Source organism: Cyanistes caeruleus, chromosome 1 (assembly GCF_971803275.1).
Source record: "Cyanistes caeruleus chromosome 1, bCyaCae1.hap1.1, whole genome shotgun sequence".
Taxonomy (NCBI): Eukaryota; Metazoa; Chordata; class Aves; order Passeriformes; family Paridae; genus Cyanistes; species Cyanistes caeruleus.
This window is the reverse complement of record NC_141701.1, coordinates 59847054-59968949: the sequence shown is the minus strand read 5'-3', so window position 1 is coordinate 59968949 and position 121896 is coordinate 59847054. Positions and strand designations below refer to the sequence as shown.

The window sequence follows — 121896 nt, the reverse complement described above, 5'->3', positions numbered from 1 at the left end:
TGCCAAGTTTATTGGCAACAAAATCCAAATGCTTTCCAATCTTTGAAATTGTTTCTAAAAATATTTAGTATATATGTGATCATCCAGTTGAGATTTCTGGAATGATTAATCCAATTAATTTTAGAAGAAATTGCCTTCAGGCCAGCAAATAAAATGCAAGAAAGCATTAATTAAGATCACATACTGAACTTTAAATAATTAGAAGAAAACACTGTGTTGCCAAATACAAAATATATCCATGATCTCTTTGTTATCCCCTTTAAAGATTATATGAAATCTATGAATGAAAAAAACATTAAAAAATCATGCTTTTATAATAGGGTGAATAAGCTTGCCATATCTTCCCATTTAATAAAGAGTTGCAAAAGCAGCCGATTTAGTAGCAAAGAAAACTGAAAGCTTATTTTCCACATATTTTTTTAAATACACATTGAGGTCATGGCCCCACTGAAATGTGCAGCTGGAGGAGAGCACAAGGGGGAGGAAAAAACTGCAGCTGGAAGCAATTTTTCCATCATCACGCCTTGGCCTAGTCAAGGCTGTTTTGCATCCAGAGCAAAGTGGTCATTTAAAATCATATGTAGAAAAAAGTGTCATTCTGACCACACTTTTCATTGTGAAAAGCTCTAGAACAACAACCACCTGCTCTGACAGGGCAAATACTAAAGTCCTCTGATGTACTGTTGTGGAGAAATTACTTATTGATGCCACAGTCACACAAAATTCCCAGTCCCAACCTTGTCCTACCAATGTTGCTACTCCTTACAGGTTTCAGTCAGCTCTTGATGAGGGCTGGAATCTCTTTTTAACCTGAAGCCTTCAGAAGGTTAGCTGCCACAGACAGGGCGAGGAAGACAGTGGTTATCACAAACATTTGCAGAGCAATACCAATCCTGAGCCTACTACAATTGTTTAAGCCCCCTCTGGCAGAGCAACTCACAGTCTTAGGCCAACACCATCTACCCAAGATAAATGCAAACAGGCAGCTTTACAGCTAAACCTACACAGGAACAGAGTATATGTTTTCTGCTTTTAAGCATTTCAGAAATGTTCAGGGGGGGTGAACACACACATCCATTTAGCCATTGCCTTGACTTTTAATAAAAAAGAAAAAATTGAAAGAATTATCTTAATTCTATAGGGTAGTTCCAAATTTCAGATGGTTGGAGAGCCGAAAGAAAAGTGCTTCTCTAGTAACACAGAACATGGATGAGGACCTGAAGGCTGAATTACAAGACCACTCCCTGATACGGGATTGAGAGGTCAAGCCCTTGCCATAGCTTAGCCATGTCCCAGAAAGCACCTATGGACTGAGGGCAAACTCTCCAGGTAGCTTCTGATTTTGAACATCTGGGAAATTGTAATGATTTCAGCGGTGCATTACATATTTCAAAAGAGAAAACACTGTTGGACCTGATGTGCTGGATAACACAGACTATCCCATCCCATCCCATCCCATCCCATCCCATCCCATCCCATCCCATCCCATCCCATCCCATCCCATCCCATCCCATCCCATCCCATCCCATCCCATCCCATCCTCCTTGTACTGGGCCAGCTAGTGCAGGACAGGGTGGTTCAGCTCTGAGCTAGAGCATGTTGTCAAGGCACGAAGACTGACTATTCACCAGGTATTAATTGTTTGGGCAAAACCCAACATCAAATACTGGCATTTAAAAATAAACTGGAAAACGTTCCGTTTCCGAATTGAAAGCCAGGAGGAGCCGGTCAGTAGGTGGCACAAGAAGAGCACAGCACTACACTGCAGTACGGGATCTGAGCAGCCAGGGCTGTATCCCGAGCCAGCAATCCGGCCTTTCCCCCCGCCGCCTTGCAGTATTTATAAACCCTGTTAGCCAGTGATTTAACTGAATCATTGCACTGAAGCACGCGGAGTGAGGGGCTTAAGTGGAAGCTTTCTCTGAAATGCTCCTTATTCGATCCCACAGTGCACTGTGTACTCTGGACATCTCACATCACTACATCAATTGCTTTCAAGTATTAAACAAGGTTGAATACCAGGGCACAACAAAATAGAAATTTGACATGCCAAAGTATAGTGCTCCGACATTTAGCAGGGTTGTGGTTTTCTGTCTTGAAATATCTTGCTTATATTGCAGTAAGAACACCTCAAAGCCTTTTAGAGTGTTGGGGGAAATATAGCCCCACAACAGTCCCTTCTGCTGAGGGAAAGATTTCATGAACCGTGCTTGTTTACCAGCAGCATGTTGAAGAAGAAAATAGTAGAGCCACATGTCAGGGCTTGAAGCAGCAGTTTGTGGTCGTCACGATCTGCAGGAGGTCTCTGTCTTTCCAGAGGAATAGCAGCAGCTGCTAGACAACCACATTGCACTAGGAGGTCAATGGATTGAGCAGTTATATTTAACCTTAGGAACTTTGTGATGACTAAAAGATGTTGCCTTTGTTGGCTGATGCCTTCATTAGCTGTTGCCAAGGTTTTTCTTGTAGGTTGGAGTTCCAGGAGCACCATGACTGGGTGAGAACCAGCTTAACACTTCCTGTTTCTTCTGTGCAACTGCATGTCTCTTCTTCCCCACCAAGGTTTTAAAGGAAAATGCAGAAAGACACATGTGCTGAGTGTCCTGCCTTGTGACTCTGACATGTCATCATTCATTTACAGGAGGAAAATTGAAAGGGTGGTGGTATCAAAAACGATGTGCATAATTAAGCTTTTCTGAATCTCTCCTTTGCACTCTGGTGCCAGAGGACTGCACGCAAATCACACAGAATGTTATGAAAAAATAATACTGAATTGGAACCAACCAAGTGTAAAAATTATGACTTCTGCCTACTCTAAGATAAAAATACATCTACAAATACCTAGTTCTAAGCTTAGGTGTGTTTGTGTTTAAAAAAGAAAAAAAAGGAAAGGGAGGAGGACAAACATCAAATACTGAAGAAAACAAGCCATCATCAGCACAAATATACTCATCATTGTAATGTATTTTCCTTAAACAAGCAAAATTGAATCCTACTTAGCCCATCTCTTACATTATTCTATTTGTCTGCACGGTTCTAAAAGGACAATTATAAGCACTGTTAAAGCATAAAATACACCAAAGCTGTCATACCTTTCTCATTTCAGGTCTAATTTCTATTTCCAGCCCACACATACCTGCTGTTTTATCTCATTTATTCCTGTAAATTATGTGCATCAGCATAAGTAACTGATGACACTGAGATCACAGCTGTGCTGAATTCTAATAAAGAAGTGAATTTTCACCACCTAAAGTCCCCTGCACTCCTATTTCCTTCTTCCTCAAGTAAAAGAGGACAGAAAGCCTAATTCTGAGATATAATTTATTAAAGACCTGGAAATATGCTGGGATTGTCAAAGCAGCTGAAGCTGGGCATGGTGACCCAGGAATCCCTTTCACTCTGGTACAGCCATGGTTTCAGCACACCCAAGAACCACAGGATGAGTCTTTCTTGATGGAAATAGGTGATGGTGCCCACTGAAATACTGGAAGCAAGACAGTGGGGAACATATCCTGGGTCAGCTGCTCCCTGTTACGCCAGCAGTGTTGCCCACCACAGTATGTGACCAATTCAGTCTGACCAGTCTCCAAATGCACAGTGACAAAGACTCAGCGTGGATTCTTCATATTTTTCAAAGTGTTTCTGCACCATCCATAGCTTTAATTTCTGATCAGCTCCAAATGAATAATCTGACATGACTGTTGCTTGGCAAAATGTAATGAGTGTATGTGGAATTTCATATCTTGATTTGACAGTGATTTGTGGGTTTGGTTTTAGCTCTCTAGGCTGCTTGGGGCTCTCATGCAGACTCTGGTGTGAAATCCCAGTGTGGATGAGCTATTCCTGGGCTTTAATGCAATCTTCAGGGGCAAATAACACCGAGTTTTTCATATTCCAATAGAGATTCAAAATGCTACATTTAGTCCAGATCAGGATTAATCAAAAGAGCTTTAAAATGAAGCTCAAATGCATCTGCTGGGTTTTACCTATCATTACAATGACAGCACAAGATTTACCTGCCCATGTCAAGAGCAAAAAAATCAACGATGGCCCTTTGGATGACCCTACTGTGAGATTCAAATGGCAAGGAAACCTGACACCTGGCCATCCACCACTCTCCAGTTACACTGGCACATGTGGCAGGGCTTGCTGTCCTCCAGTCAAGCCTTGAGTGGTCTCAGCTGCATGTGGAAAGGGAAAAGCTTCAGGAATCCTTCTGGGTAGGATACAGCCTATACATTTGCAACACAGCCTATGTACACCAGACCCACATCTTAGATTTGCTCTTGCCTGGTAAAGGGTGTGCAGTGCATGTGTGGTAACCTCTTTCTTGTAATATAGGAGACGTTTAAAGTAAACCCTACAAATTTACTTGTTGAGGTAAAGCTTAAAGGTATGAGAGCAGGGCCTAAATTGCTAAATGTATGTACAGACTGGGAAATGAGATGCTGAAAAGCAGTGGTGTGGAAAGGGACCTGGGGCTTCTGGTCAGTGGCAAGTTGACTATGAGTCAGCAGTGCCCTGGCAGCCAGGAGGGCCAGCCCTGTCCTGGGGCACATCAGGCACAGCATGGCCAGCTGGGCAAGGGGGAGGATTGTCCTGCTCTGCTCTGAGCTGGGGCAGCCTCACCTCCAGTGCTGGGGGCAGTTCGGGGTGCCATAAGATAAAAAAAATATTAAACTATTAGGGAGTGTTCAAAGGAGGGAAATTAAGATGGTGAAAGGCCTCAAGGGGAAGCTGTATGAGGAGCAGCTGAGGTCACTTGGTCTGTTCAGCCTAAAGAGGGCATTGAGGACAGACCTCATTGCAGTCAAAACTTCCTCGTGACGGGAAGAGGAGGGGCAGGCACTGATCTCTTTGTGACAAGACCAGTGACAGAATGCGGGAGAATGGCCTGAAGTTGTGTCATGGTAGGTTTAGGCAGGATATTCAGAAAAGATTTTTCACCCTGATGGTGCTTGGACATCTGGAACAGGCTCCCCAGGGAAGTGGTAACAGCATGAAGCCTGACAGAGTTCAGGAAATGCTTAGGCACATTGTGTTCCCCTTGGCGATGGTCCTGTGCAAGGCCAGGAGTTGGACTCAGTGGTCCTCGTGGATCCCTTCTGACTCGGATTATTCTGTGAAATTCTGTGGTTGTGAACTCATCGGAGAAGCAGCTTTTTAGTTATGTTACAAAGTGCCTCAGGCAGCAGTGACAGTGTTGTAAGGGTCACTCTGGGCATTACTGTATATAGCAAAAGTGAAATGAGAATGCGAGAATGCTCACCACCCCTACCAGTGCAGCACCGACGTGGACTTGCTAAAGCTGTGTTGCCCTCACATGCTCCTGTTTCCTCACGAGGCAGTAGCGGGGCCGAGGTTTCAAACCCGGGCCATGATTTTGTGACGAGAGCGCACATGGGTTTCTGCGGGGTTCCCTAGTACCTTCGGACCTCTCCAGGGTTCCCGCAGCGCAGCACCTGCAGGCTTACACGTGGAAACTTCAGCCCACCCCGCAGAGGCCGGGAAAGGCCGCGTTCCTGCCGTGGGCACCTTCCCCCGTCCCCGGAGGGATGCTGGCTCCTTGCCTCCCCCTGAGCTCGCTCTCTCCGGGGACCCATGCCGTGCCTCCTCCACGTCGCAGGAGCTCACGTAGACACCAGGCGCGGAGAATCGGGATGAAATTACCTTCATGCATAAAACATGGCATGGCGACAAAGGGACGGCAGGGCCTCGGTGGCCGCCCGCCGCATCCTGCCGGCGGCCCGGAGGCTGGCCGGGGGCTGCCGCAGGTTCGCCCGGCGGGGAGCGGCCCGTGCCCGGTGGCCCCGGGGACGAGCCATGGACCTGTCGCCGTGCCTGCACTGGGTGCGGACGCGGCTCTGGCGCTGCAGGGTCAGGCGGAGACAGTTCTGCAGTAAGTGTCGCGTCCCAGCTCCCCGCGCACCCCTTGCCACCCGCTTTGCCCTCAGTGCCTGGCATCCATCGCAGCTCCATGCGAGAGCCCGCGGCGGGGCTGAGCCCGGCCGCCCCGGCCAGGCCCAAAGCCAGGGCCCGGCTGCTGAGGGCACGGCCGAGGCTCTGTGCCCCAGGGCCCGGCTGCTGAGGGCACGGCCGAGGCTCTGTGCCCCAGGGCCCGGCTGCTGAGGGCACGGCCGAGGCTCTGTGCCCCAGGGCCCGGCTGAGCGGAGCCCTGCGGCTGGGGCATCGACTTGGAGACTGGGTGCTTTGAAAGGGCCCCCGCCTAGCACGGCTGAGCACTTCGCACTTTTCTAAGAGAGTTTTAAGACGGGATGGTTTGTGCGGTGAAAGGGGAATAAGGAAAAATGCACAATAATACCCGCTCCTTTTTTTTGGCCAGCTGAAGGAATCAAAAAAGTTTGATTGACGGGAATATAACCAGAACAGTGGTTTGTAAAGTCACGGTGCAGACAACACTCTGAAACTGCCCACTCCTTTGTCTGGCTAGAAACCATGTACATCACTGATGTATATATGTGTGTGTATGCATATATATACACACATACACATTCATGTATATAAATGTATATATAGTCGTACTGCAAGTTGCTGGGGTATGTTATTCACCATTTCGCCGTGGTTTTACTGGAGGTAGTTTGCTTGCCTTCCCTGACAGACCGTATACATGGAGATCCAGCCAATTCTAGCTGATTTATTCAGGCTTCCTTTCAGCTGGCACCTTGGAAAGAAATGCTGCCAGCAGTTCTTCAGAGACACACAAAGGGTAATGTATCTGTGACAACTGAGGAAACAGAGGGGATTTCTTTGGTTCAGTCAACTATAGTGTCTAATCACTCCTGAGGAGATGCTATGCAGTGGCTTGGGAGGATGGGCTGGGTTGGCCGGCCAAATGAAGCATCCTCTATTCCCATCAAGGTGATATATTGTTAAAGGGATCTTGGAATGGGAATGCCATTAGGAATACACTGCAGAAGCACTAATGTGATGAAATGAGCATGCTGTCTGTCAACTCTGCATCAAGCTCTTGTCATTTCAGTACCCTGGTTTAGCCATGAAGATTACAAAGTCTGAATTTTTCTAACTCATATCATTGCAGTATAGACACAAAGCTCTCACTGCTACCTTCTTAAATATTGTTTTGCCATGAATTCAACTCCGGTGTGCCCTTCAGATGCAAAATATTACAGATGTCAGAGAGACTGATTTTCTGAGTTGTCAGTTGACTGTAGGCTGTGTTCACTGGTTTTCAATGCTTGGACCTTTGTGAGTATTTTGGTCAATTTTCTGGCTGTTAATGAAGTAGAAAAATAGAAATAGTTTTGTTTCCTGTCTACGTAGGGTTATATTCACCTTTTCCATATGAGGTTCCCTACTCTTCAAAAATTTGTTTTTGGCAGGTAGTTTGCAAATGTGTATGAAAACTTCTTACCACAATACTCACTTTGAGCATTAATTATCTTGTGAATATATATATCCCTTACTTGTGCTGTCTTGTGAGTTAATAAGAACTACTGCCAAATGCACTACTTAGCTGGAGCTCTAAGAATGAGAAAACTGAGAACAGCAGATGCTCTGAATAATTGAAGGAGGTTTCTTTGGTTGACAATGGTACTATCTTTGCACATCTCTCAGAGCCCCTCTTTTTAGCTGGCCTCTGCCTTAGGGAAACTGCAGCACCAAACAAAAAATAAAGATTTTTTTATTTTATTTCTTAATGAGTCTGAAAAATGCTAATCACTCAGAAGAGTGTTTGTTGGCTTTGTTACTAGAAATAACTTCTGGCATCTTTAATTAGGTTGCTTTAGCCTGGATCAGTGAAGAAGCACAGCTTTCTGTGATCTGTGCTGAGGCCAGTCCGGAATAAGGACTGCTCCTTGCAAATTCTTTGTGTCCGGATTCAGTTTGGCCTCTTTAGCTGCCTTCTGCTGAGGCACTGCAGCAAAACTGCTGCAATTACAGGAGACATGCTAATCTTCTGTTTAAAAATGTGCAGTTGAGAATTAAAAAAAAAATTAAAAATCTAGTGAGGAAGCTACTGCTGGCTGTTTTTCGAAGTCTCTATGAGCACAAGCTGTCATTGTACCTCCTGGTTAAGGCAGCCATTCAGAGAAACAGCCGGGCGACTTTGCAGTCCTTCTGTGCCTGCCCTTGTGGCCTCATTTCACGGCCGAGTCCCTGAAGGAAGCTCCCTGCAGGCACGTGTGCTCATGGCAAAAACACTGCTTTGAACAAAGGCACGTTTTCAAATGGAAGAGCAATAGTTTCCTCATTTTTCTGACTGCCTGGCTGGATGTGGCTGTCCCTTCGACCAAGGGGAAGCAACTGCAGCTGGCACCAGAGAAACCCTCTGAGAGGCTTCTGACATTCACAAAATTAATCCTCTGTTTTCACCTCGCAGCAAGGGCTGGTTCCAACAGAGAGATATTGGACAGAGAGTGTAAGTTCATGATACTGCTGTAAAAAAAATTACACTGGAAATACTGAAATCTGCTTTTCTTCTGGACACTCCTGTGTCCATGCAGATGGAAAAACATGGTGAAGCTTTCCTGGAGTGGGTCATGCACAGCATCTCAGTCTCACTGGGCTCTCTGAGGTCTCATACAGGTTGGCCTGCTTTTCCTTTCATTTCCACTGTCCCAGCCATACATATGGTTCATGAACCTTGTAGGAACTTGGGGTCTCCAAGACTGCTGCCTGGCTGCTAGGTTTGATTGAAATTGACCAGGGGGTTAAAAAATATTAATGATCATAGTGCATAATGTTTCCTCAGGAAAACAGGCTAATAAGTCCTGCTCATGCCAAGGTTGGAAGCTGAGCTTGGATCATGCTAGTAATAACTGCATGAAGCAAGTCTGAAAGCTGTGTTGTGAAGAGTCTGAAAAGCAGCTGTTTGTTGCTAGTCCCCAAAATGTACTTGGCTTCTGGCCACCAGTGCATGTTAAAGCCTTGGGGATCTGTGGGAAGGAGGTTTCTCTGGGTTTGCCTGAACCTTAACAGATGGGGATTGCACAGAAAATATTAAGAGTTTACACCAAGCAAAAGGATTTTATGTCCCTGATGCAGGTCAGCAAATAGGGAAATTCTGCTGGCTGTGTGGCCGAGGGCTCTTTTGAATGTCTTGCCCTACCAGCCCAATACTCAAGGCCATGAGTGGTCTCAGAAATTCTGCAGGTTGGGCCTATCTGTACCTCTTCACTGAAAGCATTTGGTAAAAAGGCAAGAGCTGGGGAAGCCTCTGAAGAAATATTTAGTGATTTGTTTAGAGCCATAACCCCAGGTGGGGCTGTGGGGCAAGACACAGGGTGTCTATCCACATGCTCACCCCATGAGTACTGGCCACCCATGGTGCTGCTGTGGGTCTGGTTCTGGTTCTGGTTCTGGTTCTGGGTCCAGGTCCAGGTCCGTGTCTGGATCCAGCCATTGCCAGTGCTGATTGTCATCAGCACAAACTCATTCTGGAGTGCTGCCAGCTATCTGGGACCCAGCCAGAGTGTTTATTGTGCAAGGGTGGGCCTTAGAAGCTGTATCCTCTGGTGCTAATGTACTTTCACAACCTGTAACATTTAGGGCAAGGAATTGATGGCAAGCTTTAATCAAATCTCATTAAGTATTCATGGTTAGGCACATTTTCTCCTCACCAGCAAGGCCCACTGAAGTAATGTTATGAAGAGTCCTTTATTATTTCTGATCCAAACTGGCTGTGTAATTTAGAAAGAAAAAGGTCTGCTTTGTATTTCAATTTGTTTCCAGATGAAAAAAACACAATTGCCATGAAAAATCTAAGAAAAGAAAGAAACCAAGAGCAAAAATGTCATGTTTAAAAGAAAAATGGCAAAAGCATAATTTGTACATGAACTGCCTCACAATATGAAAATTTACCTTATTTTGTGATATGTGAAATTGGTTTATAGAAAAGAACCCCAACATATGAGTCACTGGTGTTAGGGAAAGAAGGCAAGAATATTGTTTATATTCATAAATGGGAATGATCTATAAGCTAATAGACGAGTCTGGATTTAAACTGCACTTAAATGGCAATAAAAAAAAAGCGTGCTGTTTATCCTACTCATTCTTGGTAATAATGTAATAATTTTAAATTATGCTTTTGTTTTGGAAAGAGAGAAGGAGATTGTTCTCCTGCAAAGGAGTAGATTTCATGCAATATGGGATAGCTGTACTTTTCTTCTTACCTCAGGGAAATGTTCTTTGGAAACACAATGTTATGTACCTGAAGGTATGGGCCCATTGAAGTGCTGTGATTCTTGAGTGGGCAAGAAATGTTTCCTCAGAGGGGTCCTTTCAGGACCAGTGGAGATTGATGGATTTCAAAACCATCCAAGGCACAGCTCTTTGTCTCCTCAGACCTTTGACGTCTGGAAGGAAGAATATGCAAGTATGACTAATATTCACCCATGGCTGTGAAAAAGCTCTTCCCACAGAGCTTTTGTTAATGCTGTATCCATGCGATGCTTAGACTCCATCCTTCTGTGACTGGAAAATCATAATGGGATTCAAGGTAAATTTTGAATAATGATTAAAGTACTGAGAATTTCAGATTAATTAATCTTTCAAAACAACCTCAAAAAACCATTTGCATGGTTTGTTTTGTTTTTCTTAGTGTTGCCCCTCGACCATTCATTTTTTGCTGCATTTCAGAAAAGGTGGAACCTTTTTGTCATTATTCATTACAGCTGGGGAACCTGAGAGCTTAGTGGTGAGTCTGCAGCAGACCCCTGGCAGGGTAGGTGATGAAAATGTAGCTGATAATTTCATATAACATGCAATAATTCACAGTACCAATATTAAGATTTCCAAGGAAATAGGTGATGACTGCAATTACCTGCTTTCACACTACCATGCTTCAGCGAAACTAGGCCCTTTCATTTAGTATAAAATGTGAGACAGAATTTGAACTCTTATATTAAAATATCATCTGTTGCATTCACCAAATCTCAACAGAGTAGTAGATAGACCCACAGCTGGGGAGGAGAGCTCTGCATTGCAGAAATGTCTCCTTTTCCCACTCCTGATCATCCCAGAGTGCAAGAAGATTGGCCTCTCCCAGCAGCAGAAGACACAGACAGGGACCTCAGAGTCTGGCCAGGTCAGAGGAACCATCTTATGGAAAATATGGAAGATAAAGTAACTCCCACAACCAGCTTTACCCTACTTACCCTTTCTATTTAAAACCTGTACTGAAGGGAGTTCAGTATCTGAGAGGGTTTCGTTTTGGGGAAGGGACGGGCTGATGCATAATTGAATCATTTCTGATTTGGAGCGGCAGTACAAAGCCAGGCTTTCGCACCAAGTCCCTAAAATCTAACCCAAAAATGTCAAATCACCTTGAAGCAGAAAAAAATAAACTTCTAAGAAGAATGTAGAACAGAGAAATTCAGTTTGCTTATAATTGCTTACGTTTCCTTTGCTTTTCTAGTGCAAGAGTGCTGGATAAATCTAGTGTAATTTAAAACTTAACTAATTAATATTTTACCTACACATGCACATGGGGACGTTTTAATATACTCAGATGCTCTTTAGAAATATTGAAGCATTGCATCAAATTTTTCATCTGGAATTGAGAAACTACCACATTTTATTATAGAATCATAGAATATCCTTATTTGGAAAGGACCCATAAGGATAATTGAGTCCAGCTCCTGACAGGACAGCGCCAAGGGTCACACTATGTTCCTGAGAGCATTGTTTAAATCCTTCTGTAACTCTGTCAGGCTGGGGCTGTGACCACTTCCCTGAGGAGCCTGTTCCATTGCCTGATGGAATGTGGTTCAATCACAGAATGGTTTGGGTTGGAAGGGACCTAGTTTCAACCCCTCTGCTGTCTTCTTGATGCTGAGTGTTAGCTGATGATATCTCTGTAATGAAAACTGTCCTGAGGTAAGCCTACAGCTCTTGAGTGAACTATTTATTGCTCATTAACACTGTGCTTGTGGTAGTAAGCTTGATTAAGCCATTTCCAATTGCCCTTTGTATAATCTCATGAACCAGCTTGACTGCTAACAGGGACTGACTTGGGAGCTTGACTGAGACACATACTTTCATGGTGCTTCCTGTGCACATGTACTGGGGAAAAAAAGTTAAATTATTGCAGCCCCAGGAAGATGGTTATCTGCTGAATATTGAGAAGTGTAGTGCCATAGCCCTCAACAGCAAGGACCTAAAGAAGGATCACAGAAAAATCCCATTTCTGTGCAATATGCAGGTGGGATGCAGAGCTCTCTGAGATGCAGCTGGAAAGCTGTAAATTGTCAGGGGATAAAGAATAAGGAGAAAAGCATCACAGCATTTTTCCAGCTAGTGGATCCCCCCTGCACAGTGACCGACAGCCACAGAGAAAGGCAGCAAATGCGCAGGGAGGAATTTCCACAGGGGATACTTGGCTGGCAGTCCAGGGCAATCCTGTGAGCCAGCCATGCTGTACTTCCCTCCTAGCTGATGGGCCAGTCAGTAGAAGAGAAGGATGGACTTCTCTAGAAAGTGCCACTCCTCATTCCGAACTGAAATGCTTTCTGCTTAGGTCATTTTGCTTGGAAATGTCTTTAGGTGCACATGAGGTAATACTCCCCCTTTCTTCCCCATGCCATTCTGTGAGACAGGGAACATCAGTACTGACACTTCCTCAAGCAGCTCATAGCTTGGGCAGATGTTGCTTGGTTACACTCTGAATAATTTTCACAGTTTGCATTACAGTCACAAGGGCAAGAGATTTTGAATACATATATCAATCAGAGCTGAGATTGCAGGAAACAAGTTAGTAGATTTTGAAAGAAACACATGCACATAAAACTGAATCCCTGCCAGCCATGGCATCTGAAAACACAATTGTAACTTGTTTAGTGAAATTTTCCACAGTTGCAGGTCCTGATGGCACAGGTTGAGTCTGACAATACAGCTGAGTTGGTCAAAGCCAGCCACTACCATTGGAAGCTGTGAAGAGAAATCACATTAGCAGGTTTAGACCCTCAAGAGATACAAAAAAAAAAAAAAAAATCCCTTTGCAAATATCTGTGGAAGGTACTACATACCTTTGATGAGCATGAGTTTGCATGCTTTCTCTTGCTAATTTTGTCAGGTCCTACCAAGCATATGATGTGTATTTAACATCAGATTTGGTTGTCAGCAAGGACAAAGGTTGCTTTCTCTTTCAATTGGGGGACTGGGAAGTGTCCTGCTTGCCCTGCTGAGCCTTCAACTGCTCAGCTGTCTGTGCAGACATCCGTATGGGCAATCCATGTTACCCCCACAGCCCGGGCTGAGGACAGGGGTGCATGGAAGCTAAGGAGCTTCCAAAAAGACATGAGTTCATCAAGAAGAGGTTTACTTCAGGGTAGGAGACAGCAGTGATCCTTCTCCCATGGAGAAGGGTCTCCTTCACAGCCACTGCCTGCCTTCTCTGTCATCAGCACATCAGTATTTCACATGAGTACTCTGGAAGCACAGTGAAATGGTTATTTCTAAAAACCATGGTTATTTCTAAACCCACAAACTACATTCAAACATTATCCAGACAAAGGAAGGGCAGGAAAAACACTTCCCTTTGCAGCAGGTCTGCATGGTTTCTAAAGGTCAGCTGGAGCTGGAGTGGGAGTTTGTCTGACTCAGTCTGAAGGCTCAAACACTTAGAAGTAGTCCCTCTCATTTTGGTATTTCATAACTGTATGTCTTTAGTGCAGCTATCACCTGTCCCCAAATTCCAGATGCGTGGCACAAATATCAGCCCACCTTATTTACATTTTTTACATTGATTGGCAAAATAAGGGCAGCTTTGGTTTAAGTAAGTGTTGGTAAGGCAACACTTACTTAACTTGTTGGTTACCTGCCCTTGGTTTGGTTTGCAAACCCTGCAATAAATCACGATTATACAGGAAACTAACCTGATGACCTTAATTTTTTTTATGACCTCATAGAAATGTACCACAGTGTTTTTTTCTACCCTTTCTAATAGCCATGATCACCAGGTTTGTTACACCTCATCATTAGCTAAGAAGAACACAGTCACATATTATTTGTGAGTCAGATCAGTCATTTGAGATCAGTCATTACTACTGACAGTGAAGTTCTCACTATTTTAAAGATACATTTGAAAAAAAAGCTTTGGTCCTTGTAGCATCTTAAACCTGTTGCAGTCAATTTGATATATTAAAATTATGGGAATTTGGGTGCTACTGTTATACTGCCATTTGTATTTAAATTTTTTCCATTCAAGTACCCATCAACAGAGGCTCTAAAAAGGCCAGAGGGAGGTCTGGTAGACTAAAATCAATCATTTCCATGGTGCTACCCTGCTGAATGAATCAATTAGAAGCGTTTTCAAGGATCTTTTGTGCTACTTCCAATGCTTGTGTATTGCTAGACTATATATTCAAAGAGTCATGCTGCATGAATTAGCTTTTGTGGAGGATATGCCTTTCTTTATTTCTTAAAAAGACTATTTAGTTGGTTGCAGGAAATAAGTCTTGTTCAATGAGTGCTTCCCTGGGTAAATGGTCAAAGATGTGTCTGTGTGAAGGCACTAGGCGAAGAAAATTCCTACCAACAGAATTACAGATTATACTTTATATGTAATACATATAAATACAAGATAGTGTATATATTTTAACATGCAAAGAAGATTCTAAAACCTATAGAAAGTGAGGAATGTGACATCACTTGAAGATGTTTATTTGGCTAATTGTGTTTCAAGTCTATGACAAGGGACTGTTGTGATCTCTCCCTCCATCTTTATATGACATGGTGGCCTTCACCATATATCAAAAGCTACGTAATTCTTCTCTCTCATACATACATTAAATTAAGCCCTGCAAAAAGTATGAGTAGAGTATTATCTGTTCTGGAACTATGGCAGAAGGTCATAATCTTGTTTATCTGGCACAGAGAAACGTGGGCATTACCTTTGTACTATGACACGATTATTTTGGTATTGCCTTAATTAGCAACCATAATTGCTAATTAAGATGAAAACAAAGTATTTTGCGTCCCAGGTATTTTCATTAAACATAATTTACTTTAGAAAAAATGAACAGTGGCAAAACCAGGTTTCAAGGCTCTTGTAAGCCTAAGTTTTTTCCAGCATGGGCTTGGTGGGTGCATGTGACAGTAACATAAGCAAAGTGCACGTGCTCTTTGTGCACTGAATGCTGGCAGGGTGCTCTGGTGGGCACATCCATGGGAGTGGGGGGATCTGGGGGTGCTGTACCGCCCCCTGGAGAGGAATGGGGGAGCTGCCCTTCCACATAGCCCTGGAGAATCCCCCTCCTGGAATTGCTCTCTACTCTGATTTGTCATTTATTTTGCAGGTTTTGCTCTTGCTGTTGCTGAAAAGCAGAAGCGTAAAACCCTCTTGCTGTGGTGGCAGATGGGATTTGGGGGGCATTTATTCCTTCAGGGCAAAAATATGTGTCAAATTTATAATTTCATTTGTGTGGAAACATTACAGTGTTTTTGGGGCAGAGATGCCGAGTTGTTTATGCTAGACCACTCTAATCAAGCTCTCCATATAAAGTGCCAAAAACAAGGCCATTTTTTTAGTTACTTCATGAGAATTATTCAGTCATATAGAAACAGTATGTCTGAAGAGAAATATGCAGGTTGGTATTGCAAGTATCCAGTTGGAAGCAAGATAAGGCTCAATAAATGCAAATTGATAAACCTGTATGTGCTGCTAAATCCACTTGAATTACTTACACAGTATAGAGTCTGATGGTCACAGCTCTTTGGTGACACATTTTTGCTACAGCAAACAATCTGAGGATTGAGTAGTCCATGATCCCTGACTTGTGAGATAAACCTGCCACCTTTTCCTTCCAGTCCCTGAGAGTCCCTCCATAGGCCATGACTGCTTATTTTCCCCACTGGTGGACTTGCAATTGGTTCATCAAAAATGAGACACAAAATCCTAAAGTCTCCTAAAGAAATGTTTCCCCCTTTGAGGGGAAGAAGAGAAGAAGGCACTCTAGGGGCTGGAACTTCCGGTGTGATATATTTGATGCTCAGTTACTCCCAGATTATGTAGAATTAGGTACAATTTCTCTGGAATTTATGTCCTTGAATGTGGAGGAACCCAAAACTAACAAACCACCCTGTGAAGCTGAGGGAGAGTGGTGTAATTCTCCCATCCTTGGGTTTAGATGAGGCTATAAAGGGACAAAGGACTAAAACATCCCACTCTATCTGCCAAAGGTTAAACTTGCTGTGACCTCCTTAGTAACAATCCCAGTTGACCCCTTTGCAGGAGCCTGTGTTTCAAGCCTGCTGAACAGGGGATCCAGATCTCTCGGATGAAGCCAAACCCTGCTAGTTCTGTCTGCAGTCATTGCAGTTATTGCCAAGGTTTGTGCACTCTGTTGGGTGTATCTCCTGTGCAGCTGCATGAAACAAGAAATTGAAAGGTATCTATCCTTCTCAAAATGTACACAGACTCTTCTTTCAGCTGTAGGTCTTGAGGGGGGAATCACCAAAGATGACCAAAGTCTCCTACAGAGACCACTTTCATTGCAGGCTCACGCCCTATTGGGCTCAAATCTCATGCCTACCTCTTCACAGATGATGTGACCTCCTGCCCACTAATTCAGAGGGACAAGTTTGTCTCTTCGAGACTCTTTCCAAGCCATTACATAGGGTCTAGAGAAACATTTTGGGGAAGACAAGAGGATGAGCCATCAGCAGCCTTGCAAAAATGAGCCTCCAAGCTGCTGTGCTTGGGTGGACCAATCCCAGCTCCCTTTCCTGATTCTGCAGAGAAAAAATTCCTGCCATGTTTCTAATGCCTTCCTATTTGCTTGCTAAGAAAGGCTGCTGAAGATCATCACAATGGGATTTGCTCATAGTGTTTGTACAGCATGACTCTAATACACATTATAATGTGACTGTTTTTGTCCCTAAGCATTACATAGCTTAATTTAGATGGAAAAATTAGCACAATTATCAACTGAAGCCAAAAAAGCCATGCTGGGATGTTGCAGTACATCAAATTAAAGTGCAAGATAGGCTAAATAAATATATTTTTGTTCGGATAATGTGTCAGCCTATAAACAAGACATTTGTCATCTTGTGTGATGTTTTCCTGAGAGCTGTGATTTTTATAAGAGCAAAGCTCCCCAACAGAGCAGAAGCATGATTACTGCTGGTAGCTGCAGTGTGGATGCTCTGTGCTGGCCCTGTGCAGGCAGCCAGGCAGCTACCCACTGCCCAGGGACTACTCATGTCCTAGAAATACCCATTTTCAGAAAGCAGAAAAGAATGAAAATCATGAGGGAAGAAAACCAAGCAGTAAACAGCACTGGGTACCAGGAAAGGGTCACTGATTTTCTGTTAGCACTGGCCTGATCCTTCACAGGGAAGAGCTTTACGAACAAGTGGAAAATAAATGCACTGGGATATGCAGCTGGAGTTATTCACACTAGTGCTCCTCCACTTTTTTTGCAATTTGTACCTCCTTATTACTGTGGTCAAGGGTTGGCACGATCTGGAGGAAGCTGTCTTTGATCTCATTACTTCAGTTCCTGATTTCATGCTCATTAGCCACAATAGTTTAATTCAAGTCCTGTATTTTTCTGTCATCATTTTAACAGCGATGTTCCTTTGTTAAATACACAGAGAAGCTATAAATGGAGATGCCAATAGAAATGAATTTGTTAGATTGTTTGAGTGAGCTTAATTCCCCGTGACACTCATTAACACCCAGCTACATTTCCTTTTACAGAACAAGGCTTCTGGCACCATGCAGCATTGTCTGTAAGCACCTGTAGCTATCCTCCAGAAGCACTCAAAGTATTTTGGACATGTTACTAATTAAAGCCCAGAGCTGTAAGAGGATTTAGGTGGGACCAACATTCCTGACAATTGTAAATGTTGAATAACAAAGTAGCACAGCTGCTTTGTGCATGTGCAATATGCATATGCTGGTGTGTTTTAAGTCCAACAACCCACCCAGAAGACCCAGCTGCTCAGGGAGATTTTTCTGTAGCTTATGTTTTCCTGATTGAGCTCCATCAATGGGCTTTTTGCAAGAGTAGATGAGTGCTGGTGTCAACAGCAGAGTGGACAGGACCACCATAAGGCCCACATAAATGGCTTTATCCTGTGAGGGAGCCTCCTCCTACTGCCTGGGGACACCAGGCTGTTGCACTGAAAATGGTCTCATGTCTGAGAGGCAGTGAGATATTTGGAAGCCTCTCTGAAAGTCAGTATGAAACTTTGTGGGGCTGTTCTTACTGGTGAAAGTATTGGTGCCTATAACCTTTGAACAGCTTGGGCTAATCTGAGTTTCAGTGCTGCCCAGGGACTGAGGAGGGCAGGTTACACCGGAGTTGCACTGCAAGTCAAACAGCCTTTGTTCTTTTTTGTTTGGGCTTAGTCTTTGGGGTTTTTTTAACCTTGCCATTATGCACAAGCACAGAGGACAGCACAAGAAAGCAGGTGAAATTCTGATTTCACAACACTCTTTGAGATCTTTGCAATAGGTTTCCACTTCATTCACAATTCCTTTCGATGTGCCTAAATTTACTTTTTGTAACAACTCCTGCGATTCTGAAAATATTCCTTCTCCTTTGTTCCCTCTGCCACTTCATCAGCATTGCAGCAATAATCATTAGGGATTCAGGACTGATAAAATTAACTTTGGAGCCTCTTTTACTTTGGAGGATGATATAAAGATAGTGTAATTGCTAACTTGTGCATTATCTAGTGACCTACTACAAGTAGATTAGTTATAGCTACAAGTATTGAGGTGTTGAAAATAAGACCAAATGTTTGGTTTGGATTGGAAGGCTTCCTGCTGGATATCTGTGAGTGGTTTTACTTGCTAACTTCTGATGTTCAGTATTTAGCAATAGGAATACTTAGAGAGGAGAACCTGGAAAAGCCACAAATCCACAGTGTTGCTGAAATCTGTGGGAGGACTGGATGCTAGATACCAAGTACTAACTTTGTCATTATGTCTAATTATACAAACTCTATAATGGAGGGGTCATGACTATAACCCAGCTCTACGTAATTTCAGCAACTTCCAAGTATTTTCTCTCACTGTGAGAGAGTTGCTCCATCTGAAATAAGATTCCTCACAGGAGAGAAGGACATATTCTCACTCCCACATTAAAACTCCTCAGAGCTAACAATGATGCCAGTTAATAAGTTTGAAGCATCAGATTAGTAGTTGCAGTGAGACTTGACTGAAGGGGACCTTCTCTTTTCAGCCTACAGATATAACTGAAAATGCAAAACACATGCTTTTGGGTGCTGAAGCTCTTCTTCGGGTGGGAAGCAGCAGACTAAAACCTAGTCATGAGTACTGGGAGTTGAGTAATACTGCAGAGTTTATCCTAACAATACTAATCCTTTAGATATATCAAGATAAGAGCATGCCTTGTAACCATGGTGTAATGGGGAATGCTAGACAGAAAAAGGGTGATTTAATCATTAGCCCCCATCATACAGACAAGAAATAGATAACTATCATATTAAGGAATTAACTGGGAAATGTCATGGAAGAATTATTGCTTGCTATGAAATCAGTGTCTCAACTGCATTTATTATTTTTAATAATAATAGAACTATGACTTCTATTTCCCAATCTAGTATTTGGAAATATTTTCTGGACCTGCATTAGGGGTGTTTAAGGTATGTCATGACATGCATCAAGAAAGGCTCTGCAAGATGAAAACAAATTCCAGATGCAAAGAGTGCTGATATTTCAGTGCTGGAAAGAATAGCATGCCAACTTCCTGCTGTGCCCTAGGCAGACACATGACCCTTGGGACATTTTTCTATTTTAGATGATGTGGTGGGCTCTCATGAGAGAGGAACTGATAGTGCTATTTTAACACCCCAGTTTCAAGAAAAAGTCAGCTCACAAAGCCAGAACAGTTCCTGCTACAGCTGCATCTTCAGCATCAGTCTCAAATGTCCTCAACCCCGAAACTATCACAAATGATCATTATAACTGAGTTCTCCTCTCTGCATATCACTGTGTTAGAGTCTGGAGCTAGTGAAAGGTATGTGCTGAATTAATGAGATTGACTAGAAATGAAGAACACTGAGAATTTCCATGAAAGGGGAGGAAAGCCTGTTAGACTAGTTAGACCCCAAGGAAATGGTCACTGGCTGCAGCAGACCTGAAATGAGTTTTTCTACTTGGTTGCAGCTGGATTTTTGTAAACATGGATTTCTGTTTGGTGGGTTCAAAGAGAAAAATGGTGGTAAGGGAAGGAAAGCCTGCAAATGTCTTCTCCAAGCATTGACTTCTACCCCTATCTATCTTTAAGCAGTGGGATGATTTCCTTTTTCCCCACCTTTTTTTTCCTTTTTTTTTTTTTTCTCTTTAAAGAGGATGTTGCCAAGGGGTGTGCTATGACAGCAGCATTCTGCAGTATGTTATTTGCTTCCTTCCTAATCAAAATATTATGGAATTGTTATTGCATATCCTTGCTGTAATTTTGGAAATGTAATCCTGAGCGTTTGGGGGATCACACTCTTCCCTGCCATGTAAACTTCCTATGCGGATTCTCTGCCAAGTTTTCAAGTGCTCCAATTTCAAGTTATTTTGATCTTATCTCTTGTGTTTCCATAGTGCATTTATACCATTAAAGATTCTTTATCAGAGTCAGAAATTACATACAATTACACTCTGTGTAAAGGATCTGTGAACATGGGCTGTGCAGTCCAGAGCTCTCTTGTTTAATGAAGACTGAGCAAAAAGTTACCTGGGCTGCTCCAGAAATTCAGTTAGAGGAGAGGTACAGATTTTGTAGCTACAGTTTGAACTGCCCCTAACCTTAATATACCACATGTTACACATAAAGGTGACCCCTCTAACTTCATCTGGTTTGGAGTATAAATCTTAATAAACAATCCTCGAATTTTCTTGTCTAAAAGCTGCAAAGTTCTGCCTAGAGAGCCAAGCTGACACAGGTATAAAAGAGAAGGAGTTTGGACTAGTGTGCCTAAATGATGCAATAGCACAAATAGGTAGTAAATGTCCTCTCCTGATTTCTGAAAGCTCTCTGTAGAGCTGGGGTGTCCTGAGGGAGTTCCCCCAGCAGCTGCTTTTCACTGCTTGTTGAAATGCCTGCCGTGCATCGCAAGGGTGTCGATGGTTTGAGATCCCTTCACACAGACTTGCCTTCGGTCCTCAGCTGTGCTGCTAAAGATGACTCTGCTCGGTGCCTGCCAGCCACAGGGCTTGGAAACACCCGCAGCAGCTCCGGCACAGCTGTGCTGCCTTTGCTCCTGGCACACAGATTGATTCAAAGATGGAGAACATCATGTAACAGCTCAAATCTTTATGCTGATCCTGGGGCTCTTCTTCCTTAATGGGGAAGAACATCGTGTACTTTAGGAGGATTACGTATTTGATGATTTTTGGTTTTTAAACACCTTTTCTTAACTGCTTGCTGTTCTACCCTCTTTCTTGGACACCCAGGCTCTCACAGCAGAACACTACATAGCAATGGAAAACCATTTATCCTGGTGAGACTCAGGCACTGTAATCCATGGATTCATTTGCACTCAGAGACTTACTTTTGCATCCTGAGTTAAATTCAAGGACTTCTATCTTTGAACATCCATAGTATATCTTGGATCGGTGAAACACTTCACACACCAAAATAATGCATTATGCACAAAATGTACTTGTGTAGATATGTCCAGGGAAGATGGAGGCAGAGACTAACTGAGAAACAAATGGAAAACTGGCTTTAGGATAAGAGCTTTGGCAGCTCTGACCATCCTATGGAGCAGGCAGGAGTGTGAGGTGCTAAGGTCACTGACAAAAGCAGAGAGTAAACCCAGAATGCCTAATTTACCTACCTTGAGAGCAGCAATGGCTGCTTCTCCAGGGTGCTGATGACACTATCCCATAGCAAGGTGAGCACTGCATGATCCACCAGACACTGAATGAGAGGCTAAAGAAAATACTCAAACACAGACAACAATACCTCTGCATACATACCATGTGCTAGTGAGGAATAACCAATCCCATCTCCTACAGAAAGTGAGCTTCACACCTTTGTAAAGCAAGCCAGCAGCAGAGGGGTCCTAACAGTCATTTTGAATGCTACCTCTTATTGCCATGGCAAAATGGCTTTCAAAAAGCTTTAAGAAACATTTTACATCAGCCAAAATCTTGATAATGCACAGAAAAGCCCTGTGTCAAAAACTCTATGTGATACTAGTGAGACAAGTAAAACATTCATTTATGAGAGTTTTTCCACCCTGGGAACTGCTAGGGTTGCTGGAACATACTTTGCAATCTTGGATGAGCATTCCGTGGTTTATACCCTATGCTCCCTGGGATTTCAAATTGCCTGCAAACCAGTATTCTCCTGCTGGGACAGTCATGCAAATAAACAACTCACTGTTATTTTATGACTCCCCTTGAATTTCTCAGTGAGACATTTCTAAGCAGCAAATAGTGAAAGCAATACCACATAGCATCATCTCTCTGCACTTACTTGGAGAGCTCTAGCACTTGCATCTGGGCACTGCACATCCTAGAATGTGGGCTGGCTTACATATGAACCTCCCTGTCTTCTATTTTCTTTGTTACTAGTTTTAGTAAGCCTTTACTTACGTAAAGTATTTCCTTTTCTTATGAAAACTACCAGCAGCAGCTGATGTTTGTGATGTTATTCAGCTGAATTAACCAATTCATTCCCACCAAAAATAGCATGTGTTCTGCCCCTCTGTCATGTACAAATAGAGTTTTCCCACCAAGACCCACACAAAGCTGCTGCATCCGAACATGGTTGCTCTCTGCCATGCCCTGTACCTCCCAGCAGCTTGTGTGCTTGTTACAGCTCATGTACAGCATGATATCAGATGTTTACTATCATGAGTGGCCAGCTACAAGCAGGGCTGGACCAGTGCCAAGCACAGGGGCTGCAGCAACACTTAAGCATCCCAAACTTCCCCTTTTGGCAGCAACAAGTATCAGGTGTGGTTCCGTTTGGGTTTTGTTTTTTTTGTGCATACCCAGCTGGTGAGGTCAGAACAGGACAATGAGGGAGGAGCCCCTGGCAGGGCACAGAGGGGCATTGGGGACAGGGAGAAAGCTGCTTGTGGGGGTGGCAGGCAAGGGGCATTGGGGATAGGAGAAAGCTGCTTGTGGGGGTACCATGCAGCGCTGGGCTGGGGGACGGGGAGCAGCTGTGCCTTGATTTCATCAAGGGGGCTGCTCACACATGACAATCATCCTGCTGCCTACTTGGTCCCAGAGCCAGCCAGTCTGTAGTTAACCTGTCTGACCAACACTTTGCATCCACCCCTTGGCACAAACCCAGCAGTTTCTGCTCTGTAGTCCATTTCTGTTGTAAAGCTGAGGGTGTCATATGAAACCAGACATTCATTTAACTTCAGAAAGGGGATGTAATACCCAAAACCATAATTTTTTTGGACAAGTACACATTTTTGTTTCCTGAATGAATCTTTGCTCTTGTGTTGTCCCTTTGACGAGTGACTATCAAAAAAATTCAGGAGAACGGTTGACATTATTGCAAGTAAGGGCTTCCTAAATATCTTGCTCAAGAAAAATAAGGAAAAAAATCCCTAATCAATAGATTTCCTTTAAAATGTACATAGATTCAACATATTTGCTAAAAGTAAACATTGCATTGATGTTTAGTCTTCAACTGCAGCAGGACAGAGCTGGCTTAGATTTTAGGCAATATTTTTTTAAGGGTGGAGGCCATGGAGCACTGGGACAGGCTGCTGAGAAAGGTCAAGATCCCCATAACCCAAGGTGTTAGGGAACAATTTAGCAAACGTCTGTGCAGAGTGGTCTCACCTTGGAGCAGAAGAAGTAACTTCTGCAGGTCTGGAGTAGAATCTGTAGGCTGGAGAATTGGGTAGACAGAAATGTTCTAAGGAGGTTCAGCAAGAGAAAGTGCAGGGTCCTGTACCTGGTGAGGAACAACCCCCAAGTACCACCACAGGTTGGAGGCTGACCTACCAGCCGAAAAGGACTTGGGAGTCCTGGTAGGTGACAAGCTGTCTGGGAGTTGGCAATGTGTCCTTGTGGTCAGGAGAGACAGTGGTATCCTAGGATGCATAGGGACCAGTGTGGCCAGCAGGTCAAGAGAGGTGGTCATCCCTGTCTACTCAGCCCTGGTAAGGGCTGTGGCCAGTTCTGGGCTTCTCAGTACAAGAAAGACTAGGAGCTACTGGAGACAGTCCAGTGGAGGCCACAAAGGTAATTTGGGTGTGGAGCATCTCTCTTATAAGGAGGGACTGTGGGGACTGGGCCTGTTTAGTCTGGCAAAGGGAAGCCTGAAGAGGATCTCTCACTAATGCGTATAAGTATCTCCAAGGCGGGTACCAAGAGGATGGTGCCAGACTGTTTACAGTGGTGCCCAGTGACAGGACAGGAAGCAGTGGTCATAAACTAAAACACAAGAAGATTAACCTCAACGTGAGGAGGAACTTCTCTACATTGAGGGTGGCAGAGCACTGGAATAAGCAGCCCAGGGAGGCTGTGGAGTCTCCTTTGGAGACATTCCAAACCCACCTGGATGCATTCCTGTGTCACCTGCTCTAGGTGACCCTGCCTTGGCAGAGGGGTTGGAGTAGATGAACTCCAGAGGTACCTTCCAAACCTAACCATTGTGTGATTTTGTGATTATGTCTCTTCCAACCCCACTTTATTTTTCTAGGCTTTTAGGCTTTTCCTTTGTACCTCTGTCCCTAACAAAAGTCCCCATTCAGTGTAGGGTAGCAGCCAGGAACAGCTCCCAGTATGGTGCCAAGGTGGGAGATAGATGCCATGTGGGATACAGGAGGAGCCAGGAGGGGAGTGTCTCCTCCCTGAGCCAAAGGAATGGGGATGAGTCAGAAACACAATCTCCTGCTGAGGAGATGTGGCTGCTTCACACCACACATCACAGGTCAGGACTCCATCCCAAAATGATGTTTTCACCACCTGGCTGTGCATCTCCTACAATCAGGCTTTTGTGCTTAAAGAAAAATTAACAAAAATACCAAAGTGTTCTTCTCCTAAGTTACTCTGTGAATGAGATTCTCAGCTTTTAGTGCACTTCCTGAATTGCCAGAATTCTGCTGATGAGGAAAATTGCTGAGGGTTTATTCTGTAACAAGAGGGCATGCAATGTAGAACACACCCTGGGATTTGCATAAGGCGACTGAGCACAAACTGGAGTAATTTGTATTTATTTTATTGTGTCATCTTAAAACATTTTTCCTGCACTTTAAAGACTGACTTACTGTCAGGACAAGTAAAGGGTTTTACATGTGGCAAAGAACTTGTCAAGCAGTGACCTCCTGGCAATTGCACCACCATGCTCGGCTTCTGCCCTGAGAGGACATTGTGCCAAGTAGCTTCAGCAAGAAATCACTCTCTTCCATTCAGTGCCATGGATTTGTCTGATGACAAACCTTTATGGGTAAACCTGTTACTTATCTGTGCCTGAGTTTTCTCAACTCTCAAATATTCACAAAAGAGTTATGTAGCTTCTTTTGCTGGTGAGATGGTCCCTACCAGTTCCACACATGACTCAGGTTTTCAGACTAAGAGGAAATTATGACTGATGGTGATTTCTGATTCTACTGATAAATTGCTTAGCTTTGCTGAGATGGTATAAAATGTCTTGTCAGAAAGTTATTTGGGATCTTTTCTGAGAAAGAGATTTTCACTTTCTGGTAAGCTACAACTTTCATTAAGGATTTCACCATCTCTTTCTGTCAGGAGGTGTCTCTCTCAGGCCTCCTACATATCTGGTGAGGCTTTCCTGGCCAGGGGCGTAATTTAGCTGGTTCTACACAACCAGCTCTTCAAACTCCTTCCTTCTTTGTCCCTTTTCTCTTCAAGAGAAAAATCTCACAGACATGTATCCAGTTTTAGCTGAGGTACCTGTTGGTCTTTCTCACTCTGCTTCTGCAGTTCTATAATCCCATGATTTTTCTACAAATTATAAATTATCTTCCTGAAAACCATGTTTTTAGACCATAACCAGATTAAGAGATTGCATAGCCAGTAGGAGCTGGTGTTTGGCCAACAGTGATTTCATTTAATTTGCATTTGCTCTCCAGCATAGTATATTTGTGTTAGTTAAACTTGACCTTTTTAAAAGAAAAAATATGTCTACAATTCTTAGATAAGCTTATTAACTGTATACCAAAATGTTTTATTCCCACCATGGATGTTTTGGGGGGTTCTTTTGTTGGCTTTTTTTTGTTGAATTTTCTTCTGTTTGCATCCTTTCAAAATGTCGCAATTGAAAATTTGTCTTCAGAGTTCAATTCCTGACACCAAAGTAAAAAAGCCTCCCACTATCTGTTAGCAGGAGAGCACAACTTCCACTGTTGAAGTTGTGCTCAGAAAGCTATACCAATTTACTTTTATTTCTCATACAGTTTGAAATTTTGCTCCTTTTAATAGGGCTGATTCCCAGGCATCAATTCCCAGTTACTCTGTGGTGATAAAAGAGACATATATCCCAACTCCTTCTGCTGTCCTCCTTCCCTCCCCACCATATTGAAAGCCATAAAAAGGGGGAAAAGTTGTTTCTCCACCCACCTTCAGTCTGCTGGCAACCATGAGGCTGCTTTGTACCCAGTGGTTGTGGATGCTGCAGTCAAGGGTGTGATGCTGTAGCTTTCCACAAGCTACTCTGGAAGCAGCTGAGATGGATGGAACCACCATCCTTCCGTGACCCTTGGCAGCCTCGCCTGCTTCTCCCTGCTGTAAGTTGTGAAGCTTCACACGATAGCTGTCTCAGCTGTCACCACTGCTGGACTGCCCTGAGGAATGTCACTGGCACCTTGTTGAAAGCCTCTAGCTGATGGATTTGTTTGCTGTCTGTGGTCTGCACAGTGTCCACAAGTGCCAGCATGGGCTTGGGGCAAAAGCTGAGTGTGGGAGACCAGGACTTCTTCCTCACCCTCAGGAAAAGCCAAGAGGCTAGCCCAAAATCAAACTGCTGATAAATGTGTGAAAGGTGCATTACTCTTACTGGGACTAGTGTTTGCTGTTTTGATCTGCAGTGCTTTGTGTCTGATGGTTCCTTGGCCTGTCCATGGCTTGGTAGCAGAAGAGACACCTTAACTCCAGCAGCCTACATCAGGATTTTTGGTGCATCAGGCCATTAAAAGCAGGTATTTCTGTGCAGCTTGGGATGTGAAGCTTGCAGGCTTCCTAGCCTCCAGGGACAGCTGAATAAAGGATGTTATACTCTCGGATCTTCCTGTACCAGTTCTTTCCTCAGCACTAAGATATTCAGCAGAATAGCTATGCAAGTAATACTTTGAGAAACAAAGTGCCACAATGCATTAAAGAGAACATTGTGAACATAATCAGAAGTGAAGCCATGCAAGCAAAGCAGAGGAAAGCTCTAGGCAAAAACAACTACCACTGAGTCCTTGGCCCTGGGAGTGTGTTTCTGCCCAGGGCAGGTAACAGCAGGGCTGTGGGGCACAATTCAGGCAGAATTGTGAGGAGCAGAGGGGGAGCCCAGGGCTGAGCACAGAAGGGCTGAGCAAACAGCGAAGGCATGCAGGGCCCTCACTAGCTGTGCTCCCTGCAGCACATTGACAGTCTGTCCCCTGGGACACTGGTGCACAATACCTCCAGTGCCTCCCAGGGCCACTGTGACTGACTATTGAATGAATGCATCGGCCATCTGGAAAAGAACTGCCTTCTGCCTAAGAGCATTGCTATTTGGGTCAGGCCCATCTGATTGTTCCTCCCATCTCCATGGTTCTGAGATACTGTGCAGGTCCTGCAGTGCTCCAAGCAGCACCTTCTTTTTTTTGTTCTCTATTCCATGGCCAGGCAAAAGTCTTGGTGCTGCCTGCAGACACTGATATCCTCCTTGACAAAGAACACCAGTCCTGTTATTACATGTCTGTCACCCTGCAGTTCCTGAATGCCAGACACATGCTCACCTTCAGAAAGGGCAGGCTGTTTAATCAAGTGGGCTGGGGTTTGTGGGTTTTTGGTTTGGGGTCTTTTGTTGGAAGGGTAGGGTGAAGCTGTAGGACTACAAAGAAACCAGTAAGATGTGTCTCTTCATTTATCCCCTTTCAAACCTGCATGAAGCTTCTGACCATCTCACATATGGTTGTTAAGGCCTGTACTTCTGTCACAGACAGAAACAAAACCCTGAGTGACAACAATCCTGAACCAGGAAATTTTGAACTCTCTATTGCCTGTACCCAAATGTAATATCTTCTAACATTTCATTTGAATTTGAGCAGCAGATAGTAGACAGGGAAAAAAATCCAGCTCTTTAAGGTAAGACTCAGATTAAATCTTTCATTTTACACTCTGTGCAGATTTTATCTCCTAAATATTTGATGTTATCCTTTAAATGCTTACTTCCTGGCTCTTCGTTTTGCAAGTGATGAGAACATATCTAGTCTAGCAACTCTGTATCTTCTGAAGAGATCACACTGTATGTGCTTGTGCTGGCAGTCATTGCTTCCTTGATGGAGGAAATGAAAGGAATCAAGTTTTTCACCATCTTGGTGATAAGAGAAATTCAATACCTTCATTGCTTACGCAAGCAGAGAGTCTCTTTTTAATCATATACTTCTAAAAGCAAATGAGTTTACCTCCAGATCTCCTACCATGGATTCATAACGCATCCCACATTCATCACATAGAATAATGAATAAATAATGTAGGAAAAATGCTTCTAGCTATGAGTGGCATCCTTATTACAGGAACACATAGCATTTCAGATTTGAGAAATCTGAGGAAACTCACTGAAATGAGTTCTAAAATAGCTGCCATGGAAATTTGCAGAAGGCTGGGATGAAATAGAGGTGGCTTCTTCCTACCAGAAGCATCAGCAGGCTAAGACAAACTGGAAAAAAGCTAACTGAAACACAGAAACAATGGGAGTGGAATCCAGCCGGTACTGCAGGAGCATCTCTCACCCTGTGCTGCTGCTGGATTTTCTAGGCAAAGGGAGCAAGCTCACTTCAGTCCTTGCTGTGAGGCATTAGCCCAGCTGCTGGCCCACAGTCACACCATAGTTAGCTTTTATTACTGAATTTTAATTACAGCATGCTCAGAAAAAGATAACTTCTCCACCCCTCATTTCCACACCTGCTGGATAAATCACTGAGGGAATGCCAACCTCACATGAAAACTCCCTGGCTTCAGCCTTAACAGTGGCACCAGGAGCGTATGCAGCTGGCTTTTATTGGTATTTTTAGGTTGTGATCTGGGGGCTACATAGCTGTTTCAGCTTTCTTGGGCCTCTCTCAGCCCCTAGGTGACAAGTGGGTCTGTCTGTGGCACATACAGCTGGCAGCTGGTCTGGTGGGGCAGAGCCGAGGAAGGAGGGGTGCAAGGAGGCGCTGCCTGAGCAGGGAAGAGTTGCTGTGTGCATTGCTCCATCACCCTGATGCTGAGCTATACTGCTGTGGCAGGACTTGCCAGGGATGACAGACAAACTAACAGAGAGGAAGCACTAAAAAACCCAGTCACAAAATTAGTGCATTGTGTAGAGGTAGTCATTTATCTGATGTTGGGTTTTGAGCAGTGAAACAAATAAAGACAATAAATGAGGAGTGAAATTTAGTATATGTAGTTTGTAAGTTATTCAGTGAAAATCCCATTATCTTTGCACACAGAAAAGTTCTCATAGTAACCAGCTTTGTAACACTACCCTTGATCATGAAGGTTTTGTGTATTTTCAGCAAATCTCATATGTCTTTTGTTGGTTCATTTAAACTAACTGTGGCATATAGGCATCTTTCTGACACAAGCAGAGTTGCTTCACTGCTCTCTGCCCCACAGAGTGCTGGTGAAAAGAATTATTTGTCCCTAGCTAGAGTTATTTGAGTCAGTTGTGCCAAGACAGTGAATCCTTCATAAACTTCCATTTGTATTTGAGTAATTAATCAAAGGAATTATTTATCTGTTCCCAACACTTGCAAAGTAGCAGTAATATCATAAATCAACCATTCCTGCCTTAATACACTTTAAATACTCAATTTCCCAACTACTAGTCGACTATATATGAAAAGGGAGCAGCACTACATATGAGCAGAGCGCTCACTGTTGCTGGAAATGAGTGGTATTATCCACTGGGATGCTGCAGCTCTAGCTGAAAGGAGTGGAATGACCATTCCTAGTTGCAAAGTAAGAGGAAAGGACTGAAAAGGGTATTCTATACCCTTGCTGTATTCTATATTTTCTGCACATAAAATTTCATTTTTGCCAAATATAGTCAGGGTGTCAGCACATGGGGATTGGGTCATGTTGTCTGAGCCTCCTGCACAACAGTCTTTGGACTGAATCACCTCAGCTTTTTACTTACAGACTGTGAGAATCCAAAAGACTTTTTATGTCATTCCAGTTGAAATAAAACCCTCTCCTTGCTGAAAATTAATTATTGAGTGTTCTGCTGCTTTATAATATATTTATGTGCTCTTGGGAACCTCTTTCTGTTAAAGCAAAGAAAGCAACATCTTAAACACAGCTCAGGCAAGAGAAGTGCCCACCTCTGCTTTGTGATGCCTTTCCTGCTCTCAGATTGGGAGGTGATGCTATCCACAGGCAGTGGGCAGTGCCCACAGTGGGTGTGCCTGCAGCTCCTGAGCACTGGCTATGAAATGGAAGATAAAGAGAACCCTGATGTTCAGGACTCCTATGCCAAGTGCTTTGCTCAATGGGCTCCCCTCAAATTCAGGTTCAATGAGAACTCTGCAAGCCTGCAAGGAACTGTATTCTATATTGTGGTGAGGTTTCCATCTGGGCTAATGCCCATGGCAAGTGCACCTTCCAGAGGCACGGCAAGCACTGTGGCTGGCAGCTGTCGTAGCCCCCTTATGCTTGCTTCCCATCCCCAAAGGGACAAATGTGTGCAGTGAAGTGTTTTGGTGACCTTTTTGCTTCTAGCTTGTGCAAGTTTTTTTTAATTAATGTAATTTCACTGTCATGTATATATTAGGAAAGGACAGCTAACAAAGAGCAGTCTGGGCTGGGGACTGGATCACAGAAGCTCACCAGCTCTTGTAGCAGTCCTCTCCACCAGCACAAGCCAGCCACTGAGGACCACCGTGTCCCTGTCTCATGGGGCTTTGCTCATGGGGCTGTGGAGCAAACAACTGAGGGGTGAGAGCTCACCCACAGTCAGGTCTGACAGATGGAGGCTATCCTGTGCAGCACAGCCTTGCTCTCCCTTCCCTGTTTCCAGAAAAGAGGGCTTGAGCAAGCAAGGATTCCTCACCCCCACTTGGTGGAACTCACTAGAGCCAGGCAGAGTCACTTGACTGTGACTGAAGGTGAGAGACAAAGGAACAGGAGAGCATGAGCTGAAAGCTCAGTGTATTGGTGCTCTTGTAGCTTGCTCTCACTCTCAAAAAGCAATTAAAAAAGTAAAATCCACAAACGCATAGGGCTGGGTCAGTCCTTCTGTTGCTGTTATGCTGTTAACATATTCTGTGATCCTCCTACGCTGAGTTTCTTTCTTCTTATGCTTAACCTTGACCACTAAGGAAAAGAATCATCTAGCAACTTCAAATTCAGTGATTCATTCCACAAGTTACTGCATTTTCTAAACCACATCTACTCTGAAGTCCTAATTGCAGGCTTATCGCCTGCCTCAAAAGTTTGCTTTTGGCCTAGAAAATGGAAACAGCCACATTCAGGCACAATTAGAGGTCTGGGCCTGCAAACACAGCAATGCTGAATGCTGAAGCAACTGGGGACCAGAGGGGATTTCATTAAAACCTTCAAGAGAAGGCCTTTTGCTTTGCTTTAATCAGTCACAAATCCCCAGGTGTGGCACAAGAACAAGTGGGCGCTCTGGGAAGAGGTGTTTGGGTGAGTTGGCATTAGGCAGTGTCCCAGCCTTCTGGTACAAGGAGAGTCAGAATTAGGCTATCACTCTAACAAAGGCACTCAGAGGGCAAATCTCAATAAACATGATGAAACAGAGATTAAAACTCTATGGAGGTTTCATGTTTGAGAAGGCTCGTACATTTATGAGAAGTTTCCAGCCCACCTCCAGTTCCCTACTGCCCCCAGCAAACATGCCTGCTCCATTCATCACCTGCAGGCTGGAACAGCATACTTTTTGGGTGTAAATGACATTGCTCAGATGGTAAGAGGAAAAAACCATCATTATTTTCTTTTAGGAAGGAAAACACAGCAAAATCAATGGGCTTGGGTTCACTCAACTCTTTATTCAAAGTGCAAGCCCTGAATATCAGCTCGTGAAAGTAACCAGATTTGGTTCATGGCCAGCTGCATAGGCCTGACTGTATTTCAGCCAGGGGGCTTTGCCAGCTCCCCCTGCACAGAGGAGGTGTGTGGCTCTGGAGGAGATCCCCCCCATGTTTCCCATGGCAGCCTCTGTTTTCACAAACGACTTCCCAGACAATGCTGGTCACACCTGGAAACCCTAACATAAATTTGTCTGCCTAGCATCTTTCTTTAGTCTCTCCTAAGTCTTAAATTTACCAGAAAACTTGCCAGCAAGATTCAGAGACCAGATTGAGATTAATTTAAAATCTGGCTGACAAAAGAAGGCTCAGACGGAGCCAACACTGCACTGAATATGTCACCAGCTGCCTTTCTTCTCTGCTGTGCTCCAAAAGACAGCCTATCTACTTCAAACAGGCAGCTTTCCTTTTCCACCTTTCTCAGATGTTTTTAAGCAACCTAGTTTCACTGGAGTCCATGGGGGCTGGGATTTCTTACTTTGAAAATGTGAGACCTTCTGGGCATCAGCTAGCAAGAGAGTGCCAGTCACCAAAAGCAGGCTGTTTTGGAGGGTTACCAAAACTGCTGCAGAGGCAATTCTCCACGGGGAGGAGAAGGGTTCAGACATTGTTCTCAGCCAGTTTGGTCCACACTGTGAAACCCTTTCGAAAAGGAAATGGTCTTCCTACATGTCAGTTTTGACATTGCCATCCTGTTTCTTTCTGCATTTCAGCATGCTAATTGCTTGGAAAGGTGGGGGGTAAAAGATCTTATACTTAGATCTTTGTGTAGGTGCTGTTGCTAAGATGCATGATGGAAAAAAATTTCCTTTTTTTCTTTTGATTTTATTCCCATCCTGGCCATACTCTGCAGAGGAGCAGGGAGGAGGGGTACCATTCGCTTGCACACCAGCCCAGGGTCTGGCAGGAGGGAAGACATCCTGTGAGAGGTGGGAAGAAGCTTCCTGGAGCTCTTCCTCACACCACAGTGATGGCAAAGCTGAGATGCTGTGTCCTGGGCAAGGCCCACGGCTGCTCACCAAGCCAGTCCTCACTCGGCTGCTCCATCCTCACCATCCGCCCTGAGCAGTATCATCTCTCTGCCTGTCTCTAGGACTGTGAAGTTAAATTGAGATAAAATATACTTCCCCCCCTCTCCCCCAGGTTTTTTCACAGTTTTTTTTCAGCACTCTGTGCAGAGAGCATGAAGTAGGGCATGCCAGTGTATCTTCTACAGTAGCTGCTTTGTCACTCAGTGAGATCACTACTTCATTATCACCAATTTGCTGTCCTGCAGTTTCAAAACCTGTGTCGAGGCTATTAGATCACACTGCCCTGTCCTAGGAGAAAGACCCTCCCCATAGGGATATGCTGTTTGTTTCTGGTTTTCCTTCTTTTTGGCCAGCTTGTTATTTTCTATCAGCCATGAATATTATTTCTCAATTGCCTGTTGTATAAAATACTAGAACTCATTAACATCAGACTGAGACATTTTTTGTTTACTGTGAGAAACTAACTCCATGGTATGCTGCTGTTTAGAAGAACCTCATGCTAACTTCAATATGTATGTGTGTGGTCTCTAAACAAGGGTTAAACTTGCCAGAAAAAGGAAATTCAGGAGATGCAAACAGGAAGAAAAGTAATTGCATGAAGTGCCACATTTTGCAGAAACTCTTGTCGCTATTTTTACTTTTCTGTGTTGTACCGCTCTCTCTGAAGTTGCTCTCTCAGCAAACAAGGCCAGGATGAAAGACAGGCTGATTAGCAAAATCAAGGCTGCTGAAGAACCACTGATGCAGTGGGGGGTGATCTTTCCCTGAGCCAGCTAAGCATTAGTGCAGCAATGCAGCAGGAGGGACCCAAAATCCTGGCCATGGACAGACAATGGAAGGTTTTAGGCACCTTCTGTGAGTGAATTCTTCACTCACAGAAGTGGACACTCATGTTTGGGATACCATGGCCAGCAGCTGCCATTATTTTAAGGTGGAAAATCTGCTCTTTGATTCCTGTCTATAACTACTTTATATTTTCGGGGCAGAGAACTGCAGATGCATGCAAATGTTTCCAGAGATTTGCTCATTTTAAGATACTCTGCAAATGCTAACATTGTTTGTCCTCTCAGCTGCCAGAATTTCTTCCTGAAAAATGTGGATGTGGCTCTTTCACTGCTTTCTCTTTAAGGACCTCAAGTCCACATTCCTTCAATTGACTCCACTGTGCTTTGCAGGGAAGGGAGAACTATTACTCTTCAGTTAAAAGCAACCAAACCCAAAAATGCCAAATAAGTCTGCTCTGGCCATTACACTGTTTCTGAGCTGTTAATCACTTCAACAAGTTGCAAAAAGGGAGACACTGTGCTAAAAATATTTTTTTTTCAAAAAAGTCCTCTTTTCTGCCCTACTTTGTAGGAGTAAAAATGAAGCAATCCCTCCAGGAGAGCTATTACCAGCCCCTGCAGATGCCCTGCACCACTTGCTCAAGGAGGAAGGCAAACAGGGCGGGGATGCCTTGCAGTGCGATTTCCTTTACCACAGGTTCCGTTCTCAGCTATGCTTTTTTCCTAGGGCTTCAGATAAAGGAGAAGTAAATCCTGCTGTTGCAATTATTCGGAGAACTCAATCCCAGAGTGTTACCCATGTACCAGGAGGCTGCAAACACAAAACAGGGACATTTTTCAGTACAATTTCTCAAAAAGCTACCTGAAATACAGAACAGAATAAGCCCATCTCAATTTAACCATTTTTATCCCTAGCAAAAGTGTTCTCTTCTGATGACACATGCACAGTAGGCAATATGAAGGCTTATCCATCCTTTGGAAACAACTCTGTTTTTCTAAAGCCAAGGTGCTCCAGTTTTAATACAACCCCACTGCTGACTGTGCCATGGCCACATGCACTGTATAGGTTGGAACTGGGGAAGGATCAAAAGCTTGAATGCTCAGATTAGCACAATTTAGGATTAAATGCTCAGATTCCCTGGGACCTTGGCACCAGGTGTCAGGGACACATGGCCTGGGAGGTAGCACCTAAATCAGGGCCAGTATCAGCAAAAGTTTCACAGAAAATGAACTGGGCTTGAAACCAGATGACCCCACTGATGAAACTAATGTTATACAATCTTTGTTATTCCCTGTGAGCTACAATGAAGTGATGCCTTCCTACAAAACAGAGGAAGTGCAATCTTTAGGGCTGTTTCAGCTCTTGGAGATACAGCATCTGTTTTAATGAAACTTTCCCACCTGACCATTCAGATGCCACTCTGACAGTCACACTCCCACCGCCCGAGATTTTAACTGCTGAGACTGAAGCCACTTCGCAGGGGGAAGTTCCACTGAACCAATGGGTCCCCCCTTTGACTCCATCCACACACCATGCTCACAGAGACAAGTTTCCCTTATCCCTTCAATCCTAAATATCCCATAGCAAAGTCCCAGACATTTGGCTTCTTCAAGTAATTTAATTGTGGTGCTATGGCATAATAATCCAATAGCTCAAACTGGGGGTGCAGGGGGATCCCTTGGCTTTGATACCCTTAAAGTCTGAGCACTCACTCTTCACACTGCCTGAATTCCATATTCCTGTGTGCAGCTTTATTTGCAGCAGCAATTCCTTATGTCCACTAGTCCCTGCTAAGTGCTCTGCAAGAGAGATGTTAAACAGTAATTTATAGCATTCTAGGGATTGATGAGAAGAATGCATTGTAGGCAAGGGGCAGATGCTGAGACTTGGCAGTGTCCTGGAGATGGAAGCAGCTAAGTCAGACTGCCTGAGAGAAATGAATGCTTGCTCCTTTGGGACCAGCCCCAGGCAGGGTCTCTGAGCCATTTCACAATAAGCTGCCCATCTCAACCACAGTTTGCCAGAATATCGGAGAATGTATTTAAAAAAAATCCTTTGGCAAAGGAAAAAAACCGCACACTGTCTTGCAAAATACCCAAGATCAGTTCTGTCAAGAACCATCTCCCAGCAGCAGAAAAAACACTGCTGGCTGGAGCTGGAAGAAGCAAAAACTAGGGGAGAAGGCCAGCTCCTGAACTCCTTCCAGCAGCTGGAGAAACACAATGTACACAAAAAAGTAAAGGCCCCCAAACTGAATAGTCCACAGGCAGAATTATTAATGTGAAGGAAAGGCATTCATCCACAGACATCATTTGTTTGACAGTGTGACCTGGGAGTTTAAAATAAATGAGCTAGGGCTTTCACTCAATTTCCAATAGTCTGCCTAAAGGGAAAGAAGGGAAAGAAGGAAGAACTCTTATATTTTTTTGAAATTTTACTAAAATAATGTTGTGAATCACTTTACAATATCCTTTGCCTGGGATGGAAGGCATACAGCTGAACAATGGGATGACTTTCTTTTCTGTATTTCCTCCAACACCTGAGGTAGTTAGTATTGGAGAAAAAAAGCATTATTAACAAGAATTATGGTGGAGAAAATTGGGATGGTCTTGTGCATAGGCATTAGAATATTGTCTGGAACTCTTGGGTCAATTTTAAAATTGGTTCACATTGATAAAAGTATTATGTAGTTGGTATCTGACTCTTAGTAAGACATAATGCTTTGATGCTTAGCAGGATTGAGCATAGTTGTTGGTTATACTGGGGACAGCAAGCTCTCGTATTATTATGGTATGCAGATTGCTTCTCTTTAACAATTCATAGAAACAATCTGAGGCACTTCTAAGAGAAACCCATGGGATTCAGTCATCAAAGGATGAAAAATCCATCCTCTGTTCTTTGCTGATGACAATGACCTCACTGGATTACAGAGGAATAGGTGACAAAAGAACTAGGAGGAAAGAATGAAGGTGAAAACAACCATGAAGATTTCTCACAGGAGAAAGATAGTAGGGATACTTAAATTGCTTGAGATAGCAAAAATATTCCCATCCCAGTCAAGATCCACTGGAATGTGCTGGACCCCTCAAGCAGTGGGAAGATTTAGCGCTTGGCTAAGTGTCACTGAGAAATAAATTTAACAAGTAGAAATCCAGTATTACTCAATAGCTTCTCTAGTCTCACTGAGTCTAACCTCAAGAGATCCCCTATTCCCATTGCCCTCCCCTAAGACAGAATCAACCATTCTTATATTGCTCCCAAAGGCTCTTTTCTGCTGTGTTCTTCAAAAGCCTTGCACATGCTTTGTAGGTTAAAGCAGCACTTTGATTCACTCAGCACTGACTCACCCAAGCACTGCCTTCTGCTGCTTCACTGTCTTGGCTGTTGGAAAGTGGTTTCTCCGAACTTCTTCCTATTTTCTGCCTGTTTTCTAATCTGCCTCCTCATTTGCTTCCTCCATTCTGCAGTCTCACTTCATGACACTTTGTTCACAACAAAGGTGAAGAAGAGGGCTTGAGTACTGCTCTTATTTCCTTTATTTGTTCTCTCTCCCTGAAATGAAGTAGCTACAGTTTCTCCAATCTTTTCCTTAATCACCCATTTCCTAGCCCTCAGAACAGTCTGGTTGTTCTACTCAGGAACATCATCCAACAGTATCTATCTTAATCGAACTGAGATGACCGAAAGCAGTGTCCTGCCTTGGCAGAGGTGTTATTAACCTCAAACACTGCCTGAACTACTTTGTGTCTCTGCCTTCAATCACACCTAATGGCAAGCTGTCTTCTGGTTTTGGGTGCTGTTGCTGAATCCCATTTTGCTGCCTCCTGCCTTCTTTCTGAAAACCTGCTATTAAAGTAGCCATCCCTCAGCCTGCATTTATAAGGATTATTTCTGCTGGAGAATAGTACTTCACAGATCATTCTCTTGCATTTAATTGTTTCCAGGCTGCTTCTCCAGTTTGTCACTATAAGCTTGAATTTCGATTCTCCAGTGTACGTATGCTGGGAAGCCTGGCATCTGCAATTGTAATGAGTGGGATCATATCTATTCTGGATATTAAATATCATCTAGGATATTAAAGTATATATTGAATAATACCAGATCCAAGGCTGAGCCCCGCAAAATCATGCTTGACCATTTTCTTATCTTTTGATAATGAGCCACTTGGGAACTACTTAACTGAGTACAATTTTCAAGATTATACTCATTCTGTAAGGGTTTCATCCAGCATGGTTTGCTTCCTCCCTTTGAACTGAAATAATATTTTGCTGTGAGAAGATAATAGGCCAAGTGATTCTGGAATGAAAAAGTGCTGTCTTGGAAGAAGCCAAAGTCACCTTTGATGTGCTGGTGGGATGTGCTAGGTGTTGTAGTTTGCAGTGTCATGCCAGAGTGCACACAAATGCCACTCACCCCTGGGGCATGTGATGGGTTCTCTGCTCACAGCGAGGTGGGGAACATGAATGGACACCAGCAGGGCACCAACAACACGTGTGCCATGGTTCCTGCTCACTGCACTATGTGTCTGCTGGGGAATGGGGCAAAAAGCTAATGTACTACAGGGGTCCTAAGGAACTACTGTCCTGTCTGCTGTGGGAATGGTTCCTGGAGCCAGCCCTTTTTTCAGCCCTCTGAAATGCATGGTGGATATTTCACAGCTTTGTGAATATTTGTGCACAGGGCTCTTAATGTCTGTGAAGTTGTGTGCAGTGAGTCATGTCTTCTACTGGCCTGGCTTGCTGACGCTCCTTCTGGACAGTAAAAGGGAGAAATTCTCCCAGGTTTTCTCTGGAATAGAATATCCCTACTTAAAAATCTAAGAAGAAAAAAAAAAGTGCTTAGATTTTTGGCAAAAAAAGTGCAAAAAGTTTCAAGAGTTGGAAAGAAAAAATTGTACTAAACTCACTCAGACACTGACACAGACTAAACATAATCTAAGTCCCTGGAGTCCCTGTAACTTGCAAATGAGGTAACAACTAGACAAGTTATTGTAACTATTTATCAGGTTTCTGAGGAGCATGTTTTGCTGGAGGACTGACACTGCAGCAATATCCAGAGTGAAACTTAACAAGTACGCCAAATGCATGTGAACACTCACTTTTCCAAACTGACCGGTGTCAGCCACCTTGTTCTACATTCTCTTTCATACTGTCTTCACCTCAGAGTCATTTGCCCTTTGTTTATCATTTTTCCCTCCCTCCTTGTTTTCCATGTAGATTATCCCACCAAATGTAATTTTCACTCCAAATCAGAACAAACCAGGGCACTAACTACCCCTGTGACCTGCAACTTTCTGTGTCCTGAGAATCCTTCTAGTGCTGGAACAGGAGAGATATGAATAGGGCAGAGTTGTTTCAACCACAGAAAATGGCCAACTCATCTCTCCTGCTGCTTGTGGCAGTATTGGTAATTTAAGGTAGAGTTGAATTAAAACAACCCCAAAACTTCTAAATGGCACAAATTTTTATACTTCTTTTTTCATTAGGAATGGCTTTTAGTCCTGTATCTGAAGATAGAACATCTGAACACCTGACTTTCTCCTGGATCAAAAATTCTAAAGGGGAGAAGAGTAAGGTTGGAGTAATGTAAAGAAGCTGCTGTAGAAATGTCTCCTTTTGCTTGTTCCACCCTTGTTTTTGACATTTCCCCAGGCTCCCCTGCTTTTTGTTGACAGGTTCTTAGAAAATGGGTGGTGGCTTTTTCTGAGTGCAGCATCAGATGTGGTTACATGAGAAATATACACGTGAGAGTTTTGCAGTGGATGCAAAATTGATTGGAGGGCTTTTATTTTTGATGTGGAGTGGGTAAAGCCAACAGGTGAAAAGAACATACTGTGTTTCAAAACAACTCAACAAAAATGATAAAAAAATATTTCTTGTGGGTACAGAGGGGAAAATCCCCAGATGTGCTACAAAACAAAGCTTTGTTCAGCTGATGGTTGAAATCAGTAAGCAGCAAAGACAAACTGCCAGGGCAAAATCCTGCTGCTCCAAAGGCAAAGATGGAGCAGGGAGAAGGGGAACCTGGGCATCCATGTGATGTGGACTGTTTTTGTCTGTGTTAATTTATCCTGTCTCCAGGGAAAGAGCACCGTGCTTCCCTGGGAGACAGGTCTCTGGAGGAACATCACATGCTGCGTGCAATGTAGGTGAGGCTGCTGCCAAGGGACGATGTGGCAAACGGGAACGAATCAAAGCAACTCTTCTTTGTGCATCTGCAATGGAGGCTGAGTCATTACCATTCATCACTAGCCCGACTGGTGTGTTAATTCTGGTGACAGTTGTTTTCGTGAGAGAGGACAGCTTTTGATGCCTTTTAATTCCTGAAAATAAAAGAAAAAAGGGCTGTCAAGGTAACAGGCATCCGGAGAGGCTGACTGAAAACAGTGGGTAAGGAAATAGCTTTAAGTCCCAGGGAAATGCAGCATAAAAGGGAGCTGCCACAATAACCAGGACAGTGTGGCTTGCTCCTTCACGTTTCTGAAGGAAGCAGTAAATGGCTAAAACTTCCCATGCCCAAGTTACAAATGAGCTCCAATTGCAGGACAATGCAGGAAAGTTAGCACTGCTGTATTTTCTCTGATTCTTCCTGCTGGGCTGTCTGTCTGGTTTGAGTATTCACATCTGTATTTGTAGCATCACTCATCTTGAAACTTATTCTAATCAAGCCCAAAAACCTGCCTGAACAGAGCAGAAGCCTCTTCTAGCCCACCCCGGTCCTCAGACACCGACAGGCTCCACAGCACCTGGGGCAGTTTAGCCATTGCCTTTACAAGGGCTCAAGATTTCTGACAAAACACTTCCTGCTGTTTCAAGGAAACCATGGGCACTGGCTGTCCATTGTCAGGGGTAGGTCTTGCTGGGAAGCTTTAAGACAAGATACACCCTGTGGCTGTCCTTCCTTCAGCACTTCTCCTTTCCCCCAGCCCCAGAAATCATTTCTCATGCTGGCTCCACCAGCCTCTGCAAGCACAGGGGTTCCCAGCCCTGACCGTGGGAGGCAGGGCCTGGAGAGGTCCCAGCCTCCTGTACCAGCATTCCTTCCCTCCAGACTGATGCTTTTCCTCTGCAGCTTTCATTTCTCTTACTATTCCTCTTTTCATACCTCTCTCTCTTGCTGATGCCCTCCTCTTCTCTGCTTCTCCTCATCACCCAATGATGGTGTTTCTCTCTTCTTATGACTTTCTCTGTCTACTCAGCACCATGGCAGGAGGACCATACTGAGGCAGAGGGGTGCTTTCGTTAAGTACCATCTAATCAGAGATCGTCCTTGCCTGAAAAAATATCTTTAAATAAGCAGAGCAAGAAAAAGGATGAGGGAGGATGTCTAAAAAAGGAGTGACTTCCCCTAGGCTGTCCAGCGGTGCCACAAGCAAGTCCTCTTCTCTTTCCTGTTGGACCAAGCTGTCATGTCCATGGGGATTTGAGCAAGTGTAGTTTTAAAGCAAAGCCTAGTATGAGTAGGGCCTGTTTGGAACAGAGTTCCTTAAGGAATCTCGCTGCCATGGCAGAGGAACAACCCAGCAGGCAAACCACAATACCCCACTAAAAAGCAAACCTGGGATGCTCTTGGTTTCAACCACATCCACCCAGGAAAACACAGCTTCCCTGTGTCCCACAGACAACCTGGCAAGGCAGCAACTCACAGGTTGTGCAGCCAAGAACACCTGATGTGACAGTGAGGGGGAGGCATGAGCAGGTGGGAGCAGCACCACTTTCCAGGGACCCTGCACCCAAAGGAACACTGTGCCTGAGCTGGGAAGGGCTTTTTCACCTTCCTATGATGAGCAAAGTGCTGCCATAGAATTTGCTAATGAACATGGCCTGGGTTGGGGTGAGATCAGGTGCTTCAAATGGACTTGTCCCATCTTTAGTTCAAGTTGTGCAGTGCCTTGCAGACACCCACTGGGAGAGCTTTAAAAAATCCCAACCTAATAACTAGAGAAGAGCTCATTATGTCTGTGACTCATCTGCCGGAAGCTGCAGAGAACACGGCTGCTGTGCTGGGAGTCTCGCTTCCAAGGGTGTGGTGACACATGCAATTACCAGACTGAGTAATCACTGCTTAGTTCAGGTTAACAACATTACATTCTAACTTCTGATAGCAGAGCTGTGGGGAGCTACCTGTGCTAGGCCCCACAGTGGACAGACAGATATATGAAATATCCCTGAGCGGACCGAGGAAGACAGGAGGGCTGTGCAAGGGTCAGACCTAATGGCCAAACATATTTTTGTACAAGTTTAGAGTTAGTTTGTAGGTAAGGTCCTCTCATAAACTGAGGGACCTGACACAACAGAGTCAACTTGCTTTACAAAGTTCAAGAAACATAGTGACAGGACAGACCAGAGTGATGCCGAATTAGTAGTGACAGAGATAAATAATTCACCTATTGTTGGCAGACAGCAAGTTTTACTTTGGTGCTGTTCTGTTGTACACCTGATCAGGAAGGTCCTTAGGCTTGGTAGTGCACCACAGACTGTGACTCAGATGAGTGTAACTGTGAGAATGATGGCAAGGCATCTGCCCATGGGACAACTGCCGTCACCTACGGTTTTCCAGCTTGTCCACATGTCCATTCTATGGGCGACCCCAGTGTGGGTGAGAAAGTGATGTCACTGCCACCATGCTAAAAGAAAAATTAGTTCCATGAACACATGACGGTGAGAGAGCCTGGGGGTTTCCTCATGTCACGCTGTCCCTGGGGTGAAAGGGAGGAGTTGCTGTGCAGTCCGAGCAGGGTGAGTTATTCCCCAGCTCTACCTCTGCCACCAGAAAACATTCCCATTCATATGCAAAACTTTTAACACCCCGGGCTGAAAGGGCTGCCGCTGCGCAGTTATGGCACTCAGCAACAGGGCAGGATGCATTTCGAGCCTGTCCTGCCTCCTCTGCTCTCAGAATCAACTTCTCTGTCAGCAGTAAGGACACCTCACCTCAAAGCTCATCTCAAAGACTGACTGTAAAAACAAGAGGCATCATTTCTGTGAATGAGATTGTTTTCGTAAGTGCAGATGCGGAAGCTGTTACCACCAAAATATTAAGGAAACTGGTGAAAGGAAACAGTCGAGCTGTAGCGTAGGAACAAGTTCAAGCACTCGGCTCTGGCTGCACCCTGAGCTGTGTACTTGCCACGATGCAGCACTCCCAAGAAGATTTGACTGCACCCGGAGAGGAAGATGGCTCCTTTGGGGGAGGTAAAAATCTTTTATTAAACTAATCCTTCTCCTACTCAGACTAGAGACCGGTTACTAGCCTGGGTGGTATTTCTTGTGTAAATCTGAAGTTGTCTGTGGGCTTCAAGGTCATAGGGTGACCAGACTCTTTTTCTCCTTAGAGAATGGAGAACAAAGGGACCACAGATATAATAAAAATACTTTCACAATCGTTCAGCAGCTTCAAGGAAGTTACTGCAGAAGAAAGCTGGGGGGACACCCAGTGTATTTTCTACAGTGGCTGCACTGTGCAAAGTAGCACATTGAACATTCAACACCACAGGTGCAGCTGTTGTTAAAGTAGTAGGGGCTCTTTACAGGGGCTAAATGTGACTTGCTATTTAAATTATCTGAGCAGAATTAGTGTCCTCCTCTCCAACTGCCACAACCTGGGATACAAAGTGTCCCGGCGTCATAATTTCTTATCCCTAAAGCTGCTTCTGCTGGTGCTTCATTTCTCGTTGCTTGCATCCTCTACCATCATTCACATGTGTACTGAGTGCTATCAAGTCAAAATAGCAGAAATGCAGATAAGAGGGCCCAGAGGAGGAGGAAGAACCTGGCCCATGGAGTTCAATTTCTGCTGCTGCTCACTGCTCTCCTTTGCACTCGAGCCAGGGGGAAAACTTGCTCATGCAAATCTCCCGGCCCCAAGCCTTCCACAGTTTCTAAGGGAGTTGAAGGCACAAAGAGCTGCCTGGATCCACTCCAAAGACTGTGAACCTTTAAACTCACTTTCAGCACAGCTTCAGCAAGCCTCATTTAAACAAAGCTCAGCTGCGGTTGGTATGGAAAACTTAGCAGTGAATAGTGCCAAATCAAGTTATCTGAGCCCCAGTGAAAGGCATCAGCTCAGAAAAGAAAGCAGTCTCAATGATGTTCTCTCTGTATTCAAATATATTTCTCACGTCTCTATGCCCCCACTTCTCACCCTGTATCTCAGTCTGGGCTTAGAAGGGCAATGCATTTGCAGAAAGGAGAGGTCAGTGCATTTGCATTATGGAAGGACTCTGGATAGTCCAGGAAACACCTCATGCCAGTGGGCAAATCAACTGGCATTGAAAGTACCCCATTGCATTTGCTACATCCTGCATTCAGCACAGGTGGATGCTGCTTCCCAGGATAATCATCGTGCTCTGACTTGATACAGACATTTGCAAGTGCTCTGAAGAGTCAATGGATTTTTAAGCTTTGCTGTTTCTGGAACCTTTAGCCCATGTTCTTAGTCAGAAATGTAGAAGGGAAGGAGAGAAATGTGGGCAGGTTAGTTGATACATATATTGCGTTATCTGAAGGGAATGATACACCACTTCAAAAATCTGTTCCAGCCTCTCAGCTAAGTTGTTTCTGGCAGGGCTGATGCAGAAACAGCTAGAGGAGGCTCTGCTTTTCAAAGGCAGGAACATTTTAAAAACCTCTCCATGACCCTTCTTGGAGCAGGAGGTTGGAATAGATGATCTTCTGAGGTCCCACCCCACCTGAGGTATCCTACGAGTCTATGTGTTAGTGACATTCTCTTCAACTCACCTACATGTAACTGGGAACACTTCTGTCCCAGCTGCTCTCTCAGACAGAGGAATTGTTGGCTCCCAAACCTACCAGCTGGAAAGCCCAAACAACACAGGCACAGTGCTAGACTTCCCCTTCAGCCCCCTCTCCTCTCTCTTGAACGGGTTAGCAAGGAAACATTAACTTTATGGCTGCTATTTCTGGAGCGCTGTTGACCCTGGACAGCCCAGCACACTCCCTGGGGCTGGGTGGGATCTGAGCAGGGAGGAGCAGGGCCCGTTTCGGTCACAGGGCAGCCCCCGCCCCGCTCATGCTGCAGCCTTAGGAGCCAGCCAAAATTTAGTTGCAGCCAAAGCTTAGTTGCTGATTTCCAGGCCAGATGGAGGCATTTGTCAGGCACTGAACTCCCAGCTCTGTGCAGACCTCAGCTCTTAGGGCATGGGCTATTTTTTATTATTTTCCACATCCACCTTTACTTGAAAAGTGATGATGGCAAATCTCTGTCTACCTTTTTAACTCATCCCAAGGCTTAACTACCATCACCAGTAAAGACAGCTATGTTTTATTTCTTCTACCACTGATCTATCCACTTTTTTTGGAGATAATTTCCCTTCTGTCCAAGAGAGCTAAGGTCTCACTATTGTTTGTGCATACAAAAATCTCATATAACTATCTACAGGCCCTCTTATCCTTTGCCAAGCAGACAACAGTCACAAATGACTGTTTCCTTATAAAGTTTTAATCTGTTAAGCATTTTCATGGTTCTTGAGAGCAGTCCCTTGGAGAGATGTGGACACCAGCATAGAGCCCAGCGCTCCAAAACTGTTAGACCAGGGACAAATCCGAAAGTTACATGATATGTTTACTCATACTTTTTAATTAATGTATTATATATATATCAGGATCAGTTCAAGAATCTGCTGAAATCCTTTCAGGTTGCAGCATCACAAGAGGGTCTGCTTTTCTCAGATTTTTCTCTTTAATCATCAAGTCTTTCAGAGTCAAATTTCTCAAGACAAAGTCAATGCTATCCTGTCAGGATGGCTTATCTCCATTGCTCCCAGCTATGCCCATACTAAAGCCAGATGAATAGTGTCACTTCCTCAAGTAGCCTGTTTCCCACTTCTCCAGACATGGTGCCACCTGCATACTTAATCACTGTTTAAAGTTCAGGTCACTGACATAAAAATTCAGTCCCATGGGACAAAGAACCAATCTTTGTAGGTACTCTCTAGAAACTGGCATCCTTGATGATTTCTCAGCTGGGTTATGCATGTAAAGATCTCATGCAAAGTTTTATTTCTTACCAAAGTCCGAGTACGCTATCAATACAATTATTTTCCCTAAAATCCTAATGATTGACACTGATTGAACTCCATCTCCTTAAATTTTGCTTAAATATGGCTTCTACATCAGCTATTCCTTGACGAGGCCAAGACCACTGACAGGCTATCGCATCATTAGTGACACAACATTAACTTACAGCTCACTGGAGTTCCTCTGGTGTTTCAAGTTTTGTGAAATATCAACAAGGATTTCCTAGGATAACTCTTCTCAGAATTACAGTTTTAAATTCTCTTCTGGGAAAGATCAAGGGGGAAATATTTTCCCATTGATACAGACTGTCAGATGGCACTGATATTTTTCCATATTCCCAAACCAAAACATTTGTTGGAAACTTGTGTTTTCTTCACCATAATTAATAATTCCACAATTTTCTTTTACTAATGCTTCAATAGGCATTGCTTTTCCTTATTATACATTAAAATCACAAGTCAAAGAGCTGGGTGTGACAAAATAGGCTAGAACTATCTTCACAAAAATGCAATAGGTATTCAAAGCTTCAAAATGTTCATCCTCAAAGAAACTTTGTTAGCTCTTTCCCTTGTTTTGTAATAACAGTGCCTGGCACTGACATGGTGCTCTCTCCTTTAGAGGCTTTGCAGAGATTTTGCAAGTGACTGTGCTTAGGTTCAGTGAAGCACAACTCCCTCTCCTTTGCAACATGGCCAGTGTTGGAGAGAGCAGAGCTCTGTTGAGCAGAGCAGAGCACAGCTGTAGTGTCCAAAAGTTTCAGGAAGAAATTCTTTTAGCCTTTTGAAAGCACAGGGAGTGATAGGTTTAATTTCTTTTCATCCCTAGTCACTATGTTAACTCAAAGCAAGTGTCTTCAGTTACTCTTGCAATTTTGTTAGGTCAAAACACCTACTTTGGGGAAAATGCTATTTAATTTTTTAGTGACTCTAAGTGCCTGAGATTCTGAAGTTATATTTCATTGAAAAGAAATCCCTTCCACTAGCACTAGGCTTCCCTTTATCACTGCAGCCTGCGGTGATGGTGTGGATTTTCCCTGACTGTCCAAGATGAGCCAAGGCCAGAGAGTGAGGGGGATTTGAGCACAAGTCAGCTCTCTGGGCAGACCCTGGTTTCCCTGGGAGGTTTACACGGAGGTGTGATGCCACCACACCAGCACAGCCTCTGACTGTTGACCACAGGCTCAGCACAGCAGGAGCTCCTAGATCAAGCAGACACATCCATGAGCAGAATTTGCAATCAGTCAGAAAACATGGCCAGCATATCACATAGGATATGCTGAGTTGGAGGGGATCCATCAGGATCATCAAGTTCAACTCCTGGCCCTGTACAGGATTATCAAGAGTCATACCTTGTGCCCAAGGGTATTGTTCAAATGCTTCTTGAACTTTGACAGGCTAGTGCTGCGACCACTTCCCTGGGGAGCCTGTCCCAGTGCCCAACCACCCTCTGAGTGAAGAACCTTTTCCTAATATCCAGCCTAAACCTCCCTTGACACAACTTCATGGGGTTTCCTTGGGTCCTGTCCCTGGTCACCAGAGAGAAGAGATCAGTGCCTGCGCCTCCTCTTCCCCTCACAAGGAAGTTGTGACTGCCGTGAGATCTCCTCTGAGTCTCCTCCAGGCTGAACACACCAAGTGAAAACTGCTCCTCACATGGCTTCCCCTCAAGGCCCTTTGTCATCTCCATTGCCCTCCTTTGGACACTCTCTAATGGCTTAATGTTTTTTTTGTCTTGTTGCACCTCGAACTGCCCCCAGCACTCAAGGTGAGGCTGCCCCAGTTCAGAGCAGAGCAGGACAATCCTCTCCCTTATCCGGCCGGCCATGCTGTGCCTGATGTCCCCCAGGACAGGGCTGGTCCTCCTGGCTGCCAGGGCACTGCTGACTCAGAGTCACCTTGCCATTGACCAGGTCTCTTTCACAGCGCTGCTTTTCAGCCTCGTGTTCTCTAGTTTATATACACAGCCAGGGCTGCCCCATCCAAGGTCCAGAATCCAGCATTTGCCCTGTTGAACTTCTTACAGCTGGTGACTGTCCAGTCCTCTGATGTATCAGGGTCTCTCTGCAGGCTCTCTCTGCCCTTGAGGGAGTCAACAGCTCTTACCAATTTAGTGTTGTTGGCAAACTTGCTTGGTATTCACTCGAGAATTTAGGTCCGAATATTTTGTTAGCCCTGACCACCCTATCCAAATTGAGAATGCACAGGAAAAGTAGAAATTAAGCTGTGATTTATTGCAGATCTTTTCATGTAACTGCTCTACACTGACCTCTCCTCACACCTTCAGTTCCCACTTCCTGTATATGTCCTCGTGTTGTACATAGGGTAACCAGAACCTCCCTCCCAGGCCAAATCTAACATGAAATCCCATCAGTGTTTCCAAAGAATGGGGGGGGGGGGGGGGGGGGGGGAGCCAATGCTTTATTTTTCATTATGTTTATTAGGTGTGTTCTCCAGTTTAGTAGACCAGAGCCACATTTTAGATGCTGCACTTCACAGAGTCCCAGGGCCCTTTCCATGCCCAGGACTGACATGCTGCTTATGGCATACAGATAGATTCCAACACTGCTGCCCATCAAGGCTCCTAGGAGAACAGTAACTGCATCAAATGTTTAAGATGTGCTTCAAAATGCACCGGATGCCTTTACATCCTTGTAAAGCCTGCCTGTCTTTTATAAGAGAGAAGAGAGCTTTAGTTCTGGGGTTTGGGACCAGCTCTGAGGCTTAGCTGAAACGAAAGGTAGCTGCTGTACATGGTTATGTGCACTGCCTGCACATAATGAGGTTAGAGATGTTAGCGAAGACTGAGGATAAAGCCTTGGATGTTAACTTACAGTTGAGACTCTTTATTCAGCAACAATTCAGGTTAAGCAACTTTTCTCCTTCCCTAAAGCAATACTAGACACTGTGCTTCTCTCGGACGTACAATGCAGTGGCTTGTCGAAACGTCACATGGGGACATCCGTGTCGCAGCTTGTCTGTGACCCATAGGCCCAGGTTTCTTTTCTTGCTGTATCTGGCTCTGCTATGGTGAGACCCCTCAGGTATGATCCCTCCCCACAGAGTACATCAAAGTGGTGTAACTTTAAGAGAATGATGTCTTCTAAGGATACTCATGTGTTCATATCAGTCCGGTGTTCCAGCATGATGCTATGTCAGAGATCTACAGATACTGTTTTTCCTATGTTTCCACCTCAAAGAGTTTGACCAGGCTACTTTTTATCCAGCATATGAGTTCCCAATATTTCAGGACGCTGTTGTAAGGATGAGCAGCCCTGCAGTGTATCAAACATGGGAGCTTCTCCTTCCTGACTGCTGGGAGACTGTGGATCAGTGTCCTGAAAATGCTTACAGGTCCCACCAGCCCTACTTGTCCTTTTGGCTATCTCACATTCCTGGAGAAAGTGTGTGCCTACTTCCTGCAGGCCAGAGGATGAGAAGTCCCATCACCAAGGCAACAGTGTCTGCTTCATCCAGATAGATGGACTGTAGTGAGATGTTTAGCCTATAAACAGAGATTGAAGCACCTTTCTGCAAGAGCATGATCAGACCTATTTAACTTGCAGGACAAGGATGGCAAGGAAAAAAGGGTGCTGTCTTATGGAGCATTTTTGTTATTCCTGTTTACACTAAATGCTCCACTCACCTGCTTCTGGCAGCTGCTTCATTTTGGTTTTGGCCCATGGGTGGACACAGAGTTATGCAGACTGGGGAGAGAGCTTTTTGTGGTCAGCGGACTCAGTGTGAGACACCCATCCCCACCCCAGGCGCCCCCACACTGACCCACCCGGGGTGCTCTGGCACTTCCAGCTGTCATGGGCAGCTGGAGGGTTATTTTTAACAGGGCATCACACTCCATATATGAAGCAGAAAAGTACAAGCCCATGAGGCCCAAATGAAAAAAGAAAATAAAAAAGATTGAAATGAGAGACACTTTCTGCTTTTTTCTCTCCCTATTTTTTAATTAAAGACCTTTTTGGTGTTTTTTTCTCCATTTCTGGAAGGCGGCTTTTTTAGTTCATATCAGTTGATGATATTTCTAGATCACTAATAATAACAACAGTGAGGGCAAAATCTAGGTCAAATAAACAAGTGGCATTTAACCAGCCCTCAGAGGAAAGAGGAAGGTATGTAAAAGCCAGAGACAAACCACTGATCAGGTGTGCTTGGGGCACCTTCTAAGCTTGCAAAACAAGTGTCACACCAAAGGCTGAAGCAAAATCGCCTTTCTTTTCCCACATTTTTCCTCTCCTGTTCTTACATAGCATTTTTACAAATGTTTTACAAAAGTTCCAAGAAATACAAGTTTTTTGCCGCTCAGTCCCGTCATTAAATTCACAGAATGAATGTATCTTGGCTAACGTGAGTGGGTGGCGTAAACAACTTCACCCCTTTAATAATTCGAGGCACAGCTCAAGCTGCCTGTGAAATGAGCTTCCGCCTGCCTGGATGCTGAACCAGAGCCTTGTGGTTGGTGTACCATGGGTGTGACAGGCACAAAACAACCGGGTCAGGAAGTACAGAGTTAAAAGGCGAGGAGCAAAAACAGTCTGTGTGTATGGATGAGAGGGGGAGAGAGAGGGAGAGAATAGTCAAACACTTGACAGTGTCACAGAGACACTAAAAAGTTGAAGGTGGGAAGATTTCCCAATAGTAGGATTTCTCCTATATCTCTGCATTGCTTGTGGGGGAGAGGGAGTTGTCAAGCCACACAGAATTTTAAGCAGTGTGTTGTTGATCTGGCATCCAGGAGCAGGGAAATGGTTTGAAGCAAGGGTTTATGCTGTGAAAGAGTCCCTGATATTCCTGTGTCTTTGGCAATTGGAAAACAAGTGAAGCAAAACTGCCATGGAAATCCTGAGCATAAAAGGCTTCAATCTGCATAACTTATGTGGGCTGGCATTGGCTTACTCTGGTTTAATTTCAGGTAGTCTGGGAATTAGAAAGTTCAGAGATGCAGAGCTTGGAAATGATACCTGGAGTTCTAATAGTTGATAAAACTTCACTTCACTTCACTTCACTTGGAAGAAGTGAAGTAGAAAGACAGGAAGCCACAGAGAGTGAGAAAATAAACTGGTATTTTGAGGAGAAGCCCACTGTGACCAGCCCTTGCCTGAACAGATAGCAGTGGATAAAGACATCTGGTTGCACCCAAATGGATGACCTCCATTCCAGTCTTCTCTGAGATATAGTGTTCTAGCTTCTCAAACTGGGTACCTTATATTCCTCTTCATCTATAGTGAGTGTGTGTGAGAAGGAGCAAGGGAAACAAGCAGTCCTCCAGGTGTCAGTTCAGGGCATGGAAACAGGAATCCAGGAATTCTTCACTGCTGAAGACCTGGGCTCTTTTGCTGACCATGGCATTGCCCTGGTGCCAGCCTGGCAGCAGTGGCAACAAATGTGGCTGGTGCCTGTCGGGGTCCACAGCCCAGCATTCCCACCTGCAGGGCAACAGGAGGCAGATCCACTGCAGGAGTCCGGAAGACTCATCTCTGTGATAGCAGGTTCATCGAGGAAGCCCTTCAGCAGCCACTTACCATTAAAGTGGTATTTACTTGGGCTTTGCCTCTAACCCTGGTTAAGGTAATATAGCTAAGGTAATGCCCACATGGGCCCAGGTTAGGTTCCCTCAGTGCACAGTGATGCTTTTAGTTATGCTCCACTGGGAAAACTGCCTGCACTTGGTGCTGCTCTGTTGCATCATAGCACCCGGGCTGCTCCTGTAGCATCACTAACCAGAGCCCTGCCATGGATTTACTGCCCATGTTGTGGCATTGCATGAACCTGCCTACAATTAATCACAACCCATTCCACAGAGAAGAAAAGACACTCAAAATAGTCCAGTGAAATAAATGCTCAAGCCCAAAACCCTGGGTGAAATGACCACCCTGGGAAGCAAACCGCAAAACTACCCCAAAAACTCCAAGAGAGCTGAGGTGCCTTACAGCAGTGCACACAAGGGCTTGCAAAAGCTCCCCTTTCATCACACGAGTCTGCTCCCCAGGCCAGCTCTGTCTTCCTGCCCTCCCTGTGCCCAGCCCTAGGGGAAGTGACTTGCAATGATGAGCTTTTGTGCAAGTGATCCTCTCTTCATGCTGTGTAACACCAGAGTGAAAAGCCCCCAGCCCTCCTCACTCCCTGAGGAGCGCACCTATGGTTCAGGTATGGCAGCTGTGGAGCGCTATCCAGGAGGTTCCCTGGAGGGGTGTCACAGCCACCTGTGGCAGAAGAGAGAGGGGCAGCCTCTCTGAGGGGCTTGGCAGGACAGCTAAAAGCTCTGTGAATATACTCAGTATATGTCATCAACATAGTTATTAAATTTTCAAGGACTCCTGCAGGACCTCAGGGAGATGAGCTTATAAAATCTCACAGATGAGCCCCATGGCTTTCTCTAATTTGTAATTAATATTCCAGTGGCTAACAAGACTGGCCAGCATTCAGGCTCCATGGTATAACTGGAGCTTTTTTCATGTCCTTCTCACTTCATGGTAGCTCAAAGCAGTGGAAGATCTCTGTTGTGAACATGGATATTGTCTACAAGGCACCATGCTCTTTTTAGCTGTTGGTTGTGACTGTGCAGAAGTGCAGTTTGCCAACTGAGAGCTCCTGTAAGTTTTAGAGTCCTGCTCAGTGCCTTCACACTGAAATAACAGATTTCCTTTACTTGAGGGTCTTGGAGAAGAGAGATGCTTTATAGATGTAGATAGATTTGAAACCAGATAGCATCTCTGAGATCCTCCTACAAACACATGCAAGGAGTGCCGCACTAGCAATCCCAGCACACACTTAACAAGGGAGGCTCATTGTTTTTATTGAGAGGGGTGGGAATGTTGGAAAGAATCCATACAAAAATATTCTCAAAGAAAAAGCCGCAGGAGGAGTAGAGCACTCCAGCACTGCTGAGCTCAGCTCTAGAGTTGGATGTTGGTAGTTTTTTTTTAATAATTTCCCCATCGAAACGCAGGCAGCTCAGGAGGTCCTGATGTGCTCTGCCTCTTCTGTCACTCTGGGGAGCTTCCTGCCCACTCTATTCCTGATGCCTGTTGTGAGCCAAGGAAGAGTTAGCTTAATCAGCAACACCAGCCTCTGAGTAGTGCCAAGTTGTTGTCATTAATCACTTCAAAAATCACTGCACTGAAAATAGTACACAGGGTCAGATGTTCAAAAACTGGCATGGTTTCACTGGTGTCATTTAACCTCAGCCACAAAGCCAGAACACACCCCTAAAGAAACACTTATTTGTTTTATGTATTACTTGTAAATTTTAAATACACTCACACAAAGCTGCTCTTCACCTGTCCTAGAGGAAATATGCTATGAGTGGTCAATCACCTCCAGGTGAAGGCAGGCTGGACCAACAAGGAACCCCCAATTGTGTCCCCCCAAGAGATGCCTTGGGGTACTGGTTTAAGGGTTTGGTCTGAGCTTCTCTGTGCTTCAGACCACCCCCTCTCCCTTGGAATCTCAGTCCAAATATTTGGCAGATGCACTTGGGGCTCATTACGTTACAGAGGCAGCATGTTCATTGCGCTCCCCCGAATGGCATTTTGTGTGTGCTGCACTTGTTTTGTATTTGCTATATTTAAGCCACAGAAATATGCACTGGTGAGGAAAAGAGGGAAGTGGTGGTATCTTGGAGGCAGGGAGGGAATGAAAATCATTTCTCAAAGCTGCAGTCCTCTGTGCAAAATTTTGGTTCACAAGAAGGAAAGAGGAGCACAGTCTCTGCACCAAGGACCTCGATGGGTCACCCATACTGCATTTTATCTGGGAATGGTTACAAGGAAACTGGTGTTACACTAAGGTAACTAAGGATGGAAATTGCTTGGGGCCTTTGCACCTGAGGACTCCTGGATTTCTATTATGAAACTACCCTGTTAGGGACATGCATGAAGACAGGTGTGCAGCACTGAAGGATTCATACATGGAATCAGATTTCCAAACATGTCTGGCATTATTTGCTCCTTCTCTTCTGCTTCCACCCCAGCCTTTGCAGCCTTCTTCTACGTGACCATCATTTTCCTCAGACCATGCTCATCACCCCTGCAGCTCCTCCCCTTCTTGCCATGACCTGTGGGGCTCACAGAGCAGCAGGAAAGCAGGGCCTGCCTCTACGCTGCTGCTGGGGGTCACAGGCCAAAGCAAGGCAGGCCAAAGTCATACTTTGGTCAGGGTGCTCCTGACTCGCTCTTTCAGTCAGCAACTTAGGATGTTTGCTAACATGTCCTATAGTGTCTTGCCCCATATAATACAATCTTTCATGATCCTTGGTCCTTCCAGGCCAGTTGTCTGCTTCATGGAGGAGAACCAGAGTGTGCTTGGGCATGTATAAAAAAAGGTTTTATCCTCTTCTGAGCTTTAGAGCTTCCCTAAAATTTGCCTCTCAAGTGCAGATGAGGGTGCAAGGGGAATATGGAGCTGGACATGAGCTGGGACCACATTTTAACTGCAGTCCTCATGTCAGCAGCAAGTTTCAGCAACAGGCATTACTGCATGATAACATGGAAAGAGATGGGCTCAGTTCCTAAGAGAACCCCAAACAGACTCAGAATCTCAGACTGCTGTCATGACGGATGGTGAAGGTTGTGGCAGGGAGACAGGTCTGGGCATTTGAAAGCCAAGAAAAAAATAAGAGGCAAGAGATTACCTAACGATTCAAGAGGATCCCAGTGAGTAAGCTAGGAACATATTGACTTTCTGTCTATGAAGCTGAATCCATTCCTGGAAATGGTCTAATGGGGCCTTCTTGATCTTAAGCATCTTGGTTGTCCTGAGACAGGGAGCCGTGAGCAGGAATCTCACATGCTGCAGACCCATGGAAAGCAATGTGTTCACTCACTGCACTCCTCTGGCCAAGTTGGTTTCATGGCTGTCCAGCAGCAGGACTTCAAGCCAGCCCATTACCAGCAGCATGAATGACATCGTCCTGCAGTCATGCTCCCAAAAAGCAGGCTGGTAGTGCCATACCTGTCTTTCCAAGTCTCCCATCCTCTTATTGTAGCTTTGATCATCTCATAGTGTAACTGACTTCCAGCTGTCCAGGAAAGCAAAAATTGGTTTCCAGCAGTTTTTCAGATGCTTTAAATAGAAAACAAGGAGTGATTTTCAAAACCAAGAGATGGGGAAAAAAATAAGGCTAGAGCCACAGTACTAGACACGCCATCCACACACTTGGTGTGCACTTCAGAGCAGCTCAGCCAGCCCTGGTTGCTAAGCAGTCTGAGAAACTGGAATGTGCTGCTCCCTCCAACCCTGCATGAGCATTGCCACGTAAAACCTGCCCATGAGAGGCATCAGTGCTGATTTTGAAACAGGTTCTGGGGAAAAAAAATGCAATTGGTGGCTCCTTCGTCCTGCTCCCCCAAGTTATATATGTGAGGATAGGTAGGGTGTATGCTTGTGCATACACCTCCTGAACATCAAATGCTGCCAGAGGCACAGGCCATTGTGGGAAGTGTTCTTGATCTCAAGGCAGCTATCTCAGACCACCACAAATGCAGCCAGGTGGGACAAAGAAAAGATAAAAGAAGGATTACCAAGGGAAAGTGTTATGTCTGTGGTACATCAAAAGCTAAAGATGACTCCCCTTTGTGTCCCTGGCCCTCTCCCTCATAGCTCTTCCTTGGCATACCAAGTGTGTCCTGACCACCATGCCACAGGACACAATCACTGCATTATGCTTCAGTAGTTCCCAAAGATCCAGCTGTGCTGAGCATCTGGCCAGAAGTCACAAATGGAATTTGTTCCTGAATCACTGCAGAAGATCAGCACTAGTAACTTTTCCCCACAAAGTGCCCCAGAGCAGCAAGTGGAAAGACTTGCAAAAGCACCATCATGAGAAATGAGGAACTTGAGGGTGGAGCAGCAACACAGTGATGGGAAGTTAAAGGGGGGAAATGATTGCACAGTGGTTAGAGGAGAGAAAAACAAGTGGGTATCAAACTCTTCTAAAGGGAGAGCAAGAAGTGCTACAGGATGACAATGGATGTCCAACAAACTGGACAGAAGGTATAAGGAATGGAGTCAATCCAAAAAGCAGCATGGGCAGGGTGCAGTAGGAGAATTGTGGCAATACTTTAATATGTATAGTTGGAAAGAGTAATGGCAAACTTGCATATGGTCAGAATGTTAAAGCTCATGTCTTGCCAGATTGCTCATGGCAGGGGTCAGGGTCTTGTCTTTTACCTCTCCTCTAAAAGCTTTCCCAAGTGATGGTTCCAGCACCTGCCATGTTCCCCACTCTCAAATATGATCATCCACCTATATTTTTGGACCAAGATCCCCAGGTAAGAGCAGTCAGGTTTGTACCCTGTGTTCGCACAGATGACTTCCCTAGGTGTGAAACCTGTTGGAGATGTCCTGTGGGATGTCCATCAGCAGTATAAAGATGCCTTGTGCATCCCTTCTAAGCATGGAAGTTACACAGGAACACAGCAAAAACACGTTTCATCAGGAAAAAAACAGGTATAAATTATCTTCCTTAAAGGCTAGGGCAGGCCTGATCTACCTCAGATACCCAAAGCTCAAAGCTGTGGCCTGCCCAACCATCTCCCTACCTCCTTTGGCCTCTTGCTGCTCTGAACAAGCTAACAGGAGACCTCCATGCAAATTGCTATCTGCATGGTCTGCTGAGCATTGCCACCCACCACTAGTCCTTGCTTTCAGGTGAATGAAGTCACTGAGGCCTGAGCTGAGTCTTTGTATCTGCATAACAGACACACATCCCCACAGCAAGCAGGGAAATTTCAACAGTATCTCAGGGGGGTCCACACAGAGCCCTCCTGCACAGTATCTTAAGGGGGAAAGAGAGTTTCCCCTGGACCACTGTCCAGACTACTGGGTTGTGCTCCCCTTTTCCAGATTTGTCTAGGTCTGCAATTGACCTGAAAGCCTCCTGCTCTCTTGATTCTGGGGAATCAGTGGGCTGGAGTCTGTGTGGCAACTGGGAAAGTGAAGTACTTCTCAATATATCCCCACCCCCCCAGAGCAGTGTGTAACTGATGCATATCAGCCAGAAAATCCTGCTCAACCCTTTCAAGAAGCTTTCTGAGTACCTGGGAGGAGCAGAGCATTTAGGTATTCTCAGACTATAATCTCTTCTCTGGTAATCCTGATTTACTCTGGCCTGGAAGCAAAGGCTAATAGAAAGCAAAGTGCTTCGGCAAAGCTCAGCGTGTAATTCAGTATCTCTGGTTTAGTTGTCTCAAGTGTAATGTGGGGTTACCATTGCTGAAAATTAATGTTTGTGAAGGTGCAGTGGAGCTGTCACAGAGATAGAAGTACACCATAATTGTCAATTACTGCTTTGAAAAGGTCACTGCTTTCCAGAGACAAAGCTAAAATCAGCTGTTGTCACTTAGAAATTTCACTGGGGACACTCATGATGACCTATTTTTAACATAACAGAAGACTATGCTGCAAAACCGTGAATAATTTATAGGCAGAGTAGCATGATCACAGCCACAATACAATGGCAGCTTCAGTTCCTGCCTGATGATGGAGGGAGACAGAGCTCTCTGGCAATTTCCACTGAATTAGCAAAACAAGATACACGTGGAATGACTGTCCCGAGCCTTTCAAAAGCATGTGTGTCAGGATGAATACATGTCCAGAAGGACTAAGTGGGGCAAAGATTTTATCTAGAGCATCCATAAACCTACTCAGTCTCCCAGCTGTTTCAACAAGCACTGGGGGCAGGGAGGTGGGAGTGTATGTAGGGCTTGGCATGGTGGGGAGGAACAGAGTAGCTTTCCACATTTGCTATGCTAAAATATATTGAGAGATGAAGAGAAACAGCTCATACATCCCTATCATATGTATTTGCATAGGATAGAGGGTATTTCCTTGAAAGAGGAGACTGCAATATGAATGAGGTAATTTGCATCAGTAACCTTAAGTTCAAAAAAATCTTCTGCAAGATGAGATCAAAAGGCCAGAGGGAATTGGTAACAATTGACCAGAACTGTAGGGTGGTCCAAGTGGAAGTAAGATGTTGCAATTAATCTGTGGCACTGAAAACCTTTACCTAATTAACCAATCTTCCATAGTGAGAGCTGCCACCCCCTAAAAGGCTGAAATGAACTCAAACACATATTAAGTGTGCATGATGAGACATTTATAGCTTTCAGCGTTGCCACAAATATTTCCTCTCCTCTTTCCCTGGCATTCCATAGCCCAAAATGCACAGCTGCTTTTTCCAGAAAGCGACTCCTCCGCCTTTGCCTCAGAGTTCACATCCTATGTGACACACATTAAATGGGGAATACTTGATTCAGTCAGAGATGTAGAAAGGTCACCCTTAAAATTTTGCCTTGGAGCTACAGCAGTGACACTGTGTTGGCAGCAGCCCCTATACTTTTTCTAGTGGAGAAATGAGTGCCTCTGGAAATACCACAGCCATGATTGCTGTAGAGCCCCTCTGAAATCAAAAACCTTGGAAACAGCCTGTAGGCCCCCAAAGTCCACACACTAGTGTGAAGAGCATCCTTCTCTGCTTGTACTAAATCTGGAGTAATTTTATCTCATTTCTACTTTCTAAGGCTACAGGGTTTATTTTCAGCATACAGTATAAATAACTCATGTTCATTATTCCTGCTGAAAATTACTTAAGATGATAGGTCAACTGGAATTGGCAGCTTGGATTTTTAATTCAGGGACGGTTTTGGGGGTTGTTCTGCATGTACTGTAAAAACCTAGCTCTGTCTTTCTTGCCATTTCTTGACTTCTTCATACAGTATCATCCTCTGAGTGACAGGTCAGGGTACTCAGTGAAAAACATTTGCATCCAAAATGAGTCTACCTATCCTGACCCAAATGGGGAAAGATACAGGAATATGGGAAGGGTATCAGCATTGACTTCTCAAGCCTCCTTCCAAATTGTGTCTTTTTACCAACCCCATAGATCTGCCAGGGGTTCCCTCTGCCCCTCACTCCCCCTCCCCCAAAAAAGAAGCACTTGCAGCTGTTTAAGAGGCACAAGGGAGAGCTTGTTGAAGGACCCTACAACAGCTTTAAATGCTGGCAGAGGAACAGCAAATCGTATAGAAAATGCAACCTGTGTTTGGTACTTCTGTTGGCTGATGTAAAGTCCAGCATTAAAAATAGTCCCAGAAGAGAAATGAAGAAGTCCTAAGGATAGCAACAAATATATGCAGAATCCATATCTCTCTAGAGAGATATATTGATAGTAAACAGGACTATGCATTTTGGAAGGAAGACCAAATTTGAAGAAAATACCTCACACTCTCTGGGAAAATACGGTGTTCCTGCCTTTTTTTCTTGGGGTAACAGAAAAGATGCTTAAAGGAAGAAACGCAAGGTCCATTCATTGCAATGTTCTTTCATTTATATTCGCCTTTAACTGCTGTCTTCAGCCCGCCCAACATCCAAATTTAGAGCTTTCACGCACAGTGCTGAAGGCAGCGGAGGCTGCAGCGAGCGGTCCAGCGGCCACGGGGAAGGCAAGCGGCGGCAGCTTCTTCCCTGCCCCATTCCAGGCGAGAAGGGTCAGAGGGATTGTGCGGATGTTCCGTCTTTGGGACAAACGGCCTGAGGGGCCAGACGCACCGAAAGAAAGAACGGAAGAGCCGCACCACCGCCTCTCCCAAAAAGGTACGGAGGCACCGGCAGCGCCGGCTCCGCCGCACGCCCCGGGGCCGAGCCCGGGGGGCTCCGCAGCCCCGCGCTGCCCGCGGGTGGGGGCGGGCGGAGGCCGGGCAGCAGCACCGCCCCCGCCTCCGCCTCCGCCTCCCTCCCGCAGCCCCGCAAGGAAAAGCCGGCAGCGGCTTCGCTCGCTGCTAGAGCGGCGGTGCGCGGCGCCGGCAGAGGAGCTGCTCTCGCTTCTCCTCGTTTTTAGTTTTTGTGGTTTTTTAATTTCATTCTTAAACTTTAATTTTATTCTCTTTTAAAAATTGCGATTCGCTGTTTGTTAGTTTTGCAGCTGCGGGCGCTGCCGCCCGGGATGGGGCACCGCGGTGCCCGAGGAGCGCTGGGCGGCGGCGGGCGAGCGGCGTCCCGGAGCGGGCTGTGAGCCGCGGCAGCACCGCCGGCAGCAACAGGTACCCGGCCGGGCTCCCGGAGGGGTGCGGGGCCCGAGCCCGCGGGGGAAGGAAAGAAGGAAAGAAGGAAGGAAAGAAGGAAGGGGAGCTGCCGAGCGGGGACGTGGCCGAGCCCGGCTCCGGGGCTGCGGGGCTGGAGAGCCGCGCTCGCAGGAGCGGGTCCCGACCCCGCTCATCTGCCGGCGGCGGCAAGGCTTTGAGGAGGGCAGAGGTGCTCTTGTGGGCCATCCCGGGCATGGTGTTAGGCTGTGATTGCGAAGAAAATCTTGAACGCGGGTGTTCGCTGAGGGACGTGAAACTGGCTTAACATTTTCTCACGGAGCGTGGAAGTGCTTAGCCCTGTTCCATAAAAATGGTCTCGGCGTTTCCTTAGGTCTTGTCTATTTCCAGTGGGCTTTTACGGTATTACTGGCTAGAGGAGAGCTTAAACGCTCTTAAGTTCCCTTTCCAGTCCTCTGGCTCGTTCCCAAGGATTGATGCAAACACATTGCACACTGGCATTGCTCTTCAGTTTACCTTTGAATGCCCTGGTTACAAAAGGTCACCCTAATCCTGTGACTGGTCTTCCTATTGCTGTGTTAGCCGAGCATTTTGCTGTCTCTCATTCAAAGTTTCAAAAAGCTTTCTGGAAACTGTGTGCTTGTGGCCATGCTGCCTTTGCACCCTTTCATCCATCTTTCTGGGAAGAGCTGAGTGTATTCCCAGTGTAATTTCAGCATTCATTAATCTGGCCGTGCATTCAGCCACGCTCATTTTAATTACTGTGTTTGAGCTGCTGTCACGCAGCTGGAGCCCGGGGCAGGGAACACGCTCCCAAACAGAAACATCATCTTCTCCAGTGGTTAATTAGGTTTCACAAGTATTCCTCTCCTGCATAAACAAAATCAGGAGCATACCCAAACAGAGAGCTTAAGGAAGGAGACAGGAGGAAGGTGTATTTCCTGAGAGATTGCTGTGCTGGTTGCCCAGCTGTCTTGGAGATCTTCACACGCTGGGAAGAGACACGACATGATATGGTTTTTGTGGCCAGACTCAGAAAGGTATCCAAGGGATGTGTTTGGAGCCCTGCTTTATAACCATAATGGGCAAATATGACAGATTGTTCCACGTTTAAACGGGTGTGGGTGGGTATATATGTTGCACGGTGGGAGTCTAAGGGAAACAATGTTTATCTTTTTTTCCCATAAATCCAGCGTTTTCTAAGCTAGTAATTGAAGATTAGGACAGTCACTTAAAATGGTGTCTGTGCTGCTTGAAAGTACAGGTAAACCCTTGTGTGCAATGTGGACTTGTACAATCCCAGCATCCACAGCCTGATGCTGGTTTAACTTTTGGCATCCAAGCAGCATTTCCATGACAAAATGTGGGCTTTGGGGCTTTTCTTTCTTTTGTTTTGTTTTTAAGAAGCAACATGTTGACTTTCTTTCCAGGATCCTGCATAAGAAATAAGAGTGCTTAGCTTTGTCATGCTGCTACTCCTCTCTAGAATGACAGCACAGTTATACCTTAGAGGTTTTTCTGCAGCAGAATTAATATTTCTTAAATGCTTGCGAACTTGTAAGTGGAGAAGTGTGTGGTTTGTGAAGGAGCATCTGTAAGTGAAAAAGGTCTTTTCTTCCCTTGTGCTTTTAAGGCACATGACCATTTTATTCACCTGTATCACAGAACAAACACTTGGGTTAAGAGTGGTACAAAGCATGGCCTCAAAGCTCACCATGGCATGTTTACATGCCATGCAGGGTTACCATTTGCTCTTTGATATTTTTAAACCTGAGCAGGCAGAAAGGTAGCTTCCATACAAAGTGCACTGCTGGAAAAGGTCTGGGGAAGCCGCCTTCCTTTCCAGCTGGGAGAAGTGGGAGTGAAAACTAAAGGCAGCATCATCTTTTTCCAAAAAAGGGATGGCTGGTTTGACACTTTTTTTTTCTCCTGATGCTATACATGTGGCAGTGACAAGCTGCTCCCAGGCAGCCCACTTAACTGGGGTAGTTTTCATCAGGCAAGCTAGGCTGTGAGCAGCAGGGAGATAGACAGCTTGTGTCTGTGGCCGTTCAGCCTGCACAGAGCATCAGCTGCAAGCAGACTGGGAAGGAACTGAGGACAGCAATGCCTGAACACACTCTCCTGGCATGGGCTTGTTAGAGAAGGCTGGGATGTGAATTAGTATCAGATAGGGGCCTGTCACATCACTTTGAAGCTGTGTGGTTCCTGGATGACTCTATTAACAAAATGGGAGGGGAAAAAAATGATTATTTTCTCACTTAGCAGGAGCTTGGAGATCATTGTTTTGTTCACTCAGCTTACAGTGCCTGCTGATTTTCTGAAAGGGAGGTTGCTAAAGAAGTTTCTTAGTAAGAGATTTTCAAAATTAATCAGGAAGAACACATACTGATTTTTTTTTTCCCTCCAGTAGTTTTGCACAGATTGTTGCAATGACTCCAAGATGTGCTTGTCCTTTTAGGAGGCAGAGAGAAAGAACTAGGCCCACTTGGAATTTAAAGTCAAATGTGAAGTCTTTTGAGAGCAGAAGCAATTTTGCCCTGAGAGACTTTACAAACCATGGTGGCTGCACTTTAAACACATAATAGAGTCAATGAGAATTTAAATTGCCAACATCTTTGTTTCCTGTGCTGCCCTTCAGACAGTTCTGTTACACCAGAGCAAAGGCAGAAGGGCAGTCTGTGAGCAGGGGAGCCAGGTGGCTGGAGGAAGAATGGCAGGGTGCGCTTTGCCAGCGCCCCATGAGAGAGCTGGAAGGAGATTGGCAATGGAAGCCAGCCCTGGATGCAGTAAACTGGATCATATTCTATCTCTCTGCCTAATGTCAGGAATGGCTTAGCTAGGGCAGGGAGGTCAGTTCAGTTTGAGCTCCACAACTGTCCTTCCCTACATACCCCAAATCAAAGCAGAAACTGTTTTCTTGTCCACAGCTGTTCTGCAGCTTTATTTCTGCTCCTCAGTGCAAACACTGCTCATGCATTCACTTACCTGCACCCTCATGGGCTGTGTGTCTGGCCTGGGGCTGTCTTAATCCTGTCCTGTCCCTTCCCATAATGCTGGTACTCTGGCATCTGAAGTACCTCCAGGCAGGTATTTCAAGGGGAAGGGAGACATTGAGTACCAGGTAATCTTCTCTGGGAACTGGCATTCTCCCCATTTGGCAGCCTAGGAACAGGCAACCTTCAGCTCTTGTTTTACAGCAAGTGGGCACCAGTTTTATCTCAACCTTCCCAGAATCATAGAATGGCTTAGGTTGGAAGGGACCTTTAAAGGCCATCTAGTCCAAGGCCCCTGCAATGAGCAGAGACATCTTTGACTAGATCAGGTTCCTCAAAGACTTGCCTGACCTGAAGTGTTTCCAGATGGGGAATCTACCACCTCCCTGGGCAACCTGTGCCAATGTTTCACCATCCTCACTGTAAAAAATAAAATACTCTCCTGTCTAACTTAAGTCTTCCCTCATATTTTAAAACCATTACCCCTTCTTCTATCACTACAAGTCAGCATCCAGGGGATTTGGATTAAATCCCTTGAATTTTTGCTCTTCAGCTCTAGCTTTGAAGTATTTTTGCTGCTGGGTCTGGTGCCGTTTTGGAAGAAAGATTTCCCCTCCCCAGTCCCATCCAGATTAATTAGAGAGCTGCAGTGAGGCTCCAGGAACCTAGCCATGATCAAAAACGACAGTCCCAGTACATGCTGCACCACGGGATTTGGTAGGTGGAGAAGGACAGGTTCGTGGTGTACTTGAATTGATCTTTGGTAGCCACAAGTACAGACCTTGCCTTGTTCTTTGCATACAGGCTCTGCACCCAGTGGCCTCAAGAAGCGAGTCCTCGAAGCATGACACAAGAAATAACTGTCCTTTTTACCCTAAAGTTATCTTTTTCTTATGTCTTTTTATGTTCCAAGAGTATCCTATAATTTTTACTTCCCAACCAGCACAAAAGAAATGATGGATTGGCACAGAAGTATGCAAGCATCTTTCTTCTTTTCATTGGGAGGAACAAATTGAAGCTGACAGCTCCTTGGAACCAGCACAACACATGAAGTAGTCACAATAATACATTTTATCTTCCAGCCCTTTTAGAGCATCAGAAGCTCTCTGGTCTCTGATGCCTCCAGTAAGCTGACCTTGGCTGGCAGAGCCAACCACCTCATTACTGCTGTCCCACTGCTCACAGCCTGCCCTCTCTCCTGGACCTCAGACAGCCTGATTAGCTGCAGCAGCAGCTATTGCTTTCCAGGTTGTACAGCTTGCTGGTAACCCTACAGTAACAATAGAACTGTTCAAATAATCCCTTCTGAAATTAACTTTTTTTTTTTTTTTTTTTTTTTTTTTTTAATTCAAAAACCTCATCTAGCTGCAACACCCAGAGATTTGTCCTAGATGATTTTGTCCTGAAAAGCCTCATCAACAGGAAAATTTCTAGTTATCCATTAACTCCAAAATGCAGTTGCAGGAGAGAAAATCTGTCTGGTCATCAGTGAGGTTCTGTTTTCAGATTGTACTCTTACCTCTACAAAACACTGGTCTAGACCAACCCTATCTTTTACTATTTAGACATTTCTATTTGAGCTGATCAAAGGAAGGAACTCCTTTTCAGTGAAATCTGTAGGAGACAGGCAAATAAGCATCTGTAAATAGTGGCAGAAGGTTCATGTTTCAACAGACCATGCAAGGTGCAACACCAGAGCTTCCCTTCTCTTTCCCCAAATTAACATCTTGCTGTCTGAACAGCCAAAACTGCTTGATTTGTGCATCAATGCAGTGTCTTCATTGTCAGATTTGTCTTGCATCTGCTAGAAGACTGAATCTGAACAGGGGAAAAAATTTTTGCTCATAGCAAATGTACACCTTGAGGATGCCTTAGAAGCCTTGATGATCAGGGCTTGTGCTTGGGGTTGAGATGATCACATTGATCTGTGATACAGCTGCAGGCAGCATAAGTCTGTATTCAAAGTCTGATAGGCATTTTCTTGTATAACATGAAGGAAAATGCCTTTTCCATAATTAAGCAGCTTAACATCCTCTGTTAATTTTATTTTAATTATTAAGTTTTAATTTTAAATTGTTTGGTATTTTAATTTTAAAGTGTTTGGTATTAAAACTTTTTAACTGTGGTACAGAAGTAGTGGTGCATGTTACAGCTTTGTGCAAAAATATCTCTGCAAGTAGCCCTTGGCCAGTGAGTCTCCTTGGGTATGGGCACACCTTTTTCTCTGCAAGTGTTGCTGGATCATGGCAGCAGCAGCAGCTATCCCTGTGCACTTTCCCAGCTGTACAGGCATATCAGTGGGTGACGATGCTTGTTGCTAATGCTCAAGTGTATAATGTGTTGCCCTGCATGACTGACTGCCCTTTCCTTGTCTCATTCAGCACATCCACAAAATAGTGTTCTGTTAGTTCAAAGAAGCACTTGGGTTTTCACAAAGAGGTGCTGGTGGCATAGGAAGCAGTTGGCTGTGAGGCGCTCTTTGATCCATGAGGCTTTTTCTTGAATTCGGTGTGATACTTGCAAGCCACGTCTACTTAGATACACACAAAATCTTGTATATAAGAAGAGATGTTTGCTAAAATAAACAGAGAAGAATGCTTAGCTTATTAGATGTTCAGATTAATAAAGCCAGGAGGTGGAATTGCTCACTGCAGCAAGTCATCTGTGCTACATGAAAGCAAACCAAAGCTTTATTAAAAATGCTAAGACTCAGCCGAGGCCAGGAAATAATCAGCTTAAAATTCTGCCTGCATAAACTAAGGTTTTGCTTTCTTTGAAATTGGAGGGGGACATTGTCATCATCTCCCCAGATGACAGCTGGATTACAAAGCCTTGTTTCATCATGTAGGTGCTGGACTGCAAGTGCTTTTAATAAATTTGATTTCCATGCCCTGCGCTGAAAACAGAAGTTCTCTGAAGGTTAGACAGCTTTTCATATGCAGTTATCCAGCAAAAGGTTGCTTTTTTCCCATTGTCTTGACCTCTACCCTTAAAAAGAAAATAAACTTTCTTCCTAGTAGAGAAAGTGGCAGCAGTGGATCCAATGTAGTAACTTGTATCTTAAACTGTACCCTGTATGCAGGGTTCCTCCAGGCACTGTATTTCTTGTGAGCGTGTCATGATGCCACCAGCTGAGGAGGACAATTGCCTCCATTGGCAAAGGATAGTTTTCCAAACTCAAAAGGCAAAATAGTTTTCCATCCTCGTGAAAAGCCATGATATCCTCCTTTTTCTATATCCTTAATGAAGGCCTGTTAATATGACGTGAACTGGAAAATGCAGAAATCAACAGAGAAGGAAAGGAGAAAGGAAGGGCAGCAGAGGACAAGCTACAGGGTCATTCTTAAAAGCTTGTCATTAGCCTGCAATGGCCCCAGTAGGTCTTTCTTTTAAATGGCATGCTGTGTAATAGCAGTGATGTGCCAAGATGAGCTGCCTTAATCTGTGCAATGAAAAGTTACACAAGATAATTACCTTGTAGTTCAGTGACAAAAAGCACTGTCAGATCTTTTTGGTTCATGCTCAGTTTATCTGCAATGTCTCTGTCTAGAAAACTCAAATGGTAACTAATCCTATGGCATAGCTGGAGCATATGGCATTTTAAACTCATGTTTTGGGTTTTTAAAATGTCCACTACAAATTAAATTTACCAGTTAACCCGACTAGATCTACCTGCTGTAGATTTAAGGGTTTCATCTGGTTTGCATTTGCTTTGTCCGTGACAGTAAACTCCAGGCATTTGTGAATGTTTTTGGGCAGGAACAGCAAAAGGCACAGACTAGCCTGTACCTATTGCATTAAACTCCCCTGCCCTTCAAAGAAGAAAAGTACATCAAGACTGTTTTGGGAATGGTCTTTGGTCCATGCTTCCCAAAATATGCACAGTAGTTGTGTAAGAAAGCCCTATCTGGCCCAAACCAGAACTGTGCCAGTGACTGTTCAGCGTAACCTCCTTTGCCCCAAGGAGCAGAAAGCCATTGCAGAGCCAAGAGAGAACAGCTTTTCTGTACTGAGAAACTCAGAGTTGTGGAATGCTTTGTGTTGGAAGGGACCTTTAAGGGCCATTTAGTTCCAGTCCTGGCCCCATCATGGTCACCTTCTAGTAGACCAAGTTTGTTCAAAGTACAGTCCAAGTCAACCTCAAATGTTTCCAGGAATGGAGCATCAGCAGCCTCTCTGTTGTAGATGTTCCAATGTTGCAACACCCTCACTGTAAAAAATTTCTTCCTTAGAGCTAGTCTTAACCTACTCTATTTTAGTTACAAAAGATTGCCCCTTATCCTGTTACTACAGGGTCTGCTGGGAAGTTTGACCCCATCTTTCTTGCAAGCCCCCTTCAAATACTGAAAGGCTACAATCCAGTCTTCTGGAGCCTTCTCCTCTCCAGCTGAGCAACCCCGACTCTCTCAGCCTTTGTAGGAGAGGTGCTCCATTCCTCTGATCATCCCTGTGGCCCTCCTCAGGACTCACTCCAGCTTGTCTGAGTCTTTGCTGTGCTGAGAGCCCCAGACATGGATGCAGTACTTGATGTGGGGTCTCACCAGAGCAGAGGGGCAGCACCATGTCCCTCACCCTGCTGCCCACATTGCTTTTGATGCAGCTCAGAATACTGCTGGCTTTCTGGGCTCCAGTTGCACATTGTTGAGTCATCTTGGTAAGTGTTGAAATTAAGTGTGGTTTCAGAAAGTGGTGGCAAGGAGAGCAGGTCTCCCTAAAATTCTAGGTATTTTTTCAAGTGGTTCCTGTAAACACTTGTGTGTCTATAGATCTGCTCTTTTTGTGGATGCCTGGTATAACTCTGTGGGACAGGGTTGGTATAGCTGTGTCTTCTGGCAGTCTGCACGTAGCAATCACCTTTTTTATTTTGCTTGTTTGTCCCATTAGTCATCAATCCTCTTTTTTCCAGCACCAGTGTCACTAACACAAGCTTTTCCAAGAGGGACCCTAGCATAGACCCTTACCCCCTTATCCTCTTTCAGATGCTTGTTACAGATCCTTTAATGATCTTGTTCAAAGAAAATGGTGGTGTTTTGGGAGTTTAGGCTGTTTCATAGTATTAGATATGTGCTCTTGTATCCTGTGCCTTCAAAAGGTTTTTAAAACTTAAAATACTGTAGCCAAGAGAATAATAAACTCTGCCATAACTTCAAATAAAATTTCTAAAAGTCATATATGTAAGAAGACTGAAGTTTTGAATTTGAAAATGAACTGAAGCCAAGAGACAAGCGAGTTGCATCAGAGCAGACAGCCATTCTTGGTTTTGCATGGATAGTGTTCAACTACTTGATGAAGAGAGCTTCAGGCAGATGCTATAGCCAAATGTAAATGAAGTAACACAGGACTTTTATGGCAATGCTCTTTAAGTGGCCACACTTGTAAGGTGTCAGAAAGATTAAATAAATCCGTTTCTGCAATGCTCATGTCTGAGAGAAGAACATCCAGCTTTCAAGATCTTCATCCTAGGACATGTAACGGTGTATCTCCAACAGTATTTTAGTGAGCAGTGTGCCATTACAACACTCCTGGAAATAGAATGATCATATAAACATCCATGGAGTTTTAAATCACCCTAATCCCATGTATTTAGAGAGGAGCAGCAAAGCGTTTGTATCTCATTAGTGGCTGAAAGGATTTGACAACAGTGATGTTTTACTTTCCTTTCAGGGATGAAAAGCCTGTCTTACTTGTTTAATTTAGCTCACTCATGCTTATATTAGAGCGTACCTGGAGTGGATACTGAGAACAGCTAGTTTGTCTGTCTTGGCTGAGGCAAAACAAGTAGTCTCTAGAGCAGCCCACTGGTTACCCAAACCATCCTGCTTGTGTTTACTTGATGCATTTACTTTCCTGCAGATGCAAAGAAATGGTACCCTCAGCTTGCTGTCCTTGTCCATGCTGCTACCATCTTCATTAAATGAGGGTTGTAAGCAGCAAAAATACTGGTGCCAAGTAATTAAAGAAATCAGCGTTCTCAAGGACAACTTTGCTAGCCATTGCTTTTTTCTCCTGTCACAGAGAAGATTTTTATGTTCATTCCTTGCACAGTCTGAGAAAGTGAAGCCACTCTGTGCTGCTTACACTTGACATGCAAATATAGGTCACTGCTCAGATTCTTTGTGGATTTTGCTAAAGGACTCTCACTGGAGCTGCATCTATTGACATCAGGGCTGTCTTACCCTGCTTGTGCTCAAGATGTTACTCCTGGGCTTGCCCAGATGTTACTGTTGGTCAGTAAGGGACAAGGGAGACCACCCACAGCACTCATGGGTTCCTGGGCCTCCCCTAATGCTAATGCTTGCCAAAATGGGCAGTAAGTTGGTCACTTTTTGTGGTCTGAGCTAAGAAATTAAAATTCCACACAACATCTGTGGTCAACCAGGCATATGCTAAAAGAGGTAGAGAAGTAGCCAGGCTGCTCCTAGATGGAGGAGTTCCCACAACCTGCTTTGTGTCCTGGTAGTCTTACTGCTGCTCACAAGACTGCTGCTAGTAGTTTATCTCCTGGGACTTAATTTTTAATTAAATCCTACATTGACATAAAGAATTATCAGTGATGAGTAGAATTGGAGCTGACTTCTAATCAAAGATGATTCTGCATATTGGGGTGGGTTTGAGCTGAATGAATGTCAAATGTAATTAGATGGTCAGACCCTGATCCCTCAGCCACACTCGTAAGTACAGTTATAGACCAAATTTTGCTTATTTTTGCTAATGCCAGCTGGATACGATTGCCCTGTGCCTCTAATGCTGTAGGGGGCAAGATTAGGGAGGGCTCCATGTGGGTTCCTGTGCATGCTCACCCCAGCCACCAGTGTGAAATAAATGTTGGAACTGAAAAAAAAAAGAGGTCAGCTGTCACAAACCCATCTGTTGTTTGCAGAGCCATTTAGGATCAAATTTATTTTCCTTGGGTTTATTACAGTGAAATAACTCATTTGCATTTTCCTCTCCTTAGGTTTTCAGCTGTACCAAGGGGAAGGTGCAGTGTAGGTCTTTCTCTGAGGGGAGGTAAAGCAGAGGCTCCCTGGCAACAAAAACAGAGAAATGAGGGCATTGCACTGAGTGTTGGTGAAGGAGTAGTCACAAAACGGGGAGGAAAAAAGCTAACTGTAGTATGAGACAAAAAGGGTGTTGCTTTCACCTAAACCACTGCCAATCCTTATTTCTGTGTTCTAGTGAGGTGATGAGAATTAGAGCTAAAGGAATGTTTTACAATAAAAGAAAATGGAATTAAAAGTCCTCACACTGACTTTGGAACCTAGACTGGTGTGAGAGATGACTTACTGAATTTATGGAACTATATTGCAGTGGGAGCATCAGCTATCGGGTTCTGTGTATTTATGGCCATATCTACTTTACCATTTTGCTCTTGACCTGGATTGTTAGCATTTTTCTTACTGTTACTATCACTTTTTGGTTTATGTACATCATCTAGTTTGGGTAGGAGGAGCAGAACAAACAACACGGGCTGTTCCAGATGGTAGACAATTTGTATTTCTGCTCAGAATGTCCAGTGATGAGCTAGCAAATACTGTAGCATTTGAATTGAAAATACCCTTACATGCAACATTTAAAATGTTCTTACAGAAATGAGACCAAAAAGTACAATAATAGCCTTGCTATTAATCTTTTTCCTAAGGCTTGATACTATTTGAAACAAAAGCTGAAATTTGGTACTGAAGTACTACATTTTAATTTATTAGAAACAGGTAATTGCACTTTGTGCTCGCTTGCAGGGATTTCTGCATGAAAAAGTAAAGCTCTCAGCTGTGGGCTTAAGAGCTGTAAAAGATGCATTAGTTGCATAAACATTTTTTGTGCATTGTAAAAACTGAATTCACACAAACTGAAGGTATTGAAATACAGCTAATAAAAGAATCACTGTAGGTGTCCCAGATGGACATCTGTGAGAAGTGTGCTCAAGCCTTCAGAGAGAGTTCCTGCTGGATGATCAGTGCTGAGGATGTCCCTGATGGGGGAAGAGACCACCTCAGCAAGAGCAGGATGAGTTGCAGTGGGCTAAGCTAGGATTCTTGGTGCTGCAAGAGACGGGGCAGAAGTTCCTTTCTGCTGCGGCTACCAATGGCTTTGATGCCCACCCAAGCGTGTCCCATGTACTCCCACATCTTGTTTGAAGGAGGAGGCTCCATCTCAGCTGCAGCTCCTTCTCTCTGCAGCACTGCTCTCTGCAGCCGTGTGGGTAAACCCACATGGCTCTTTCTGTACGCTAAAATTAATCTGAAGCTCATGGATCCGCTGGCCTTTCACCGGCTGATGTAGGCTTGGGAAGTGTGCTTGTCAGTGTAGCCATATGCTACTATTTAGGAATATCTCTAAGCCTTGGACTTCAGTGGAACAAATGCACATGATTTTATTCTGGCAACCAAGAATAATTCTTCAGATGGAGCTCACATGTCAGTACAGCTCTAGCAAATGCTGGCCTGCACAAGGGAGGAGCAGCCCAATCATTGGGAGCATAAAATGTGCCATGAAGGTTGTAATTTGTGTAATTGAATGACCAACAGAAGACACCTTTCTACAGGTGCTTCCAGGAGACCCCCACCCAACAGACATCTTCCTGACACATACAGAAGTTATGAGCCTGCTCACTCACACCTAAGAGTTTTTGTCCTGAAAGTGTAAAAACTCTTGTGCAAGAATTAAGTTTCTTGTGAAAGTTTTTATAATGCTCCTGAGCACTCTTAACCCACATATCACTGTCAAATTTTTATATTAAAAAACCTAAAAGGATGTCTACTTTCTCATCCAAGGTGCATACCACTGTACCTTCTAGGAACCTAGGAAACATGGAAATCATTAATTCCAGGTGGTTACTTGGGCTACTGGCCATGCTGGCCTTGAATTGCCAAAGTGATTCAGCTAAATCAGAAGTAAGAAGTTGGAAAATAAGTATTAAAAATTACTGGACTTTAGGCTAGAAAAGCAAGCAGCATGAGTTGAAGGTGCACTGAATGAGCTTGGCACTGAACTGAGCACAAGTGTAAGTTTAGAATTGCATTGTGCTCTTTGGGCTTATGAGTGCAAAGCAGAAAGAATTGGTTGTTTGGGAGGAGGACGTGACTTCTAGGGCATAACAGTTCCTTCCCTTATTGTGGTTGTCTTTTGGAGAGATGCATGGTCCTAAATGTCATCTCATTGCATTTAAAGGTTTTCACCTTTGTAGGCCAGCCAGCCCAATAAGCAGAACATAGACCTTGGCATAGATGAGAGAGGAAAATGTTCTTTTCTTTCATTAGTCACAAAGATACCAGCTCATTTGTCAGCCATACCCCAGGTTTGCAGGTAAGACATGTTCCTAGCATGCCAAATCCAATCAGTTGACTTTTGTAGCCATCTACTCACGTTAGTGGACCCCCTCAGCTCACCTTAACCTAAATAATTGTCACTTTGTTTTTAACAGACAGCTTGCAGACCATCACAGATCAACAAAAGAATCAACACACAAACCATCTCACTGTAGGGATTACCTCTCCTTAGATCCAGAACGGGCCTTGAACCATGTGTCACACAAGAAAATAATAGAGGAAAAAAGGATTATCAAAGATGCTTCCAGTCACCCAGTCCTACCCCACATTCCCATTTAATCAGTGATTATACATAATCCTGAGGTGTCCGCGAAGCCTCAGCTGCAGACAGCTCCCTAACACCTTATAGCAAATTCTAGACCTGGAGCCCTAACTGTAGCTGCTACAAGGAGAGAACAGGGGGAATCAAGGGCACCACCACCACTGTATATTGCAGCTTTACATGGTTGCTAGCACATGTCTAGCAAAAACAACTTCCCCTCATCATGTGGTGAGCAAAAAATACCATCTCCAAACTGGTCATGGGGAAGAAGCCAAGAAAAAAGGCTGTGCAGAAGTTGGACTAGATTTAGCAAATATGTTTCTGCCTAAATTTCTCCTCTTAGCTTGAATCAAAGTCCACACTGTTTATCAAATATTTTGGCACTGTGGGAGGTAGAGGTCTGTGCTGAGGGTGATGAAGAGAGGGCAGCCCTGTGGAAGTGATTGTCCTTCCCCACTCATTAGCTCAGGCTCAGCTGTTTCCCCATTTCCAGACTGAAAGGAGAGCTGAGAGAGGGGACTTTTATTTCCCTGGGGACAGAGACATCATCAATTATCTGCCATTCTCTGCTGCAAGCTGTCAGCGAATAGGGCAGAGGAGTACTGATAGGATTTCACCTTATCCCTTGACTCTGACGAGCTCATCATTCAACTGCTGTGCACTTAACATGGGCAGTACTAATTATATTAATTATACTTCTACACAGGGCTGCTTAAATTAGCAGTAAGGAGACTGGTGTCTTTCTAAAATAAAACATCCCTGGTTCATTAACTATATAGATTTAAAAGTGTAAGCATAGTCATTATATCCACTGCTGAAGTGGATCTCTCAAATCACAGAAGCATTTAATATCATTTTAGATGTGCAACTTGCATTATGTTGAGAGCAAAATTTATACTGCATGTAGAAGACAGTAGCATTATATCACGTGACTGCTAAATGTAGACTGAGAAACTTGATTGCTAGCTTGGCATAGCACCAGAATCCCCTTGGCAGTGTTCAGCTGTGGGGATACCCAGCAGGTCAGTAACAGATCCAGGTGAGTCCTCATGGGCTGAGCCCTACTGGAATTATGCTAGCAACTGCATTCATGCATATCATCAGGATACAACTGTATTATTAAATTCAGAGGCAGGTTTATGTAGTTGATAACAGAGAGACCTGTGAATGGTTTAAGAGGCAGGAAAAGAAAGCCCTCTGAACAAAGGATATCACAACAACATGACAAGTACTCCTCACTCAAAGTATATTTGCAAGATGGGTATCGTTAATTATCCATCGATGCAGTGCCCATATGCAGCCATTGTCTCTGTGAATCTGGGCCAAGGGGCTGATGCAGAGTCTGCAGTTTTCTGAGGTTGGTTGGAAGTGTCTGAGATATTCATATAATGAATATTAGTTTAAATCTTAAGAACAGATGGTGTTTGTACAATAGAGTCAACCTTTAACCTAACCAATGGAAAACAACTGAACAGAACTGGGAGATTTCACCAGTTCCAACTCTGTTACCTCCTTTTATCTCAGTTTTCTTCTGTACAGAAATTAAACATGCATTATTCACCAAGATTATATATAATATATAGGGAGAGGCCACAAGCCTATCTGGGCTCTGAGTTCTGACCATTTTATGCAAAACCAAAGCAAAAGTAGCTCCAGGCAGGTCTTAAATTTGCATTTCAATTGCACTTCTTGCACATTTTTTCTGGTATCTTGGGGAAAGTCTTAGCTACTAAAGCCTTTCAAAGCCATCTGAGTGCTTGAGCAAAATAAAGAAAATAAATAAGTACATTCCTTTTCCAAGATTATTTATTTTTTAAGTTTGCCCAAAGGAAAAGAAAATCAAAACAGTTCCAGTGTTTCTGCACAGTCATATTTGGACACTAAGATTCTGTTCAGAGTGAAAGCCATTCATATTCTGTTCATATTAATCTGAACGGAAGAGACATTGTGCAGAAGATGCTAGCATTTTTACAACAGCTTTGATTCTAAATCCCATATCTTTTCATGGCCAATGTGGTTGTGATTAGCACCCAGGTTCAAGTTTTGTTTTCTCTCTCTTACGTTTTGAGGAATGGTTGATGTTTATGCAGCTAAATCTCCTCTGACTGTCAGTGTTGTTTAGCTCCTCCTGGGTCTCCAGATGTTGTCAGGGTGTGTGTGTTAATCATCCTGTCAAGCGATGCAAGTGCTGAACACTTGCAAGGGATTTTCTGCTCCTTGGCACTCTGCACCCAATTTTTAATGCAAATCCTTGTATGGGAGCATGCAGATTGCAACCTAATTGTCTAAAGGTTATTTGCAAACCCAAAGGGAACTTGCTGTGCAGACCCCAAAGTACTGTGGTTGGGTGGTTTCTGCTCTGTCACTCAGGAGGTGGCTCTCTGTGGAGTTTGAACTGCTAGGCACAAGTTGACACAGGGAAACTCTGTACTGCCTATTGGGATGTGAGGTTTGACCCTGGAAGCTGCAAAATGCCTTCTGGCAAGTGCTGTGTCAGGTATCAGCAAGCCTGAGCACAGCTCAGCCCCACAGAGATGTGCAGAGAGCCTTATGGATGTAGCGGTGAGTACAGAGCCAAATTTGGGCTCTCATTGACCGAAGACTCAAGCACCTCCAGCTGTGGCTGGAGCATATTTATCCCAGTGTGAGTTAGCCAAAGTGCATCCTCACTGTGTGGTATCTTCTGAGTTTGTGAGGAGCAGCTGCTCCAGAGCCTCTCTGCTCCTCCACCCTCTCTCCTGACCGTGGGTTTCTGCCTAGTACAGGTGTTCATGGTCTTGTCTGCCTGAGAGCAACTTCTCTGTCCCAGGGGTTTATCCTTGCAGTGGTTAAACTCTCTGAACCCTGAGCTGGGTGGGCTGCACCTGGGCTAGGCCAGGGACACGAATGGTGGAGTACCATTACCTGCTGACCACAGGGAGGAGAAAACTGGTTTTGACTGCAGCCTGTGTGGTATTTCTGAGACTGTTCAGTCAGGGGGGCAGCCCTCACTTCCAAAACAGGAAGATGTACTTTGGTTGAGTTGTGCAATAGAGAAAATGTCTCATTTAGCAGTAGTGCTGACAATGCTGGGACTGGAAGAAGTGTTTCTGGCAGAGATCTTGCAGAAATATTCCTGAGAAAGCAGCTCCTTGGGCAATGCAGTCTCCTCCAAAGAGAAATAGTAGTTTGCCATGGCACCTACTGCCACCCCAAAGAGTATTTGCCCAGCCTAATGCTACAAATTAAATATAACTGAGTAGTGCACAATGTTTCCCCACATATTTGCTTTCTGCAGTGAATGTTTGCCATGCAAGCACCACGTAGCTCTGGTCCTTATCATTAATAAATATGTTCAGTTGTGAAGGCTCACAGTGTAGATCTCCGGCTTTCACAAATAGCTGGTTTTTTGGGCACTCGCAATCATTCCTGATCTGTGGGGATGAAAGGGCAGTTTAGACTTGCTGTTACCCCCTCAGCCCTGTAGGTCAGAGTTTCATCAGCTCCACTGCCTGCAGGCAGCTCCAGCCCCTGGCATACCATCCTGCTTCATCACCAAGCTCATCCCTCAGCCCAGCTACTGGACTGAAATGAACTAGGGGCATGGGGCAGGCTGGGTCCAGCTTTTAAAATAGATGGAAAAAAGCTGCTAAAATCCCTCTTTTTCATTTTCTGTCAGGTTATTTTTAAGCTGGCCTAGTTTCCCAGACTATTTCACAGCACAGTGGTGTTATCAGTTGAACTGACATCCCAGGAAGGATGGAGGCGGTGAGAGGATGGGTCCTGCAGGATGGGGCTGCACTGGCTGACCAGCTCCCTCTTTTCCAGCATCCCCGTTTTCCTCCTGCTCCCTGCCCTGCTGCCTGGCCTGTGTTGGCCATGGTGCTCCTCAAAGATCACTGGGACCATTCCTCTTGCCAGAGCAGTACAAAACCAAGCCAGCAGAAAAATCAATTTAATTGTCTGCCGAGGGCAGAGACAAGAAAAACAGTGGATTAAGGAGAAGAGGAAGATAAAGGCATCCCCCTTTTCCCTTGTGGCACAGCAGATAGAGCTGCTGTGAACCATAGCACTTCTCTGCTATTTATTTGTGGATAGATTGAAGTCATCCTAGTTTAGTGCAGATGCCAAGCTGGGCACTGGAAATGAGCACACAGAGGGCAAGGGCTTTCTCCCTGCTGAGACGACACCCCCCCCCCCCCCCCCGACACATGAAATGCAGAGCATACAGTGCCTGGAGCTTGTTTACTGCTCTTCACTCATGGTGGAGGGCATCCTTCTCATCACAGCAACCCCTGGGCTGAACAGCCATGGGAGAAAGAATCAAAGGGGAGCTGCAGGGCATTTGTGATGTATCAATCCTTTTAAAAATTATTATTGTGTATAATCACACTTCACAGTGACGGCGAGCGCCTCCTAAGAGCTCTGCACGCTCCCATAATAATTCCCAGGACAGATGGGGACACTGGGGCTGGGGGTGAAGCATGCCAGGCATGGCAGAAACTTGGGAAGGCATTTGGGTTATCACACTGAAGTATCGTGTTTCTAGTCCTACGTCCAGACCCTCTTTGTGTTTCTGGTACATTTTCAGTAGACCCTGGGCTGGAAGTCAGAAGTTAAAATAGGACCATTTTGGTTTTGAGTGGGGATGATTTGGAAATGCAAAGAGATTTGTGCCTTGGCTTGCAGCCCCTCATGGGGTTCAGGTACCCCTTAATGTCACGGATTGACATCAGGCTGTCTGGCCTCACTGCCTGCCTTTTACTGTAACTCCATCCTCACTGACATGCTTTCTCTTGTTTTTCAGGAATATCTCCAAGGCTCCCTGAAATCATGTCAATAGGATCACATTCATTTTCCCCAGGAGGTCCTAATGGGATTATTAGAAGCCAGTCCTTTGCTGGCTTCAGTGGGCTTCAGGAAAGACGGTCCAGGCAAGTGCCCTTGCTCTCTAAGGGGAATTTCAAAATCAGGCTTTAAAGGAGTCCTGGGCTTTAGGGGATGAAAGGGGAAAGGAGGTGATAGAGGACATCTTTCTCTCTGACTCTGACAAATAAAGTGTCCTAGGCTTAAATATCTGTATATATTGTTTGTATAACTAAGCTGTTACCCTCTGCCTGTTTGCCTCTCCCCTATTAATGCAGAGCTTCCTCACATGCCTCAGAGCTGTGAGAGAATTTCAGAGAATCATTTTAACTTAGGCAGTGGTCTTTAGAACATGTGAAATGTGCAGGAACATTGCACATGATTCCCTTGCCATCCCCTCCTGTTTAAGACCACTGCTACCTAAAGGACAGTTTTCTCCTTGCTGCACCATTACAAATCCAAAACAAAGCTGTTTCCCTCAGCTTGGCTGCAGAGCCTTTCCATGCACCACTTCCTAACTAGACAGGATTTAGGGCTTTGAGTCAGGCATGCCCAAGCCATCCAGTCCTGCATGCTACAGAGGCTACCTTATAATTTGTTTTAACTTGTGTGGTCTCCCAGTGTCAGACCCCCATTAAGCAACTGAGGAGTAAGAGCAGACAAAGGGTTGCCTCCCATTGTCAGCCCAAGTCAGTGATGGTTGTTAGATGCTGACCTGCCCACCAGCAAAGTCCCCAAAGAGGCACCTGTATGCAGCACAACTGTCCTCACTTTGCCATACACTCCATACTCAAGACCAGTGGGGTGTGATGCTGTTCTCATCTCTTAATCAAATCCCAACCTTCCTTTGGACCCACAGGCTTTACACCTGAGATTATCTGGGCTCCCTTTATTTTTTGCAGCTGATGTAGCTCAGCTCTCTCATGGGCGCTCTAATGTAGGTTAGGACAGGCATGGTATAAGACAGAAATGTCTGATGAGCCTCAGACTCAGCCTTGCATTTCCAGACAAGCTTTTATGTCTTGGGAAGCACATATCCCAGACTGCTTGAATTCTTAACCTGTAAAGAAATACAGTCCTTTAACTGGCAGGCACAGAAGCAGATTCATTTTTGCTAGCAGAGATAATATCATAAGATTTCTTCAAGCTACACTCCTTTGAGATTTCTATGATTTATAGGGATTTCTTCCTCTTTGATGTTCATTTTGCAGGTGTAACTCCTTTATTGAAAATTCCTCTGCGCTCAAGAAGCCCCAAGCAAAGGTGAAGAAAATGCATAATTTGGGCCATAAGAACAGCACCACGCCCAAAGAACCCCAGCCTAAAAGGATGGAAGAGGTCTACCGAGCCCTGAAGAGTGGCCTGAAGTATGAGCTTTTATCCTGCTTGTTGATTGAAGCTTTCTGTGACTTTTTAGAGCCTGGAGAAACAAGAACAGGGATCCTTCCTCATAAGAGATGAACATACACCTCTTGAAGTCTAGATTGTGACACTTGGTATCTAAAATACTTGTTTAGGAAACAGGAATACAGGAGGCAGAATCCCATTTCCATTTTGAGAAAAGCTCCCAAAGTCTGGGATTTCAACATCAGATTTTTTCCCCCTCTGAGCTTCTTAGAGTCCTATCAAAGGCTTGTATTGCCTTTCAGATAACATCCCAGATGATAACAGGGCTTTTATCAGCCAGATACAGGGGCAGCGACTGGAAGGCACCAGCCCATAAACTCAGCAGTAGATTAGCTTGCTTGAAACTGGTTCAAGGTAAAGAGAACACCGAGCTTCTATACACAGTTAAATAAGTGGGCTCCTATTTATTCCCAAAAAGGCAGCAGGGAACTGCTTTTAGGACAGATCAGCGTAAATTAGTTTTTGTCTGTAAACACATCCAGTGAGGAAAGCCATTTGTTAGACAGATTTTCTTTTAGGATGGTCATCAGCCAGCTTGGTATGTGCTGCAGAGCTCATGCATCGTTCTCTGGTTTGTGTTTGCAGTGAGTATCTGGAAGTTCACCAGACAGAGCTGGATAAGCTGACTACTCAGTTAAAAGACATGAAAAGAAACTCACGCCTGGTACGTGCCGTGCTTTTTCACCCTGTAGGTGCACAGAGGCCCTCTTGAGGTGCTGGAGCAGTCAAGGGATGAGTGTGGGGTACAGGGAATTTGCACTGATGCTTTTCTTCCCTTCTAGCCATGGTCTTGTTTGTGATTTCTGTTGAGTGTCAAACACTACTTTCTCATGGTGCTGTTGTGTTGCAAAATTAATCAGTTTCTTGTTCTCTGTTGCAGGGAGTCCTGTATGATTTAGATAAGGTATGGTACTCCCTTTAACACTCACTTTGCAAGGAAGCATTAATATCTGTACAGTGTACATGGAAACCTTTCTCAGAGGGATCTGCTAGCCACACCAACACCTGCATTTTCAAAGGAAGAAGTCCCACTCCCCTCCTCTTCCCAGGGGCCCCGGTATTGCCCTTTAATGCAGCATCAAACACAGTGTGCTCACTGTCTGGCATCAAACCTACCCCACCAACCATTTTCCTGAGGTCTGCCAGGTCAAACTGGCTCTGGGATGGGCACAGACAGAGACAGACCCCTGCCAGGCAAGGAAGGAAGGAAGCAGAGGAGAGAGACTTCCTTCTTCTGTCAGCTGACAGACATTAAATCCATTTCCTTGTGCAAATTCTTTCAGCCAGCTCCAGTCAGATAGGAGATGATAGGGGTGCACCAAGGGGCTGTGGTGGGTGGATTTAGGTCAAGCCCCAGTTCATTCCTGCTCTTGCCAGTTCTGAGGAAGAAAAATTGAAAATGTATTTTCCCTGCAGGAGAATTTGGGTGAAAGAAAAGCTTTCACAAACATTTCCTGAGCAAGTCTGACTTTTTTTTTTCAGTCAAAATGCCAAGCTTGGGTTTATTCTCAAAACCAGCTTTGTAAGGAAGACAGTGGGTCTTGAAATGCAAAACCTGATTGACATTAATATGGGATTATGGAATATCTCTGCTTCCTTTGTTTTTGTTTTTTTTAGTAATAATTGGAAAAGCCTAGAGAAATCCCATAAAATAAAAACTCTTTTTTATTTAAAAATATACATTAGGTAAATAAGTGAAGGAGCTCTATTGTCAGCACCAGCTTAACAGTGGTAGGTTGGGACAACTGATTCCAGATTCATGGTCAAGGAAATCCCATGCATTTTAATGAGGAATATCTTGGACCCATGGGGACTAGCAGAGCTAGTGTGGCAGTGTCTTACTGATTTATTTAAAGGTGCCTCACCCTCTGCCTTTTCCTTTCTTTCAGCAAATCAAAGCTGTTGAGAGATACATGAGGAGGCTGGAGTTCCACATTAGCAAGGTAATGAGCTCTCTCCTATCATCTTTCTTCTGCATCTGTTCCTATATTATTGAGGAAACAAACCCTTGGCCTCCTGCTACCCCTTTGTGCTGGGGAGGCTGCTCCCAGATTTGCTGTTTTCCCCATGATAGGCTGGTGGTTGGAGCCAAAGAAAGGGTTTCCACATAGACCCCAAGGTCCAGCCGTGCCCCAAGACACTCCCACATGCTTTTAGGTACAGGGAGAACATAGTGTTGGAGACTTGCTGGGGAAAATCTATCTCACAGCATGCTCACAGTGAAACTTTAGGTGGAAAGAGTTGCATCTGAAAGCAATTTAATTCAGCAGTTATCTCTAGCACACACAGCAGCTAGTTTGGATTTATTCCTGGATTTCACTGCTAATGCTTTTGCTGCGTGGTTTGGGGCCCACATCCACTTGAATGTATCGGTGAGAGTATCGGTGGAGGTACTTGTGATTTACACTAATACATTTTAGAGCTGGATAAAATCCATGGCATTTATTCTCTTACTTATAAACATAGCTGCTAGTGATTAGTTGCTTTTTTAAGCCTGACAAAGGAATGAATTATTTTTGACAGATGAAATGTCTTTTGAGAGTCATTTGAAAAGCATTTGCGCAGCTTCAAGTCCTCTAATTATGACAACCTATCCAAACCTTTTAATTTCAGTCCTCTCTTACTCTTGGAGCCGAAAATAAAAATATAAATCGTAAGGCGATAGACTGAGATTTTGTTCCCCAAGCCACCTACTCTTGCTGGCAACATGAATGGCAAAAATTAGTACTTGAAGAACATTTCAATTCAAATCCTTCCCACTTCAGCCTGCTCAGAGCTAATGCTTTCTGGGTTTATAATAAGAGTGAAAAGCACCAAATGCAAGAGGTAACGCTGGTCAGTGTTACTCAGGCTTGCCAACTACATGAGTTCACTCTCTGTAACCCACAGCAACAGAGACAAAAGGAACTGAGTGTGTGGCGTTAAAAGCCCACAGGCTTGGGCAGGTGGAGAAACATCTTTGTTTCTAATGATAGAGGAGGTTTTCTTCAGCAGTATTTAATCAGGGACACAGAGAGGCCTTCTGTCTTTTACCTGCCACTGCTCTGTAAAGGATGCAAAACAAGGAAAATGGGGTGCGCAACAGCAGATCCCACATACTTGGGGAGCACATGGGCATGTCCTAGCCACACTCACATGGGCAGGAGCAGGATATCAATCCCAGACCAAGGCTCCACTCCGATGTCAGAAGTAAATACCAAGTGACAGCTATTTATAGTAGCTGTCTTTAGCCTGCTGGCTTGCAAGAGAGACAGGAGTATGAGTGCAGAAAGCTTTTTTTGTAACTTCAAAATGGCAAAATGCTACCTGTGTCTTCATTACCTTATGCTGAACTCTTTTCATTTTGCAAAGCGTTCCCTGTTTTGGTGCCCTCAGGTCAGAGGCTTCAGCCACCAGTTGTCCAAGATAGCCTTGTAAAAACTGACCCAAGGCTTTGAAGTCATCAGAAACACAAGTCCCGTTCCAAAGTAGCAACAGCACTTTTTGTTAGAGGTTAAGCAGGCTTGGAAAATTAGATTTGAAACATGCCTGGATTGTCACATCAGGTGCATCCCTAATGCAGCACACAGTTATAGACTGATGAAGCTGAGGTGTGGGATGTGAGAAATACATACTGAGAAGTTCTGCTATGAAAATCCATTCCTGAGCAGGAGCACTGTGGGACACAGAGTGACCTCTTGATTTGAGACATAACAATGGAAAGAGTTAATTTAGGTAAAACCCAAATACCCTGTTTTAGGAAGGGCATTAGAAGCAGAAAGGAGAGACAGCTTCTTCCATTCCTGTCCTTCTTCTCACCCTGATTGTCAGGTTAGAAAACCCACATCTTCTGTATCTGACAGATTTAGCTTATAAAAATATAAAACATTATATACAGCTGCTGTATATGTGTACATATATTACTCAGCTGCAGTAAATGTATATGTTCAGTACAGGGATTAGAGGGAAAAGGGAAACCAAAGCACAAGGCATGTAAATCCATTGCCCCTCAGAAGCTAGATCCAGGTGAGACTTCAAACAGTGTGTGACTATGTTTTGTAAAACTTCTAGAACGCTTACAATGTTGGGTCCCTAAGTTATGTCAAAGGAGCGTAAGAAGATGACTAGATGTAAATGTCTGGGGGGGGTGGAAGTTCAAGGTACCTTTTTAACATCAGCTGTTTGTGAGTCCTTTACTTGTGCTGATTTCTAATATGACTCCCAGTTTCTGGAGGATGGATGGTAAGAGTTCAAAAATACCGCTCCCAGCTTCCAATACTGCCTATTAGTCAAATGTTGCAACAGCCTTGATCCATGCCTGATATTTGGGAGCCAAAGCCACTGCTGATCCTGTTAAAATGTGCCATTTACCACTTCCAGCCACATTTGGCAGCATGGGCATTGCAGTTGCCTTTTAAAGAGCTCTTCCACAGTGAGATGTTTGAGAAGCTGGCTGCATTCCTGCCTCACTGTTATGACGGGGAGAACATGAGTAGCAATGCTTAGAGGCATGCAGGGCAAGCAGGTGAATTGCTGGCATTTACTGTTGCTCTATTGAGATTTTTACAGCGGAAGTTACTTTTATCTTGTTTCTTTTCCACAGACTGTAACACTATCACAGCTTCATTTTCCAGCCCCCTCCATTGGATATAATGGTTTGGCTGAGTTTTCTTTTAGTGCAAATGACTTCACTGTGTTGATTTTTTTTTTCTGGATTTTCCAGGGTTTTTTTCAGTACTCTTTCCTTGTCCCCACTAGGTGGATGAGCTTTATGAAGCCTATTGTATCCAAAGACGCCTCTGTGATGGTGCCAGCAAAATGAAGCAAGCTTTTGCAATGTCTCCTGCCAGCAAAGCAGCTCGAGAGAGTTTGACCGAAATCAACAGGAGCTACAAAGAGTACACAGAGGTGCATCCTAATCAGTTCATTATTATCACTCTCACTGTTTTAAAGCCATGGGAACTTTGCCACTAATTGCAGGGAGAGTTTCATCCAGATGGAAGAAGTACAAGCAAACTCAGCAAAAAAGAATTAGTATTTGTTTTTCTTCAGGTGAATGCCTGATGACTGACAAAGACAGGTTACATGGGCCCAAAGAGCTCCTTGAAATAACAGTTTAGATTCTATGAGAGCAGAGTTATACCTAGGAACTTCAGCACAAAAGCAAAAGTATAAATCTGCCCCAGAACTACTTAAACTCCTTCCTGCCTGCAGATTTAGAGATGGCAGGTTGACTGGAAACCATGCACCTACAGACATATGCTGCATCCTTTGCTTTGTACTTGCTGTGATCAAAATCTATGTTATTATACAGGCAGTAGATGATGAACAACAGTCTAATAGTGTTGCAAACATCCCAGCACACAGGCTGTGACAATACTCCAAAATGTGAAGGAAGAGCTGGAGAAGGTCTAAATACCCAGTCTCTCACAGTCTTTCTTAGTGCAGTCCATGTTTCTTGAGAGATTCAATCATGCTGGAAGCCACTTTGACATAGAGCTGCTGCTGTTGGCACAGGTCCTGGCTGGAGAGGACCGGAACAGCAAGCAGGTTACACTCCGAGGACAAATCCTCCTTTTGCCATCAGGAGGATTAGCACACAGCAGCAGAGCAGCACGGGATTGCGGTGTCAAAAAAAGCAGGCATAGCTGCCATTTTTTATGGCCAGACCTAGGTAAACAAGAAGGATGGCTCTGAGATTGGTTTTATTGCAAAATGTCTTTAATTTGCCTAACAGAATCTATCCTTACAAACAGACCTTTAACAAAAAAATCCTCACTGTTTTCTTTTCCAACACAGAACATGTGTACCATAGAAGCAGAGCTGGAAAACCTATTGGGGGAGTTTTGTATCAAGATGAAAGGTAAGTGCCTTTTCACCTTTCCCTTCTTTCTCAGAAACCATAGCTAGCAGTTGCTGCACACATTGGTGAGAGCATTGAGACATGCTGCGTGTTTAACATGCATTTATGACAGGTGGGGTGTCCCACCCCCCCACACCCATTGCTGAGCCTTCAAACCCCAAATTTACACCCCTGCCTACTGGAAAGCATTACAGAAACAGGAACACAATGCTTACAGACTTCCTGAGATTCTGCTTTTTGTTTTATAGACTAATTACCTCCCACAAAGACTCCTCCCAACAGCCAAAGCGATTCAGTTTCGAAGGCTGCTGTAATTTTTGCCTCTATTTCAGTAATTCTTCGAGAAGGTGACTAGGAAATTATCTGAATTTCCATGGAGCTGAACTTGAAATTTAAAATACCTTCTTAATTTGACATCAGCTATTTCTGACTCCCTTACTTTTGCTAATTGTGACCAATACTATTTTTGACCAAATGTTAGAAAAACAAAAAGCCAGGGATAGTTTTCCTAGATAACTCTGTGATGGCATTCACCTTTCTTTTTTATTCCTTGCCTTTATGACAGGGGAGTTTATGGGGTTTGAATACAATGGAATCAGTTTTACTTGAAGCCTCAATGGTTCATCAGGTATTGCTAATGCTGTTGTCCCTTTAAGACTCAATGTCCTAAAGAAGAGATTGGCAGGGGATATCTTTTTTGGATCTTCAGTCACTGGCATGAGAATAGTTCTATAAAACAAAGTCAGCATCTAAATATTCATGAACTCTTAATTCTTCACTTGATATCTTGCCATTTAAAACATCCAGAGTATTGCTGGTGGAGTTTAGAGAGCTCACAAATCTCATAGAAGGTTTTGATTCTGCCTGCCTCGTCACAGTCATTTCCTATGATTGCATTGCATAAGATTAAGATTAATCTTAGATTAAATTCAAATAACTACTCTGCACTCTCATATTAGAGAAAACAATTGCAGCAGATGTTGGCGATCTCCTAGCTCCATCCCTCAGGTTTTAGAGGAATACACAGAGACTGAGCCAGATATTTCTGTACAGGAACCCACAGCAGAACCACAGCATGGATGAAACAAAGTCAGTGTACAAAGGGATTTTCCAGCTCCCTTGGAGCATTGCTTTACTTGCTGTAAGTGCAGTGCACAGTTCCTGATAGTGGGACATGTTGTAGAAGGTGTCACAGTGTCACAAATGTCTTGGCTGAAGAGCCCTGACCCCTTTTCTTTTGGATGCCAAATCCTCTGGCAGAGCTCAAGGGCTCTGTAGAAGGCAGGTACTGCACTCAGGTGTGGGAGCAGAGCACAGAGCACGAGCAGCAGCTGCTTCTGAGCACAGTTTGCATCACATAAAGAAGTCCAAAGTGGAAAACAGCAAAGAGAAATGCCGTATTAAATATTCTCTAATTAGGGCATCTGAGATTTCTATCTAGATAGTTTTCCCTAGGAATAGGAATCCTGTAGGACAATACAGCCATCGCTATTGCTAAGGCTTGCAACAGCTCTGGCACAAAAGCCTGCAGATCACACAGCAAGTTTCCCCCTTAAGTTATACTACAGCATATCCAACTAACTTTAGGATCTAATTTAAAATCAAAGCATTCCTCTCCCCAAAGCTTATCTGTTCCTAGCCGTTCCAGTGCAAGTTATTTTTATTTTGTGCCCTCTGTCACTTACACTGAAAGCAAGCCAACCTACACAATGCTGTCAGGAAGCAGAGGAGCTGCACAGAGCTTTTATGACTGGTATTTATAGAAAAAGAAAAAGCCTAATAATTTTTCAAAATGAAGATAATAAATGTGCCAGCAGGCTTAGCTAACTGTTCAGGATTAATCAGTTGGTGAAATTTACCAGGGAAACCCAGTGTGGAAATTCCTGTATGGAATCTGCGTGTCCTGTTGTGATATACAGGGAAGTGCCCTTCTAGCTGTTTGAAGAGGCAGGGTGGCAGGAGGTGAAAAGCCCAGGTGTTTCACTCAGAGGAGAGCAATACACTGGCCTGACACACCGGTGGCTCTGCAACACAGAGCCCACCATCAGCAGCCACAGTTCAGCATCCTGCACACCAGCAGAGCTGCACATGCTGTGTGAGCTTCAGGTGGCCCTGCCTCCTTACCACAGCCATGGGATGGCCCTCCCCCTAATTACTTATGCTGACTCCCCAGAAGTAATTTCCTGTCCTGTCTGCATCAAAGGCACAGTGTGTGAAATTGTATGATAGAGCCATTGGTTCCTGCCATTTTTTTAATCCCCAAGAGCCATTCAGTCACCAACAACTTGTTTCCTGTGAAAGTGCTCATGCCCTGTTGTCAAGTCAGCATTTAGCCACCTCTTCATCATGCTGAAAAGACTTGACCAGCCTGGTTGGGCCAGTCACAGCTCACAGATCTAGACATCCATATGGAGTTTTAAGCCGGAGTTTCCTTGCCCACCCCCCCCATTCACTGGGCAAAAAAAAAGGACCTTTTATTTTCCTCATATGCTTTTGGTGATGTGTCCCAGGAGAGATCAAATTCACTTATAAAAGCATGCCTGAGGAGAGAGAGGCGATGATGGAGTGCTAGTAATCTTAAATTATTTATAAACAGCAAATAAATTAGGAACGAATTGGTAATATGAGCTCTCTGCAAGGGCCTCTCTGGTTCTGCTAAACACTAAGATGAGCAAAGAAAACTATTTTCTGGTCAAAGAAATGGAAGAGGCAGATAAACAGATCATGGGGACAGTCCATGACTGCATGCAGGGATTGAGTTGTTCCTACAGTAAGCTAGCAGGACTAGTGCATCCCTGCAAATGCTGCCAGCACTAGAGTTCCTCATAGTTGCCTTGATTTTAACACACCCCTGTATGTTCCATTGTGGCATCCCTTTCTCTGACACAGGCTTTGTATGTAGCCTAAGACAGTTTCTTTGGGCACTGCAACACTAGAGGCATAGATTTAGGCTCACACAGGCAAACTGGGTAAGTTTTTATACCAAAACAAGTGCAATGGCTACATATTGAGGGGATCTGGGAGAAAGGAGAAGCTCCCTCTGTGGGGAAAACAACCAGCTGAATCCTGTGGAAAAGCAGGCCAGGAGAGGGGTGGTAATTCTCCTTGAATTCCAGCGTGATCCCTCAGGAAACTCACTTCATACGCACAGTGCTGATTTAAAAATAGCATTGTTATGTCCTACCTTAAAAAAACCCAAAACCACACAGAGATCACAAGTGCTTTGCTGTGCTACTTCTCCCACCCTGGGGAAAAATGGGATTAATCTGGTATTACAGATGTCAGTCATATTTCGTGATGCACTTACTGTTGAAAGACACTCTGCTGTTATGGGAATGATAATGTTATGGAAACGCCAAGCAGAAGGAGCCCCTGTTGCTTTCTGTGTCTCTCTGAAGATGTACTAAAAAGGAATCTGTGTTAAAGTGTGGAGCTGGGTTGGGTTAGCATTGAGCAGAACTACAGGGGATCAGCAGCTCGCCTACACCTCAGCATGGGAAGGGCTCTCAGCTGAGTGTCTGAAGCCAGGTGACGTCAGGAAGCTGTGTCTCCTTTTTCTATAGTTATTATATAAAAGGAAACTTCAGGCTGTCATAGGGAAAAAAGCTGGAAGGTTTAAATCTTTCATGTGCAAGAAACTGCAGTCCAATGAATTTTATACAAAATAAGGAGGAAAACAGAAAATTAGGATGGTGCGCTGTCTTGGTTTGAAGGGTGCACAGGCAGCAGTAAGAGGGTTATATAAACAGCAGCTGGTGGGCTGCAGGAGAGTGTTGCTGTCTTCTGTCCAAGTGTGGCAGTGGTGGCCCTGGGGACCTTCTGGGCCCAGCCATGCTTGGCAGCCCAGGCCCTCCTACAGCCCCTCTGTGTCTTTCCTTCTCAGGTCTGGCTGGCTTTGCTCGGCTCTGCCCAGGAGATCAGTACGAGGTATGTGTGCATGAGTTTATTGTTTATTAAATAGCAAAAGAATCAAAAGGAAGTCATACTTTTGCTGCTTTTTACATCATGAATTTTCTCAAGAAAATAAGACGATCTTTCTCTTATAGATTTTTATGCGTTACGGTCGCCAACGGTGGAAACTGAAAGGCAAAATAGAAGTGAATGGCAAGCAAAGCTGGGATGGAGAAGAAATGGTTTTCCTCCCTCTCATTGTTGGACTGATCTCCATTAAGGTATGCATGCTGACTCCTTTGCCTGCAAGCAAGGCAGGAGTCAAGAACCTGCCTTCCCATGCACCATCAGCAAAAACACAGAAGCAGATCATTAAACTCTTTAGAAATGAGCCATAATTAGTATTTCTGACACACCTACCAAGGTCCTGCAGTATTGTCCAGTTTAGATACTACGAGACCAATCAGTTTGTGAGAGCTGTGGGAGAGATTTTCTTCCCAAACTTGGAGTCTTTCTATCACTGTTCCATCTCTTCATTGCCCCCAGCCTCCTAGCACATATTTCTCCTGGCCTGAAGTCCATATGCTTTCTTTCCAACAAGCCTCCAACCTAGAGATACCCATTCTCTGACCCCTTAGCAGAATTTGGCAGAAATTGCTGCTAAAAACCATTCCAGATATCCCTGGTTAGGTAGCTTAAACTGAAGAATATCTTGAAAGTCTTAGGGGAAATGGCCCACTTAGACACGGCAAAGCCTTTATGGAAATAATACAGGTGATTACAAAACCCTCAACCAAAATAATCCCAAATGCGTGAGACAGTAGGTTTTCAGTAAAAGGCAAGTTGTGACACATGGTGAGTCACTTTGCTCAATCTAACACACACGTTTAAGGTGGAAAGTTAGGAGAGCACCCCTTTTTATAGTACACAAGAATCCCAGTATTATTAAGGTTAATGTGTATATTCTCTTCCCTTTTTGGATTCTGTCCAAACACTTTCACATAAAAGGCCCAAGAACTGACTTTCAAGCAAACAGCCAAAGGCTGGTGTGTGTAGGAGCTGCATATAGAACTGTCACTCTGAATTTCCAGGCAAATGTATCTCTAAATATGAATTGTGCTCTACTCTTACGGTAACAGCATATACGGAGGTGGTTCCTCAACAGTAGATCTGTGGAAGTCCTCACCAAAGGCCATCCTTGGTGCAAACAATAGCATGGCTTCAGAGTTACAAGACAGAAATACCTGGAAGAGAGCTCCCTTGGGAATTATTGATTAGACAAATTACATCAGGAGATTCCCAGTTAGGAATTTGTCAACTGCTGACATATATATCATATATCCTCCCTGTTCTCACTCTTCCCTTGGCTCTGGTTATCAATAGTGCAAAAGATCAGATACAAGACTAGACAGCCTGTTGGTCTGACTCAGTATGGTTGTTCTCTTCTGACTCTTATAAAAACAAAGAAAACATGGAATCATGATCATATGTATTGATTAATTTAATAATTAAAACAACGCATTTCTTAACAAAACCAAAACAAAACCACCACCAAACCCTAGATTTTTTTCCTTAAGTAATGTGACAGTCATATTTTAGAAGCTTTTTAGCAAGGGGGCCAGGCCAGACAACCAAGACCTTTATCTTGGCATTAAGGATTGCAATGCCTTGTGTGGTCCTAAATATCCTGTTCTTATCTCCTACAGGTCACAGAAGTTAAAGGGCTTGCTACTCATATCCTTGTGGGAAGTGTAACCTGTGAGACAAAAGATCTGTTTGCAGCTCGGCCTCAAGTGGTTGCAGTAGACATTAATGACCTTGGCACAGTAAAGCTGAACCTTGAGATCACCTGGTAGTAAGTAGAACTCATTGACTCAGTCGGTCAGTCAAACAATCAATCTATCAATCTGCTGTAAAACTTGAACCAAGAACAATGGTTCATCCATGTGAGTCGTTCTCTTCATATTTTTCCCTGCCAAGGAATATTGTGAAGGAGCTGTGGCCAAAGTTTGGTCTATGAGAAGTAGTTCCTGGTCAGCCCCAGTTTGCCTGCTTTTCCTGTAATAAAGAGGGTTTTGCCTAGTTTCAGCTGTTAAATTGGGTTTGGCAAGTACTGACATTGCAAGGTATGGGAACTGCTTAGTGATGATAGGTCTCAGAATTGCCTAAAGCTTACTTCAAAGCTTAAAAAGAGGATATAACTGAGTGTCCATATATATATATGTATTTAATATTTTAAAAAATCAGTGTAAAAATCAGTGCTGGATTTATGGATTTACACTAGCATAGCAAAGTTCAGGAGCTGGCCCTTCTGGAAAAGCTGTCTTTTAAGGGCTTCATACACCACAAGAGTGATGGGAAATCTTGTGGTGTTTTCCGTTCACACTGGTCAGCATAGGTGAGCTGGTAGCCTTTGGATACAAACCAAATTCTCACTGCATTTTTATGAAATAAGTAAATGTAATTTCTGAAGAAGCATTGATGCATTTAACTTTTCGCAATTATGTGTGCTGTTCCTTGTATTGCAATAAACATGAAGCCGGCAATAACAGCTCCAGGTTTCCTTTATAATGCAACAGCTCTATTAATAGTTGAGCACCTTTCTCATTAGTATGTGTGACACTTAGCAACTCAAATCCAAGAATACTTTCCATGTGAGAAGAATAACATCAGACTACACTACATAAATGATTTCTGAGGGAACACTTTTATCAGAACTGAAAACCACACTTCTGAGACTGATGTCTAATTAACAACATTTTCTTTAAACACTTCAGTTTAAAAACTTGCTACCTCTGGGTTTTGATGTGCTAATAAACCACCCTTTCAAAAATGCATTCTATGGACCTGAAAGTCCCTCTTGCTCAGCCTAACAACCTTTTATTTTCTCCCCTCTTGCTGTAGCCCCTTTGATGTTGAAGACTTGACCCCATCCACGGGAAATGTGAGCAAGGTATCTGCTCTCCAGAGGAGAATGTCCATGTACAGCCAAGGCACTCCAGAAACACCAACCTTCAAGGACCACTCATTTTTTGTAAGCTCTGTTTGGCTTTGTGTTTATGTAAGGAAAAACCTTAGAGCAGTTCAAGCACTGCAAACATTTCACTGCTTTACGTGTCTAAGCTTTTATTTCCCTGGTTCCAGCAGGTTACCCTTACATATACTTATAAAGCAAGTACATTCCTAGCTGCTAATCCTAAAAGAAGGTGGCTATGATCCTGGCATCTTTGAAACTATGTGGCCAATTAATGCATACCTATCCTTCCTGCCTGACTGCTGTGATACTTGAATAATCTTTAAAAAATGTGTTTTCATTTTGCAACAGTTGTTAAACAACCATTATAGCACAAGTATTTTTAAGGATCCTGTGATAAAATTTTCCCCTGTACTGAAGATATTCACAGGGTGTTCCTACATTTTGCATGAATTGAATTCTGAATGCTTAATCAGGCCATCTGTACAGAGATTAACTTTACAAGTGCTGCATCCCATGGCTGTAATTTAGTACTCTGCTGCAAAGCATTCATTTAACTTGCCCTTCCTCACACCCTCTTTGCTTTAACTGTTGAAGAAATGGCTGCATCCCCTGCAAGACAGGCCAAAGTTGACAATCTTAGATGCTCTTCAAGACACTTTCTTTGACAAGCTTCGTCGCAGTCGCTCTTTTAGTGACCTGCCATCGCTCAGGCTAAGCCCAAAAGCAGGGCTAGAGCTATATGTGAGTCCTGGTTTTCGTTTGGTGAAGGATTTTTTTCAGTTCCTGTGTGGCATTTCCATTCCCACGCATGCTTCATGTGTTGCTCTCTGTTGTAACTCACTCATTTTGCTGACTGATTAGAGGGCAGGACGTAACTGTGAGCCCATGCGGCTCACATTAAATCAAAATTCCTCTTGATTTCTGCAGAGATAATGATCAGAAGTCAACCATCTGTGGGCAGAGAGCAGAGCAGGCATACAAGCCAACAGTGTTCTTAAAAATCACCTGCTACACCAATTGATGCTGTACATTTGCCTAGTAACATGACTTTCAGAAGCTAAAAGCATACGCATGTCAAGGCAAAGAAGAAATAAACCTTTAACTGTGATTATGTTCAGGGGAAAAAAAAGCTGCTATTAATATATTAAAAAAAAAGTTTTGGGCACTTAAACCTTAAGTTTAACAACATGTGAATGCCTACAGTTCTTTCCAACAAATTGTCAGCAAAATAGTAGTTGCCTTCCATCTGTGCCATGCATTTCCGTGAGCTGGCCACATAACAAAGCAAGGTCTGTAGGTCAGGTAGGCAGGTAGTGCACTCCTACAGTGATTCTTCCCCATACATCAGTCAGAGTTGAACATATATATATATATGTATGTATCTACCCTGATAAGTCTGGAGTCTGCATAGGCTGGTTTTGCTTCTTAAGTGATTAGTGTCCTGCTCAATACACCACAAATTTTGCTGACTCGTTTAGCAGAAACTTATGTTGGACAGGACTCCTGTATAACTCTTGTTCAACAATTGTTACAGACATCCATGCCACACATGCAGGACATGGGATAAAAAGAAATAGCACAGTACTATCACCATTTAACCACCATGACACCAGAGAAACTTCTGGAGAAAACTGTATCACATTTTACAGATTGCTACTTTAGAAGTCAGAAAATAAGTAGAACAGAAAACTGTAATGAGTAGGAAAATGCAGACAAGGTGGCTTACATACAATTCCATATAAAAGAGCCATGCTACAGGAACTGGAGCAGTGCACTGGAAATGCTGTTTGAGAGAATATAGTAGGGTGAGCAGAATTCATGTCTCTCTTCTGGAGAACATTTCCTAGAGCTCTCTATTTAGCAGAGAAATGCCGAGACCAGGTTTTCCAGCAGATTTCATGCTGAAATTGAGGAGCTGTGCCAGACAAAAGCGGAAGTTTGATTTGAAATATTTTTTCCATCCCTCAAGTCTTGAATGCTTCTTTAATCTTCTTCCTTGACTTTTTCTTTCCTGGATACATGCTGTATATTTTTTCCTCTTTCCAATGCTGCATGAAAAACATTTTCTCCATATTATCTTTTCAGTCGAATTTGCCAGACGATGTCTTTGAAAATGGGACAGTGGCCACTGAGAAGCGGCCCCTCTCCTTCACTTTCGGTGACCTGCCTTATGAAGACGCTGTGCCCCCTGCCAACTCAGCTGAGTCCTCGTCTGCTCATGTCAGCTCCAGCCCTGACATCACTGCGACCCCCACCCAGCACCAAGCCCTCGAGTCCTCCCAGAGCTCAAGCCTAGACTGTAGCAGCAGCGACTCCCGCAGAGACTCTGTTGCTGAGCCAAAGGACCTGCCATCCCATGGAGAGGGAGCGGTGGCTGAGAGCAAGAACACCCCAAGGGCAGCTCCGGAAGTTTGCCAAAATATCTCTGATGCTGGGAGCAATCGTATATTTGTAGAGACGAGTGTCCCGGTGTCTCTCCTGCAGGACACGGATGAAGGTTCAGAACTCAAGCCTGTGGAGCTGGATACCTATGAAGGCAACATCACGAAGCAGCTGGTCAAAAGGCTTACATCAGCAGAGACACCCCTGACCCCAGAGAGGCTGCCTTGTGAGGGATCCATTAGTGGGGAATCGGAAGGATATAAGTCTTATCTTGATGGAAGCATTGAGGAAGCCTTACAAGGGCTTCTCTTAGCTCTTGAGCCACATAAAGAGCAGTATAAAGAGTTTCAGGACCTGGATCAAGAAGTGATGCATCTAGATGACATCCTAAAAGTGAGTACATTTTCAGAAAATACTACCCTAAAGAAAATCTGAGCAGGTGGAATCTCCTCGCCTGCCTCGCAAACATCAAAGTAAACTTTCTGGAGAGTAGTAGAATTCCCTAGTAGCAGTAGACTTGCCCCTGCTTGGAGCATCTTTTCACAGTGTTGCATTTTTAAACTTTTGTCAGCAATGTGCTTACCATAGCCATGTGTCCTCAAGCAGCAGATCTTTTATCAAAACCTGGGGGAAAGAGAAAAAGGTACCATGATAGAGGGGTAATTAAATTGTACCCTTTTCTGAATGCCTTGTGAACCACTGTGAATCACCACTTGTGAACACATTGCTTGTGCATACTGGAGATCAGATATAGCCAAACTTCTACCTTTGAAATCCATGAGTCACATCCTCAGCAGGTATACTTTAGCATACTACCCCCGAACTCTGTGAAGCTGTGCAAAACTACAGTAGCTGAGGATCAGGCCTTGCAGCCACAGAAGCTGAATTTTCTGAATTGCCAAAGGGATTTAGAAGCACAAGTATCGCTGAAGGTTGCTGTCCCCACGTCACCTAGGTGTGGCCTTTTCCTTTTTCCCTCACCCATTTTCATAGTGAGAGACATCCTGTCATTACATCAAGATGCAGAGAAAAATGTTAAAAATGGGAAGAAAAGGGGTTTGCATGTGTGTTGTTAATATGTTTACTGTGGATCACTGTTACTTGTGTCTCCCCCATGAATAACAACTCATGACACGTTACTCTGCAAACAGTATTATATGGGAAATAATCATTTCAAATGCTTCATATTCATATGCAAGTTGGTCTGCTAGTCATTTAAGCCTCATCATTCAAAAACATGGCTGAGGAGGAAGCAGGGAAGCATTTATTCTTTTGCATTATCTTTTCACAAAGAAACTTTGCTAACCTCCTTATTTCCATTGGTGTTTACAGCTGCATGGTACTTTCCCAAGTTAAGTGGTTTTTTGCACAGCCTGCAGCCCCTGTTCCTTGCATATTCCTAGAGAGGTTTGAGCGGGCAAATGTACCATTGTTATTATTTTCTAACTTGGTACAAACAGGTCAGCTATCAAAAGGGCAGAGAGACAATGGAGACTGTTAATTTAGGCTGCTTTGATCAGAAGTTACAAAAAGTCAGACATGGGATGGGGGCAGAGAGGATGGACATTTGCAGACAGGATTGCTGCACACTTGAGATGGATGCCACTTCCAGATCTGTTGAAGTCTGGATGTGACCTATTGATCAGCTCACAGACTGACACTCAGCATCACCAGCAGCCATGCAGAAGGGGGCTGCACGGGCTCCTCATGCAGAAAGGTTGAGCTGGAGTCCAGCTGTGACTGAAGAAACCTCTCTTGGCCATATTAGATGAGCAGAGAAAATGGCCCACATGTTGCTGTTTGTATTTGCTTGGAGAAGCTGCACTACCAAGCCCTGAAGGAAATGGAAGCCGAAACCATTGGTGCCGCACTAGAAGCAGGCTACAGCACTCAGCCTTGTCACAGATGCATTGGGAAGTGTGTTTGATCAGCTAATGACTGTACAGGCAGTTCAAGGACTCAAACATCCTAAGTGCAAATGTACGACCATTAGTACTGTGTGCAAAGGAATTGAAAACAGAACTCCCTTCAGCTCTAGAGCAGCTGGTGCTGAATCTGAACTCCTCGGAGGCCAATGCGTTTTTCTGTGAGCTGAGACAAAGTCATGGCTGCTGCTTGGGACTGGAGGATGTGGCTTGTGTAATGGCACCAGTGGCTCATGTCTCTTTCTGATCAAATAATCACATCGCATGAAAGATGTTGAAGTCATTGCACCAACCAATGGAGATGATCTCTCAAGTTACATCTGATTCTTCAGGGTGACCCTGAAAGCAATTTTGTGGGTACATGAGGATGAATTGCCATATGGGATTCACACTTTCATATTTCTTACAGCTACAGCAAGATTTCCTATGTGTTTCTTCCCTGCAGTGAGGTGGGATGGTTTCCCGCTCTCTCAAGCACTGTTAATTTCTGAGTTACAATACTGCCTTTTGCTTTCACCGAGGAATCTGATGCCTTATTGGCTTTTCCTTGATAATCCATTTGCCTTCAAAGGCCACAAAACTCCTCTCATTCCATTAATAAATGTGCAGCTATGGGACCAAATTCATTCCTGGCTAAGGTCTGTTAGAGTTACGTCTGTAATAAATCAGGTAGTGCCACTGGATATGTATAAATTGGCTTCTGTAGCTAGAACAGCAATTAAGGAATGTGCCTGCCCCTTTCAACTTCCATTGCATTAATTCCCATCATTCCTTTTGGAAAATGCCAAGAGCTGTGAAACTTGGATTCAAGAACTACTTCTCATTTCTATAAAACACGGTGAATTTTGCCTCTAAGGGTTTTCCTTTGGGGAAGAGAGTGAGTAGGATGAGGAGGGGAGGAGGAATGAAAGGCTTTTCCCAGTTCTCAGGCTTTGATTGTATATGCTATGAATATGAAGGCTTGAAATGAAACACCCAATAAAATGAAGTTTTAAAAATAAAATGAAGAATTTGAAGTTTTAAGCTTTATATTTTTTTTTTCTTATCTTTCTTGTAGTAGTTAATATCTGGGGTTTTCATTGGTTCGTTCTGCCTTTGCAGTGCAAGCCAGCAGTAAGCCGAAGCAGGTCCTCAAGTTTAAGTCTAACAGTTGAAAGTGCTTTAGAAAGCTTTGATTTCCTGAACACCTCTGACTTTGATGATGAGGATGGTGGTGGTGTGGAGGTTTGTAATGGTGGAGGAGGTGCAGACTCGGTATTTTCAGATACTGAGATTGAGAAGAATAGGTAAGTTTGTAGTACCTGCCAGCTGTGCTTACGCCAAACTGACACCCTGGCTCTTTGTCGCTAACAGGGGATCCTGGTGCACAATTTATTCAAGGAAGACTGACTAATCCTTGATGAGTTTTAGGGTCAGAAGGCTCCCCATGGCTGCTGCACACAAAATCTTTAGCTTCCAGGACCATTTTTTTCCCCCTGTTCAAATATATGCAATCTGTCCTCCAAAGGAGAAGGGTAAATTAAATTAAGCTGACATCAATACTGGCAGAGCCTCTTCCTTGACATAGGTTTGGACCTGGCTTTCCTTGGATGTAATTACTAATTCCTCTGTGGTTTTTCCCCCCTCCCTTTGTCTTTTCTCTCTAGCCGAATGAGTCTTTGCAGTGGATTAAGCTTGTCAGTAACAATAACACAGGGCCAGATTTAAGCAGCATGATGTAGGTTGCCTTTGGAATGTAAGAGTGATGACTGGTACTCTGTTCATGGCCCTGCGTGTTACCTGCCCTTCTTTCATCACTTTTGGTCTTTCTGAGAGAAAAAAAAACAAGCAAAAAAAGAGAAAAAAAAAAAAACAACTGTGGTGTTGTGCTGTGGCCTGCCATTGTTGTGTGACTTTAAGATGCTGTGCTTCAATCATTAGATCTTAAAAGCATGTTTGCATCCTTTGAGCTGACACGATGCCCAGCAGGCACGTAAGCGGCACTAGAGCTGGAATAAAAGAAAGGAACACGGTTCCCTCCCTGCCTGTGCTTTCCAACCAGGGAGCTACACTACTCACAGCTTGCTTAAAGCAATTTGTGTGCAACAAGCAACCACCATGCAGTTCCCATCATCTCCTGTCCTCATTCCAGAATAGGACTTGGTGGGAAAAATAAATTGGGAAATTGTGTTGCTTGTTAAACTTGCACTCTGACCTCAGTCCGGTCTGTGCTGATTTAAGAATCGAGCTTCAACCAGTTAAAATAGAAATTAAAATTTCTCTTTCCCCCCTCTGGCTCATCCCCAGACAGTGCAGATTCCTGCTTCCATTTTTAGATGTGCAAGTGTGTGACTCAGTGTAAAGATTGCAAGTGTTGAAACTTCTGAACTTGCAGCCAAACACACTTGCCATATGGGGACTGACCTCAGGCTTTGCATTTAAACACAGGGAGGATCATTGGTACAGCAAGACAATATTGGAAATAATGATTTGAAACACAGTAAGACTAGCTCTACTCTCTTGCAGAAACAACTGGTGAAGTAAGCTGTACACATTGTGTCCAGAACTACATATGAAAACATTGTGTCTTTTATTTCAGCAGTAGTTTTCCTTTCCTTCTGCAATGACCCTTAAATTTGGCAGCAGAAGGACCCCGAAAGCACAGAGCTGTTCTTAGCAGCTCAGTGCTTGGGAAAGTACAAATTGTCATGGTGCTTAATCCAGAGCGACTGGGCAGGTGATTCATCACAGATGGGAGAAAGCTGTCACCACTGCGGGACAGTAACCACGGGTTAACAAAGCTTGCTGTTGAGGGCATCACATCACTCAAGGCGAGCCAGTCAGGGCTGTCCCCTAGATGGGTACATCCCTTCTGTACCCAGCCAGGGCAGCCCTGCTCCTTTGTGATGTGATGTGCTCATCACCGGCTTTCTGTGTGCTTTCAGCTCTTCTGCCGTGCTCTTTGCTCATCACCTTGTGTGCGAGTGTGGGTGTGGGTGTGGGTGTGTGTCTGCTGTGGCAGCTGCCGGCCCTGCACTGACCTCCTCCCTCCCTCCTCCCCAGTTACAGGACGGAGCACCCAGAAGCCAGAGGCCACCTGAGCGAAGCTCTCACCGAGGACACGGGTGTGGGCACCAGCGTGGCTGGCAGCCCTCTGCCCCTGACCACAGGCAACGACAGCCTCGATATAACCATAGTTAAGCACTTGCAGTATTGCACCCAGCTCATTCAGGTACCAGGCACACCTCGTTTGGGGCATTTATTTTAAAATCATTCCTGCCTGCAGCATGGGTACAAGCAGGCTGGCAAGGTCAGCACTGCTCCTGTGAAGCAGTGGGAGCACAGGGCTGGGACAGACAGCCTCACCCCAGCCACAGGTGCCTCCATCCTTTCCATCCTGGCCCTTTTCAGAGCAGACCTGACGTGTGAGTTATGGGGCACTTGGCAGGAGCTGCCCAGGAGGGCTGAGGGGCAGGGCACTGGGGAACAGGGGCATCCCCTGCTCTGGGTTACAAACTCCTGCTGGCTTTGCTGGGGGGTCCTCAGTGGAGTGGGTTCCCAGTTAAAGCAGACCACATCTTCAGGGGTAAAGCAGGAACCCTGTCTCCACTTTTTAACTGAGCCCAAGATGAGCCTGCAGCGTTCAAGGGCAGGGATGAATTTTTGCACATGAGGCAGAGAGATTCTGTCTGCAACAGGCACAGTGAAGGCAGCTGGAGACAGCCCCCCTGGGACATCAGAATTGTCAGTTCAAGCTCACAACTAGAGGGTTTTTTCTGTGGGTTTTTTTTTTCAGAGCCCGTGCACAGCAAATGCAAATTTAAACATCAGTAAGTGAGGTCATCAGGGTTTTCCTGGAAAATCAAAACATGCTGCAACTTCCTCTTCACAATCATTTTACTCTTCCATCTTAGATATAATTAGCTTTATCTTCCCAAAGGATCATTGAAGCAATAGAGTGCGAGCCTGATTCCATCACCCTTAGTGCTGAGCTGGAAACTCTGCTGACTCACAGCCATGAGAAAAAGGGACTTTTTTTGGTTTCAATACAAGAGTACACAGTAAATATGCAGCTGAGTGAGGTGAACTTGAACCACATCAACACACAGAGCAGATTTGATATGAACATTATTTACATAGACTGCTGAAGAAATGCAGATAGCAGCAGTAGGGAGTATTAGCAAGGATTAATTAATTAATAAAATTAATAAAGGTACCTAAGTAATCGATCAAAGCTGAAATGAAGTGAAGAAATAGCAACAGGGTTGTTCTCCATGCAGGGTTGTTCTGAAAGTCTACAGCCTAAGTTGTGTGAAAGTCAGACTAATATTCTTGCCTGGTTTTAAGTCCTGTGGTGATGGGTTTCTTTAGCTTTGTGGTGTGTGCAAATCAGAAATTACTTATGCAAATGAATACTCAGGTGTCTGGATCTGGATTTAGATATTGAACATACAAGCAGTGATGCATATCAACTAGGACCAAAAAAATATCCAAAAGACAAGAAATTTAAGTTAAGGAGGTCCTGTGGTTCCAGGTAATGAATTTGTCGTTGCACTTAAGGTGTTTCTGAATTTTTTTTATTTTTTTTTTTTCTGAGGCCAGGTTTCTTTTTTGGTTCAATGACTCCCTTTTGTCTCATTTGTCTTCACCAGCAAATTGTGTTCTCCAGTAAAACACCATTTGTGACAAGAGACCTCCTGGATAAGTTGTCCCAGCAGATCCTTGTGATGGAGAATATTGCGGAGATCAGCACTGAGAACTTGGGAAACATCACCTCTCTTACTGATGGTAAGAAACAGCTTAGAGGTTTTCCTTCTGACAAAGATTTGCCTGGGCATATGTGTCTGCTGAAATAATCACCATGCAGATCTCACCAGTAGTGCAGGAGGTGCCACTCTAAAAAAGGCTGGCTCAGGGTCACCGGGAGGTGCAGCACTCACCACAGCCAGCCAGGTGTCACCTGCATCTGTCCTGAGCTCTTTTATCCAGAAATATGCAAGTGAGAAGAGAAAGGACTTCTTACCCAGCTTGATGTGCAGAAGATGGACAGATGTCATTGGTGTTATGGATGGGGATATTTCCACGTCTGAGGACTCAAGTTATTCTTCCACCTTTCTTTCCTGAGGAAAGGCAAGATTTGCATTACAATATCAGAGGCATACTACAACTTCTTGAACATTTTCAATTTTAGTCATCTCTCTGGAGAACTTCTTAGTTATTTTCCTTTTTGCATCTGTTTTAATACTTGGAAGAGTTTGCCAAACACATAGTTACCCTCATGTACACTCTGGCAGGATAGGGAAATACTATAAGGTTTATTTACTATATCAGAAAATTGAGGCAAAAATGGAGTGACTTACTTGAAGCCATAGAGCAGTGCTAGGACAGGGACCAAACTTGTGTAGATAATTTGTGGTGTTCCCCTGGTATTTTTTTCTATCTAAAAAGAAGAGAATGCTGAGAACTGGATCAGGAGCTAATTTTCTCACTTGACTGTGGGAAACAGAAAAAACAGAAAGATGTTACAAACCTGGGGTGAGCACATGATCATGCTCTGTGAAGGTAATGGCTCAGGGAGACCCAACAAACAGTAACTGTTTATCAGTGGGATAGGGTGAGATTTCCTCCATTCTTACCTTCTTATCTCAAAGTTGATGCTTCCAGCAAGGCTTTGTTTCATCATTCATTTTGCCCTCCCCAGCAATTCCAGAGTTCCACAAGAAGCTGTCACTGCTGGCTTTCTGGATGAAGTGTACTGGCCCTTCAGGAGTGTATCACACTTCTGCTGACAAGATGATGAAGCAGCTGGATATCAATTTTGCCACCACTGTGAATGAGGAGTGTCCAGGACTTGCAGAAACAGGTACAAAAAAAAAAAAATGTGTCACCATCAAAATGGAGAACAACTCTGTAACAAGCTTTGTTTTCCAACCCCTCGGAGATCTGTTTGGCCACAGTTCCAAAATCTCATTTGAAAACTAATGCTACAGCTCTTGTAAAAGGTTTGGCCCCAAATAATGAAAAAAATAACAACCAAAAAAAAAAAAAAAAACCAAACAGGTGAGGTTAAGAGAAAATATTGCTTTAAGGTCTATGAGTTAATCAGAAAGAAAGTCTATTCCCAAATGCAGATTTGTGATTCAATGAATCAGGAATCCTTGCACTTAATTTTGTGCGTCTATATAACACCCACACCCCGTAACAGTGCAGAGGGATGAAATTAATCCACATTCAAGTAAGTTTATCTGAGCACAGGTTCTTATCTTGTGTGGGATGTACCACACCTCAAACTCCAGCTATACTGACTAGCTCTCCCTAGGACAGAATGGGGATGGAGGCTGGTCTGCCCAGGTGTGGCCACCTGCACTGTGGATGGCTACACAGGGCAGTGTTCTCCTTCCTGCTCCATGCTACAGCTCTCACAGACAGTGCCTCAGACTGGCTTTCTGCATGCCACACTTAGTGCAGGAACATAAAAAATAGCAAAGCCAAATCCTGCCTCTGTGCACATTTCCCCTGCCTCAGTGGCACTGTGGGGATGTAACAGGCAGTGCATGTGGAGAGGGGTTTATGATTCAGGATGTTGTTTAGGTAGAAATGATGCTGTACTGATTGCACAGCCATCTGTAAACCGGCAGAGGCTCATCCTTACAAGGATATTCTCTGGTAATGAGACCCAGACAGGGAGAAGGCCTATCCAGCTTCTAACCTAACCACAGCTGAGTTTAGGAACATTGGGAAGTACCTGGCCTTGCAGATGCATTTCTCTCTGTCTGGTTTTGAAGTGGACTGCGTAATTTTGCCAGCAGCTTTTGCTCTCACTAACCTGTCCCTTTGTCCATGGCTGCCTGCAGTCTTCAGGATCCTGGTGTCTCAGATCCTGGACCGGACGGAGCCGGTCCTCTACTCCAGCATGTCCTCCGAGACCATTACTGTCTTTCAGTATCACAACTACTTTGCCAGCCACAGTGTCAATGACCTTGGAAGCTATTTGCTACAGCTCGCAAAAGAAGGTAGGGTATATAAATTCTGCTGGCTGGTTAGGGAGTACATCCCTGTCCTTCTGAGCTCAACACAAAGCATTTCAGCCCTGAGGCTGGTTTTACAAAAGGAGGAGAGAAAAGAGACAAAGAAGTGTCCTGGCTATTAAGTGAATGCACCTGAACTATTGCACATGACAGGGGAAAGGAGCTGATGCAGATAGACCCTGAGTTATTTCTATTTCCATATTCAAATGGAAAAAAACTGTTTTGAAAGCATTGTTTTGTAGGAGATAGCTGATGGTGGTGGGCTGAGCCCAAGGCCTGGGAAGTTTTCTGTGCCCACAGCTTGGATGATGTCTTGGTCTTTCACCATCAGTTATGGAGACACCTTCTGAAGTACTGAGCAATTCTCAGGAACCAAGGGATAACAGCACCTCAGAGTTTTGCAGGCTCTGCCACCAAGAGCTAGAGAGAAGCAGGTGTTGCACAAAGTGTGCTGGACTGCAATCCCTGGCAAGCCAAATTTCCTTCTCTATTTGAGAGGGATTTTGAGGAACCGTGCCTAATTTTCCTTTTTATTTGGGCATACTAGGGAGCTTTTGCTCAAAAGCCGGGAAGCAAAATGGCATTTCAAATCACCTCTGAAACATATTAGCCCTAGCTCTTGTTGGCAGACATCAATCTATCCAGGAAAAGCTCTCACAAAGATGCTCTGGAAGTCAATACACTGGCAACAATATTTGGTTTCAATTGTTAGAGTGAGAATTTACATCTTCCAGCGGAAAGCAGAGGTTTGACAGGTAGGCCTAAGTGCTGCACTATCCCATAACCCATCTACTCGTCTCCTCACTTGAAGGAGGTCTGAGAAACTGACCCAGCTTAAAGCCCAGACAATTCCCCATGCAGACACACTGCCATGATGCTCAGATGGGGATATTTTCATATCCTCAGTGTGTGTAGTATAAATCAAGGATTGCTAGCAAGGAAAGGATCAATCCAAAATACCCAGAGGATAAAGTAACACAGACCTTTTTCTTGAACTTCTAGCATCGGTGGTTCAGGTGCTGCAGTCAGTGAAAGATGGAAAACTGCAGCAAAATGTGTCCAAAATAAACTCCAATAACCTTCCACCACAGCAGGAAGTTTTAAGAGCTTTGGCTTTACTTCTCAATGAAAATAAAAATGAAGTCAGTGAGACCGTGGCATCACTTCTGACAGCAACTGCAGAAAACAGGCACTTCAGGGAGAAGGTAAGTGGCAGAAAATCACCTGTTGCATGAGAGACCTGTGTCACCATGACTTTTTTTCTACCTGTATGTCTCAAATATCTGTGCATATAAAATAACTGATCCAAGCTTGATTTAAACTGATGCAGAGGGAAATCCTAATTTTTCTGCACGTGTGCAGGTCTGTTTCTGTCTTTATCCCAGTCTGCTTCTACCTGTTGTTATGCTAAATAGGTACTAACCAAAACTGCAAATACTTACTGAGTGCCGTGCTCTCCAGCTATCTTCCACACTTCAGCATTTCTGCTGCCCTGTCTCTGACTTGGCTTCAGTCCAAGGCTTCAAGGTAACAGTCCCCAGCATCACCAACATGCAAAGACAGGTCTCAGATTTTTGGTTTTTTTCCAAAGGAGCCTGCCATCTATGAGACTTCCTACCATTTCCAGAAGGGATGGACTGCCTTGGGCAAACACAGCTCAGCTGTGAGAACTAGGATTTGAGTCTATCTCTGATACCAAAAGCTACAATCAGGGCCAGGTTAAACAGAGAAATTAAATAGAGGGGAGAAGGAAGAGTAAGAAGAAATTAGGGGTTGGCTCCTACCCTTTCATGGCAGACCTTTCCCTACTATGCTTCGTCCTCTCTGTCAGGAAAGAGCAAAAGAAAAGGCAGCTGGAAGAGGAAGAGTGGCAGAAGGAAGGCAAAGGGAAGAGAAAAAAGAGCTCAGCTTCTCTTGTCTATGAGTCCAGTTCCCTCTTTGCTTGCCCTCCCACTTCCGTTTTTGCAGCCTCTTGGTATTTCATACAGTCCTTCTCCATCCCCAGTGTCCTGGAGGCAGCATCTCAGGGAAAATACAACCTTCCCCTGGAACAGGCATGCGTAGCTGATACCCGGTCCACTGCCTGCAGGAAGAATCACAGAGTGGCTTCTGTGAGCGTATTGTGCAGCCTTATGCTGCAGATGAATTCACTGTACAGCTGAGTGCTGCTGAGATTTGCTACTCAGTAGTAGCTACTAATTTCTAGGGTCAAGCAGTAGACTGGTCTAGCAGCTCAAGCTAACACTGTAATCATTATTTTAAGTCTCCCTGGGGGCTATAGAAACTAGTTCATTATTATCCCTACATAAAAGAATTGTCTCAAGGGCCACCTCCTGAGATATTTAGACTCCAAGGCTCATTCAAAGCTCTTTGGTGATGTATGGTGAAAGGCCTTCAAAGGTGCCAGATTGTGCATCTTACTTTAACGTGAACTTTTCCTCACCAAAAGCTGGTATGAGACTGCTGACCTATGACCAGTGGTCTGTCCTGGATCTGCTGTAGGGAATTATCCCACCCTATACCATCCCACATGCTCATTGTCAGGGAGGCAGGCTGCAATTGCTCTCCCTTTAACAGGGTAACAATACCTCCATGCTCCACACTTCTCCACAGACATTTTCATTGCTATTCTTCTTTATCTGTTTTCAGGCCTTGATTTATTACTGTGAAGCACTAACCCAGCCCAACCTCCAGCTGCAGAAAGCAGCTTGCTTGGCTCTAAGATACCTCAAGGTAAGAGACAAGGAATACATTGGGGTGCTTGGCTTTGCTTTATGGAAAGGGCATCTGATAGGTACAAACAACAAAATAGAAATTATAACAGCAGCAGTGGTGTTTTTGGTTTGTGTTGCTGTGCTCCATTCTTTTCAGATAAAGGGAATGGTTTAGAACCTTCTAGACCACAAACTGTGACCTTGGCAAAGTTTTATCTTTTGCATATCATGGCTTTCTCCCTCTCATACTGACTTCAGGAGACTCAGTTCCACATCACAGAGAAAAAAAAAAAATGTTTATTCATAAAGTACTGACTGAGAAGGATAAGAAAATGTTTTCCCAGGATAAAATTAGCTCTAATGCATGTGGGCTGCAGTAGCAGAAAAGAGAGATCACGTCTTGTTTTGTGATAAATAGCTGGTACATCTGGGCACTACAGCCTCAGCTAGCATCTGGTACCACCTTTGCACTCTAGCCTTTGACAGGATGGGAAAATGCATTTGTTTTAGTTGTACAGAGCCACAGGAGACAGCAGCCATCCAAGCCTGACTGGTATGGGACACTGGGGCAAAAACTGTGTTCCATGAGACAGATGCTCTTTGGACTGACTATTTCTGCCTCTAATCTGTCCCCTGGAAGGCAGCTCTAAACTGTAACTTCATCCCAGTCACAACTGACACCATCAAATGCCTAATCCAGTATTGTTTAAATATAAAAAAACGTTTCCCTTAAATGAGAAGCTAGCAGGCATCCCTGTGAGGCAATGGTGAGGGACATTACATCTCTGCTGCATGCAGGGTGCAGTGGGGTTTTTGATTGCTCAGGAAAACTCAGGCTAGGAACCAGTGGTGGGAACTGGAGCTGGACAAGTTTAACTTGAGCAATGTGACTCCAGTGAGTCCTGAATACTGAGAATAGCTGGGGAAAAAAGCTATTGTGGGAAAGTATCATCATTTGGGATCTTCAAAGAAAAAGCTGAAGCTGGAAGTTACTACTTCAGAGATGGAAATGCTACACTGGATCGGCAGCTGTGGATGGGGTAACCCAAGGGCAGTTTAGTCTGCATCACTGCACAAAGTCCCACTGAATCTCTGAGGGGTTTCTCAGATTGCAGCAAGCTCTGTGTTGCTGTGGCCCCATCACTCCCAAGCACTGGAGCTGTAGTCACCAGTGCGCACCCAGTGCAGCCATACCCCGAGTCACACACAAGTGACCAAATGAAGACAATGGCTCTGGTAGCAAAGCCCTTGTTCAGAGCATGTGGACCAGACCTTGTGCCCCCTGGACTGACAGAGCTCATACAAATACTGATTCTGTGGCTCAGTGCCTCTCCCAGTGTCACACTGGGGCAGCACCTGCCCTTCCTTTCACTCATCTCTCTTGTAGTATTAAATAGCCAGCCAGAGACACTATGACAGCTGCTCCCCCCAAAGACCTGACATTTTTGTATCACAGAACAGGATTATTCCTTGCTTTCTTCTCAAAAATAGCAGAGACAAGGCAGAAGTCTGCAAATACTGAACACAGGCTTGACATGCTTTATTAGGAAACCCATTTGCTAGACCACTGTCTCCTGTTCCTTTCCCTGCTGTACCCTTACCTTGGCATTTTATGGCCTTGGTCCACAGCCCATCACCTATCCTACAGTCAGATGTGGCAGACATAGCTGGTCTGCCAGATTTGTGTATGTAGTGCATAGGGTAGGAAAATCAGAAAGGGTTTGCACCAGCAGCAGAAAATATACCTCATCCAAATGCTTCCCCTCAGGGAAACCCCATTCCTCCTGTCTCCATCTAGCCCTTTGCTTGGAGAGGGCAGTGCAGAGGATGGTTACTATTTCCATGCAAGGTTGTGGAAAAACCTCAGAGTGCACTGTGTGGTGCTAATGCAGTTCTTTTTGCACTTCCCAGGCTACTGAGAGCATTAAAATGCTGGTCACGCTCTGCCAGTCTGACAATGAAGAGATCAGAAAAGTGGCATCCGAAACCCTGCTCTCCCTTGGTGAGTTGCCTCAGTTTAGAGCAGTATTTCATTTTATTTTTTAACAGAGCAACATGTACAACACCTGACTTACATAAATGTGAGACTGTAAATTGAAACAGAATTTTACAGAGTGACTTAAACGAGTTAGAAAATACAAATTCTTAAAAATAATTAATTTTGAAAATGAGCCAAAAAGAGAAATTGAATTGTAATGGTCTGGAGGGGGAAGTAGTAAAAGGAAGGACAGCAAAGGAGAAATTGAGAAACAGAAATAATTGATAATTAATCTACACAGTTTCCAGGCATTGGTACTTCACTGACACAGAAAAATTGTTTTTTTCTGGCCTTTTGGCTGGCATAAATTTCTGCTCCATGCGGGAGGTGTCCTTGGGTGATTTTAATTATGCAGACCCTTCAGATATGCTCTCTTCCATTCACCACTTCAGCAGGAATTCAGTCTGCTGTTGGACATGTTATTGCTCAGGTTATAAAACAACTAGCCTAGGTATACTTTTGAAAACTCTGATTGATCTGCCATTGTTCTAGACAACATACAGAGCCCATTTTTGGTTCCTTATGGCCAGTTCAACACATTAGGCTCCATGCTGTCTTCATATAGGTGATATAGAAAGTGCATATAGATGGCAGTAGCTAAGGAAAAAGGGTTTGAAAGACACAATTATATTTAGCAAACATACTGCTTCGTCTTTTTCAGCAGTATAGAAATAATGATGTGGATAGACTCACTTTTTTTAAAGTGCCAGGAAGTGGGAGGTGGATAAATTTTATGTTTTCCAAGGTTAGAGTGGATAAACATCATTTACCTCAAGTACATCACAACAGCAGCTGAGACCTTGACAAGCACAATAGGTCATTCAGTGCAAGTGTGCAGATACTGTCACCTAATCATGCAAGCCACATCTGCTTCTGATTCGCTTTAGATAACCAAGCAAGTTACATGGGAAAATTAAAAAAAATTATAATTTGAACATTCAGAAGATGTTTAACTTTTCCAAATAATTTCTGAAATTGCTTCTAGCAAGATAAATTTTAAGAAGGTAAAAGTTACTGGCCAATCAGTACTTTCTAACAGCAGAGAATCCAGTATTTTAAATGTTCCAGAGCAATGATATAGTACATTTTTATGCTTTATCATTTTGCATTCAGGTGAAGATGGGAGACTGGCATATGAACAGCTGGACAAATTTCCCCGAGAATTTGTTAAAGTTGGAAGCCGCCGTGGAACTGAAGCTGCCACAGCTTTTTAGATGGAAAAGAACCTGCTAATAATTAACAGGCATTAAAGTAGGATGGAGCTGCACTTCAGTGTGGGGAACAGAAGGAAGACTTTAAAGAATTCTATGAGAATGTTCCAAAATGTAGCAATTTACAGACTTCTTAAAGAAAAGCAAAATCTAAAATCCAGCTTAAGGGTTCCTATTGGCTCCTTGCTGCAGCTCATGATGGAACAGTTGGATGCTGAGGAACAATACTTTCTTGACTGGTTCTAAACAAATAATGTAATTGCAGTTATTCAGCCTCAACAGACTTCTGTGAGGTTTTTAGAATTTGGCATCTCCATATATTTTCCTATTATATATACTTCCTTGAAGTTGTCGTGAAAGCTTGAGACGTGTGATACCGTATCTAACAAGGACAATCAGGAGGCCACCTGAGCAGGCATGCAAAGAAGTTTTCCCTTGAATCCCAAATGAAGTGTCTGCTGCCATGCAGTGTCCCCAGCAACACTCCAGTGGCAGGAAACGCTGCTCAGCTTTCTCAGTGGTGTCTCGGTAATGAAAGTTCTACAAGTTTTGCCTCCAGAAACAGCGTGATGCAAGCCCTGGGAGGCGTCACTTTGGTGACTCATTCTGAATGTCTCCACTGGGCTTTTATTCCCTTCTCTTGCCCTCCAGCAACAAACCATCATTAATCCAGCAATTTGTGAGGGGGATCAAACAATCATGTAGGCTTCTGAAAACTAAATGAAAAGGTAAAGTGCATTTATTTATTCTGAGAAGAAGGAGTGAATATCACTAATTGCACAAGTCCCCAAAACCACTTTGTTCTGCAAGTTGCAGGCAGGATTGGATTTCATACATTCTAATTAGTGGAGCACAGTTTCTATAGAGTTATTTCAATATAAAGAACAGAACAAACTCAAGTGGACCTCGGAGGCAATAATAAACAGAGGGGGAAGTGAATGCACCTCCCCTCCCTGCCCTGCAAGGCTGAAAGACAGCAAGTGCTCCAAACTGTTGATTACAAGCCTTAAGTTAACAGAGGAGGTGAATAGAATTTAACAGAAGAGTGTTCCTGTGCTGTGTTCATTATGCATGAAATGCTATTTAGATGTCAATTGAAGTATCCAAATTTGCATAGGTGACATAGAAAATATTGCAAACAGTTCACATCAAAAGGAAACCTTGTGAGCCAAACACTTTGGCAGGCAGGGGTCATTCGTTTTGGTTTTTTTACTGTGAATGTTACAAGAATGTACATATCTGTATATTTATAAATATATATATTCTTCCTTTAATTAAAGAAGTACATTTTGTACAGTGCAAAATGCTTACTTGTTTACTGAGGGATATAAACACTTTTGCAGAAGGTGAAATAGCCATGTTATGGTTTTTATACTACACCTGTCCCATCAGTTGAATTCTTTCAAGGTGTCCTTTTGTATCTACTTTTTTTTTTCTTTTAGTTTTGTGGCATTTGTACTCACCATATTTCCTATCACATTTAAGTTATAATAAAGATTATTTTTTAATTACTAAGCACATCAGTCCATATGTATAGTCACTCTTTCCATCAGCAGCCTCTTCACTATCAGGCTAAGTTCAGAGCAAGCCAGTTTTGTGTTTTATTCAAGATACTTATCAAGAAAGGCTCCACAGGAAGGACCAGAAAATGTGCTGGAGAGGCTCCAGGATCGTTACCAAGCCTACACTGATTACTCCTCCCTTCTGTGAAGACAGACTCGCCTCAGACAGAAGACATTTCTTCCATTCATTTTCCCTTTTCAAACATTGAGGCTTACAGCTCACATAGAGGTACTGGCATCAAATGGAGGGTGTATCTCATCTCATCGTAGTTTAAGGCCACCCTTTGAGAACTTTAGTAGCCTAAAGCTGACCTGCTACACCATTACAACCATTAAGAATCACGCATACAGTTCAAAAGAACCAGATAGGAAAGAGCAAGTTGTGCTCTGAATGAAGTCATTGAGAAAATGCACAGGAATTTTAGTATGAACAGTTCCATCAAACTTAGTTCCTGTTGTGGTACCTGAGACTGACAAGCTTGAACCTGGGATACAGATGTATCGAGGCTAAGCTTCACCTGGAGCATTAATACTGTTTTAGAAAACTAAATACACAAATAACCATCTTCTAACAGGATTCATGACAACCGTGGCAAAGTGAACAGACCTTAAAGCTTCCAAAACCTGAAGGCAAATAAAAATGACCAAGCCATTCACTTGTCTTATAGCTTGTACATTTTAATGCTTGCAGAGCTGACAACGCTACCTTTTGCTGGCATGATAATGCACTCCTTTGTGGAGTAGGAAAAACCAGATGCACAGAGGCGAGAGGGTGAGAGCATCCATCACAAGGCTCATGCTTACTGACTACTGAAGAAGGAAGCAGCAGGCAGTAATTAGAAAAGCTCTTAGGGCTGCAGCAGGCTTGCTTGGACAAATTTAAAGGTCAGGGCCAGCCCAGGAAAGTGTGTTAGGAAAGTTCCATACCAAAGTAGCTCAGCAGCAGTGCAGATGGAAGAGATGGGCAGCTTGCTAGGAGTGCACTTGGCAAGGGGCTTTATCTGCTGGTGAAGGTATCCTCACCTCATGCTGTGGTTTTCACTACCCCTGTCCTGCTGCCACTGTCTCAGCATTTGGCCCCATAAAAGAAACCTGTAGCACCCCTACACTACTGTAGCTACAGCAGCAGCGTGTTAGGCTGCCCAGTTTCACACTGCTACTGGCAAGGCTGTTGTATCCAGCAGAACTTCAGAAAAATTATCCTCTATACCTTCACCCTATCCTGTGTCTGAGATATAGAGAGGAATGTGGACTTCAAAATCAGGAGTCAATACAACTGCCAGACACTGTATCTTAAGTACAGCTCCCTGCTTTGCAGTGGGACTGGCCTGAGGCGAGGATCCACAGCACCCAGCTTCAAATGGCTGCAGTGGCACTGGGGACAGGATAGATGTGTCCTCACAACTGATCACATTTCATCAGAGGCAGCAGTTCAACAAGCAGCAGCAAATTAAGGATCATCATAACACTGTTATCAGTTGCTGAACTGCTTTGTGCTATTACAAGAATGGAAAGATAGATGAATCTTTCTTAAATATTAAATATTAAGAATTAATAAAAATTCCCTACTGAAAAAAAACCATTGATGACAATGCAATTCAGTCTTAAGAACACTGGCGTGCTGGAAAAGCACAGCCTTGGCAAAGTTTGCACATCTTATTAAGTTCTCAAATCCAGCTCTGAAAACAACCTGAGATGGCCCTTGAGGAAAAGTAAATGAATATGCATCACACATTCTTAAAAAAATTAACCTAACTTTATTACTTATGCAGAGACTGCAGCATAAGCTGCAATACAGGACTATGCTGCAAGTCCTCACGTAAGCAATCCAGTGCCAAAAACCGAGTGAGTTTCAGCTGCCCAAACAAGTAGCTACTATGGTCTAATCAATTTCACCACACATTTTCTTAGGTACAATGGCTGTTTAGCAAAAATAACGATTTTTAGCATAAACCAGTTACGAGTTCTTCCTCACACAAACAATGCACCTGGCCCATGGTTTGCTTGTCCCTGTGCAGCTGCTCATTCTTGAAAAATCTGACACCTGCAAATGCCCCACCTCCCCACACTTTACTCTTGGCTGCAATTCAGCCCTGTTCAGACACACACCTTGTATGTGAGAAGTGCTAGGACACTGTAGAGACATCCCACTTCCACACAGCCTGAGCTTGCTTCAGTCAAAGACAAGATTGTGTCTCAGCTCTCTGCAGTGAAAAGGAATCAACATACTGGTAGCACAAACACATTTGACTTCTTGGAAAGAATCCCATTTGGAAGTTAGGTTCCAGAACTGATAGTTTTATTGTGCTAGATACCATGTCCTCTCCAATTCAGCTGGATATGAAGGCTGTCTTTAGTGATGTTGATTTTCAGGTGCTATATAGTCCAGTCATGTTATGTCCAGTGATAAGTGAGTTTTCCCTATACTTAAAATGTCAGATGGCTGTAAGATAACTAATCACAAACAAATCTGTCTAATTTCTACACCTTTGGCAAGCCATTAGCACAAAAATACAAAGTTCCTAGACTTAATATGTAGCACAGTACTACTGCATGCATGTTCCAAAAAGCACTCAGGAATTTTCAGAACAATAAACTCAATCCTTTTATAACATCTTTAAACAGCAATTATTGCAGCCTCCTAAAACTGCTAAGAACATTTCCATATATTAATGTCTAAGAAAATAGGCATAGTCAGTGTTGGATCAAGGTTCACATGACTAAGCTTGTATAGAGGTTTTATTACTATGGCACAGTTCGGCTCTCACACCTGGCCTTCTCCTGCATCAGTTTTGTTTTTCAGTTTATACAGCAAACTATCCTCTCTGCCAACAAACTGCACTTAATAAAACCACAGTAGCCTTGGTTTAAAATATTAGTATGTATTACTGAGTGGCACATCCATTTTTGATATAATTTCTTTTTCTGTTACAGGTGGGCCAAAGGCTGCAATACATCCATCAGTCTATTTGCAGAACTTCCATGATTTTATTTGTACAGTCTATTTCAACAGAAAGACCCAGGCTATCAAGGGACTGTCAAACATTTTATTTAAATAAAATCAATCCAGAAAAAGCATAAGATTTTAACACAATAAGCATTCCTCTTGACTGACCTGAAGATAAGAAACACAGATGCAGATACTGCACACAAATTTTGGTTTGTCTCCTTCTGGCAGTTCTGTTCCAACAACAGCACCTGTACTACAGGAGTTCACAGAGCAGGAAGTGACACAGTGGAAAAGTTGCACTCGCTGCCTCATTTTGGTTTGCTAGTTACAGCACAGTCCTTTCTTCCCTTCTACAGCCTCTGCAAATGCAATATGCCTGATGTTTAAAAAATAAAGCCACCGCTAAAAAAATTAGAATTAACAATGAATAACTAAATTGAACTGCAAAAACCAATTATATCAGAATGAAACTTATGTTTCCTTATATACTAATGTTAAACTACTTTGTTAGGAAAGTTGCTTAGAATCTGAGGTCTAAGTCACTTAGCAAGCATTATCCACTTCTTAACAGAAAACTTGGTTTGCTCTACAAAGCATTTGCTCAGCACCCAGATTTTGTTTTTCCTTCAAGACAGCATCAGTTCGACATAAAGGACATACCTTTATCACCTTTTCAGCTCTGTGATGGAAAGGAGTATGTCTAAGCACCCTCTGGAGCACACATTGGAAGATACAATCTTGTGTTTACAAAGTTCACAAAAAACTGTGATGCCTCATTTTCTAGCTAACATGCTGTGCTGGTTTTACCAGGTAAAGGTATTTTTTGAGGTATTGCCTGCTGCAATGGTTTCTGATTTCCTGGATGTCACAATTTAAATCAGTTGTAAAACATCTCTTAACTTATCAACAGCCACATCTTTGGCAAGACCAGATAGATCTACCAGCCAGGATCCTTCTAATAACTTCTGCCTCCTGAAAGGCACTCAACTTTAAGCTCCTCTCAAGATATGGCAGCAGCCACCATTGTTAAAGCCTCTCCTTAGAAGGCCACGTTACAGAAAATGTGTATCCAGCTTACTCTCCTGCTCCATCACAGCCCATGCAGATGCCAGATAAGGTGCTCAAGGTTTTAAAGACTGCTTTCTGTTCCTGTAAACCCGTCAGAACCTAAGTACCTTGCTAAAAGGGTGTCTGGTATCTTGGTGAATACCATGACAGGACCTTGAAAACACCAAGTTTCCTTTCAGAATAGCTCTGAAGAACAGGCTGCTTTGTCTCCACCTAGTTTTCAACACAGCTGCTACTGGGATCAGGAACACCACCTTCTCTTCATAAGTCAATGGAAGTATTACTAAAAGAACTGGTCTCATATTTCCTACTTAAGCTCTCATTCTGTCTCTATGTTTCCTTAGAAGGCAGAGGAAATTAATTTTAAAAAACTTGAAAAATCAAATCTAACTGACCTTTGGATTTTGACTTTTATTACCTAATCTTGATTTCCTGAAACCTCACCAACAGCACACAAATTTTTACTTCCCTCCTCCACCCCACTCTATCTACCAAGAAAGCAACTTTGTTCTTCAGAACTCTGCAAATCTAAAGAGTTAAAAACTCACCCATGCATTCCCTCCAGAAATTTGGAAGCTTCCATCTACAGTAGTCATAACTGATTTAACCCTAGGATTAGCCATTCCCTTGTCAATTAAGAGGCTGTTGTGGAAACGAAAAGATTTATTTATCAATTTTCATGTATCATGTCAGACCAACTGATAAAGATATTTACACAACAGTTGAAATACACAGTATTTGCCTTTCATACAAGCAACTACATGCAGCCTGTAGTAAATTTTCCATGCAGTATTCAGATACTCCTCCCACTGCCACATAATTCCAGTTAAAAATACCAACATCTGTAATGTTCCCACAAGAGTTTCTATACCTGAGGTTTAGTATATCCTTTCAAGAGGAAGTCTGCAATTAAAAGCCACATACATAAGCCTATTTAAAAGATGTCATTCCAGTTGCAAATGGCTTGCTTCCTCTGAAGGCAGATCTGATTTATTCTCCCTTAAGCCAGACAATACTTGTGATGGCTCTTCTTCAGAAGGGCTGTCTGCCTCATCTCCATAGTTATGCTCTTCATTTTCCTGTCTGCATTCCTCCTCCTCCTCCAGAGCCAGACCTTCCAGTGTCTCAAGACTGTCAGGTGCTTGCCCAGTTAGCCTCTACAAATAAACAGAAGACAGTGAATTTAATATTTTTTCTACTTAATAATTATGAAATAGTGAAATAAGTAAAACAAGATGCTGCATATCAAATTAAGCAAGCTAATTACCTTCATTTAGAGGTTGTTGATCTAATCAAAGCATTCCTCAGTTACAAAAAGGCACAAGTTCAACTCAAATTACTACCTCTTAACAGTCAACAACATGGTCTGCAAGTTAAGGTTCTTCAGTAGGACACATTTTATCTCAGACAACCTAAAATGTGGGAAACTGATTCCCAAGTTTTTACTATAGTACCATGCAGGTTTAATTTTAGATAAATTACCATACAACCAATTTACTCAATTTTTAGTTAGAGATAATGAAGCTACATTAAGTCCAGACGAACTTTAAGACCCAGCAGTCTCTAGCACTTGATCAACCTAGAAGTTCCTCACCTAACCTGATCAGAGGAAGATAAACAGGACTGTAAAGAGGCTGGTTTTAAAGCTTCTGGTTATTTGATGTATCCTTTAAGGCTCATTTAAGCCTCAGAAGGGAGGAGCTCACAACTAATAAGTGATCCTTAACTGTTGAGAAACTGTAGAGAAGTTTCCAACTACATTAGTTCAAGTCCTCAAGTAACAGAATTTCTGCCTGTAGGTTTATCGCTAACAAGCAGTATTCCCTGAATACCAAAAAAAAATTCAAGTACAGCAAACCAGGAGTCTTTCAAGCCTGATCTAAAGAACTGCACTAACTGAAAATTAACTTTAAGTTTTTCTTGATTAAACAAGTTACTTGCTATGTTATTTCCTCTTGTTTCCACTTCCCAGTCTAGTCATAACAGAATCAAAGTACTTGCTAGGCACCCAGCTTCACATCCCAGTTTAATGAGAGCTTAATCCCTGCAAAAACAATCTGAAAATCAAGGTTACACAGCTATGTAGGTATTTATTACTGTTTCAGTGGCTCTTACAAACAACCCACTCCAGATAGAGGAGCCATGGAATTCGTGACAAAACTACCTGCCACAAGGAACTCTCAGAAGGAGCTGTCAGGAAATTTATGAGTTTATGAACCCTAGAAACTTTGTGTACAGCTCTTTTCTGGTCAGGAAACTGACACTGCCCTGACAAAACCTTGAATTTAAAGAGCATAGCGATCCCTCTCTCTACTCTACTTTGTAACTTTGTTTCAAGTTAGCATCTCAATGGACACAGCCAACACCAACCTATTAAGAACACATGAATTTAAGTCATCCCAAAAAAGAGACAAATCAACTCTTCCTTCCCTTATCACAATCTCCAGCATGCTAATCCTGTTCTGTTAAGAGAGAAGGCTGAATCCCTCCTTCAGAAAACATCCCATCCTGGTACTCTCATTACTCCTGTAAAGTTCTAAGATGGGAAAAATTCATCCCCTAAAAGGAGCTTCATGACTCTAGAATTAGAGCAATCCTGCAGGAAACAGGTCAGAGAGCAATTTAAAATGAAGAGTCCTGTGAGCACATAACAGAAGTCATGATTCACTATAAATACCTTGGCTGGTTTCTTGCTTTTTTGTTCTACAACATTAATTGAAAATTGCTTTAAGTACCTCAATCACACTGGTCATATAATGTACATGCTCAGCAAGGGACATGAGCTCTTCATTTTCTTCTTTTAGGCGGGCAATTTCATCATCCTTCTGCTCGATTTCTTTGTGCAACTGAGTTCAAATGACAAAATGTTAGAAGAGGAAGACAGTAGCCAGTGATGAAGCAGTTAGGTGTCTTTGAGTAGCTAGCTACCTTTTCATTTTCTTGAAGCACTTCATACAGAGCCTTCCTCCTTTCTTCAGCCACTTCTTTCCAATACTGAGATGAAGGACTTCCTGAAGTTAGAGGCTACAGTAAGTCTGTGGTAAGACTGATTTCTTAAGAGCACCTTAAAATATCAAACCTGTATACAAGTATTCTGTGAGCTGTGAAACTAAGAACTCGCTCCATATAGTGTTTTCAAAGATTGTAGAACTACAATTAGTGACACAAGCTTAGAGGAAACAGATCCTACACTGCAGTAATGCCTGTACAGTGCCTTCAGGAAGCTGCCTCAAGCATGGCATCATGTTTCTCCTCAAGCCATCTTCAAAATGGCCACATTTGCAAATGCTGCTCTTCTTTGTGGAAGACTGAAGTGTTACTTCCAAGCCACTGTCCACGCCAGGCATAATGGTTCTGAGAAACTGTGCATGCAACACACTGTGCCACAACAGGCTTTCATTGCAACTTAATTATTAGTCACTGGAAAACTTAAAGTCCAGCCAAAAAAACTACAAGACTCCCTAACACTGCTGCACATAATGCTTCTCAGCTTCTGGTTATTATGAACTCATTCTTAAATATAAGACATCTATACTTTATTTAATATAGAGGATAAATATCATCAACTCCTGCTAGACATTATGAAAAACCCACAAAGCCCTTATCTAAATTACAAAGGAAATATGTTTCAAGTAGTATTCCAACAGCAGCATAGCACAAGAAAACATTTCAGGAATTACCACATACCTTTCATAATGAGATCTTCAGCTTGGATGACATCATTCTCATTTTCTTGCTCCTTGTCCACAGACACCTCAGCTTTACAAGCCTTTGAGGCAAATTTGTTATTCCAGAGTTTCCTTCTGACCGAAGATTTCTTCTGCATAAAACATGGACAGGTTTAAGTTTAGAGTAACATCTCAGCCTTCACAAAAATACAAGCTTCTGAGCCTGCACACTCATGACTACAAGTCCCCAAGTCCTCCTTTCTTCACATTATAGCTCTAGTTTAGACATCTTCCTTAATACCCAAATAACTCGGAAATTGCTAGGTTTTAATATCATTTATTACTAGAACAATAGTAAGCTTAAGTTTTGCCACACTAGTTAGCACATTTTTTTCAAATATATTAGTTTTCAGTTAAAAGCTCAAAAGCATTTCATTATGACTAGAAGTAATTGTGTATCTACGGATTATCTTTTAGTTCATACCTCATTACACCTGCCAACCAGGCTACCTGCTGCTGAAGGCTGGATCATCTTAAGAGTCTGTCTTGGGGCAGCACTGCATGTGCTAGCTGTGAGGTACTTCTGAAAAGACAAATCTGGTTCAGACAGTAGCTACTCTTCTTTACATAAACTAAAAATTAGGAATCCATCATGCTTCCATTAAGGTAACACACAATTCATCTTTTCAAGAGAAAAAAAAGACACTAGCCTATGTTAGGGTTTTTGCAAGGAAGGGCATCTAATTATTTGTGGCAGTGATAGATCTGAATCACACGAAGCTATGATCAATCCCTTCCTCCTAGGAAACATTTATCTTTCAAAATGTAACTTGAGTAGAAATATTCTGACCAGACTTCAAGGCCAGTGACTTTAACTGGAACTCTCAAACTTGAGTTTGAGAGCAGAAATCTCAGACTCTTGGGAACAGAAGTGACTGCAGTTGCACTGTTAGGTGGTAAAGGCACACAAGGCAATAGCTATTTTTGTAACCTGTGAACACACCATCAGCCAGGGCTCATTTAAACAGATGTGTTAGTTTGATTATTCATTAAAATGGATCAAAAGTTTCCTTACTTCAATCCAGACAGGCTATTGTTTTGTCTAACCAGTATGTTTATCACCCTTCTTATCATGCATAAATACCGCCTTCCTGCATCAAAGCTTTCTGATTGGGTTGGTTACACTGCCACCATGGGATAGCAAACAATGGCAGACAACCAAGCAAGAACAGCCAGGATACAATGCCACACCAGCGTGAGAAAGTCACCGATTCACACCGTACTTCATAGGACAAGAGCTCACCTTTCCCACGGTAGTTTCTGCCACCAATTATGCTACTGTTCCACTAAAGGACAAACATTAACTGCTGTGGGAACAAGAGTCACACCGTGTGTCAGACACTGCTTGCTGCTACTTAGGATTAAAGTATACTCCGCCAAGAAATTATTGGCCAATACTCAAGTTAACCCACTGAAAGTGCAAAAAGCCACACCAAGCAATTCCTACCCTAGAAGCACTATGGGACAAGATTGCCATAAATCAGACCTATTGATTTGTAATTACCATTAATACCTGAAGCTTTCATTCCAATCACTATGCCTCATCATACAAGAGCTACTAGCCTCTTATTATATACAGCTTTGTACCATTCTGGTTAGGGCCTACATTAAAAAGCTCACCAAGAAAAGTTACTAACGTTTGTACCTAATGAGGTAACTCTTAAAAACCTCCACCAGTTAGTTCCACGGCAACTATGACTCATGAGGGTGACTTTAGAAAGTGAACTGCCTTCTTGAATACTTCAGTTAAAAGATGTTCAACACAAGACAGATATAACTCTTCAGAAGTTCCCATCCATAAAGAGCAGCCTACAAAACCTATTCTACAACCCCTAAGCATAAGCCAGATAGCTTCAGTAAGCAAAGGCACACAGTGAGGACAAACAAACCAAATCAACCCTGCAAAATTAAATAGAGTGTCAGTAAGCTCAGTGTCAAAGTAAAAAGGACTTGCTGAGCAATAGGAAAAAAAGCAATCATAAGCACATATGCCCAAGCAGGACAACATGTTCCCAAGCCACACTGTCCGCCAGGAGGTTACTCGAGCCAAATGGACATAAGCCAGGTGGAAGCACATTGCAACAGATCCCTTTATATTCCTTCAGTGGAGAGAGAAGCTTGTGTCAGACAGAAGTACCAGTGTCAAGGCTTTAAAGCCTATACCTGCAAAGATCCTGAGGACTTTTCTGTGGTCAGTTTCTGTTTCATTTTGGAATTCATAAGATCAACTGCAATAGAAAAACAGTGAAATTAATACAGGATCCGTCAACTCCCTAAGTTCGGGAAACACTAGTTAAAGAAGACTACAATTTCGGGTTATCAGCTTTCATGGCAGCTTTAAGCAGTCAGCCATGCACGGCGTGGTCAGCGGGCTGCTCCAGAACCCCTCCTGAGGCTGCACCCGGGACACGAGCGGGAAGGCAGCGCCCCGCGGCCTTTCCGCAGGGATGGCGGGGGTGTCCCAGGCGCACACCCAAAATGGCTGGGGTTGGGAGGGGGGGACGGGGACACTCAGCCACACCAAACCCCGACCCCGCTCCCGCCAGGCGAGCTCGCAGGGCCCCTCCCTCCCCGCGCGCCGCCGCGGCCAATGGGGAATAGCGAGGCAGGAGCCCGCCAACACCAAACTCGGCCGCGGAAGCCTGTGGCCCCATCCCGACGCCGATGACGGCGGCTCCACCGAGATGGAGAGCAGCCCCTTTCCGTCCCTCCCGCCCCTGGGGCCCCGCTCACCGGCGGCCGCTCCCGCACAGACCCCGCACCACGCGCTCCCACAGCCAGCCACCCTCTCGCGCCCGGCGCGCGGCTATAAGGAGCGCGTTGGCGGTCACGTGACCCGGGGGCCCCTCTCCGAGCCAATCGCGGGCCGCGCTCCCCCCGCCCCGCGCGCCCAGGCCGGAGCTGAGGGGGCGCGCGCTGCTGCGCCTTGGCGTTCGGGGTTTGGCTGCTTCTGGATTTTGGTTTTTTGTTTTACTTCTAAAGGAGTTGTACCGAAACAGATTTAATCACGTCCCCGCTAATTCTCGTCGCTCCTATCTAAACAACCTGCAAAACCGGGGAAGAAAATTAGCAGTGTTAAGCCACACTAACTGCTACACAACACTAATTTTACGCAAGATATACACTACAGCTCTTATTAATTATGCCTAAACCGCGCTGTAAAATTTGTTAGAAGCCACTTGACAATTATATTATTGCAAATATTTGCACATTTATCTTTTATTTATACTAATAGTATCTTCTGCTGACACATTCCTTGCAATCAAGGTCTCAACAGCTATCAACATTTTATATTCTTCTATATTCTTGCAAATATTTGCACGTTTATCTTTTATTTATACGAAGTATCTTCTGCTGATTTGCGAATAAACATTTTGTCGAGTTAAGGACACATTCCTTGCAATCAAGGTCTCACTCACAGAACAGCTATCAACGTTTTTTCCCAGGCAATATGATGGAGCTATTAGAAATTAGGATAATTACAGTCAGAAGTATATATTTAGCCTGCCATCTCCTGTTTGGAAATAAACTCTATGGCACTTATGAGAATGTTTTAAGTAGAATGTCATGGTCCAATGGAAGCAAGAAAGGCAGAACATAAAAAAAGATGCATTAGGAAATCTTTAAACAAGGATAGGGAAATAAAGCTGATCCCTCTTGCATAAACTTGTTCAGTCTCTCATTGACC

At 43.9% G+C, this 121896-nt stretch overlaps 2 protein-coding genes and 3 long non-coding RNA genes across 15 annotated transcripts; 1 reads left to right on the top strand and 4 right to left on the bottom strand.

The window, feature by feature from the left end:
* The first annotated feature begins 2080 nt into the window (after nt 1-2080).
* On the top strand, nt 2081-110418 carry RIPOR2 (RHO family interacting cell polarization regulator 2). 5 transcript variants are annotated; one of them, XM_023921691.2, is made up of 23 exons: nt 59061-59631; nt 77448-77574; nt 78718-78873; nt 79499-79577; nt 79794-79817; nt 80803-80856; nt 83651-83800; nt 84692-84755; nt 88639-88682; nt 88802-88927; nt 90353-90501; nt 91551-91680; nt 92218-92364; nt 93709-94398; nt 97032-97216; nt 98973-99141; nt 100562-100697; nt 101611-101772; nt 102764-102922; nt 103940-104142; nt 105587-105670; nt 107563-107653; nt 108803-110418. In XM_023921691.2, exons 1-23 carry the CDS (start codon nt 59316-59318, stop codon nt 108901-108903), a joined length of 3546 nt encoding a protein of 1181 aa, XP_023777459.2. In that variant the 5' UTR covers nt 59061-59315; the 3' UTR covers nt 108904-110418. The 5 variants fall into 5 exon arrangements, with proteins under 5 accessions (XP_086750864.1, XP_023777457.2, XP_023777459.2 ...); XM_086894738.1 differs by lacking the exons at nt 59061-59631; nt 92218-92364 and adding an exon at nt 2081-5899; XM_023921689.2 differs by lacking the exons at nt 59061-59631; nt 92218-92364 and adding an exon at nt 42692-43180.
* LOC111925275 (uncharacterized) lies at nt 19764-22843 on the bottom strand. 2 transcript variants are annotated; one of them, XR_002862151.2, is made up of 4 exons: nt 22431-22843; nt 21787-21881; nt 21499-21649; nt 20344-21286 (listed from the first exon to the last, which is right to left on the bottom strand). It is a non-coding gene; the product is annotated as an uncharacterized LOC111925275 (long non-coding RNA). The 2 variants fall into 2 exon arrangements; XR_015288539.1 differs by lacking the exon at nt 21499-21649 and having other exon boundaries at nt 19764-21286; nt 22431-22764.
* LOC111925274 (uncharacterized) lies at nt 48854-51664 on the bottom strand. Its single transcript, XR_002862150.2, has 2 exons — nt 51558-51664; nt 48854-51461 (listed from the first exon to the last, which is right to left on the bottom strand). It is a non-coding gene; the product is annotated as an uncharacterized LOC111925274 (long non-coding RNA).
* LOC111925273 (uncharacterized) lies at nt 94589-101759 on the bottom strand. 2 transcript variants are annotated; one of them, XR_015288538.1, is made up of 4 exons: nt 101546-101759; nt 101270-101402; nt 100933-101029; nt 94589-94629 (listed from the first exon to the last, which is right to left on the bottom strand). It is a non-coding gene; the product is annotated as an uncharacterized LOC111925273 (long non-coding RNA). The 2 variants fall into 2 exon arrangements; XR_015288537.1 differs by lacking the exon at nt 101546-101759 and having other exon boundaries at nt 101270-101413.
* A 3077-nt stretch (nt 110419-113495) lies between the features above and the next one.
* Nucleotides 113496-121159, bottom strand: GMNN (geminin DNA replication inhibitor). Of its 5 annotated transcripts, none has more exons than XM_086894812.1 (8): nt 120942-121030; nt 120372-120436; nt 119452-119515; nt 118633-118731; nt 118168-118300; nt 117409-117491; nt 117216-117326; nt 113496-115637 (listed from the first exon to the last, which is right to left on the bottom strand). In XM_086894812.1, the coding sequence occupies exons 4-8, from the start codon at nt 118678-118680 to the stop codon at nt 115425-115427; spliced, it is 588 nt and encodes a 195-aa protein (XP_086750938.1). In that variant the 5' UTR covers nt 118681-118731; nt 119452-119515; nt 120372-120436; nt 120942-121030; the 3' UTR covers nt 113496-115424. The 5 variants fall into 5 exon arrangements, with proteins under 5 accessions (XP_086750938.1, XP_086750946.1, XP_086750920.1 ...); XM_086894820.1 differs by lacking the exon at nt 120942-121030 and adding an exon at nt 120720-120781; XM_086894794.1 differs by lacking the exon at nt 119452-119515 and having other exon boundaries at nt 120942-121159.
* Nucleotides 121160-121896: the final 737 nt, after the last annotated feature.

Excerpts from the sequence above, each read along its gene's own strand:
- RIPOR2 (XM_023921691.2), top strand. The coding sequence starts at position 59,316 with ATGCTTAAAGGAAGAAACGCAAGGTCCATTCATTGCAATGTTCTTTCA. Across the intron at positions 90,502-91,550 it reads AACCTTGAGATCACCTGGTA|CCCCTTTGATGTTGAAGACT; the intron begins GTAAGTAGAACT and ends CTCTTGCTGTAG. Across the intron at positions 92,365-93,708 it reads AAGCAGGGCTAGAGCTATAT|TCGAATTTGCCAGACGATGT; the intron begins GTGAGTCCTGGT and ends TTATCTTTTCAG.
- GMNN (XM_086894794.1), bottom strand. The coding sequence starts at position 120,428 with ATGAATTCCAAAATGAAACAGAAACTGACCACAGAAAAGTCCTCAGGA. Across the intron at positions 117,492-118,167 it reads TGAAGATCTCATTATGAAAG|GAAGTCCTTCATCTCAGTAT; the intron begins GTATGTGGTAAT and ends CTCTAACTTCAG. Across the intron at positions 115,638-117,215 it reads ATATGACCAGTGTGATTGAG|AGGCTAACTGGGCAAGCACC; the intron begins GTACTTAAAGCA and ends GTTTATTTGTAG.